This window comes from Acanthochromis polyacanthus, chromosome 20 (genome assembly GCF_021347895.1).
Source record: "Acanthochromis polyacanthus isolate Apoly-LR-REF ecotype Palm Island chromosome 20, KAUST_Apoly_ChrSc, whole genome shotgun sequence".
Taxonomy (NCBI): Eukaryota; Metazoa; Chordata; class Actinopteri; family Pomacentridae; genus Acanthochromis; species Acanthochromis polyacanthus.
The window spans coordinates 16,735,921-16,856,817 of NC_067132.1; the positions used below are offsets into that span (position 1 = coordinate 16,735,921).

At 40.7% G+C, this 120,897-nt stretch overlaps 9 protein-coding genes and 1 non-coding gene across 20 annotated transcripts; 7 read left to right on the forward strand and 3 right to left on the reverse strand.

The window, feature by feature from the left end:
* Positions 1 to 4,599: 4,599 nt before the first annotated feature.
* Positions 4,600 to 27,630, reverse strand: zdhhc20b (zinc finger DHHC-type palmitoyltransferase 20b). 5 transcript variants are annotated; one of them, XM_022220785.2, is made up of 14 exons: positions 27,460 to 27,630; positions 13,371 to 13,397; positions 12,870 to 12,964; positions 12,629 to 12,749; positions 12,466 to 12,535; positions 12,293 to 12,325; positions 11,635 to 11,755; positions 10,977 to 11,012; positions 10,591 to 10,723; positions 10,234 to 10,360; positions 9,287 to 9,376; positions 8,439 to 8,551; positions 8,305 to 8,352; positions 4,600 to 8,120 (listed from the first exon to the last, which is right to left on the reverse strand). In XM_022220785.2, the coding sequence occupies exons 1-13, from the start codon at positions 27,575 to 27,577 to the stop codon at positions 8,309 to 8,311; spliced, it is 1,128 nt and encodes a 375-aa protein (XP_022076477.1). In that variant the 5' UTR covers positions 27,578 to 27,630; the 3' UTR covers positions 4,600 to 8,120; positions 8,305 to 8,308. The 5 variants fall into 5 exon arrangements, with proteins under 5 accessions (XP_022076477.1, XP_051796019.1, XP_051796018.1 ...); XM_051940059.1 differs by lacking the exon at positions 27,460 to 27,630 and adding an exon at positions 23,216 to 23,373; XM_051940058.1 differs by lacking the exon at positions 27,460 to 27,630 and adding an exon at positions 18,979 to 19,133.
* On the forward strand, positions 15,203 to 16,228 carry LOC127531269 (arylamine N-acetyltransferase 2-like). Its single transcript, XM_051940061.1, has one exon. It carries the CDS (start codon positions 15,292 to 15,294, stop codon positions 16,153 to 16,155), a length of 864 nt encoding a protein of 287 aa, XP_051796021.1. The 5' UTR covers positions 15,203 to 15,291; the 3' UTR covers positions 16,156 to 16,228.
* On the reverse strand, positions 16,370 to 44,545 carry marchf6 (E3 ubiquitin-protein ligase MARCHF6). 7 transcript variants are annotated; one of them, XR_007938222.1, is made up of 26 exons: positions 44,144 to 44,542; positions 43,012 to 43,111; positions 40,948 to 41,021; positions 40,573 to 40,716; positions 39,957 to 40,029; positions 39,607 to 39,775; positions 38,412 to 38,601; positions 37,712 to 37,773; positions 37,580 to 37,612; positions 37,391 to 37,442; positions 37,162 to 37,220; positions 36,983 to 37,063; positions 36,761 to 36,829; positions 36,290 to 36,364; positions 35,006 to 35,140; positions 34,662 to 34,882; positions 34,151 to 34,288; positions 33,825 to 34,047; positions 31,927 to 31,996; positions 31,535 to 31,716; positions 31,039 to 31,173; positions 30,769 to 30,858; positions 30,326 to 30,458; positions 29,926 to 30,061; positions 29,268 to 29,628; positions 16,370 to 17,448 (listed from the first exon to the last, which is right to left on the reverse strand). XR_007938222.1 is itself a non-coding variant. In XM_051940054.1 (25 exons), exons 1-25 carry the CDS (start codon positions 44,160 to 44,162, stop codon positions 17,723 to 17,725), a joined length of 2,751 nt encoding a protein of 916 aa, XP_051796014.1. In that variant the 5' UTR covers positions 44,163 to 44,545; the 3' UTR covers positions 16,370 to 17,722. The 7 variants fall into 7 exon arrangements, 4 of the variants coding, with proteins under 4 accessions (XP_051796014.1, XP_051796015.1, XP_051796016.1 ...); XR_007938221.1 differs by lacking the exon at positions 16,370 to 17,448 and adding an exon at positions 20,608 to 21,686; XR_007938220.1 differs by lacking the exon at positions 16,370 to 17,448 and adding an exon at positions 24,850 to 25,928.
* On the forward strand, positions 19,435 to 20,466 carry LOC127531270 (arylamine N-acetyltransferase 2-like). The gene has a single exon (XM_051940062.1). It carries the CDS (start codon positions 19,530 to 19,532, stop codon positions 20,391 to 20,393), a length of 864 nt encoding a protein of 287 aa, XP_051796022.1. The 5' UTR covers positions 19,435 to 19,529; the 3' UTR covers positions 20,394 to 20,466.
* On the forward strand, positions 23,679 to 24,708 carry LOC110970499 (arylamine N-acetyltransferase 2-like). The gene has a single exon (XM_022220788.2). The coding sequence runs from the start codon at positions 23,772 to 23,774 to the stop codon at positions 24,633 to 24,635; it is 864 nt and encodes a 287-aa protein (XP_022076480.1). The 5' UTR covers positions 23,679 to 23,771; the 3' UTR covers positions 24,636 to 24,708.
* On the forward strand, positions 27,660 to 29,164 carry LOC110970498 (arylamine N-acetyltransferase 2-like). Its single transcript, XM_022220787.2, has one exon. The coding sequence runs from the start codon at positions 27,984 to 27,986 to the stop codon at positions 28,845 to 28,847; it is 864 nt and encodes a 287-aa protein (XP_022076479.2). The 5' UTR covers positions 27,660 to 27,983; the 3' UTR covers positions 28,848 to 29,164.
* Positions 44,546 to 45,247: 702 nt separating the features above from the next.
* On the forward strand, positions 45,248 to 45,321 carry trnat-agu (transfer RNA threonine (anticodon AGU)). The gene has a single exon. It is a non-coding gene; the product is annotated as a tRNA-Thr (tRNA).
* Positions 45,322 to 45,891: 570 nt separating this feature from the next.
* On the forward strand, positions 45,892 to 47,891 carry cmbl (carboxymethylenebutenolidase homolog (Pseudomonas)). The gene is made up of 6 exons (XM_022220848.2): positions 45,892 to 46,021; positions 46,231 to 46,445; positions 46,594 to 46,701; positions 46,766 to 46,908; positions 46,989 to 47,080; positions 47,244 to 47,891. Exons 2-6 carry the CDS (start codon positions 46,231 to 46,233, stop codon positions 47,421 to 47,423), a joined length of 738 nt encoding a protein of 245 aa, XP_022076540.1. The 5' UTR covers positions 45,892 to 46,021; the 3' UTR covers positions 47,424 to 47,891.
* Positions 47,892 to 47,909: 18 nt separating this feature from the next.
* cct5 (chaperonin containing TCP1, subunit 5 (epsilon)) lies at positions 47,910 to 52,357 on the reverse strand. Its single transcript, XM_022187134.2, has 11 exons — positions 52,119 to 52,357; positions 51,647 to 51,707; positions 51,273 to 51,437; positions 50,504 to 50,702; positions 50,130 to 50,322; positions 49,595 to 49,744; positions 49,331 to 49,450; positions 48,955 to 49,140; positions 48,727 to 48,864; positions 48,427 to 48,607; positions 47,910 to 48,232 (listed from the first exon to the last, which is right to left on the reverse strand). The coding sequence occupies exons 1-11, from the start codon at positions 52,221 to 52,223 to the stop codon at positions 48,105 to 48,107; spliced, it is 1,626 nt and encodes a 541-aa protein (XP_022042826.1). The 5' UTR covers positions 52,224 to 52,357; the 3' UTR covers positions 47,910 to 48,104.
* A 562-nt stretch (positions 52,358 to 52,919) lies between these two features.
* mtrr (5-methyltetrahydrofolate-homocysteine methyltransferase reductase) lies at positions 52,920 to 83,359 on the forward strand. The gene is given in 17 exon segments (XM_051940421.1): positions 52,920 to 53,036; positions 54,221 to 54,365; positions 54,543 to 54,696; positions 54,869 to 54,986; positions 55,104 to 55,608; positions 55,688 to 55,801; positions 55,888 to 56,044; positions 56,220 to 56,308; positions 58,639 to 58,819; positions 62,850 to 62,892; positions 67,590 to 67,770; positions 68,376 to 68,502; positions 73,964 to 74,053; positions 76,905 to 76,907; positions 78,525 to 78,700; positions 78,702 to 78,715; positions 82,203 to 83,359. Coding segments are annotated over 17 exon segments (2,334 nt in total). The 5' UTR covers positions 52,920 to 52,944; the 3' UTR covers positions 82,348 to 83,359.
* Positions 83,360 to 120,897: the final 37,538 nt, after the last annotated feature.

Here is a 120,897-nt window from a genome sequence, read left to right on the forward strand (position 1 = left end):
TCAAGGCACACCTTAGCTTTCGCTGATGCACGAGAACACTCATCACATTCGTCCTGACTGGCCTGAGTTTATGAAACAGAGAGAGAAGTTCCAACAATCTACAGCCATTTTTAGCTTGTAAATTCCAACAAATCTCTTGTACTAGACTGCAGTGACGATCTCACGTGGAGACATACATGCAGTGATTGAGGGAACAAATCAGCACATGAGGAAAGTATGAGCACACTATAGGATGTGTGATTCACATCTGGACTCCAGATATTCAGATGCAAGTTCATTTGGAGGCAACCTCTGTAGCTGTAGCCCAAGCTGATTTTTTCAGATTCTGAGCAAAGGCATGCTGTCATCTGTGTTTACAGAGCTGAGTATCGCTATGCAGTATCACTATTTAATGGTTTGCTCTTTAATGGATAAACCATCAGTGACCATTTAGTGAAACTGTACCAGCTTTGGCTGTGGGGAGGTCGTGTTTTTTTTTTTTTAAGAGAGAGATCATTACCTTGGTGCATTACAGTTTACATGGCCATGGGAACACACAGACACACACACACACACACACACACACTGGGCAAAACAGGTGTAGTCATTCAACTAGATCTTTAAAGACTAAAAACAATTCAAATCTATTTTCATATGTGGCGGATCTTCTTCTTGTGTAAAGAAAACAAAAACTTTGGTATTTGGGGGTGTTTCTCATGACATACTGTATGCCATTCAATCTGCTATCAACTTGGCCAGAACACCAAAGAGTTCTGCACAACAGATGCAATACCGACCGCAAGGTCCCTGTTTGTCTACACTTTGATTGCAAACAGGCGTATCGGGTAACTTTGTAGAGAAAACTCAGATGAATCATGAAGGACTGGAGAGGATCAACTCTCTGCAGCAGAAGTCAAGGGCCTTGGTGTCAGGCAGATAGCAAAGGTCAATGTTCAACTGGGTTCCTGAAATCCATAGAGAGTATTTGCTGAGTAGGAACGAGTGCAGAGTTTACTGTTCTGACAGCACAAGGCTGAACACAGCTACCCATTCAGTCTGCAAGCTGTTACTGCATCCTCATTGCAGGAATCTGAGGCATTTATTAAAATACTGAGGCTTGTTTCACAAAAACTATTTCAGGCACTATTCACATGTGGATTGTATTTGACACCAGTATTCACTTTCTTTAATAACTGTCCCTGCTGTCCCTGCACAAGTATTAAAACTAATATTATGAGAAAACTAAATATTTCATAAATTTTCTGCTTGAACCATGACATCTATATTTCATTTAGTTAACTGTTAATAGTTGATGTTGCTTTGCATGTAGTTGCAAATTATGTTTGCAACAGTGTACCTCAGCACATCCTGTTCAATACCTAATGACATTTCATTGATGGAATACTTGTTGCGTGTGCAATGACACACAGCATTCATTTAATGATCTTATCTTGTGTTGTAAGCCACAATGTGAATGTATATCTTGGAACATTCCTGTGTAGTTTCCATACACAAACTGAGTCTGACAGCTGTGCAAACTTCTTCTGTAACAGACGACTACTGCTTATATGTGTGTGTGTGTGTGTGTGTGTGTATACACACACACACACTCAACAAAAATATAAATGCAACACTTTCGTTTTTGCTCCCATTTTTTATAAGATGAACTCAAAGAGCTAAAACTTTTTCCACATACACAATATCACCATTTCTCTCAAATATTGTTAGTGAGCATTTCTCCTTTGCTGAGATAATCCATCCCACCTCACAGGTGTGCCATATCAAGATGCTGATTAGACACCATGATTAGTGCACAGGTGTGCCTTAGACTGCCCACAATAAAAGGCCACTCTGAAAGGTGCAGTTTTATCACACAGCACAATGCTACAGATGTGGCAAGATTTGAGGGAGCGTGCAATTGGCATGCTGACAGCAGGAATGTCAACCAGAGCTGTTGCTGGTGTATTGAATGTTCATTTCTCTACCATAAGCCGTCTCCAAAGGCGTTTCAGAGAATTTGACAGTACATCCAACCAGCCTCACAACCGCAGACCACGTGTAACCACACCAGCCCAGGACCTCCACATCCAGCATGTTCACCTTCAAGATGTTCTGAGACCAGCCACTCAGACAGCTGCTGAAACAATCAGTTTGGATAACCAAAGAATTTCTGCACAAACTGTCAGAAACCGTCTCAGGAAGCTCATCTGCATGCTCATCGTCCTCATCAGGGTCTCGACCTGACTCCAGTTCGTCATCGTAACCGACTTGAGTGGGCAAATGCTCACATTTGATGGCGTCTGGCACGTTGGAGAGGTGTTCTCTTCACGGATGAATCCCGGTTTACACTGTTCAGGGCAGATGGCAGACAGTGTGTGTGGCATCGTGTGGGTGAGCGGTTTTCTGATGTCAATGTTGTGGATGGAGTGGCCCATGGTGGCAGTGGGGTTATGGTATGGACAGGCGTCTTTGATGGACGAAGAACACGGGTGCATTTTATTGATGGCATTTTGAATGCACAGAGATACCGTGACGAGATCCTGAGGCCCATTGTTGTGCCATACATCCAAGAACATCACCTCATGTTGCAGCAGGATAATGCACGGCCCCATGCTGCAAGGATCTGTACACAATTCTTGGAAGCTGAAAATGTCCCAGTTCTTGCATGGCCAGCATACTCACCGGACATGTCACCCATCAAGCACCTTTCAGAGTGGCCTTTTATTGTGGACAGTCTAAGGCACACCTGTGCACTAATCATGGTGTCTAATCAGCATCTTGATATGGCACACCTGTGACGTGGGATGGATTATCTCAGCAAAGGAGAAGTGCTCACTATCACAGATTTAGACAGATTTGAGTGTGTGTGTGTGTGTGTGTGTGTGTGTGTGTGTGTGTGTGTGTGTGTGTGTGTGTGTGTGTGTGTGTGGCCCTCTTATTTTAGGATTAAAGCCACAGTGACACATCAACACACCCACCAGATATTTTCTTAAATGAATAAAGAGGATTTTCAGTCATTTTACATGCTGAAGCCTGGGTTTAGCTCTTAAAGCACTTTACTTCTTAACTGAAAAAAAAAGTTATGCTTTTTGTGCCTCCAGAGGGAGCTGCACAAAATCTGACAAATGCCTGGAACTGTAAGCACTTTAGGCTGCGTTGGTTTGTGGATTAGAAATTTGAAAATGAAACAAATATGGGGCATGGGGTTTGGGGGAAAAGTGAGTTGAAGAATTTTATAGAAAAGAATGAGCTGATGCAAGTTCATGGAACATCAAACTGCTTGAGACTATATACAAGGTGGGCCATAAGTTTCCATACATAGGAAAATGTATACTGACAGTCAATAGAAACTTTGAGGTAGAAATGTAGGCAGAATTCTACTTGTAGGGGGGTTGTAATTATTCATTGTGGATTTACTGATGATCTAGTGCCCTGGTAGTTGAGATAATGATGAGTTGTCATTTTGTCATGATTCATTGCACATGGGTTGGTCACTTTGCAAAAGTGAACCAAATACACACCAAGCAATACTCAGTGAGTATCTGCACAATTTGAGAATGGGTTTTGAAGGCCTATATAAAGGCCCAAAAAAGTCCACCATTGTTAGTCCAGTGAACAGCATCATGCCGCGTCTATCACATGAACGTCGTCTCCGGGCACTGGGTATGGTGGAGGCCGGTTTGAGCTACAGTGATGTAGCCAGGCGTATGGGCTGTTCCCAACCCACAATCAGAAGCCTGGTCCAAAGCATGCGCCGACGGATTGCTGCCTGCATCGAAGCAAATGGAGGCCATACTCGGTATTGACTGTTGTGACTTTGTGTTTGGCAGGTGCCGTTTTCTTTTGTGAAATTCTTTATTTTGAAATCATTCTTGAAACTTTAGATTTTTGTTTCTGTATGCCAATATGCTAAACAAATGATTCATATGAAGAAAATCCAGTTTCGGGCTTCAAATAAAAATTATGTTGAAAAATATGGTCTCAAAGTTTTTAATGACTGTCAGTGTACAATGTATAGATTTTAATGTTTCAGATACCCTAGAAGATGCGTTTGATGCTCTGTTTGGGGGGGCACTTGAAGGCAATGGTGTATTAGGTAAAGATACGAGACATAAATCATCTCAAGGAACGTATCACCAGCGTCATTACAAGCATAACTTCAACTGTGCTAATGCAAGTTCATTAACAGTGGAAACAAGTATTATGTTTTCGAAACAATGGTAATCATATAGAGCACATTATATAAATAAAAACAGCTGTCCAACATAACATGCTTATTTTTCCTATGTATAGAAACTTATGGCCCACTCTGTAGATCTGCTAATCAGTTGTCCAATGTGAGACAAAGGTATTTGTACCTGTAGATTCTATGTATAGTTGTGAATGTAATCAGCAGCTGTTAACACTAAACTTTCTTTAACAGACACTGCAGATGTCCATCTGCAAGCCATATATTCCTATAAAATGTTTTCACACATACAAGTATTGTGATATGCAGCTACAACACTTGTGACCCTAATTCGTTTCCCTACCAACATTGTGTGAGCTTCCTGCGACAGTTACCAAACAGAATCCAAAGATTTAATAATATATTGAATTAATGTGAGATCAAATTTAGACTGGAGGTTTAAAAAAACATTTATTGTTATTTTCACGTTAATTGTGTAGAGGCATGTACTTCATTCACAAAATAGGAACAGTAAAATTAATCAGACAAGAAAAATATATATGTTGTCTTTTTCTTACATTATCAATATATATATATACACACATTGTAAAATAGGACATTGTAACAAAAAGAAACCAAAATGTAGCAATAAGCAAGTCATGATAGGCCACATCTGTGCTGTGAAGCGAGATGTAGCATGTAATCAGTCTTAAAAAAAGAAAGAAGAGAGAACCAAAATTATACTGAAATTTTCAGATTCTTTTTCCGTTTTCACAGGAGTTTTTATGGCTTCATTTATAAAGTTGAGACAGACCAGAGTAAAGCTAATTAAAAACATGACACACCTAGCTATAGTTGGGAAAAAAAACCCAATTTCTGTTATAACACCTCAATCCCCATTTTCATGGTAAAACTTTTTTTAAAAACAGACGTTAGGCGCCATGCTTTTGAGCATTAGTCAGACATTTATGTACAATGCCGTGAAAAAGTATTTTCCCCCTCTTCTAATTCTTATTTTTTTTCCTGAATATTTCCCCCACTTAAACGTCTAAGATCATCAAAGAAAACCAAAGTAAACACAAAATGCAGCTTTTAGATGATTTAATGTTTTCAGGGGGGAAAAAAAGCTATCCAAACCTACATTAGTTTGATTATCTTCAACATTGAAGTGGAGGAAAATACGTAAAAAAAAAAAAGAATTTGAGAAAGGGGCATATGCTTTTTCTCGGCACTGTATGTTCACAGACATGTAAAAATCTCATGGCTGCACAGAAGCACTTCTCCCAAGACAACAGTATTACAAAAGAACACTCACTTTTAAGCGTTACAAAATACACGCGCGCACTTTAGTCTCGAGGCCAAACAGCCCGGAGAAAGAATATAGGCAATGTGTAAAACAACAAGACGACAGGTCCAATGTTTCTGAATCAGTGGCTGTAAGTGACTAGTGGAACGAGCCAGGCTCCGTATTCAAGATACACAACATGACTGTTTCGTCTTTTTCTTTAACTACATGTCAAAACGTGAAGTTTAGAAAAAATCCGCGCGTGACCAGAACTCAACCTGGGCTTGGATCATGATCTCCAACAGTAATGTAATCTGCTACTTTGAGATCCAACCACAGTGATTATACAGTAACAAAGATCCCCCAATTCTTTGTTTCTGAAGAGTACTTACAAATATACTCAAACATGATTGGAAGGAGAAGAACGTAAACATAAGAAGTCAGAAGAGCAAGGCTGTTTTTAACGCTCCATTATTCAAATCAGACACCTTCACTGGCCCGCCTGTGGCTCATTCAGCACAACTGTGACATTATTACCGAGAGACATCCACATCTTACAACACCACTACCTCACACTACACTATAGAAACAGCTGTAAACTTGTACATCACCAGAGTCTGGTGGGATCTAGTTAGTAGGAGGCTCATCCAGCAACAGTCAGGGATGTGATTGGAGACGGGAGTAATGACGGACATCAGGAAGTTGCTGTCGCCCTCCAACATGAATGTAAAGTTGCACTAACACAACACTAATCCTTGGAATAAGGATGGAACTCATTCCTGAACAACCGTTATTTGTGTTTTGTTTTTTTAATCAGGTAACACAGTCTTCCATTACAGATTTTGCCAGAGCCTGTGAGTCAGATGCTCAACACTGACACGAGACAATTCACTGGTAAATTTTACACAAACTGAGGCTCTTCAACAGTTCAAGGTCACAACACTTAGCTGACTTTGAATTGCACACGTGTCTGCAGTGACAAGGTGAGCAGACGCTGTAGCTGACGCCTCTATTGTACAGCTGATCGGACGGGTTCAATTCACTTTCAGGTTAAATCTGGATGGGTCGCTTCGGGAGAGAAATGCATATTTAATTGGATCTTAAGAAAATATCTAATTGTGAATAAAATCACACCTGCAAATTGGACTGAAGGTGAATTGAGCCCTGAGTTGAATGATGCACAGAAAACTCGGCAGATAACAGGAGTTTTGAGCCACCTGCTGGCGAGCACTGGCGTTGCAAGGACATCATGACCCACAACAGGTAGAAGGGACAGATAAATGTGTGAAGTACTGCGCCACAGCTACTGGTAAATACAATTTGGTTATGATGACATTGGCCAGTGAGGTTAAGATAAAGCTAAGATGCTGTAAACACTTCAGGTTTGGAGGTCAGAGCTCCTGACAAGCCAGCCCTTATTTGGCAATGAGTGTTGGTATCTTAGTAAAGGTTGAAAGCACTGAGCTGTAGAAAAACAAGCTGGAACACGTAGCGGGCTAAGAATCACTGGTCAGACTCCGAATGATCAGGTAGTGAAAGACGCTGCGCATTGCATGAAATACATCTCCCAGGTTAAACGGTGCATTTATAAACAGGTTCGAACACCAGTTGGCCACAAAAACACATAAAGCTGATACTTTTAGTCTCTGTTAGTCATTTAAAAAAAGGAATTATGACTGCCACTTTAACTGTTATAGACATTCTCTCTCGCACACACACACAATACACCATGAATCACATGATCATCCAACATCTGTCACACCTGGGATGCTTTTTGGACATGATAAAAAAAAAAAAAAAAAGCAGCACGTTTTTTTGTGATGGACATTGATAATCTACAAAGTGCAAATGCGCCATCTTGTGCTCTGAAATCCAAAATGCCACTCCAAATCCAGCCTGTCTTCCCTTTTGTGCACTGGCAGTCCACTGAACCGTGCAGCAGAGTCCCCTGTAAGATGGTCCAGGTTGTGGTGGGAAGCATCCATCTCAAAAGGCCCATAAATGCGTTCCAATATTATTAGTTAAAAATAAGACACACACACACACAAAAAAAAAAAAAAACAGTCACACAGGTAAACTGATTCATCCATCTCCACAGCAAGTACTGCCTTTCTGAAAACACGAGAGAGGAAATGTTCAAAACAAATATACTGCTCTGCTCCAGCTTGTCCCACACTCTTCACTGTAGCTTTGTGCCTCTAAATGAAGTCTTGGTTCGCCCGGGAAGCTTTTGGCACAAAAAGTTGTCTCGTTAAACACCAAAAGTAGCTCCGATTCCCTCCAGGATTCTTAGATTTTCTTCATCAATAAATGCTCGATTTGTGTGTGTGTGTGAGAGAGAGAGAGAAAGAAACAGCACAAAGAAATAGGCATATAGCTGAATGTGTGGCTGTTAGCGTGTGTGTGTGTGTGTGTGTGTGTGTGTGTGTGTGTGTGTGTGTTGGTGAGCCTGGGAACAAGCTTGCATCACATGTCTTCTGGGAGGAGGTGTGAGATGTGCTTATGACACGGCATGCAAAAACGCCAACGCTATAAATGCATTGCTGTGACGGGCAAATTGACTGCATTTCCATAGTTACTCTGAATGGGTCTGTGGGGATGCGGTTCCACTGAGGGACTGTTGCCATGGTGATGAACTAAACGGTTGTGTTGCTTAAGGCATCATATTAGATGACTGAGGTGTTTCTCCTGGAGCAGAGAGGAAGCAAAACAAGGAAAAGTGAGAAAATTGCTGTTGATTACAGATAAAACATGCACAACTAAACAATATAGTATTTCCGTGTCTTTAATCTGTACACAAAAATATGATTTTTACATGGAAGATCAAGTCAGAGCTGTACAGGCTGAGTGAGAGGTGGCTGATTTTGTCTACCTGGTTAGGATTCGCTCTCCACGGAGATTGTAATGGTTTCACTTTCAGCTGTGAAGCCGAACACAAAATGCAATAAGTTGAGTTGTTAATGGGAATTCTCTCACTGAGATATTATCACTGCTGCTGGGGCTCACCTGATTTGAGAGTGTTATTAGCCAGATGGTCTCCGGTGTTATTGGCGTGCTGCTCGTTGCTCAGGAGGCGATTCTGGGATTCGCTGAGCGGGCTCACAGGGACCTCGGCAGAACTGCAGAACGAGCCGACATTAGTACCATTTCCCGAGCAGAAAATCTTTTCAGAGCCTTGTGTCAAGTGCAGTGACTCCATCCTACAGGCCTGAGCAGGAAAACCTCATACTTAACCAACGTCACAGCTGTGGTGACCGAGTGTGAGAGATTCTAAGGGCTTGAAATGGTATAAAAAAGAGGAAAAGGACTCAGAGTTGTGACGGAACATTGCATTCACTTAAATTTGGATATATATCATGATAAGCTGCTTCGTTATTAATCCTTAGATGTAATCGTTAATCCTTAGACAGTGTTTATACATGGTAACAAACTACCAAATGCCCTGAACATATGTAGCCTAAATACCATGTGAATGTTTACATTTTCAAACAATTCTGCAAACATGCAGGAAATAACCACAACAGAGCATCTACATTTTGTCACTTGCACATAAACTTCAGAGCAGATTTCTTCCCTACACTATCCACGCTTGGTTTGTGTACATTTTGTGGGTCAAAGGACAACCATGTTTACATGTCAACAATGTCTCTATGAAACACGGGTCCTTCAAGTCCCTCAAGAAAGTGGCTCTGGGAAAGGATGCATAATACCATGGAAAAGTCCTCATGCACTTGACAATTTGACAGTGAGACAGTCCTCTAAGACGTCACACATTTAGCAAGACAGTGCCTCAAAGCCCATGAGTGTGCAGATTGGGATTTCACTATGCCTTTTGTTACACCATGATTGATCACCTTTTATTTGGCTCTGGATGCAGAGTCACTGTGGCCTGCTCTGCATCAACGTTGACCAGCCGAGTGGGGAACGTCAGGCCGTCTCCCTGGCTGTAGAAAACAAAGAGGAAACTACAGATTAGGTGCGGTCAACATGCAAAGAAACAAACTGCAGTCAGGTGCTTCTCATTATGCTAACTCATGCTTCCCTACGTTCTCTTTTCCTCTTGTAAGCTAGAAATAATCTGCTTATAAGAAACATTTTATTACTTGTTTTTATAAAGCTGTTTGTTGTTGTTTGTTATTCTGTGTTGGTTTTTTTTAAAGTCCCAACAAAGTTTCATTGTAGAACTGCAGTGAAAATAAATATCCCTGATCCACTGCCATTATGGAGCTTCTTCCAGTAACGTAAATGCACTTCAAGGAGAAGAGGACAGAGGAGACTTGGGAAGGAGCTTTAGAGCTAAGAAGCACAGCTTTATATTATGTGGAAGTCTTTTATCAAATGACATGACATGTAAATGCTGCATCTCGGTAGGTGTCAGTTTAATTTAACAGGTGACAGAGCATATCACAAATAAGTAGCATTGTTTAAGACTGACACTGGAGCAAATCGTTTCTCAATCGGCACCTCACATCTCTCTTTCACATCGTCGCTTAGAGGAGCCAAGATGTGAGGAAGAGATGTGAGTGAAGGAAGTGAGTAGACAGATTAGAATGAGGAACAGCACCCAGCTTAGTTTATCACAGGACTTGTAACGAACGTAACCCGATATTTAAAAGGAGATCCATAACTGACAGCTATTACTTTAGCATGAAAACATCCATTTCAGATTTTTTAATTTTACTTTAAGCACATTACCAAATTCTGCGCTCACAATTCAACGACAGATGGCACCGACAGGAACTAAAATCCAATCTTAGCTTAAATAGAGTATTGACGCCTCTGTTATGCATTTGTCTCTTACCTGGTGAAGACGGGCAGCAGCCAGTACTTCTTCTGGTCACCGAAGACCTGAGCAATATTCTTCCGGAAACCCAGAGAAAAGCCATTCTTATCAGAGCCTGTTCTAAAGACTGGTGCTCTGAACGCCTCTGCGGGAAGGCAAGCAACACAGACAGAAATGATAAATAAAAGGGCATTAAACAAACACCAAGGCAAAATTGACCCTCCATCTGATGAGAATGCAGCAGAGATCTATTTATGTGTTAGTAAAAGTCTAGCAGTCAGTGCTAGACACATTTAAGTACATACAGATAAACCCATTCACATTTGGAGCTGCTTAAATGCGAGAAACATCTGTTGAATGTGTGTGTTTTGTTACCTATAGTGGACCTGTTCTTCCCTACAAGCCACAGGTGGTAGCTGAAGAGGGACAAAATACTGATGCAGAACATGGCCGCCACAAAAAAAAGAAACAAGACATGGAATTTGGCGTGAGTGTCTGGCAGCTCATTCTGGGGAAGAGACGGGAGAAGAGGAGAGCGAGACAGGAATCAATAACAAATTCACACTGAGGATATTTATGGAAAGGAAGAGCAAGTTGAGAGAGTAGGTTAAAAAAAGAAAAGAAAAGAAAAAGGCAGAGGAACAGAGAAATAAGAAGAGTCTCATGTGAATCACGTCACTGCATGCAGATCACGACATGAACCGTGGCGATGATGGTGAAGCACTGCAACACCAAAAGGCTTCGGAGGATGGCTGGGTTACCTTTGGGCAGTTCTCTGCCGATTTCCTCCGGCAAAGCTTTAGTACAAACAGAAACGAGACTGGTTAGCAACACCAGGAGAGAACAGGCGGGAAGGGAAGGGAGGGGAGGGGAAGCACTTAGAAATCAGGAGGCAAATACAAGTCAAGGCCCAGTTGGGTAAAAGGGGGTTTGAAGGAAAGAAAGAAGAGTGGGTGAATGAGCAAACTGTGCCCAGAATGGAGAGAACAAAGGGATGAAAGAGGAAGAGATGAGAGGAAATCGACGTGGAGCGGCTACAAGAGAGAAAATACAAAAAAAAAAGAAAAAAAAAGGGAGGAGGTGTCTGCGGTTGCATGAGTGGTGTGACTGATGCTTCTGATAGTGGAGAGGGAGATGGAAAAAAGAGACATCGGAGAACAATGAGCCAGTGTGCGAGAACTGGGGATAACAGAACGGGAAACAGAGAGGGGTCAGAGGGTGAAGGGTGAGAGAGGACAGAGAAAACAGAGGAGCAGCACAGCGCAGCACAGGAGAGGAGAGGTCTGCACCATGCACAACCAACTCAAGGGATGCTCTTCCTGGCTTTGACGTGCAGCCGAATCTGCATCTGCATCACACAGACACACATTCACTACATGCCGAGGGTAAGCAAGCGGACGCCTGTGCATCGTTACTCACTGTCCAGAACTTTATGAAATATTGTAGAACTGTGGCAGCAATGAACAAACAGTACAGTAGCGAGTAGGCCAGGAAGAGGATGAAGAACTTGTAATTGGAGAATCCCACACAGTTGTTCACCCTGTGGACACACAAAGGTCACATTTTGGCGGGATGCCCATGGAGAAGAAATCTTATCAAGCTCAGCTTTACAAAAGGTGGAGGCTTTGTGTAACTGTAAATGTTCAAACAGTAAGCTCTGGCACCTTTTTAGACTCATGCAGTGAAAAATTATAAACACCTCAAGAGATATGTGCAATCTGAAGAATTTTCAAAACCATTTTGGCAACATACACACATGCTCTAAGAATAAACATTTTGCCAACACAGTGGAGAAACAAATTCAAATCCAGTTTTTTTTTTTTTACAATATCAAGTTTTCAAACCAGTTTAGAAGAAATGAAACAAGTCCAATGAGTATCAGTCCAGAATGCAGTTTGCTCTTGGCTGACGTTTTCATGCCTCACCTCAAAGTTTGAGGAACAGCTGATCAGATCTGACCTTTATACTCAGGTGTAAACATTAAACACCTTGATGGATCTGGAGCAAATATTCTTGGCATAAAGTCTGAATCACTCTGACTCAGACTATGTAAAAGCAAAATGTAGGTCATACATACCAGGGACAGTGATGGTCCATCTTGAGTACACACCTGTCAAATACAGCAAACAAACAGGAAATAAAAGATTAAAAAAACATGAGTCAAGATCAACACTATTTTAAAATGTCAGCGCCGAGAGAAGAGAAAGAGGAATTCACTCAGTTAGCGTTCAGTCGATATGCTTCTCTTACATGTCACATGCTGAGCAGTGATGACATCGGTCTGGCTTGATCACTTGACAGCGGTCACAGTAACGGATTGCTGGATCATGGCAACAGAACAGTATGTCATTATTGAACAGCTTAAGCATAAAGACAAATTCATTCTCATCTACATTCGGTGACATAATCATACCTCCAGCTCCTGTTCGGGTGTACAGAGGCAGGCTGGTGGCTGCTCTCCACAGGATCTCCTGCTGCGACTCTGGCCTCTCTTCCTTCTCATAACGCTCCTTCTCAGCCTTGGGCAGGCAAAACTGAGGAGAAAAGGGCAGCACAGACTTTTTAAACATACGTACAAGGATCATTTTATCGCAGTAGGGGATTACAGGCATGCAGACACTGTGGGTTTGCTTTGGAGAATTGGGTTATTATACCTCTTTGGAGGGGTTGGCAGGCTTGGTGAAGATGGTCTTCCAGTAAGACCATACAAACATGATGAAAGAGAGGTGGAAGAAGATCAGGTAGACAACTGAAGGGAGGAAAACTGAGCATCAGGATCAACAAGATACACCGTTTGATGTGTGCACTGACTTTGAACACAAGCCTACAGCCAAGTTAATAGAGGGGAACGCCACTGCTACTTGGGATGTGGGCTAGAAGAGCAAACTACATCTACATGGTTAATTCATGACAGGAAAGCTAATCGCTAATGTCGAACGAGGAGGAGCTGCTGGGCTTCGAGGAGGCAAGCCTCAGCACTTTGAGAGGAAAAAAAAAATTTCCTGTGCCAGCCTTTTTTTTAAGCCAAGTCTACAGAACACATTTAAACAGACCTCAGAGAGATTATCCCAATAAGTGGCAAACTGGCTCGGTTCAGCAAACTTCCATTCACAACAAATGAAATAAACATTGTTTTGATCCTGGGAGACACTTACTCTGCTCTCCTATACTCGTGATGGTGACTGTAAGAGAAAAAAACACACAGAGAAAATACACGTTAGACTGTCAAGTAGACCGTTAATTACAGAGGCATATAAATGGGCAGTTAGGAATCCAGCTGAGCAGGGAAAAGTGAGCATTGTGTAATTTATCCATATTGCATTTGCTACAAATCTTACTTAACAAAATAATAATGCAGTACTATAAATCTGAATCTGAGTTTCCCAAACTGAGAGTTAATGTAGTCCAAAAACAACTGATGGACGAAAACAATGCTATAGGGATAATGTACATTTCTATAACTGAAACTAAAACTTATACTTCTAAACTTCCCCACATGGTGCATTCACTGTTCTGCTGCTAGTGGCTGTATCAGCAGACAGAGATTGTCCAATCAAATTTTAGGTTTTAGCTCTTTAATGGATACTTTTTCTCTCTCTTTAAAAAAAAGCTAGTCAAAGCAAGAATACCACATTCAAATACTGGTCCAATACAGATGAAAAGTGGTCAGAAAAATTTGCATCTTAACATTTACAGCGCCAAACTTTATCTGCTAAGAAAAAAGGGAACTTTCAGTGACACTTTTGCTCAAATTACTTTTGTAAAATACTGCTGACTTTCATCTACAACTCATTCAGATGAGGAAATCTGCTAAATAAAAGTCATTTCTCATAAGTCAGGAGCACACCCAGGACATATAATCTGTAAGACTGGGATCACACACAGATGTTATATTGATCTAATCCAGATTTCATCTTTATGTATGTGTATATAAGTGCACATCACCAGACATAGCATTACACCTTGACAGCAGATCCTGTAGGCGTAAATCTGTGATCTTATTAAAGTTTAAAAACTAATAAAGCACATAAGCTTTACATCATCTACAGTTCATTTAATCGGGTATTTTCTTCCATTTACCTACAATATCACATCTCTCATCAGCCCACAAGCCGCAACTCCTCACATGCGCCAAGCTAATTACCGGTCCCAGTAGTGTGTTTGGAAGAAAAGTATTTTCCTGGCCAGCCAGCCAAATACCGTTTAGTTAGCGTTTTAATTCTCCATTCAGACTCTATTCAGCTCGACACAAAACCACAGAGACGAGACGGGCAGCTCCATTAACAGCACGGTGAAAGTTTTCCTTCGGCCAATAACATAAAATAAGGCGACCCAAAGAGACGAGATAATTAGCTGTATCTACATTTAGACGGGCTTGCCAACACCATTGTTGAGCTGCAGTCCATTTACTTCCTTGCTGGCCAGCTGTGTGTTTGTGTGGACAGCGGCACAATGAAAACACCGGCGTTAAACGGCTCTCAACGGGCAACACACGGCGACAGGAGGGACACTTACATATACAAAGCTCCACCACGTAGGCGTAATACGACCAGCAGACGACCAGGGCGATAAAAATCACAGGTATCCATGCTAAGCCCCGTTGACAGCATCTCAGTACGTGTGTGGGCGCCATCTTTCTCCCTCTGCTGGGGAAAAGGGAGTGTCCACAGGCTGACGTCACGGACCAAAACTGAGACAGGAAGAGGTCTGAACATCTGAGAACTACTGTTTCTATCGGCAATTTCAGTAAAAAAAAAAAAAAAAAAAAAAAAAAACAGAAAAAAACAGGAAAAAAAATCAGTTAAAATCAGCTTCGTAGCCACCTTTCCGCTATGGAAGTCAGCAGTGTCACTTAATTTTGTACACTTGATGCGAATTTAAAGCATTTAGTTAGTTTATTTGCGTTTAACTTGATACCTGGCGTTATTTTATTTGATGTAAATGATTAGCGTTAAAGGGGTGTACTTTGAACGCAACATTCAACTGCAGGAAGCAAATCACAAACTAACCGGTCAGTCTAGGTGGGGCTTGATGATTTCCAAACTTTTAGTTTGAAAGTGAAAGTAAGCAGCTGAAATGACTTTTGTAGACATGGACGTGGGGAAATATTTGTCTCGCATCGGGTTAACGGCCCCCAGGAAGCCCGACTTGGAGCTGCTGCGGTCGGTTCACATCCATCACCTACTGTCGGTGCCATTTGAGAACCTCACGGTTCACAGCGGCGGAAGAGTCCAGCTCGACCTCCCGCTTCTCTATGACAAGATCGTGAACCAGCGCCGAGGTGGTTTCTGCTATGAGAACAACTCCATGTTCTCCTGGCTGCTTACTAAACTCGGCTTCGACTTGCGTCTGGTCTCCGGGCAGGTGAAGAACGCGATCACGGAATGCTACGGGCCTCCGTTCGACCATCTGATCGTCATGGTGACTCTGGAGGGCCGCCGGTGGTTGTGCGACGTCGGATTCGGGACCGCGGGGTTCACTGTCCCACTCTCACTGGACACCGAAGACGTTCAGGAGGAGGGCCACCGGGTGTACCGCATCAGAGAAGCCGCGGGGATGCGCTTTCTGGAGTGGCAAAAGGAGGAAAACAATGGCGCAGATGGAGACTGGACACAGATCTACAAGTTCACTCTTGAACCTCGGCGTCTGGAGAACTTCACCGAGATGTGCAATTACCACCAGACCTCTCCTTCTTCCATATTCTTCTGCAAGTCCTTCTGCACCACTTTAAAACCAGGTGGAAGGCTCACTTACATTGGCCACAAGCTTAATACCATCACATTCCCAACTGAAGCAACTGGAGGCGTGGTAGAAACCACAACCAGGGAGCTCAAAGATGAGGAGATCCCTGGTATTCTAGCAGAGAAATTTGGAATTGTACTTAAATCTCCTCTAATACCAAAGGATGAGGCAATCACTCCACCCCCCGTTATGTATTGATCATGCTTTCTTGTGGGGTATCTTTCTAAGTTGTATGTCTCTATAGCACAATTTCTAAACAGCTGTTGATTTATACTTGTAATACAAAGGGATTTTAAATTAATTCTCATTGCTCAGGAACATTATTCTGTACACAGTTCAGGTTAATCTAACCTTGATCATGGATTGTTGAGCAAAAATCAAACAGTCTTAAGAACACAAGCAACAATAAAGACAAACTTTCATTTTGATTTAATAAATTATGCATACACTTTAAAGACATACAATGGTCATTTCATTAATCCACATCTGTCCTTTATGTTTTTAAAGATAAAAGGTGCATGTCCACTGGATGCAATTTTCCCACACGGCAATGCACCACATCTGAAAATCGCACGGCCAGCGGGCGGTCAGTCGCGGACCACAACATTGTCACGTGACCGAGCTTTCAGCTTAACAGTCCGGCAGATGAGACGGATAAACACATCGGCTCAGCCGCAATCCTTGTCTAATATTACAAAAAGACTTCAGCGAAAAGTATTTCCGAAAGCATTTGAGGTGAGAAATAAGCTGTGTCGCAGCTGAATCCGTCTTCGTTTTATTTCACCGATGGATAGTTTAGATGTTTGAGGACAGTTTCATGATGCGTGCAATCTCCGCACCCCGCATCCAATTTGCATAAAGTAGAAGTCCAGTCTACTTTACGCAAATGAGCTGTGGCCCGCCCTGGGTAAACACACCAGATCGCACCTGGAAACACTCCGCTTGTGGCATTCTGGTCCGGTGTGTTTACCCGGAGTGGGCCGCAGCTCATTTGCATAAAGTAGACTGGAGTTCTACTTTATGCAAATTAGATGCGGGGTGCGGAGATTCCACGCGTGAAACTGTCCTCAAACATCTAAACTAGCCGTCGGTGAACTAAAACAAGCACAGATTCAGCTGCTGCACAGTTTATTTCTCGTGTCAAATGCTTTCAGAAATAATTTTGGCGGAAGTGTTCTTGAAATAAAAGGGAAAGTTTGCGGCTGAGCTGCTGTGTTTATCTGACATGCCTGCCAGACTGTCACAACAGTAAGCTGAAAGCTTGGTCACGTGACCACGTATCGGCCCGCTGTTGCTTGAGCGCTGTCAGTTGTGGTCTGCTCGCCATCCATGCGATTTTGAGATGCGGTGCCTTGCCGTGTGGGAAAGTCGCATCTAGTGGACATGCACTGAAAGACTGCATTCAAAATATTTACACATGTACAATTATCAGGCAGCAATTTACAAAGCAAGGCATGGATGACAATACAGATGTTGAGCTTTAAATCAAACCTTTAACCCTCCTGCCTACTCCGTTTGTTTTGTTTGAGGGAGTTAATCTGCTGTCCCATGATTATAATACATTTTTCTGTCCCATGTTTGATGGGCAAGAAAGGAAACTGAACAACATCCATCAAATCCACCAAGATCCACAGGAGATTCAAAAAAAGGATTACGGTCCGAGGACTGAGTTGAAAATCAAAAAGGATGGGATGGGAAGGAAGGATTGGACAGGCTGTATGCAGGGTAAGAGGTGCAAAAATGTGGCAACATGTGACATAAAAATTTACTCTGTGACAGGGTTAGGGGGAGGGACTGAGCTTCCTCTGCCAGCTTTACGTTCGTAGTTGACAAGCCTCTGGCCAACCAGGTACCTGCAATGACAGACATTATTAATACAGTAATATTGCTTAAACTGTTATCACTGTCAGACTTTCCTGTACTGACATGACATTCGTTTTTACTTTTATTGTACGGCCAACATAGATTATGGTCATGCAATCAGAAATTACTTTATGAAAAAGGCATGCTACTTAGACTTTTCACTGTCCTGCTGATACTGATAGCATCAGCAGACAGAGATTGTCCAATCAAATTTTAGGTTTTCGAGCTCTTTTAATGGCTTGTTTTTTCTCTCTTTTTTTAAAAAAGCTAGTCAAAGCAAGAATACCACATTCAAATACTGGTCCAATACAGATGAAAAGTGGTCAGAAAAATTTGCATTTTAACATTTACAGCGCCAAACTTTATCTGCTAAGAAAAAGGGAACTTTCAGTGACACTTTTGCTCAAATTACTTTTGTAAAATACTGCTGACTTTCATCTACAACTCATTCAGATGAGGAAATCTGCTAAATAAAAGTCATTTCTCATAAGTCAGGAGCACACCCAGGACATATAATCGGTAAGTCTGGGATCATACAAATGTTATATTGATCTAATCTAGATTTCATCTTTATGTATGTGTATATAAGTGCACATCACCAGACATAGCATTACACCTTGACAGCAGATCCTGTAGGCATAAATGTGTGATGTTACTAAAGTTTAAAAACTACTAAAACACACAAGCTTTACATAATTTAATCTGGTATTTTCTTCCATTTACCTACAATATCACATCTCTCATCAGCCCACAAGCCGCAACTCCTCACATGCGCCAAGCTAATTACCGGTCCCAGTAGTGTGTTTGGAAGAAAAGTATTTTCCTGGCCAGCCAGCCAAATACCGTTTAGTTAGCATTTTAATTCTCCATTCAGACTCTATTCAGCTCGACACAAAACCACAGAGACGAGACGGGCAGTTCCATTAACAGCACGGTGAAAGTTTTCCTTCGGCCAATAACATAAAATAAGGCGACCCAAAGAGACGAGATAATTAGCTGTATCTACATTTAGACGGGCTTGCCAACACCATTGTTGAGCTGCAGTCCATTTACTTCCTTGCTGGCCAGCTGTGTGTTTGTGTGGACAGCGGCACAATGAAAACACCGGCGTTAAACGGCTCTCAACGGGCAACACACGTCGACAGGAGGGACACTTACATATACAAAGCTCCACCACGTAGGCGTAATACGACCAGCAGACGACCAGGGCGATAAAAATCACAGGTATCCATGCTAAGCCCCGTTGACAGCATCTCAGTACGTGTGTGGGCGCCATCTTTCTCCCTCTGCTGGGGAAAAGGGAGTGTCCACAGGCTGACGTCACGGACCAAAACTGAGACAGGAAGAGGTCTGAACATCTGAGAACTACTGTTTCTATCGGCAATTTCAGTAAAAAAAAAAAAAAAAAAAAAAAAAAACAGGAAAAAAAATCAGTTAAAATCAGCTTCGTAGCCACCTTTCCGCTATGGAAGTCAGCAGTGTCACTTAATTTTGTACACTTGATGCGAATTTAAAGCATTTAGTTAGTTTATTTGCGTTTAACTTGATACCTGGCGTTATTTTATTTGATGTAAATGATTAGCGTTAAAGGGGTGTACTTTGAACGCAACATTCAACTGCAGGAAGCAAATCACAAACTAACCGGTCAGTCTAGGTGGGGCTTGATGATTTCCAAACTTTTAGTTTGAAAGTGAAAGTAAGCAGCTGAAATGACTTTTGTAGACATGGACGTGGGGAAATATTTGTCTCGCATCGGGTTAACGGCCCCCAGGAAGCCCGACTTGGAGCTGCTGCGGTCGGTTCACATCCATCACCTACTGTCGGTGCCATTTGAGAACCTCACGGTTCACAGCGGCGGAAGAGTCCAGCTCGACCTCCCGCTTCTCTATGACAAGATCGTGAACCAGCGCCGAGGTGGTTTCTGCTATGAGAACAACTCCATGTTCTCCTGGCTGCTTACTAAACTCGGCTTCGACTTGCGTCTGGTCTCCGGGCAGGTGAAGAACGCGATCACGGAATGCTACGGGCCTCCGTTCGACCATCTGATCGTCATGGTGACTCTGGAGGGCCGCCGGTGGTTGTGCGACGTCGGATTCGGGACCGCGGGGTTCACTGTCCCACTCTCACTGGACACCGAAGACGTTCAGGAGGAGGGCCACCGGGTGTACCGCATCAGAGAAGCCGCGGGGATGCGCTTTCTGGAGTGGCAAAAGGAGGAAAACAATGGCGCAGATGGAGACTGGACACAGATCTACAAGTTCACTCTTGAACCTCGGCGTCTGGAGAACTTCACCGAGATGTGCAATTACCACCAGACCTCTCCTTCTTCCATATTCTTCTGCAAGTCCTTCTGCACCACTTTAAAACCAGGTGGAAGGCTCACTTACATTGGCCACAAGCTTAATACCATCACATTCCCAACTGAAGCAACTGGAGGCGTGGTAGAAACCACAACCAGGGAGCTCAAAGATGAGGAGATCCCTGGTATTCTAGCAGAGAAATTTGGAATTGTACTTAAATCTCCTCTAATACCAAAGGATGAGGCAATCACTCCACCCCCCGTTATGTATTGATCATGCTTTCTTGTGGGGTATCTTTCTAAGTTGTATGTCTCTATAGCACAATTTCTAAACAGCTGTTGATTTATACTTGTAATACAAAGGGATTTTAAATTAATTCTCATTGCTCAGGAACATTATTCTGTACACAGTTCAGGTTAATCTAACCTTGATCATGGATTGTTGAGCAAAAATCAAACAGTCTTAAGAACACAAGCAACAATAAAGACAAACTTTCATTTTGATTTAATAAATTATGCATACACTTTAAAGACATACAATGGTCATTTCATTAATCCACATCTGTCCTTTATGTTTTTAAAGATAAAAGGTGCATGTCCACTGGATGCAATTTTCCCACACGGCAATGCACCACATCTGAAAATCGCACGGCCAGCGGGCGGTCAGTCGCGGACCACAACATTGTCACGTGACCGAGCTTTCAGCTTAACAGTCCGGCAGATGAGACGGATAAACACATCGGCTCAGCCGCAATCCTTGTCTAATATTACAAAAAGACTTCAGCGAAAAGTATTTCCGAAAGCATTTGAGGTGAGAAATAAGCTGTGTCGCAGCTGAATCCGTCTTCGTTTTATTTCACCGATGGATAGTTTAGATGTTTGAGGACAGTTTCATGATGCGTGCAATCTCCGCACCCCGCATCCAATTTGCATAAAGTAGAAGTCCAGTCTACTTTACGCAAATGAGCTGTGGCCCGCCCTGGGTAAACACACCAGATCGCACCTGGAAACACTCCGCTTGTGGCATTCTGGTCCGGTGTGTTTACCCGGAGTGGGCCGCAGCTCATTTGCATAAAGTAGACTGGAGTTCTACTTTATGCAAATTAGATGCGGGGTGCGGAGATTCCACGCGTGAAACTGTCCTCAAACATCTAAACTAGCCGTCGGTGAACTAAAACAAGCACAGATTCAGCTGCTGCACAGTTTATTTCTCGTGTCAAATGCTTTCAGAAATAATTTTGGCGGAAGTGTTCTTGAAATAAAAGGGAAAGTTTGCGGCTGAGCTGCTGTGTTTATCTGACATGCCTGCCAGACTGTCACAACAGTAAGCTGAAAGCTTGGTCACGTGACCACGTATCGGCCCGCTGTTGCTTGAGCGCTGTCAGTTGTGGTCTGCTCGCCATCCATGCGATTTTGAGATGCGGTGCCTTGCCGTGTGGGAAAGTCGCATCTAGTGGACATGCACTGAAAGACTGCATTCAAAATATTTACACATGTACAATTATCAGGCAGCAATTTACAAAGCAAGGCATGGATGACAATACAGATGTTGAGCTTTAAATCAAACCTTTAACCCTCCTGCCTACTCCGTTTGTTTTGTTTGAGGGAGTTAATCTGCTGTCCCATGATTATAATACATTTTTCTGTCCCATGTTTGATGGGCAAGAAAGGAAACTGAACAACATCCATCAAATCCACCAAGATCCACAGGAGATTCAAAAAAAGGATTACGGTCCGAGGACTGAGTTGAAAATCAAAAAGGATGGGATGGGAAGGAAGGATTGGACAGGCTGTATGCAGGGTAAGAGGTGCAAAAATGTGGCAACATGTGACATAAAAATTTACTCTGTGACAGGGTTAGGGGGAGGGACTGAGCTTCCTCTGCCAGCTTTACGTTCGTAGTTGACAAGCCTCTGGCCAACCAGGTACCTGCAATGACAGACATTATTAATACAGTAATATTGCTTAAACTGTTATCACTGTCAGACTTTCCTGTACTGACATGACATTCGTTTTTACTTTTATTGTACGGCCAACATAGATTATGGTCATGCAATCAGAAATTACTTTATGAAAAAGGCATGCTACTTAGACTTTTCACTGTCCTGCTGATACTGATAGCATCAGCAGACAGAGATTGTCCAATCAAATTTTAGGTTTTCGAGCTCTTTTAATGGCTTGTTTTTTCTCTCTTTTTTAAAAAAGCTAGTCAAAGCAAGAATACCACATTCAAATACTGGTCCAATACAGATGAAAAGTGGTCAGAAAAATTTGCATTTTAACATTTACAGCGCCAAACTTTATCTGCTAAGAAAAAGGGAACTTTCAGTGACACTTTTGCTCAAATTACTTTTGTAAAATACTGCTGACTTTCATCTACAACTCATTCAGATGAGGAAATCTGCTAAATAAAAGTCATTTCTCATAAGTCAGGAGCACACCCAGGACATATAATCGGTAAGTCTGGGATCATACAAATGTTATATTGATCTAATCTAGATTTCATCTTTATGTATGTGTATATAAGTGCACATCACCAGACATAGCATTACACCTTGACAGCAGATCCTGTAGGCATAAATGTGTGATGTTACTAAAGTTTAAAAACTACTAAAACACACAAGCTTTACATAATTTAATCTGGTATTTTCTTCCATTTACCTACAATATCACATCTCTCATCAGCCCACAAGCCGCAACTCCTCACATGCGCCAAGCTAATTACCGGTCCCAGTAGTGTGTTTGGAAGAAAAGTATTTTCCTGGCCAGCCAGCCAAATACCGTTTAGTTAGCATTTTAATTCTCCATTCAGACTCTATTCAGCTCGACACAAAACCACAGAGACGAGACGGGCAGTTCCATTAACAGCACGGTGAAAGTTTTCCTTCGGCCAATAACATAAAATAAGGCGACCCAAAGAGACGAGATAATTAGCTGTATCTACATTTAGACGGGCTTGCCAACACCATTGTTGAGCTGCAGTCCATTTACTTCCTTGCTGGCCAGCTGTGTGTTTGTGTGGACAGCGGCACAATGAAAACACCGGCGTTAAACGGCTCTCAACGGGCAACACACGTCGACAGGAGGGACACTTACATATACAAAGCTCCACCACGTAGGCGTAATACGACCAGCAGACGACCAGGGCGATAAAAATCACAGGTATCCATGCTAAGCCCCGTTGACAGCATCTCAGTACGTGTGTGGGCGCCATCTTTCTCCCTCTGCTGGGGAAAAGGGAGTGTCCACAGGCTGACGTCACGGACCAAAACTGAGACAGGAAGAGGTCTGAACATCTGAGAACTACTGTTTCTATCGGCAATTTCAGTAAAAAAAAAAAAAAAAAAAAAAACAGAAAAAAACAGGAAAAAAATCAGTTAAAATCAGCTTCGTAGCCACCTTTCCGCTATGGAAGTCAGCAGTGTCACTTAATTTTGTACACTTGATGCGAATTTAAAGCATTTAGTTAGTTTATTTGCGTTTAACTTGATACCTGGCGTTATTTTATTTGATGTAAATGATTAGCGTTAAAGGGGTGTACTTTGAACGCAACATTCAACTGCAGGAAGCAAATCACAAACTAACCGGTCAGTCTAGGTGGGGCTTGATGATTTCCAAACTTTTAGTTTGAAAGTGAAAGTAAGCAGCTGAAATGACTTTTGTAGACATGGACGTGGGGAAATATTTGTCTCGCATCGGGTTAACGGCCCCCAGGAAGCCCGACTTGGAGCTGCTGCGGTCGGTTCACATCCATCACCTACTGTCGGTGCCATTTGAGAACCTCACGGTTCACAGCGGCGGAAGAGTCCAGCTCGACCTCCCGCTTCTCTATGACAAGATCGTGAACCAGCGCCGAGGTGGTTTCTGCTATGAGAACAACTCCATGTTCTCCTGGCTGCTTACTAAACTCGGCTTCGACTTGCGTCTGGTCTCCGGGCAGGTGAAGAACGCGATCACGGAATGCTACGGGCCTCCGTTCGACCATCTGATCGTCATGGTGACTCTGGAGGGCCGCCGGTGGTTGTGCGACGTCGGATTCGGGACCGCGGGGTTCACTGTCCCACTCTCACTGGACACCGAAGACGTTCAGGAGGAGGGCCACCGGGTGTACCGCATCAGAGAAGCCGCGGGGATGCGCTTTCTGGAGTGGCAAAAGGAGGAAAACAATGGCGCAGATGGAGACTGGACACAGATCTACAAGTTCACTCTTGAACCTCGGCGTCTGGAGAACTTCACCGAGATGTGCAATTACCACCAGACCTCTCCTTCTTCCATATTCTTCTGCAAGTCCTTCTGCACCACTTTAAAACCAGGTGGAAGGCTCACTTACATTGGCCACAAGCTTAATACCATCACATTCCCAACTGAAGCAACTGGAGGCGTGGTAGAAACCACAACCAGGGAGCTCAAAGATGAGGAGATCCCTGGTATTCTAGCAGAGAAATTTGGAATTGTACTTAAATCTCCTCTAATACCAAAGGATGAGGCAATCACTCCACCCCCCGTTATGTATTGATCATGCTTTCTTGTGGGGTATCTTTCTAAGTTGTATGTCTCTATAGCACAATTTCTAAACAGCTGTTGATTTATACTTGTAATACAAAGGGATTTTAAATTAATTCTCATTGCTCAGGAACATTATTCTGTACACAGTTCAGGTTAATCTAACCTTGATCATGGATTGTTGAGCAAAAATCAAACAGTCTTAAGAACACAAGCAACAATAAAGACAAACTTTCATTTTGATTTAATAAATTATGCATACACTTTAAAGACATACAATGGTCATTTCATTAATCCACATCTGTCCTTTATGTTTTTAAAGATAAAAGGTGCATGTCCACTGGATGCAATTTTCCCACACGGCAATGCACCACATCTGAAAATCGCACGGCCAGCGGGCGGTCAGTCGCGGACCACAACATTGTCACGTGACCGAGCTTTCAGCTTAACAGTCCGGCAGATGAGACGGATAAACACATCGGCTCAGCCGCAATCCTTGTCTAATATTACAAAAAGACTTCAGCGAAAAGTATTTCCGAAAGCATTTGAGGTGAGAAATAAGCTGTGTCGCAGCTGAATCCGTCTTCGTTTTATTTCACCGATGGATAGTTTAGATGTTTGAGGACAGTTTCATGATGCGTGCAATCTCCGCACCCCGCATCCAATTTGCATAAAGTAGAAGTCCAGTCTACTTTACGCAAATGAGCTGTGGCCCGCCCTGGGTAAACACACCAGATCGCACCTGGAAACACTCCGCTTGTGGCATTCTGGTCCGGTGTGTTTACCCGGAGTGGGCCGCAGCTCATTTGCATAAAGTAGACTGGAGTTCTACTTTATGCAAATTAGATGCGGGGTGCGGAGATTCCACGCGTGAAACTGTCCTCAAACATCTAAACTAGCCGTCGGTGAACTAAAACAAGCACAGATTCAGCTGCTGCACAGTTTATTTCTCGTGTCAAATGCTTTCAGAAATAATTTTGGCGGAAGTGTTCTTGAAATAAAAGGGAAAGTTTGCGGCTGAGCTGCTGTGTTTATCTGACATGCCTGCCAGACTGTCACAACAGTAAGCTGAAAGCTTGGTCACGTGACCACGTATCGGCCCGCTGTTGCTTGAGCGCTGTCAGTTGTGGTCTGCTCGCCATCCATGCGATTTTGAGATGCGGTGCCTTGCCGTGTGGGAAAGTCGCATCTAGTGGACATGCACTGAAAGACTGCATTCAAAATATTTACACATGTACAATTATCAGGCAGCAATTTACAAAGCAAGGCATGGATGACAATACAGATGTTGAGCTTTAAATCAAACCTTTAACCCTCCTGCCTACTCCGTTTGTTTTGTTTGAGGGAGTTAATCTGCTGTCCCATGATTATAATACATTTTTCTGTCCCATGTTTGATGGGCAAGAAAGGAAACTGAACAACATCCATCAAATCCACCAAGATCCACAGGAGATTCAAAAAAAGGATTACGGTCCGAGGACTGAGTTGAAAATCAAAAAGGATGGGATGGGAAGGAAGGATTGGACAGGCTGTATGCAGGGTAAGAGGTGCAAAAATGTGGCAACATGTGACATAAAAATTTACTCTGTGACAGGGTTAGGGGGAGGGACTGAGCTTCCTCTGCCAGCTTTACGTTCGTAGTTGACAAGCCTCTGGCCAACCAGGTACCTGCAATGACAGACATTATTAATACAGTAATATTGCTTAAACTGTTATCACTGTCAGACTTTCCTGTACTGACATGACATTCGTTTTTACTTTTATTGTACGGCCAACATAGATTATGGTCATGCAATCAGAAATTACTTTATGAAAAAGGCATGCTACTTAGACTTTTCACTGTCCTGCTGATACTGATAGCATCAGCAGACAGAGATTGTCCAATCAAATTTTAGGTTTTCGAGCTCTTTTAATGGCTTGTTTTTTCTCTCTTTTTTTTAAAAAAGCTAGTCAAAGCAAGAATACCACATTCAAATACTGGTCCAATACAGATGAAAAGTGGTCAGAAAAATTTGCATTTTAACATTTACAGCGCCAAACTTTATCTGCTAAGAAAAAGGGAACTTTCAGTGACACTTTTGCTCAAATTACTTTTGTAAAATACTGCTGACTTTCATCTACAACTCATTCAGATGAGGAAATCTGCTAAATAAAAGTCATTTCTCATAAGTCAGGAGCACACCCAGGACATATAATCTGTAAGTCTGGGATCATACAAATGTTATATTGATCTAATCTAGATTTCATCTTTATGTATGTGTATATAAGTGCACATCACCAGACATAGCATTACACCTTGACAGCAGATCCTGTAGGCATAAATGTGTGATGTTACTAAAGTTTAAAAACTACTAAAACACACAAGCTTTACATAATTTAATCTGGTATTTTCTTCCATTTACCTACAATATCACATCTCTCATCAGCCCACAAGCCGCAACTCCTCACATGCGCCAAGCTAATTACCGGTCCCAGTAGTGTGTTTGGAAGAAAAGTATTTTCCTGGCCAGCCAGCCAAATACCGTTTAGTTAGCATTTTAATTCTCCATTCAGACTCTATTCAGCTCGACACAAAACCACAGAGACGAGACGGGCAGTTCCATTAACAGCACGGTGAAAGTTTTCCTTCGGCCAATAACATAAAATAAGGCGACCCAAAGAGACGAGATAATTAGCTGTATCTACATTTAGACGGGCTTGCCAACACCATTGTTGAGCTGCAGTCCATTTACTTCCTTGCTGGCCAGCTGTGTGTTTGTGTGGACAGCGGCACAATGAAAACACCGGCGTTAAACGGCTCTCAACGGGCAACACACGTCGACAGGAGGGACACTTACATATACAAAGCTCCACCACGTAGGCGTAATACGACCAGCAGACGACCAGGGCGATAAAAATCACAGGTATCCATGCTAAGCCCCGTTGACAGCATCTCAGTACGTGTGTGGGCGCCATCTTTCTCCCTCTGCTGGGGAAAAGGGAGTGTCCACAGGCTGACGTCACGGACCAAAACTGAGACAGGAAGAGGTCTGAACTACTGTTTCTATCGGCAGCTTGAGTAAAAAAAGCGAAAAAAAGTCAGTTCAAATCAACTTCGCTCCACTTTTGTACTATAAAAGTCAGCAGTGTCACTTAATTTTGTACAATTGATGCGATTTTAAAACATTTAGTTCGTTTATTTGCGCTTAACTTGATACCTTCAGTTCTTTTATTTGACGTAATTAGTGATAGAGGGGTGTAGTTTAAACGCAACATTCAACTGCAGGAATCAAATCACAAACTAACCGGTCAGTCTCCGTGGGGCTTATTTAATAGTAGTTTATCCACACTTTGAGTTTGGAAGTGAAAGTAAGCAGCCGAAATGACTTTTGTAGACATGGACGTGGGGAAATATTTGTCTCGGATCGGGTTAACGGCCCCCGGAAAGCCCGACCTGGAGCTGCTGCGGTCTGTTCACACCCGTCACCTGCTGTCGGTGCCGTTTGAGAACCTCACGGTTCACAGCGGCGGAAGAGTCCAGCTCGATCCCCCACTTCTCTACGACAAGATCGTGAACCAGCGACAAGGTGGTTTCTGCTATGAGAGTAACTACATGTTCTCCTGGCTGCTTACTAAACTCGGCTTCGACATGCGTCTGCTCTCCGGACAGGTGAAGAACTCGATCACGGGTGGCTATGGGGCACCGTTCGACCACCTGATCATCATGGTGACTCTGGAGGGCCGCCGGTGGTTGTGCGACGTGTCGTTCGGGAACGCGGGGTTCACTGTCCCGCTTTCATTGGACACCGAAGACCCTCAGGAGGAGGGCCACCGGGTGTACCGCATCAGAGAAGCCGCGGGGATGCGCTTTCTGGAGTGGCAAAAGGAGGAAAATAATGGCGCAGATAGAGACTGGACACAGATCTACAAGTTCACTCTTGAACCTCGGCGTCTGGAGAACTTCACCGAGATGTGTAATTACCACCAGACGTCTCCTTCTTCTATCATCTTCTGCAAGTCCCTCTGCACCGTTTTAAAACCAGGTGGAAGGCTCACTTACGTTGGCCACAAGCTTAATACCATCACATTCCCAACTGAAGCAACTGGAGGCGTGGTAGAAACCACAACCAGGGAGCTCAAAGATGAGGAGATCCCTGGTATTCTAGCAGAGAAATTTGGAATTGTACTTAAATCTCCTCTAATACCAAAGGATGAGGCAATCACTCCACCCCCCGTTACGTATTGATCATGCTTTCTTGTGGGGTATCTTTCTAACTTGTATTTCTCTACAGCCCAATATCTAAACAGCTGTTGATTTATACTTGTAATACAAAGGGATTTTAAATGAATTCTCATTGCTCAGGAACATTATTCTGTACACAGTTGAGGGTAATCTAACCTTGATCTTTGTCCTAATGGTTGAGCAATAATCAAACACTGATTGTCTTAAGAACACAAGCAACAATAAAGATAAACTGTCATTTTGATTTAATAAATTATACATACACTTTAAAGATGTACAATGGTCATTTCATTAATCCACATCTGTTTTTTTTTTTTAAAGACAAAGTCTGCATTCAAAATATTTACACATGTACAATTATCAGGCAGCACTTTACAAAGCAAGGCATGGATGACAATACAGATGTCGAGCTTTAAATCAAACCTTTAACCCTCCTGCCTACTCCGTTTGTTTTGTTTGAGGGGATTAATCTGCTGTCCCATGATTATAATACATTTTTCTGTCCCATGTTTGATGGGCATGAAAGGAAACTGAACAACATCCATCAAATCCACCAAGATCCACAGGAGATTCAAAAAAGGATTACGGTCCGAGGACTGAGTTGAAAATCAAAAAGGATGGGATGGGGTGGAAGCATTGGACAGGCCGTACGCAGGGCAAGAAGTGCAAAAATGTGGCAACATGTGACACAAAAATTTACTCTGCGACAGGGTTAGGGGGAGGGACTGAGCTTCCTCTGCCAGCTTTTCGTTCGTAGTTGACAAGCCTCTGGCCAACCAGGTACCTGCAATGACAGACATTATTACAGTATTATTGCTTAAACTGTTATCGTTGTCAGACTTTCCTGTATTGTAATGACAATTGTCTTTACTTTCAGTGCTGCCAACATGAATTATGGTCATGCAATCCTAGATTACTTTATGAAAACGGCATGCTACTTAAACTAAAACTATCTGCTTAGCATAGAAAACTAAATGGTAAACTGACTTTCTAAACATCACCCTGATTGTTACACACGTTTTAAAAAAAAGCCCATTTGTCATTACCAAACTGCTAAAAACTATGCAAAAAAAATCCTTACTTGTCATTCTTGATGTGTTCATAAAGGCGTTTAAATTGCCGAATTTGGAAGGAAAGGATGCCGATAAGAGAGACCACCATCAACAGGAATGGGTAGATTCTCCTCTGCATTAGGATCTCCATCTCTGGAGTAACTCCTGAAAAAGCAGTGTACAACTTTATGGAGTCACATACTACTTCATCCGTAGTCCCATTACTTGCAACAGTGTAAAAAGTAAAACAATAAGGAAAAAGCAGTAATTTGGAGACACCTGTTATGTGAAGTAGTAGATAAACTGTAAAAAAACAAACATGACGGTATAATCTAATAGAAGCTGTGCATTTGCTTTATTTGTCTTCTTTTGCTACAGAGGTTTATATTGTGAGTGTAATGCTTCATCTGCATGTGCTCAGATACTGACCTACAGCAGGCACCACCCCGGCGGCGATGACGTATGGCACACACAGGGACAACAGCAGAACTGAGATAACAGGAGCTGCCAGTTTACGGATGATGAACTGGAGATCAATGTTGCGAATTCCGTTTGCGTAAACCTAAGATGGGAGTTTACAGATACTAAGTCACTTGGAAATTGTTGTCCTTTTCCGTGCTTTAAGCAGGTCAAAATGCAAAACGAGCAAAACCCCCACCCCCCGAAAAACAGCACAAATAAACATAGCAGGGATCTACTGTTAAGCTCAAAGCCAGCAGAGAGATTTCTTAGTGACATGTGAGCTTTAATCCTGATTTTATATCAACCTTGGGCACAGACAAACCACTCAAATGCACTATATAGACATCAGCTGTTTCAAATCTAGTCTTCATGAAAAAGAATTTGTGTTGAATATCTGTTTAAAAACCCACCTGCTCAATAACAGTCTTCAGCCACCACTGAGGGCCCATGAGAGTGATGGCAGCAATTATTTTGGCATGAAGCACTCCAAGAGCCCAATCCTGCAGATAAGATCAAAAGATGAACATCAAACTTCTTACTGACTCGCTGTACTTAACAAGCTGCTGCCGGCAAACGAGTGACGTTTTGTGTGACTCGACTGTATGAAAAGTGCCATATAAATAAAGTTGATTTGATTTGATTTGACGGAATGACAAGAGCAGGAATGCACACGGTCATACCTGCCATGGATAGAAGAGGGGTGTTTGATCCAGGGGTACCCTGAGAGGAGCCACAATGACTAGTTCAAACAGCAGGCCCAGTAGCAGTGGAATAACTCCAGCGACCAGCAAAGCCACAACAAGGGTCTTCAGGATCTACACAAACAATTGCAGATACACAATTAACATGATTAATTTTGACAGCTCAGTTTAAGAGAACAAGCATGAGAGATGTTGGAACATGGTAGGGTTATTTCACCTGTATATAAAAAAGATAAAAAGCTGCAGCACTGGTAGGGTTGATAACAATGCTGCGATGCTTCTTCTAATCAACTGCTGGCAAATTTAAGGTATCACCTAATGAGTTGTAATAGGTATCTAGCCAGTTAACAAAACACCGTATTCACGTCCAACATTAGACAGTCTAATGGCTGGGAAGAGAGCAGCTAATTAGCACAAACCAGTGCTGCCCAGTTTAGATATTTGCCAACAACTAAGGCTCCTCATTTATTCTCACCATCAGAGTCCACTCCTGGACTTTGCGCATGATAACGGTGCGTCCCTGCGGCATCCAGGCCAGCAGAACGGTGACTCCGCGGATAGACAGCCAGCAGACATACAGACCGCATGCTGCTGTGTACAGCTCATGGATTTTGGAATTTCCTGTCCAGAAGGACATCAGCCAGCGGCCAGTGAATACTGAAACACAAGTGAAAAAACAAATGAACACGCTATTTCCAACTCTGTAGTGGTTGCAGAGGGAGTAAATTACTGTTTTAACTGGAAACTGAATAGCATAGATATGTATATATACAGAGAGAAAGAGAGACACTCATTTTAATTATAGTTTGGGTGTGGGTTCACAGAGTGGAAAATGATGTGGTTCAGCTGTACGCCTCCACGTCTCACCTGGTAGGGTTAAGCACACCAGACTGGCCACTAGCAGAGTGATGCACATGAAGGCTATCAGCAACACAATCTGGAAAAAGATGACACAGGTGAGAATAAAAGCTTTAAAATAGGACACTGTATAACAAACTTCTATTCTCTGTACTGTCGAAACTGTGTATGCCAGAGGTGATAGTCACTTTAGTTCAGAGGCCACATGCAGCCCAACATGACCTCCAGTGGGCCGCAACAGTAAAATCAGAACAAAGCAATCAATAAATAAGGACAATTACTAATTTTTGCCTTTGTCTGAGTGCAAAAAAGTATGTTCTGAAAATGTTCACATTTCAGGAATTTAGAAAAACAAGACACAAAACGTCAAAAGCGAGAAACAAATGACAAAAAAGGATAAAAAAATGTACAAATCGACAAAAAAATGGTCCAAAAAATGACACAAATGACACAAAGGAGACAAAAAATGACAAAAACAAGAAATAAAACAACAAATAGACAACACAAGCAAGACAAAAACACACAAAATGACTAACAAGATGCACAAAACAACGAATAAAGCAAAACACAAAATGACAAAATAATACAAAAAACACAAGTGAGACAAAAACGAAATACAAAACAACAAAAACGAGAAACAAAATGACAAAAACATGAGATGATCGAGAAAAGTCAGACGAGAAAAGACAAAAACCAACTAAAGCAAGACAATATATCACAAAAAAGACACAAAATGACAAAAGAACAATGAACAATCTAGATTTTTACTATATGATCAAAAATTATTTTAAATTTATAGTTTTACTAATTTACAATTTGTATTTAATGTCTTCTCTGGAACTGGATCCTCTGAAGGTTTTGGTCTGCGGGCCACATGTTTCACACCCCTGGTACATACTATAAACTATTGTATTTCATGGACTCCTGCTGCAGAGTGTAAGGCTATATAACAGGCTTGCAGAGACTAAGGTCTCAAACATGAAGGAGGAGGAGTGCAATGACTGAGAGTTAAGTTGTAGGGGCTCAGATTCACAGTAAGTGGTACCTAGGGCGTTGGCACATTTCTAAATTTGACTCAAACCACAAATAATAGGCGGCTCAGTATGTATCTTTTCAAAAGACTTGTGTATAAAAATAGCCCACATCCGTTTCATAATGATTTGACGTTCACATCAACACTGATCTAAATCTGTGTGTCATCACTTAAAGAGTACTATTTGTCTCTGCAATTGGTTTTATCCCTACTGCCGGCAACCAATCTCTCCGTAAAGCTTAAGATATCCATAAATTAAGGGTGCCTTTTTTCCAGCAGGCTTGGTAAAATGTACAGCTGATACTGCAGTTGCATGGAAAGCTGAGTGTGCTAGCTATAGCTTTTTCACTGTCTTGCTTGACCTGACCTGGGTGTCTCAGATATATTTTATGACCATGGGGTTTTGCAGACTACAGACACTCACTACACTTATAATAATTTTAGAAAACAGAGACTTTGTGTAATTCCAAGGCCCCAGGAATGCAGTGGAGTTGTGAATCAATTCTGGGGTGGTCATTACAAATGCCCGCTGGCCTAAAATGTATTTTCCCCCATACACATCTAGTGGGAAAAGAGTAGCTATTAAAATAATGAGTAATATTTTTTTTTAGCATTACAAACCCACAAAGCCCCTTGAAGGGCTGTGGGACATGCATGTTTTACACTGACCTGGATGGAGAAAACCTATAGTGCAAATGCCCTACAGGTCCAAAATGACTGATGCCCATGGAAACAAAATGTGTGCTCAGTGGGAAACATGAATAGAAATGACTAGTCGATCATTTATGAACACATTATCCAGTTCTACTTAATACATCTATGTGGCCATGCTTGAAATTACAGCTACACATTCAAAATTATGGGACTGTCTCACCCTTAATGGGAAGCGAAGAGGTCGGTGGTAGGGCTGGAAACCCACTGGTCCCCCTTGCTGCAGAATGGCCTGATGGGCTGCATGAAGCCCCTCACCAACAGCTGGGGCAGGGTTGTTATTGTTGTTCTGATGTCCATGTGGAGGATTGTTATTGTTGTTGTTGTTGACAGGCTGGTTAGCATCATTGTCCTCCTGCTCGCCAAGGAGGTAGGAGTGGAGATCACTAGAGACAAGGAGAAGTGGTCAGTCAGTTACAGACAGCTAATATGGGAAAGAAATTCACTGGGTGAGCAGGAAAATGTATTGTGTATTCAGATTTGACTTACAGTAAATATCCAGCACTGACTGTCCAGGCTCTGACCAGGCCTTTGAGCCACTGGCGAGTATGTCCCTGTTCAAGTAGAGCCGGAAGCACAACCTGAAGTAATAATAGCTCCAAAGACAGCTCACTGACTGGGGCGTCACTGAGGAGAAAGAGTTGAAGAGGGTCAGAAAAAGACAATGGTGTGCACAAAAGCAAGTATGACTTCGTTGCACAGAACAGTGCTTGTGGTTTACACTTCTGTTCTCGATTTATCTGACAAAATCAGACTTTTGTTTCCTCTTAATGTAAAGTTTCATCAAAAGGACAAGTCACTGCAATTCTTCTTTTTTGATCAGTCATTCATGTTGGCTATGCTGTTAGCATTTCCTCTTAAATACGTGCTGTGACACGACACTGTGAGTATCCAGCCTGAAAATGAAGTGGCTTCTCAGACCATTTCAGAGAAACAGAGCAGCAGGTTTTGCACACAATATTAATAAGTGACTTATGGTTTTGTTACGTCTGCTGGTTACCTGTAGAGCATGACATTGTATGGGAGGAAGGTGGGCAGCAGCAGTTTTATCAGCCTGATGGGAAGCCACAGCATGAGCAACACGATTGAGCCAAAGACAACCACAGACAGGATGAACCGCCGCAGATGTCTGTAGATGGGCAAGTGAATCATTTCCTGCACCGGGTTAAAATCTGGGTCATTGAGGTTTCTCAGAAACCACAGCACTCCAGGTCTCAGCACCTGATGGAGAAAGCAGATATGATTAAGTGCACTGTGCATTATATTTATCATAGGAATACTTTGCTTGCAGTATATCAACTCTGGCCTCGTTCCTCTAAATCACTTTTGTTTTTTGTTTTTTACCTCTCTCAGTAGAAGGATGAATGAAGCAAAGTAGAAGACATAGACCATTCCTACAAGCCAGTGCAGGAACATAGTGGTACCAGGTGCTGACTTGAAACTCAATTCTCTGTCTTTAAGTGAGGCATCAAACATCTCCTGCAGGATGAAGAAAGTGAAAAAACAGAGATTAAATTCCACTTCAGTGTTTGTGTGAGATGATGCTTTCTCAATGCATGCCTTTTGTTACCAAATACACGGTAAGTTTCATGACAAAATATGTAATGAATAACATTTGCACTCACACAAGCTTAACAGTGTAAAATTAGACTGAACTTGTTGACTTTCTGAAAGAAAACGTTGAAGGTCTGGCGGTTATGAAAGTGCTGTTGGTTTTATGTTTACCTTTAAACGGAAAATACGTTTTAGAAGCTGTAAATTCACATATGTATTACAGCTTCAAAAGAAAAGATTGGCATGTCATTTTCAAAAGCACAGTTTTATTTTGGGAGAACTGTGACATGATTCACAGGCTCCCTTTTGCTGCGGAAGCTGCTTCACCTGTTGGTGAAAATGGACTGACTTGGAACAGTCTCAGAAAAATGTATCAACTGGCTTGCAATAATGTGGGCAACAGCGCGAGCTTATTTTGTGGCTAAAGGTAGCGAGAAACTAGTGTCACCGTGCTATTATGTGTTAACACATACAAACTCCCTGACACAAGAGAGAATAAACAAACAGAATGACAGTCACACCACTGAGGCATATGGCATCCTCTCGCTGTTCAGTCATCTAAACCAGTCTGTTCTCTGTTTTTCTGTGTGTTAATGAATGCATGAACTGTGTGAGCAACAGCATCTGCTTTTGTCTCTGTGCTGCCCTGCTTAAAGCCCTTCAAAGGTGTTGTGACAGAGCCTCTGCAGGGTATGCATCACCACTCTCATTTTAGCAAATTCTATGAAAATTGCCCACTGTGTAAGTATTTACTGAAATTTCGTAAAGTGAGACAGACGCTGGAACAGTTCAATAACATTAGCATAAAACATGCACACTATTTGTGGAAATTAATTGCTACTATAAAATAATGGGCTGTATAAAAAAACTACATCAGCCAAGAATGACAAGTGTATCAACCTCCTCGTTCACAAAATTTCAATCTGACTCCCAAACCAAACTACTCAGCCAATTTAATTTAAAAAGCATATAAGTGTGAGAACTGGTGTCTTAAAGGACAGACCTGAGATCCACAAACAGAATGATACAGAAATATTCAGGATCAGAGCATGACAAAGAGCAAGAGAGTCTTACTAAAGAGCAGATGTCCAGCCACCAGCCGCAGATCAGTGGAAAAACACCAATCTCCACAACAACCAGCAAGGACACCTGTAATGGAAGTGGAGGCTTCTCTCAGTAAAGGTTTACACAATATTAAACACAGAAAAATCCCAATAAAATGAGTTAAAATCCAAAAATATCACACCTATTTTAATTTTTTTTGGTAGTTAGAATGAACAATAGAGTATTTAAAGGTATATCCTTGTAAATGTCCAATTAATGTAGGGACTATTAGATAGATAAAACCATGTCCAGCCTGACACAATTATTGTGTCATACTGTATGAAAATGATTTTACAATTTCCCTTTTGTGTATGATTGCAAACAAAATCTAATTCAGTATCACAGCCAGGAGGTAACGGAGCGAATACTTGTGTTTGTGTTTCCACCAAGGTCACCGTCTGCATGTCTCACACAAAGCAGAAATGCACTTGGAGCAGTTACCTTGACAACAATGTAGCAGACTCCCAGGAGACGCCGGGAGCGCTGGAACCTGACCAGAGCAGCCAGTCCCTATGACAGTCATTAAGGATCAGTACGGCACACATATTCTAATCTGTGCACACAACAGCATGACCTTAAAATGCATCTCAGCCTCCATGAACAAAGTTGTATCAGAGTGCGTTTGGATTAAGTGCGTGTTTATGTTGCTGGGTGAAAGGATACATGACACAGGATGAGCGTCATGGCCAACAGTATGTAGCCCACAATTGTTGTGATCAATCCCTCAAAGTGAGACGCTTGGACCTAAAGAAAGCATGAAGTTGTAGTAAGTATATGAAAAGTATAATTCAAGGATTACCTCTTTGCATTGTAAAGATAAGAGGACTAAAACTGCTACTTACATATTCCTCAAAGCCAAGACCAACAACAGAGAAGTGTCCAATGTGGTAGGGACAAAATGCTGAATGAAACAAAGAAGAGGAGACATTTTACCTAGCGCAGCATGAATACCACAGCGACGTTTACATAATAACTAAGACTTTCAAGTTTGCGTTTTTCATGTGACAAAAACGTCAAGAGTGAACATTTCATTTTGATGCTTATGATACATCTTTGTTTCCCTCTACTCACCGAAGACCAAGATGAAGAGTGTGTTGAGAGACACTACCCAAAACACATGTTCCTAGGAGACAAAAACACCAGTCTTCACTCAAGTCATCAAGAGGGAAGGTATCAAATTTGTTTTTACATGTCCCTCATATCAGATATCATTATTAACAAAAGGCAAAGAACCTGAAACTTACAGACATTAAGACTTACCAAAAATACCAGTGAACCATCCAGGCCAAGCATCTGAAAGGGGAATTGAAATATTTCTTATTTTACTGTGCACAGATATCTTCCATAGACACAGATTTGTAAATATACAGTGAGCAGTAATGGCAGTGTTACCCTTTCCCAGGTGAGCTCCTCTGCTGCTCTGTCCCACTCCAAAGCATTCCAGTTCATGTCATCTACAGAGACAGAAACCGACACCAAATACAGTGAAGATTATTACACTGGAAACAGACAGCAATATGAAAGGCATCAACATAAAACGCATAAAAGCCCATCAATTTTGACTTTACTGTCAAACTAAATTTAAGCTCAATCTTTCTGTCAATGCGTTTGCTTTGCTGTAGCGGGCAGTTAACGTTACATTATTAATGTTGTTCTGTGGAAATCCATCAGCTCTGAAGTACACAACATGCTACTGAGAAGCTGTTCCATTGCATTCATTTAGCTGTACCCTCAAGCTAGAATAATGTACAATATATTCACCATTTATTACTCTGCCTACTTGCTTTGCCTGCTGCAAAAGCAGTCCATAAATTATGATAAAACAAAACAAGTAAGTGTGATTTCAGTGCTATGCGTAGCATTTTGACACACTGTTATGTCACTGTCAAATAAATTGTCATGCTTTGGCAAATGGTCAAACAAATTAGAGCCACTGTAGTAAGTATTTTTATGCAGTAATGCCAGTGGTGCTGCTTGTTTTTGGGTCGCTCAAACTTGAGACTTCCATTTCCACAAACCCTGCTGTTTGCAAAAATCTGTAGCTCTAGCAAGGATATATATATATGAAAAACTATCTGAATAAAACTTCAACCTTGTGCTCCATTGTTGGGGTCTGCATCTTCAGCAGCTGCTCCCTCTTCTTCTTCAAGCTCTGGATCATCACCCTGATCTGGTGGGACATCAGGGGGCTCAGGCTCGGCCTCATTCTGGGCCGGAGGATCAGCAGGAGCTGGCTGGGCTGCAGGAGGCTCATCGGCTGCTCCTTGACCTGCAGCCTGTGCCTGATATTAAGAGAACACAGTGCAAGGCCTTAATAAAGGTAATCAACAGCAAGAAGTCAATTCATGGTAGATTTATGTTCTCATAGAATATATCGAAATGAAGCACACAGTGATATAACACACTGGGAACTCTCTGTCCACATCATAACTAGTCTAATTCAGAAGTGGCAGTATTTAGTTGAAACAGCACACTTTAGTGCTGTTTCGGCTGGTCACGCACAGCTCCCAGTTTCCGTAACTTGCTGTGCATGGCACATCTGGCACTCGGGCAAGCTGGAGGCATGAGTCTGTAAGCAAGTCTGTCTCTAGTCTGTGATACATCAAAGTGAGAGAGAAGGGATTCCCAGATGGCACAAACTCATGGAGGGAGATTGCTGCAACAACCGGGCGAGAGATGTGCTGCAGGCATGAAGCAGTACCCCGGGAGGAAACAAACAGGAGGCAGTTTTGACTGAGATAAGATGGCTTTCCGAGACTGTCAAAGACTGACAGATCAATATGAAAAGAGTGTTTGAATTACATACGTCCTGTATTTCTCATATTGCTATTCCAATGGCATAAATGATATTTTTCTCAGCGGTGACACCTATCATTTAGAAGACTACAGCACTCAAGCGCACTTCATTCAAAAGCATTCAATGCTGTGGTGCTGAGTTGACACAAGGAGCAATGCGTCAAACATACTTATGTATGTAGAATTGACCAATCGCACTTGAAGCACTTTTTGCACTTACTACAGGTTTTTCCTTATGTCTGAATTCTTGCTTGTGTTGTACGTCGCTTTGGACAAAAGCGTCTGCTAAATGAAATTGTAGAATTGTAGAATAAAATAAATTACTTGAATGAGATGTCTATAAGAGCAAGGCAATACCTGCACGTACACTTAGACCACGCTTTTCTGAATAAATATTTGCACCACAAGGAAACAAAACAGTTTTGTGTTTGTTAACTGACACTGCCCACATAAACATCTTCTATAATCAAACAGTTTTGTGAGCAATGTACCTCATTGGCTTGTCCAGCTGCATTGGGTGGTGGTGGTTGGTGCTGCTCTAACCACTGGGGGGCACCACCATGGACTATCTGCTCTCTGAGCCATACCAGACTTATGAATGCGCACAGGGTGCACGTCACCACAAAACAACCCTGTAGACAATCTGCAAGCAGGTTCTCTCTGCAGGAACACAAACATACAAATATAATAAAATATCCAAAAGCACAAAGATTTTCTGTAACAGATAACAGGGAAATGAGGAGTTTAAACAAGCAAACATGCTGGATTTATTTTAAACATTACATTTGCCGTCACTTTCATGTTTTAGCATGCAGTGCCAGAGGATGCTATTCGCACTTACGTAGAGAGCATGTCCAATGGCAGTGTCAAAAGAGAGCTCACAGAGCCGGTAAAAAGACACTTATAGATGCGACCTGGAACAGAAAGACCAGATAAATAAATTGGTGTCATTGCACACATCTCAAATAATCCCCAATGTTTAAACTTGCATTATATATAAGAATTGAATATATCCAGCCAAACTGTTATGCACCGAGTAATGAGAGAGATTTACATATCTAGGAACACATACCGCATTGCTTGTTACGTAATGATGCTACAGCTGTAATTTTCTTCATCATGCTTTACCCACAAACATAAGCTAATATGTAAAGCTTCTCTTTGTCATTTCTTCAATAAAACTGTCGTATGTGCTCCAAGAATATAGATGAGGAGAAACATCTTGAGCATCTGCATATACTGATCAAATGCTAATATAAGATGCTCTGTTATTAAAAAAAACTACACAGATGAATCATTATTGTCTTTATTAATCAATATGATAGAGATGTTACACTTCAAGCTAAACAACTGATACAAGTTCTACGAGAGGTGTAATCTAACATTTAGGAGGTGATCATTGTGGCCCTGAATGTGATTTATCCTTGCATTTGTATCAGTGAATACTATGTACTTACATGCTGTGAGAGGAACCACTCCAAGCCATGCGAAGGCCACCAGTGTGTAATGAAACCAGTAGCGAATGGCCGTGCCCACGCTTGTCAGCAGGCCAGCACAAATGTCCTGGATGGGCAGACGTGAGGGCATATCTGGGGAGTAGACTGAAGTGTACGGATAGAGAGAGTGAACCAGAGGCTTTCAACTAATCTTTCGTGTATGATAGTTTTCCATTTACATCACTGGCATTAATTCGTATCACTCAAAATGATGTGTCAACAAAAACAACAAATGAATAATCACATGCAAAAAGGACTAACACAAAATAAATAATGGGAGAACTTTAGGCTGTATAGCAATAAAGTGGACGATCCATCAATGCCACTGGGACTTACTTGGTGTGAAAGCAAATCTGTGCTTGCATAATTCACAGTACTCCTTCCTGCTGTGCTTCAGCCATTGGACCAAACTGTGAAGCAAGATTTAAAAGGCAATTGAGGATTCAAAAACATAGTACATTTCTTTTTATTACATGAAATTACTCGGTAAAAAATCTAATAAAAGAATCAGTTTCTCACACAGACTCATCACACTGGCATGGAATGTAATTTTGCATGTGCTCATTTAGAGAAAGACGCCAAACAACAGAAAATTCTCATTGTTAGCAATCAGTGCAGACACTCATTTATTCAAACGACCCACTTTAAAATTCATAACTATATACCTAATATATTTGCTGTCTGGGTGTGGACAGTAATATTTGGAATATCCAAGTGGGGTAATAAATTTCAAATGATTCTATTAGTCCTTAGTTTGGTCAGTTTAAGGATTATGGAATAACTAAGTAAATTAAATCAAACTAAATACACATACGAGGAAGAAGTTCTGTGTTGCTGACTTAATAATCAGTGTAGAATATAGACTTTGTTTGACTAACTTCTGAAGTTTTGACCCAACATAAACTTTCCGTGCATACCTCTGCCACGACTATACAACAGTATGACGTGATGAAGACGTAAGCTCAGCTGTGATTACCTCTCCAGGACCTCTGGACCTCACATACATACACAGGCTGTTAGGACTTTCCATAATTCAGTCATAGTAAAGCCCACACTCTAACAAGTGGCAAAAAAGGCTATTTATGACCTCATATGTGCTTGTATGTATGTTGACCACAATTACACCATCCAAGCTCATTGTGTCACAGGCTAGAGTGTGGGATTAACAACTTGGTTATGTAAGGGAGTCACTGCACCAGCTGATTCCAACAGTGTAACAGCATTAAGGAACCTTGCATTAGCCTCACACAGACCATGCTTGTAAGTTTCAATTCAGCTTCAACACTTCCAGCTGTGACTCCAATGCTGAACAAAGTTTCAGGTTACTTTTTTTAAATGTAGCAATCTCAGGTTGGCTGCAATGTGCATTCATTCCGCACAACTATACCATTCTGGCAGAACTGTCTAGATTTCAGTGACCACAGAACAGTCTAGGTCCAGCTTTTGTTTCTGCATGTGCTTCCATTCACCTGACACTCTCGCAACCAGTGACACTCACACAGGACAGATGAGAACACAACACAATCTCAAAAATGCCTGCAGGAACTGGTATTATTTTCACAGTGCAAATACCACACCTAAGGCCTGTAATATGGGATACTACTAAACCTGAATGTGATTCAGCCTCTCCTGTGCCCTTTTCATAGTTCTTGTGTTACATTAGCTATCAAGTTTCCACTATATGAGTTATCCCAGTACACAATCAATGTATAAAGTTATCTAATTCTTAGCAAACAATGTGAAGTAACAAAACTTACAGGCTCTTACAGAAAGGAAATTCCAGTTTCCAGATTATCTTGGATTTATCATCAAGTAATACTATTTGCACTATACTGTAATAATCTGATTATAACACTCTTTGGACAGTAAGCTAATGATCAAAAAAACATATGTAAATGAAAATTCAGGGTATTTTTTTTGAAAGATTGAGATTAAAATAACTCAAAGAATTTTTTTTTTCTTCTTTTTAAATAAATCTGAGTACTCTCTTGGCTGTTGTAAATATGTTATTCTCATTTTTATTGAATCAGGATAGAAATGACCATGTTGGAAAGAAAATGAGAAAATGGGCAACAATAAATTGCCTTTTGTCAATTATAAATTACTCCAACATTGGACTGTATGAAAATTTAACAATCTGTGGACCAGAATGCTTGGAAAAAGTATCATACTAATTTTTGGAGAAAATGTGAGCAAAGTTGCAGTTAACTAATGCAACAAGTTAGCATGGTGTCCTGAGCAGAATAACTCAGAGCAGTGTCAATGTTTTTTTTTGTACAGTTAAATGTTTAATAAAAAGCACAGTTTGGTGTGGGCATATGAGGAGAAACGTTACTTCACAAGGTAACAAAAATAACAACTGTCAAAAGAGAGAGGGAAGGGTCAGCCAAACACACTTACCATTCCTGGTGGATAAACTTGATACTGCCAGTGCAGACACAGGGGTGGTACAGGGGTTTGTCTGGGGTCCCCTCAGAGCGGCACACACGACAAATATCCGCTGCACACACAAACAAAGAAGCACATAACCTATAAGTGAGTATATGATACCCATTGCCAAAGACAGCAAAAATGAGACGGGCAGACAGTGACTGGGGATGTGTTGTTAATGGAGAAATATATTTAGGAACAAGGAATGTAATCAAGAGACATAAAACTGGGGTTGTGCCAAAAAGTGATCATCTGCCAAAAACTGATTGTGTCTTTTCCATCGACAGCAGTTTTTATCTGGCTCAAACAGCCAAAACTAGTAGATACATATATGTTAATGTCTGTGTCTAGTGTCTAGTCAGCAATGTTTCTTGTAACTGAAAAACTGGGTTCAAAGAAGCCTGGCATTTAGGATGTTTAAAGGCAATACTGTAGTATTCTCTTAGATGTTGAGTTATGTGTGTAGTACATTAAACATTCTTGCTAAACTGTAACTGACCTGATTGACGGTGACCTTTTCATCTAAACTAAGGGAATTTCTGTTTTGCAATTATCCTGTGAGCTGTAATCTCTTTTTGACAAGGAGAAAACTGCTTTCCATGAGTTGAAATGGTCCTTCAAAGGTATTTCAAATGATCAGAACAAATGGATAGCATATAATACACAAGGAAGGTACAATAATGCAAAAAAACACGAGGAAAAAAGCTCCCATGAATGGTGATCAGTAGTTTTGGCAGGCGCTCACTTTTCGGCACACCTTTTTTTAATACTTAGTCAGCATGTACGAATTTAAGTGAGTGTTTCGTAAAACTTCACCAGTAACTTCTGAGCCCTCCTATGTTGTCTCTCTCTTACGGTGTAGCCTAATGTTGAGCTCGGCTACATTAAAACAACGTTTAGCAGTCGGTGCTCATCCTTCCCAATCCTGAATTCACCCCTCACGACGATGACAGTCTATATAAAGCTAAGCTATTCGGCTAAATTAACCATTAGCAGGCCAGCTCAGCAGCAGGGTCGGTTCGCAGTGATGCACTTACGAGGCTAACGCTAGCTAGCTACCGATGGGATAACAAAACGACAAGAAGTTTCTTTTACTCCTTACCTTCTTCGGCAGTATCCATGTTGTTCGCTAAGCACCGGTCAGCGTTTCTTGCCCCTTGTACAGTGAACCCATCCACGACACCGATAGTATCGTTTAGCTAGCTAAGTTAAGCTAGCGAGACGATTGTATCCTTATGGCTTGGATGCATTGGCAATCATAAAATGGTTTCCCCACAGATTAACGCCAAAGAATTTGCTTCTTTGTGTTCTCTCAGTCTCAGTCTACGTTCGCCGATACACAAAATGTTTTTAAGTCACGGTGTAGCTTTTAATGTAGGACAATAAACTGGAAAGGCGTTACATCCTCTGTGTTGCTGAAACGACAGTTTAAAGCTGGGAGACAAATGGCTAGCTAAACCCGCTAACGCATGCGCCAACGTCACTGCTAGCTCCTGTCACAACACTCTGACTTTACGGCGGCAGCTTCAGTTTTACGGCAGGGAAACTTCGACAATGACCGTCACGTGATCTGTGAAGGGCAAGTAGATAATTCCTAAATAGAGCTCTGAGGAAAGCTCATTTACTTTTTTTATATGAACACCAAGTGCTTGCTTCTGAATACAATCACAATTTACACGGGAGGAGTTATTGTCAATTTCTTTGATTTTACTTCAATACATTCCTAGAAAGCAAATGCCAATTATCATGCCATATTAAACAGCGACATCTGTTGGATGTTACCATGACCAGCCCCTTTTTATGCTTCAAACAAGCCCAGAGTAGACGTGCTGCTGGGTCCCACAAATCAAAAGACGAGACATTTTTTTTGTTTTACCACTATACCAATACCCTTACTATCCCAACGTAATATTATTTCACTACAAAACGTTCACTTCTCAATTTAGAACTTTACTGTTTTTAATTGCACGTTTTATGTTTGCATTAAAAGTTGCACACTAATATAAAATTTATTAACCTTCCTGTCATAACTATTTGAAAAAAACGTACAGATTTGATATAATAAATTGATTATAGGGCCCTTAAAAGATGACAAGTAGTGCTAGTAATTATCGGAAAAATAGAGTATTCAAAGGTAACTATGACGCGGTGCCATAAATTGACTACACACCAATTGCTACGGTCCTTAAATTCCTTGCGACACAGCGGCGCCGTGGCTTAGTTGGTTAAAGCGCCTGTCTAGTAAACAGGAGATCCTGGGTTCGAATCCCAGCGGTGCCTTTTAAGACTGCGGCGCAAGAAATAACAACAACTAAGTGAACCAAACACAACGCGGACTTCTACCTATCAATGTTTAACTTGTTGAACTAGTTAAACGGTGCCAAAAGTCGTCTATCATCATTCAAGTCAGAAAAATAAAGTGGTGCCGGAAAATGGTCGCTCTTGGACTTCATTTTAAAATCACATAGAGAGAAATGTTAGAAACAAATATTCTAATTCAAAGTTAATTCATAATACAAAGCAGATGTATTCAGGATAAAATGGAGAGTTAAAGTTAAAAATGTGCTTGATGAAATGTTTAGTCCCCAAAATTCTGAAACTAGAATAAAATTCTTGTTGTATTAAGTATGTTTTTAAATTAGAAGTTAGATCATTCACATTCAAGTAGAGTAAAAGGTTTTATTGCCCTTTGCTTGATTGTATTGTTGTCAATATCAGCCAGTCAAACAATCAAACAAGGCACATTTTTTTGAGATTATTTTTAATCGCATGCTTTAAAGGCCGAAACCGTAATTTCATTCACTCGATTTAAATATAGAACGTTGCTTTTATTTTAAAGGTCCAGGCAGGAATTTCATTGTTTACTTTGCTCCCTGAAATTCAGCTTTACAATCATCGACTTTCACTCTGGAGTGAAGGCCTGCAACTTTCTGTGCACTTCAACACCAGCTTGTTTCGCGGAAGGTCCGAAAACAACAAGGTATGTCTTTGGTCTGTGCAAGCTGATTTTAAATGCACGTTTAATGTTTTGTTGAAATTCTTCAGTCGAGGGAGATTAGTGCTGTTTGTGCTTTGTCATTGTGTTGCGTAAATGCTAAGTGACTCCCAGAACTATGCACAGATTAGAAGCATGGATGAAATTCACCCATCTGACTTTCTATCTGTCCATCTGTTCCTGTCTGTCATCAGATGGCCAATGAAGCCAAGCCGTGCCCCTGTGACATTGGTGACCGGATGGAGTATGGAGGACTTGGCCAGGAGGTCCAGATAGGGCATATTAAAGCTTATGTAGTGAAACCATCCACTCCATCTGACAAGGCTATTATTGTCATTCATGACATCTTTGGATGGCAGCTTCCCAACACTAGATATATGGCTGATATGCTGGCTGCCAATGGATACATGTACGTTGAATCCTACACCGACTCATTGATAGAAACGTGTTGAGGTCATTATATCTGCCTAGAAAACAAAAGTGTAGCATTTGTGAAGACTTTCTAACCTCCAATTGCAACTGTGATTTTCTCCTGTCATTATTTTTGCTCCGGGCAGTGCCGTTTGTGCAGACTTCTATGTCGGAAAGGAGCCGTGGAGTCCATCCCATGATTGGGCCAATTTTATGGAGTGGCTCCAAGACAAAAAGCCAACAGAAATCAACAAGTGAGTCAGTTGCTGTTTGGATTTCTGATTTCCGGATTGATACTGACAAACATCTCCTTCCTAGAGAGGTGGACGCAGTGCTGAGGTACCTGAAGGAGCAGTGTGGGGCCAAACACATCGGAGCAGTGGGTTTTTGCTGGGGAGGGGTCGCCACACATTACCTGGCTTTACAGTATCCACAAGTCAAAGCCGGAGTGTCTTTTTATGGTATGGCTTTTCTGCAGCAAAACATGCAGTGTGGTTTCTGTAGATTGGTTGTGAGACGGGTTTTATGTGATATTGTGCAGGAATAATTCGCAACACGGAGGACAAGTATGACCTGAAGAGCCCTACACTGTTCATCTTCGGGGGGAACGACGACTTTATTCCTGCAGAACAGGTTAGTGGGAATGTGTTTAGCAGCTTTTGTAGGTATTTTATTAGCATTATATTTCTTTCACATTCCCCACAACCTTTATGACTATCAATTTAGAAGTAATGCAACTGTAAATATGCCATATTTTTTGCCATGGTTACTTATGTTGACGTACTTTGTTTTTCAGGTCAGCGTCCTCGAAACAAACCTGAAGGAGAAATGCAAGATTGACTACCAGGTGAAGACATTTCCTGACCAGACTCACGGGTTTGTCCATCGCAAGAGAGAGGACATCAACCCCGCAGACAAACCCAGCATCCAGGAGGCCAGGATGGACATGCTCAACTGGCTCAATAAGTATATGTAATTGAAAAGTTCAAAAGTGACACATTTAAGTCGCTCACATGAATCATCAGGAAAGCAAACAGTGCCTTTAATCATGAATCAAAAGTGAAATGAAAAACATAGGTGCTATTTAGTAAAGTTGGTGGTTGTTGCTCAGATTTCTTTTCTTTTTTTGCTGGGTTGATAACATTCCACATTTTATTCTCCAAGTCTGGATGTTGATTGTACCTTTGATATTGAGAAACTGATCTTAGTGCTAAGATAGTGAATTTAAACAAAGCCAAAAATGTTTAGCACTTTTGCCTTGTGGAGAACATATAAATGCCGTATCGTGTCTTGTGAATCTTAAGGTCCTAAACATTAAATGGCAACAGAATGTAGTAAAAGTCCACTTTTTCATTGTGCTTGCAAACAGTTTTTAATACTAACAACTATACGAAATCATTTAAGATGCATGTAATATCTAATAAACAATTTTGCACACAAGAAATCAGAAGTCTAGACTGTGGAAATTTTGACGGACCAACGCTTTAATGGTGACTTTGATACCACAACAGGTTGAACTTTTGTACCAAATCATAAATAGCAATATGCAGTGCGGTTTGGACATGTTGCTCAGAGAAGTGCTGCAAAACTCTAAAACGGCTTAGATATTTGTAAGCGTTTAAGAGCACACCCGAGCTTTCTTGCGTTCAGAAGGGCTTCAGTCCTCTGTCTCTCCTGGGCTTCGGATGTCGTCTATCTTCAGGATCATCTTGACTACCTGAGTAGCCAGCGAGATCTGCTGCTTCTTGCCAATCAGGGTCTCGATCACGTGTTGCTGCTTCATGTCTGTACGGGAGCAAACAAAGAAAAACAAAATCCTTCAGTATGTCATCTTACTTTCATACTGAAGTGCAGTGTGGCTGTTATCTGAGATTGTGGCACTGCACCAGACTAAATAAATAACATCAGTGTGCTGTTGTGTAAGGCATGTTGGGTTCATCTCAGACCACTGAATCATACAAGTGCAATGAGTTCCTTACCATTGGTGTTGTTGTGCAAACAGTCAATGCCAAGGAAGGGGTTGGTCTCTCTGACTTGTCTGGCTCTGACCTCTGTCATGGTCTGGATAGGGTTCAGCCCACTGTTCTCAGCCAGTGCCATGGGGATCACCTCTAGAGCATCAGCAAAGGACCTCATGGCATACTGTTCCAATGATGGGCACTAAACAGGAAGAAAGTTCACAAGATTTAAGCAGTTAACAGGAATATTATTGTGATTATTCTAATGATAGGAGTCCAAAGTCTCTGTTGACCCAATTACGTGTTGTTAACATCACTTACCTTATCTGCAGCCTGGTTGACAGCCAGGGCACAGGAAATCTCTGAAGCTCCACCTCCATACACAACACGGTTGTCTCTGACCAAATTGCGAATTACACACAGAGCATCATGGAGAGCACGCTTGGCCTCCTCAATGATCTATAAAGGACAATATAAAGAATGAGTCAAATAGGCATAGGTCAAGACAAATGTGGAGACAAAGATGGTTTAAGTTACTTTTGTACTCACCATTTTGTTGCCTCCACGGATGAAGATGGTCACAGCCCTGGTGTTTTTGCACTCCTGGATAACCAACATGTGATCCTTGGTAGTGCCGAAGGAGATCTCTTTCACCACACCAGCTGTGCCAAGTTTCTCTGGCGTCAGCTCACAGAACCGAGGCACAATGCGACCCCCTGTGGCAATTGCTATCAACTGCAGAGAAACACCAATTGGGTTGGATAATTAAACACAAAGCAGTTCTACTTTACACTGTCTGCTCATGAGCACCATGAGGCAATAAACTGAATACATGATTACACAGATAATTAAAGCAATTAGGGATCTGAAAATATTTTGCTCTAGAGTAACTTCACATTAAAATCACATGAAACCCATTTCTCACCTCAATCTCTGGCCCTCCAACCCAGCGTACAGCAGGCAGCTCATTTTGCAACAGAAGGTGGTTGGCTTCATCATCAAAGCCCCACTGGCAGATTGCCAAGTTAGCACCATTGCTTTTGACCTAAAATAAAAATATATGTTGCTTTTTTTTAACCAATATGCAAAGAAGGGTTCATTTGTTTTTGTAGCAATTGTATTTAGGATTATCAGACAAGAGTTAAATAATATTCAGTCTTATTCTCTAACAGATTCTGGGGGTGCTCACCTGTTGGATCATCTCCTCAAACTTCTCTTTTTCATATTTCTGGAGAGCTTTGTAGTCCTCCACCGAGGTCACATCCAACTTATGTTTGGTTTTGGGCTTAGGTGGCTCAAACGGGCAGGTGAGGATAGCAATCTTAGCATCTTTCAGAACCTGAGTGGAAACAAAGACAATTTGTTATCTCAGTTATTGCACTGTTATCCCTCTAAACTTGAAGTATCCTACTGTAGCATGAAACAGCATGTAAAAGTGTCCTTCGCAGCATACGAGCTACAACTAAAGCAACAACTTGTCTAACTTTAATTTCCCTAACTTGCACTAAGCAGTAATAATCAGATTCACAATAAATAATTACCTTTGAAACAAACTTAATAATTACATTCTCTCATACAAAGACTACTGCTGCTGGATCAGTGGTCAGACACACATTTTTTTCCCTCCTTATGAACTGTCAACTATCAGGATCCATGTGATCAAACAAGTATAGTAGGTCTAAGACAGCCAGTGACATCCTGTGAGAATTTCCCTTTGATCATACCTTGGGCATCTGAGGGTGGCTGAACTCCTTGTCAACTATGACTCCCTTGATGAGCTGTGTGTCCTCCAGCTTTCCTCCCACCTTGCCCTCCATCTTGATGAGCTCAAAGTCCACATCCTTCCTCTCCATGTCGGCCACAGTGAGGATGGCATTCACTGCAATCTCTGCCATCTGTCTGTGGCACCGGTTGATACTGAAAGGAAATTAAGGTTTGAATTTACTTAAAAGCTTTTCTAAAGCACAAGCCAAATCAAAAAAGCACATGGAAGCGCAGTCAGATCGTTGAAATCAATCTAATTTACAGTAATTCCTGTTAATTGTATCACAGTTACATAGTAAAAACACCCAAACAGCATTAGGTCCAGAAGACTTACACTTTGGAGCCCAGTGTTGTCATGGCTGTCTGAATGAGGGGTTCTGTGTTGTTGGGATCGCAGGGGAAGGTTTCCGCAATTTTGTCCAGCTGCTCGATGGCAATGCGTGCGGCTTGGTCATAACCATCGGAGATCCTGATGGGGTGGATTCCACGATCCAGCAGCTGCTCAGCCTGCTCAAGCAGAGCCCCAGCCAGCACTGAAGCAGAAGAAAAACAAAACACTGATCAATCATAACTGGAATATGTTTCAAAATGAGACGCGGTTTGGATTAAAGCAGCAACAATTTCAGTGATGCTTTGTAAGACATTTAGATTTAATGTAGAGTATTCTTTAAGTTTTGTTTGATATAGCTGGAGTATGTATTAGTCTATCTACCAGGATGCCAACATCTTCACTGTACAAGATAATGAGATGGCAATGACAGAAATGCACAAAGAGACTAACTTTTATTCATTTGGTTGTAACTGAAACAAATAGATGGATAAAACTAATTCTAACTATTAAGCATTACAATTTATTCAGTAACCTTGTTTATTTTGATATATATATTGTAATATAAACAATTTTCAGATCAAGTTTTGACACAAGTGTAACACCCATATAAGGCTAAACAATGTTCTGACAATCAGCAGGAAAAACCTGATTCTGAAAAATATATCCATTTATATGATTGAGATAACACTGGGGCGATCAGAACACATCTGAAAAACAGCAGAAATTCACATTTACAGCATTTATCAACAACCCATTAAATTTCATTCCATACCAACAACTCCAGTGGTTCCATCACCAATCTCATCATCCTGGGACTTGGATAGCTCCACCATCAGCTTGGCAATCTGGTGATCCACATCCATCATGCTGAGAATAGTGGCTCCATCGTTGGTGACAGTAACCTCGCCATCCCTGTCCACCATCATCTTGTCCAGACCTGAATGCAAAAACAGAAACAATGGTTCAGGATACAAATGTTCGAGTAAGCTGTTCCCACAGTATATATTTATATGGTGAATTCCAAATGTAAATAAAGTGGTCTAATATAAATTACTCCAGAAAAGTTCCATATCAAATTTAAACAAATATCTAAATATTTAATAACAGGAATTCAGATATGACAGTGTTTTATTGGTTAATGCTCACCATTTGGTCCCAAAGATGTTTTAAGCGTTGACGCGACTGCCTTGGCTGCCATGATATGAGACTGCAAAACACAAACATCCCTATGTCAAGTGAGATGTGACTCTTGATCTTTCTTCCTACTTGATAGAAGGTGATGGCGAGAAACATCTTTAACTTGAATATGCAACTGATGCGCATCACCAATGACCATTTTGGGCACAGCCCTGTGTAGCAACACCCACCGGCTGAGCGCATTACTGAAAGCACATGGGCCTCAGTGTTAGCATGACTAGCTAATCCTTTAGCTGATGTATCCTGACGCTACTGCACAAACAGTTAAGGTTGCCTGTTGACAAAGAGCTGGAAAACCATAGCTCTGTCTATTAATAGCCATCATATCAGCCAAACGTTCCCAGCTCATGCAACTAACATCAAATGAGCAAACTGCTAATCAACGTGCCTCCGTTGAGTTTTGCTAGCTCGCCCATTGTACCTTCAATGCGTCAATGCCCGTTAACCGTGTCTTCTTGTCCTGGTCTTTAATGATGATGAAAGGCCTCCCATACTCATCAAAAGCTAGTGTCCCCAAAGTGGACATGTTGACCGAGGGTTTAAGACACGCAGTAAGCGTTCAACACCTAAAATAATGAGTTTAAATGATGTAAATCTGGAGTGTTGCTGAGCTTCTCGCCGCACGGGTCTGCTGGCGACTTCTGGAAGGCTCCACGGGCGGGGAGGGCGGAACCAAGTAATGTAGTGTGCTTTCTAATACGCTGTTATACACTCTTGTATGCATAATAACAACAGTTAACTGAGTGGAGTGTTTTGAAATGAGTCCTAAATAGTAATTCATGCTTTAAATATATATTTTTAAGGATAGGATTAAAAATGTTTTTGTTAACGTGGTTCCGTCCGATCCCGTTCAATCTCAGTCACTGTCCTGCTCTCGCGTTATTTCCAGTCATTATAAAATTCCTTGGGAAGAGCTGAGCTGAGTGAAATTTCACAGTAGTTTCGTAAAGGTAAATCCTCCAAAATTTCGCAAACCATGCATGTGTGCTTTTATTTATTTCAAATTCTACTTTCGTAGTTATAAAACATGTGTAAACGGAGATGGGAAGTTCGCAACAGGGCTTGGCTGCGTCGTGTCAGTTCAGTTAGGTGCCGACTATTACTATTATTACTACCTTTTAGCTAAAACTTCGCTATCTCAGCGAAATGACTGATGTAACTTAGACTTGTAAAGAGACAAAAACTTGCTCATGTCCACTGTTATGGTAATTGCTGCTAACGTGAGATCTGACGCAACGTCCGGGTCCATGGTGGCGTTCAGGGCTGCTGTGCTTCACAATGCTGCGAAGGTTTTTCTGAGGGAATCTGTCTGTTATTTATCAAAGTTTGAAGCTTGTGGGTAAGCTGGGATATTTTCTGAAAACACAGCTCGACGACTGACTAGCTGAATAATCTGTAATGTCTGACACCTTCGTAGCAGCAGATATGTTGACTTTGTTGGTGGTGGAGAGTCTTGCAGATGTCTCTTAGAACCTGTCAGATATATTGCAATGTTCCTTAACGTGTCTTGTGAGTTGGGAATGAAACTTACAGGTTTATATGTGAAATGTGTGTGATAGACATAAATTATTATATGAACTGTCGATGACAGCAAATACTTCCTTAATTATCCAGTGTAAACTGTAGCAACAGGAGTTAGCACATGTTAACGAGGTGACTTGACTCTTTAAAGGAGTGTATGAGTAATGATGCGTTTATGAAAAGTATATTTTGTGTATTTTTTTTCCAAAAAGGTACACATGGGCTTACACCACCACCTGACTACTGCACCTGTGTGCCTTTCTGCATGAATAGCTATTTTTCAGTGAAGATAGTCTGACATGTCACGACAGGAAAAGCAAAGGTGTAAATAATATAATGAATGATAGCTAATTTTGTTTAGGTGCTTAGTTGTCAGAGTAGTGGTTGTGTGCATGACTTACAGAGCCGTAGAGACAGTGGTGATGCATTTATGAAATGATTCTGAATGACTTTACACACTCGAGAAATAGAAAAATGAGCGGAGTCCACTTGTAGTTATAGTTGTTGGATTGGACACTTGACAGAGTATAACAAACAGAGTTACTGTTTCTAACTAGGTATAACTATCACCACATCATGTGTGATCAGCTCAGCAGTTTTTTTAATGTTCAAATCCTATGCAGTCTGTGTTTAAGGCATATCTTCTGACTTGAACATTGTGGCCTGCAGGTTATCTTCTCACAATCATAATTACACTCAGGCGGCTTATGAAGTAATGCTATCAAGATTGTCTTGGACTGTTGACACATGAACCTCACTCACAAATTGTGACTTTCAACCTTTTGATTATTTGCCACTGTTCTATGTAGCCTATATGATTATTTATTTGTACTTGCATATTAAACATTATGTGAACACATGGTTCAAATGGCCAAAGTGGTTGTACACTTAATTATATGTTTCCCACAAGCCAATGTTAATGTTAAAGTCCTAAAATCTGCTGTGACTAAAATCTTTTTTGTTAGGAATATCAGCATCACCTTTTTTTTCTGTATTTCCTAGCATGCCTGTTGAAGTGAAGCCTCGTTTTGTAGTCCTTTATGGGTCTCAGAAGGGCCAAGCCCAATCCATAGCAGAAGGAATAGCTGAGGAGGCTGAGCAGCACGGACTTGTTGCAGATCTCAGCTGCTTGAATGAAACTACAAAGGTACATTTTGATAACTTCAGTTTGAACAAACCTTTGAGTTCCTCTTTAAATGCATTGCTTACAGCAGTAACATTTTAATAAATATGATGTTGCCTGTGTGTGTGGATGTTAATGCTACATGTTTTGACATGGACTGTGGAAACATTCGTCACTAATTAATCATGTAACTGGTTCCAGTACAATCTGGAGCAGGAGAATGACCCAGTGGTGTTTATTGTGTCTACCACTGGAGATGGGGAGCCGCCAGACAATGCTCTACAATTTGTAAAGCGCATCAAGAGGAAGACCCTCTCCACTGACCACTATAAACACCTTTGCTATGCACTGTTAGGTAATTTATTTTATGAGGGTCTGTGATAGCTCTTTCTGTAGTTCATCTGTCAGTATGGGAGCTTAATTTGCAAAACATTTGTTCAAATCATTACAATGCAGAGCCGTGCACATTGTTTTCTTTCTGAACAGTTGCTGGAGAATTGTCATCTGTTTTCCGTTGTCTGCTCCAGCTTTAGGAGACACAAATTATGCAAATTTCTGCAACTGTGGGAAGACAATTGAGCGTCGTCTACAGGATCTTGGAGCCAAACAATTCTATGCGACTGGATATGCAGATGATGGTGTAGGGTAAGTTCTGCAGAGAAAAGAAGCACATAGGCATCTAACTTTCCGAATTTGGCATTTGACCTGCATTATCTTATTTACATTGCTGACTAATCATCTTGTGGACTTTGTTTTCTCCAGCTTGGAGGTGGTTGTGGACCCTTGGCTTGAAGGACTGTGGAACGCCATCAAAGGAGCCTTATCCAAAATGGCTTCTGATAGGACTGCTCACTTAAAAGCGAATACAGAGGATTCAGCGAAAGAAACTCCTGATTCATCCACACCAGATGTCCAGATCAACCTCTTAAGCATCACTGACCACCAGAACTGCGAGTCATTCGGAGCAGCTGTGGAGACGAACTCCAAATTTGCATGTGCTGCTTCATCTGTAGCTTCTGTTGTTTCTGATCTCAGGCCAGCTTCTCCTGCAGGGAGCACTGGGTTGGCATCCCAGTGTCATGGCACTGCCAGCATTCCTACAACAGCACCAGCAACACAGGCCGGGGATGCTGGAGTTCCCCATGTTGTACTGGCAGCTTCACTGACGTGCTCCTTGCCACCGCTTTCTGAGTCCTCGCTTAATGTTCCTGCTCTGCCTCCCCCCTACTTGGATGTCTCTCTTCAGGAGGTGGACACTGTAGAACAGGTGAGGAATGCTGCTGCTGCTGATAAAGCCAGTGTTTTTGTCATGTTTGACCCACTAATATTTATTTGTTTTCTTTCAGATTGTTGGACCATTGAACAAGGAGACTCTTCGTGAGGTGCCCATATCCAAGGCAGTCCAGCTGACCAGAGGAGATTCTGTCAAGACAGCCGTTCTCCTGGAACTGGACATATTTGTAAGCATGATAAAATAATGTTCTTTTAAAAACAGTGTAGATTTAGTTGACAGTTTAAACTCAGTGTGATTCATTTTCATTCTCAGGCTTATCCGATGATGACCTATCAGCCAGGGGATTCTTTTGATGTGTTCTGCCCAAACAGAGCTGCAGAGGTGGACAACATGCTCAGCAGACTGGGCCTCCAAGACCAAAGAAACCATCTTGTCAACATTTCTCTCAGAAAGGACACTAAGAAAAAAGGTAGCACTGTCGATGTCAAATAATCTCTAATAATAAAAAAGACACACAATATCTTAACAATCCTGACACATTGCACATACATGTTTTCCTTTTTTCGCAAAGGTCCTTGTGTTCATGAAATTCATCTCTGCCTTGTTGTGATCATCCTGTAATATGGTTTCCTTCTCTGTTAAAGGTGCTCAGGTGCCTTCTTATGTCTCGCAGAACATTTCTGTGCTGTTCCTGCTCACATGGTGTCTAGAGATCAGAAGTGTCCCCAAGAAGGTACAGTACGTCCAAATATTGCTCCGCAGCTGCTTACTTTGTAAACTTCATGAGACAGGCTCCTTTTTAATGCGACACGCTGCTTGTTGTTTTTGTGTCAGCGTAATAAAAGGGATGTGTCATTTTGTTTTTTTCCTCCAGCTAGTGCACTCTGCTTTTATTTGTTGTGTCACAGCTCAGAGAAAAGTGTGTTGTTTTTTTCATGTACAACTACAATTATATTAATGGTTTTTTTTTTTTTTTTTTTTTTTTTTTGCTGAACAAGCTTACTGGTGCTCAAATGGTTGATGTCAGCACTGAGTCTGGACCCGCAAGATTTGCAGGGTTTCAGAGTTTGGTTTAATAAACTGATGAAAGACTGGATGTACTAAGTCTGGGTCCAAAGCAGAAGTCGTGATTAAAATCGCTTGGTCCTCTGTGGCAGTGTTGGATTGCAGTTGGTGCCTGAAAATGTCAAACTGCAGCAGTCCTGAGCTTTGGCAGTGCCTAAGGTTTGGCTGAGCATATTGCCTGCACTCAATTCTCTAAATAATATTACATTCCTTTAAATACTATTACTATATTAGCAATGGATGTCTTATAATACTCCTTGTCCTGCTTCTGTATCTGAAGATATCTTTTTACCAGCATCTTGTTTTTTGTTCTGAAGGGTTCATTCATTATTTAATTCTAAAAATATATATACAGAAAAAGTCGCAAACCATTGATATCCGTCTGGCATGAGCTGTATCATTAGTTTACTGTTAGTTGTAAACTACACATTGAATGACCGAAAGAAGATCATAAATGGCAACAACCCAACATCTCTAATATAAAGAGCATTTTAAGTGTTGTTCAACATACAACACAGTATTGTTTACAACCCCAAATTAAATTACATTTACAACATGATATCTTTTTATGATACTAGCATACTGGACAGTAAGATTTGCAAATATTGTATTGAAACAAAGTCTAACTCTGAAATGATAATCATTAAGCTATTGCTCAGTCAGTGTGATTTATCCAGAAACACTAGATGAACAGTTATGCAGGATTTTTGCCCTTATTATATCAGATAAGCTTTTCAAAGAGACAAGATCAAATTGATAATGTGTCAGAAAGATATAGACCATCTAAATTTTAACAGCCCCCATCAGTTCAGTTCCCTGGAAGGTCCCTGGAAACGGCTTGTGCGCGGATTTCTTTATTAAATTCCTGCACAGAAATGGATTGTTCCAGGCCAAACTGTTGTCTGCAAACTTCCAAGGCGATAAGAGTTGTATTTTACAACACCTATCTGTGTAATCCAAGCGGTTAAACGGTTTCACTAAAGCAATTACAATGCCCATCATTTTTAAACTGCACTGTTCTCAGGATAGTGAAACATAATCACCTCTACATCTTAGCAAGTACAAATCCCAATAGGATGCGCAACAGCATCAAATACAGGTAGATGCACTTGCATATCCCGACTCACCATTTCTACTGAGACCAATGTTAAAATATATTATTCAGTGTATCCAGAGACTGTGACAGACATAGACACTGTCTTTTTTTTGACAATATTCAAATACTAGAAGTGCTTCCTGCACAGGATGGCCTGGATGGTGGTAATACTTCTTCCTGTGCAAGCTACGTGAATGTATAACTAATCTCTGCACACATACACACACAAACTTTAATGAATCAGTGGGATTATACACAACACTTGGGCATGACAAATATTTAGAAGTTCTGATTACCATACCGGATTGATTCGCGGTTGCAAGATAAAGTCAAACCACTCCAAAAGTTAAGCAGGAGCTTCTTTAATGTTTCTTCGCTATCCCTTTTAATCTTCTCATTGAAATCACTTCCTACAAAAAAGAATGACAAGCAGTCATTAATGAAATGCCAATTAAAGCGCAGCACGGCTTCTGCTAATGTAACATATTAACAGATTGTAATAATTGCTTTTGATGAATTACTCTGAGGATTAAAAGATTGCCTGTTTGCCTCGGCTAATTTCTCAATAGCTTTAAAAGTATTTCAAAACCAAATGGCACTGTTATGATGGCAGAAAGTAGTATTACATACCTGACCTGGCATCAAGGTCTACCTCCAGAGTTTTCATTTACTGGAGAAAGCTTACAAAGCGTTGCTTTTTATATGACCCGTGTGCAATTTGGCATTGAGATTTGTCCTACTGTGTCAGAAAATGAAGCTGGCCCTTTTATACCCGCTCATTTTCTCATAAGGCCAGCTGCTAATGGAAGTCTGAAATCCTGCAAAAGTCATGATCATTGTTGCTGATGGAGGTGCAGAACAGCTGCAAGTGACAACACATTCGATTTCTGTGTCTCTGTCAGGCGTTTCTGCGAGCGCTGGTGGAGCATACGGGGGACAGCGTGCAGAGGAGGAGACTGCAGGAGCTCTGCAGTAAACAAGGTGCTGCAGACTACAACCTTTACGTGAGAGACCCGAGCCTCAGCGTTCTGGAGCTTCTCACAGCCTTCCCATCCTGCTCGCCTCCACTCAGCCTCCTCATAGGTCAGACTCCCTGCTGTTGGATTGTGCTCTCAGGCAGCCATAAGGCTGGAATTTCTCAAAAAAAGTTGCAGAAAAATCAGGGATAGCATGATCTTTGCTAGATACATTTCATAACAGGTGATTAGAAAGCAGCTCAAATGTGCAAAATCTGATCAAAGTCACATTTATATTCATATAAAGTGCTGCATATTGTGCTTGGCATTGACCCAGTGGTTTCTTTAAAGGTGTTTTTTATTTTGTCTCTTGAAATTTACCATTACAATAGATGCATGCATAATTAAATGCAGGTTTTCATGCTCCACGCAGCCAATGGGGGAGTTCAGTGATTGACATTAGAGTGGGATTTTCACTGCACCTGCACAGAAAATCAGTGGAATAATTTGCTTTGGAGTAATTTATTTCACTTTTCAAAAGACCTCAGGTTATGTCAGGTCTACCGTCTGTGTTTGTCATTTGGGTTTGTTTGTCCGTCTGGATAATTTTCCTCCAGTAGGGGTCACTGCAACCTTAGTAAAGCAGGCTTTCCAGGCTGATTTTGTCAGAGCGCTTAATTATACCAAATGGCCAGACAGTGTGCATCAGAAGGCTCCCCAAAGGGTCAACACTCATTTCCTTGTCTCATTTTTGAGTCCACACAGCTTCAGTAGGTTTTTTTTTTTTTTCTCATCATAGCATCTGTAAATATAACGACGCTACTGGAGCTCCAAGTCTCGATACATTTTCCAGGTTTATTCATTATCTCCTCCCTGCTAATAATATTGATCATTTTTTTGCTGCTGTCTGCCATCCACGCTTCTCTTTTCTTTGACCCTTGGAGCCAACTGTTGGTGGAAAACTAACATTTTCTCTCAGCTCATTAAGATAGCTGGCTGGCTATTCAGTACAGATCTAATAAGCTTTGACTGAAACTTACCAGACAGTGAAATTAGTTGGCTTCAGTTTTACATACGAGTTGAGCTGTCCTTTAAAACAGCTGTGTCACAGCTCTTGGCCTACCCCAATGTCAGTTATTTTAGGCCTACTTGCCAACCACAGCATCTTTTCCGGTGGTGAAGTGAGGCAGAAATTGGCAATCGGGACAATCGTGCCCTCGTGAAAAATGTGGTGTTGGAGGCCCTTCAGGGCAACAGCTGTTGTGTTTATTTTTTTCTTTTTTTTTTTCTTTTTCTGGTGAGCTTAGCAAGGACACAAATATGCAGGGTCAGTTTGGATCATAGGTTAATGGTCAACTCTGGCTCTCTGTGTCACTGTTAAAGTGCATTGCTGCGTTTTTGCACTATTTTTGGTTCATTACCCTGACTGAAGGGGAGGTGTTTGCTGACTAGAGTTTAGGCTGTTATACATTAACTGTAAATAATGAGGAGAGAGGTGTCTGGACCCAGATGTCTTTGGCCAAGAGCAAACCGGGTATTTCAGTAAGTGCCGGGTATAAATTGAGAAAGATACCTGCTTCTCGGAGTCAGCTCTCTTGTTATATGGTCCATTGTTTCATATAGAGTGTCAGATAAAAACTTAAGGGTCATAGCCCGGGGGAACTGAATGCTGTCCATGAGCATCTTTTTCAATTTACTTTACTGCAGGGCTCCGACAAAATTGTACCAGGGTGCAGTTTTATTCTTTTTATTTAACTTGATTGTGACTTGTGGAACAAAGTGAATCAGAGTACAGTAAAGTAAAGGACTGTGTCTTTATCCCAAGAGGCTCGTTCACCCTGGAAACGTACGAAATTTAAAATGAATTTGCCTGGTCACAGAGAACACACTCCCTATCACATATATTCCCACTTTATTCATTTAAGCTATCATAAAAGGCCATGGAAAATGTTGAAATGGTTTTGGAAAACCATGAGCTAGCAGGTCTTTTTCTCAGAAATAACTTGAAATTAGCATTTGTAGGCTATTAAAAACTGTAAAAACCTTCCCAAGGAGAATTCCTCTTAATGCTTTAATGCTAACAACCTCCCTAATTTCAAGTGCAGCCAAAGAAACTATCCATAAATCTTAGGAAGTATATACTTTTATGCTCATCCACATTGCTATCTCATTTTTCCCCCCACTAAAATGGTACCTCTGCATATAAATTGCAGCACAGAGAGACTTTGGAGATGGAATAGATTACATTGTTGTGCAGTATGATCGATGGTACCCCTGAAATGATCGTTTCTGAGCACATAGTGGGAATCCTGGCAGTGTATTTTTTGGAACAGAGACCTTTTTTTGAAATGCATATTTTAAGATGTATCCTCAAGCCAGTGACTGCAACAAGAAAAAGCTTTGCGCTCAAAAGGTTTTAAAAGTGATATATCCTTTGTATCTACCAGCAGTATCATCGTGGTGCAGTGATGTGAGATGATGGATTGATTGTCCTCTGCTTGAGACATGTGCTGTCACTCTGTGATAGAAAAGCAGCAACTCGAGCGCTGTGCAGCTGCAGAGGATACTGTTAGCGTAGATGATACACCTCCTGATGGAGAGGTGTGTGCTTTCACTGGTGGAAAGGATCACCAGATGTATTGAATGTGATGTTTTGTCCAAAAAGATTTTGCGCTTTAGATGGCCACTCTCTTCCCTTTTTCGAGAAGTTTTGAAAACCTGAAAGATTTTTTTTAAATAATCCGTTCTGTTGCAGCTTAGCCTTAACTATTTCTGAAGATTTATTTAGAAATGTTTCACTGTGAGTTGCAGTACAAGCATATTAATTATAACGGAGCAAGGCCAGCCTCGTAATCTTGCTCACCTTGTATGGCATTAATGCATTTTGAGCCTCTAGGTTGAGACATTTGGACTCCTTTTTCGGAGAAAAATCCAGGCTTTAAAGTTAGCTTAGATTTCCGTGTCTTGCCGAACATGTCCCACAGAGGACTAGAAAACACAGCTACTTATCAAAAATATAATAAAAGCTTCTTTGTGAAATTTATTGCATGTTGACAGCCTTTCTTCTTCCACACTGATGTATTTTGCAGTTTCAATAAAAGAAATGGTAAAATACCAAATCTCAGCTGGATGTTAAACATCTTTACTTTCTTCAGATCATTTCTAAATAACACAGCAATTCCAATTCATTCGTATTTTACTATTCTAACGCATTAAATTTCTTAGTATTTGCTCTTAGCCTATTGTTCTTTATTCTCTAAAAGTGATGTGTTAGTTTCTGTCACTGTTTTTTTCCCTGTTCTGGTAGCTAAGGGATTAGATTTTAGTAGCAGACTGCTGTTTCAGCAAAGCATGCTTGCCTTAAAAAAATCTTTTTCAAACTTACTTTTAAGTGTTTCCTGCATCACCATTTTTTTTTTCCTTGTAGAAAAAAAAATCTCAACACAAAGAGATGAAATGGACGTCAAAGTGCGGAGCTGTCTCTCTAACACCCTGAGCTGTTTAGATGTCGGAGAGATCCAGAAACAGAGGAGAGAGCAGATTTAGTCCAGCTGTTTGTCTTTCTGAGCAATTTAGCAGAAAAATGTGTTATTGTGAGGCCTCAGCTGGTACATATGGCGCAGCTTTACTTTTCCTGCTTCATTTATCACTGAGATACAAATAAAATGTAAGGGAGTACAAAGCAAGCACGTCATGCAACTCTCAATCACTCTCTTTGCACACGTCTAATAAGTGGTGCTGCAGAACGGCGAGTCCTGTTGCTACAGGGTGAAAACTTATCGCAAACTCTTGTGAGTTTTGCTGATTTCACTGACACCGCCTCATGCATGCAATGCACACGACATATTACCCAAAAGAGGGCACCTTCATGGTTGGCATTGAAATAAGGTCTGCATAAGCAATCTGTTTCCTACTGGCTCCACATCTGGACACTTGGGATTCCATAACCCTGAGTTGGTAATTTCATAAATATAGAAGTGTGTCCTAGAAACAAGACTGCAACCTGGGTGGGGGTTACCGAGGATAGATTGGTAGGTAGGATGTCTCCGTGGACCGAGATGACTTTCACATATTTTGTCTCTTCTCCGTCACAGGTGTCTGTGTAACCGAATCTGAGCAAGACAGCAAAGTGATTGACAGTTGTGCTTGCTTTTCAGAGCATTTGCCGAAACTGCAGCCCAGGCCTTATTCAGCTGCCAGGTAAGGTGACAGAAAAATAACACTAAAGCTTACATTTTGTACTGGGTAAAACCGCGCACAACTGTACTCCGACAGCATCGTTTGTCTGGTCTTCATAAATATGCATCGCTTTTTTATTCTTGGCAAATGATCATGGATGGGGGCTTAAATCTTTCTAATTGCAACTGATATTTTCCAGCTGCACAACGAGTAAAAATTAAAGATTGAATGAAGATGATTGATGATCTGTGAAGAAGAATTGCATCCTTGGATGTGATTTAAATTTTGGATTTAAAGAATCAATGACACTGATTGAGTGATTTCAAACAACATTGCAAATGGGAGTTGTTCTTTTTTTGAAACAGTGATGTACAGCTTAGATTATCATATGCTAAAGGAATTTACATTTACACAGCTAAAGCAGAAATAGTGTCTTTCTTTGTCTTGTTTGGTGTTACAGCTCTCTAACCTCACTTTGAAAAGCTGTTTTGTTATATCGCTAAAATCCTAGAGTTTGTTTGGCATTACTAGACAAGAGAGTTGGGAGTTTGCATGGTAAAATATATATTGATCTCGCCCAATTGGCAGCTAGATAATGCAGTGTTGTCCACTGGAGGTTTGTTGTTTTGCCAACTCCTTTGCAGGGGCGGATTAAGCTTTCAAATTATCTGACATTTAAGAGGAGTTAAAGAGAGAGAGAGAGAGAGAGAGTTTATAATGTGAAAAGGAAGCTCTGTTAAGGTTGTAAAGTCTGACATTTTCATATAGATTTTTAGAGCCACTTAAAAACAACTTTAGAAATAAAATGAATTAAACATTATATAGACCTTACTCATACATGTGTGTGTGTCTGACTGACATTTATTATGGACTCTCTATGTCAGACCCTGTACATTGTAGTCTGTGTGTACTTTTGTTGGGATGGTTATTTGTAGATGCAATTTCTTAATAAGCCCAGTGGCGAGAGGAAACTGCACCAATGAAAGGATTGTAAATATTGTATCGCCTTTAGCTAGCTGTGCTTAGTTTAAATAGGCCAAGTGTTCCTTTATTTTTCCTCACTTAGCTAGTCATTGATTTGCTCTTCCCTTTAAGCTAGTGCCCATTAGGTTTGCTTTAAAGCTCATGCGGAACAGCACCATCTCACGCAATGTCAAAACTTGTCCGCGCCTCTCATTAGTCCCTCACTTAGCCGCTTGTGCGTGCGTGCGTGTGTGTGTGTGTGTGTGTTTGTTCAGAGCGATTGGGAGCGGACAGGAGAGAGTGTGGCTGTAGTTTATCAGATGGTGCAGACACATTAGAGACCTGCATTATTGATGCTGTGGTCAATAGAGGTCTCCAGTGACCCACAGGAACTGGAGAGTGAAGGATGAGAGAGTGTGAGAGTGCTTCAGCCGGCAGTGAAGACTCGAGCAGAGAGGAGGGAGAGGCGGTTTTATTGAAGCAACACAAACAGAAACTTTATTCTTTAGTGGGTGTGTGGAAAGATTGTGGACTATCTCAATTAATTTGAATAAAATTAAATTACAACTTCATTAAAAATAGACTTGCATATGCACATACACACGTGGACAAAATTGTTGGTACCCCTCAGTTAAAGAAGGAAAAACCCACAATTCTCACTGAAATCACTTGAAACTCACAAAAGTAACAATAAATAAAAATTTATTGAAAATTAAATAATCAAAATCAGCCATCACTTTTGAATTGTTGATTAACATAATTATTTAAAAAAACACAAAAATGATGGTACCCATAACTTAATATTTTGTTGCACAACCTTTTGAGGCAATCACTGCAATTAAACGATTTCTGTATTTGTCAATGAGCGTTCTGCAGCTGTCAACAGGTATTTTGGCCCACTCCTCATGAGCAAACAGCTCCAGTTGTCTCAGGTTTGATGGGTGTCTTCTCCAAATGGCATGTTTCAGCTCCTTCCACATATGTTCAATGGGATTCAGATCTGGGCTCATAGAAGGCCACTTTAGAATAGTCCAACGCTTTTCTCTCAGCCATTCTTGGGTGTTTTTGGCTGTGTGTTTTGGATCGTTGTCCTGTTGGAAGACCCATGACCTGCGACTGAGACCAAGCTTTCTGACACTAGGCAGCACATTTCTCTCCAGAATGCCTTGATAGTCTTCAGATTTCATCGTACCTTGCACACTTTCAAGACACCCTGTGCCAGATGCAGCAAAGCAGCCCCAAAACATTACTGAGCCTCCTCCATGTTTCACCGTAGGGACAGTGTTCTTTTCTTCGTATGCTTGGTTTTTGAGTCTATGAACATAGAGTTGATGTGCCTTACCAAAAAGCTCCAGTTTGGTCTCATCTGTCCAAAGGACATTCTCCCAGAAGCTTTGTGGCTTGTCAACATCCATTTTTGCAAATTCCAGTCTGGCTTTTTTATGAGTTTTTTTCAGCAGTGGTGTCCTCCTTGGTCGTCTCCCACGAAGTCCACTTTGGCTCAAACAACGACGAATGGTGCGATCTGACACTGATGTACCTTGGCCTTGGAGTTCACCTTTAATTTCTTTGGAGGTTGCTCTGGGCTCTTTGGATACAATTCGAACGATCCGTCTCTTCAATTTGTCATCAATTTTCCTCTTGCGGCCACGTCCAGGGAGGTTGGCTACTGTCCCGTGGGTCTTGAACTTCTGAATAATATGAGCCACTGTTGTCACAGGAACTTCAAGCTGTTTAGAGATGGTCTTATAGCCTTTACCTTTAAGATGTTTGTCTATAATTTTTTTTCGGATGTCCTGGGACAATTCTCTCCTTCGCTTTCTGTTGTCCATGTTCAGTGTGGTACACACCTTTTCACCAAACAGCAGGGTGACTACTTGTCTCCCTTTAAATAGGCAGACTGACTGATTATGAGTTTGGAAACACCTGTGATGTCAATTAAATGACACACCTGAGTTAATCATGTCACTCTGGTCAAATAGTTTTCAATCTTTTATAGAGGTACCATCATTTTTGTCCAGGCCTGTTTCATTAGTTTGTTTTTTTAAATAATTATGTTAATCAACAATTCAAAAGTAATGGCTGTTTTTGATGATTTAATTTTCAATAAATTTTTATTTATTGTTACTTTTGTGAGTTTCAAGTGATTTCAGTGAGAATTGTGGGTTTTTCCTTCTTTAACTGAGGGGTACCAACAATTTTGTCCACGTGTGTAATTATGCTAAAGAGGAAAATAAAACACCGATATGACTGCAAATTGGTGCTGATCTTCAGTATAGGCTACAATTGTAATACTGTGTGATTCAGAGTTCATGAAGCTGTTCTATAGGTCGCTGAAAGTAGCTGTAGTAGTTACCTAAATGTAATAAGTAAAAGGTTGAAAGAATGAGGTTCAAGGAATGTACATAGTGTAGTGGCTTAACCTGAATTTTTAAATTGCTTTGGTAAATTTGTATAGTATTTAATATAGTATGGAACATAATCTAACTTAGTATTCAAATAAGTCGGGTAAGTTTGTACAGTATGTCATATTGTAGGGTATTAACCTTAGTATATCGTTAGGTAAATTTGTAGCATGAATCTTATTTCTCTGCTGGAAAGTAATAGATAAACCGTTAAAATACATAGGCAACAACAACTGAGAGCAGTGAGACATTTTTTCAGTTCAGATAGACAACCAACTTAAAAAAAAAAAAGTCAAACATTGAAATAGAAGCAGTTAAAATTCCTTGCTGGTTATCGATAGAACCAGTAAAAATGTATCTCTGTGTGTCAGAATTACTTATTTAGAATTTTTCTCCATTTAAATATCACCCTTCTGCTTTAAAGTAGCTGAGATGTAACTATTCATGGTTGATTCCTCTAGCAAATGTGGGTCTGTGAAGTCCTTTTTCGCCACCAGCCTCACCCCACTCGCTAAAGCTCAAGCACACCAGCTCACCGACAACTCATCTCAAACGCTGACAAACTACCTGTAATAGTGCAACCTGCAACCTGTAATAGTGGAGTAGTTCAGCTGTAGATGTTCGAACCTCACGTCATTCTCAAGAAAAATCATGATACAGAAAGCTCCGCCCTTTAGGTTGACAGGATTGGTTCTTTAGGTTTGTTACATTTTAAATCTTGAAAGTCTGAATCCGTGTTTTTGAGACAGTCATGGACACACTGAAGTTTCAAGGCTGAAATGCTCAGACATGACGTTGGCTGCTTGCGTCACTTATGATGTGTTTTCTAGCGGATAGAAACACCATGTGGACATGTTTAAGTACAAAACTTGAGTTCCATCTGAGGCGTTTATAAGCTTAAAATGAAATTTATCCAGCTTCTGACCCCACAAGTAATATGCACTTGAATGTGTTGAATTTTAAATCTATTCTTAACAACTTATTTACAACACAAAGGATGATGTTGATTAAAGTGTACCTGAGGCCTTATAACAGGACTATGTGTGTATATTACACAAAAAATACACAGGCATAGACCATTATTTACTACATTTTAATGTCATGTCCAGATTTTGTAATTGACATTGCATCAGCTGTCTGTGTATCACCGTTACTTTGATCAGCTGCTGTTCAACTAGAATCTTGCTCTTCCTCTCTCTGTATTTCGCTCTGTTTACCACTTCATCTCTGTTTATCTCCCTGCTTGTCACCGTCTGTCTGCATGCTTCGCACACAAACTCTCTCACACCGATGTTCCCTCTGTCTCTGCCTTTTCTCCCTCTCAAACCCTCTGCGGTCCCATCTCTGCAGCTCCTGTCTTGCGCACCCAGGAAAGCTACGTTTTGCCTTCAACGTGGTAGAGTTCCCAGCATGCACCGGGCGGCCTGTGGGGAGGCGAGGCTTGTGTACCGGTTGGCTGTTTGACCTCATCAATCCTAGCCCTGTTTTCCCTGGGACGGCTGAATCCTCCAGCAGCCCGGCTCTGCCAAAGGTAATGAGTAGGCTGGAAAAAAGAAAACTGAAAGTAGAGTGCGCGTATTCGCGATCTTGGTCTTGGCTGATATATTTCTAAGTGCTCGTATTTGTGAGTGCAAGTGTTCAGGCTCTGTACCAGTTGGAATCCAACATCAAAAAATTGATTCTGGCAAAGCAAAAATCTTGCTACTCCTCCCTGACTTTGTCTTTGTGTAGGTTTTTCTGATAAAATTGCAGGAAAGGTAAACTGCCCATGTCCCCTCACATATCACAGTTAAAGAGGTTCTCACAGAAAAGAGAAATCGAGTGTCATAAAACAGTCAGACAGGGTGGACTACATGTGCTATGCTCCTTTAGAATGTCATTTTTAGTGTGTCAAACATTAAAAGAAAGAAGGCGCTTTGGGGCAGTTGGGTGTGGTTAATCAAAAATTAAGTTAAATCAAGAAAATCCTCTTTACCACAGACTATGGATTCCAGTTGAAGCTCATGAGTATTTCATGAGCATGTCTTAGAAGATTAAGGCGATCAATGAATAGATTGGTAAACCCACAGCGGATTCCCAGCATTGTTGTAATTGCTGTCGTCATTCTAAAGGCTTTCTAACGTCCTCTGACTCCAGATCCATGTGAGTCTGAGACCCAACTGCTCCTTTCGGCCTCCCTCTGACCCGTCGGTGCCCTTCATGATGGTCGGACCCGGCACCGGAGTCGCTCCATTCCTCGGCTTTCTCCAGCAAAGGTATGACCGTTTTCATAACACAATACAATCCTGCATCATAAGTGACAGTTTTATCAAGTGAGAGACGCATAGTATGTTTTGAGATCCCTCGTTTTGCAAATTTCTCCATCAAGAGGAATCTCGAGGCTTGTAATAATGCACTTGATCCCATGCCAATGTTATGCGTTTCAAGATGAGCAGCTGAAGTAGGTCAGTGAAACGCTCGTGTCAAGCATCGGGTTGTGCTGCTGACTGGTGCCAAGTGTGACACAGATTATTCCAGCTAAAATTACGCACCCTGTAATGAATATTCACAATGCTGAAGTGATGTTAAGTGCGCGTCCTCTATGCATATTTTCAAGTAATCTGCAGAGACAATGAAATGAGACGCCGCTCAAAGCCGATAAAAGTCCACGTCATGTACACCACATAAGGCATAATAAATCTAGCAGTGAGGGCTTCGATCACGTCAAGGATTATTTCAGACGCTTCCTTCAGCTCAACAGGAATAAATTAGACCCTCTCCCATGCACGCATTTATGACTTCTGTAATAAAGAGCCGGCAGTCAAAGCGGCACATGGGGCGTTATTGATTTGAAAATGAAAAGTCCAGTAGGCGGTGGTCATGTTGTTGGAGTAAATCATTGCTTGTAATTGCCGTAGAGGTGGTGCGGGGATATTGACTGTTAACTAAGTAGGTTTGGGTCTCTCCAGCTAGTTAAACCATTGCTGTAAGCCACTGCTTGCAAAGTACTCTCAATTAGAAGAAAACGTGACATTCAGTTTAATTTTCTGAGCTTCTCGGATTGAAGGCGAAATCGAGATTGTAAGAAGATGACCTGTCAGAAGGGTTTAATGTGACTGAAGCTTCTCTATCCGGCCTCATGCTTGTGTGTTGAATCAGACTCACAGCCACCATGACTTGTCAGAAAGCGGAGTAAGCCTTTTTAGTCAGACTGACATGTCTAACTCTTGGGTGGCTTTGTGTAAATGAGGTTGTGCCCCAGTCAACTCCAATTGTCTCTAAATCCCCCGGATGTCTGCTGTGTTGTGGCGGGTGGCGTCACGGGTGATTGCTCTGAGAGGTGGCACAGCACCGGCTGAAGCGATGGCGGTGGCGGACTGTCTGCAGCACATTTGGGAAAAGGATGAGTGGTCATCCGGGGTGAGGCTTTGTTTGTGCCTTTAGGATGGAGGAGCTCTGAAGATAGCACATGTTTCCTGACTGACCTGGTCACAGCACTCGCAGTCAAACTCCTCTTCGAAATGATCAAGGTTCAGCCAGAGGGACAGAGGAATATGAACATATCAATCTCACTTTCATCCTTGCAGCGCAAACCCAAATATTGCTCTCAAACCTATAAGATAAAAATACACATTTTATTAAAGCAGAACAGCCAGACCTTGATTGATTTTTGAGGGCTTTATTACATAATCCAACAATCACAGCTACATCAAATGCATCCTTGGAAGTTCAGTGTCGCCTTGTTTTTCATTTTTTAAATTTCTTTTTATTGCATTTTTTTTCTTTTTATTTCAAAAAGCTCTTCATTGTTACTCCATAAACTCGTGTGAATCAATTCATCAGCACGACTGCCTCCTCAGTCCCCTCTCCCCTCTTTGTGTTTCTCATCCTCTCCCCTGCCGGCTGCGTATTGTGCTGGAGGATTGTATAAACCTGTCATAGCGCGCAGCATTGGGCGGAATCTGACTTAAGATTCCAAACAAAGCCTTGCCGGCTGACTCGGCACTCTGATAAGAGATAACAATCACCAGTTTGTCAACGGGACGCCGTATCTTCCTCGAGGCCTGAGAAGGGTCCTGTTAGCAACAAAACAACATGGGGACGCTTCGATCTGCCTACCTCTCCCCTCTTCCACTCCCACTGTTAATCGATGGCTGTTTTCAAAAGTACTTTGTACGAGTTTGTAGTACTGGTAACAAGTGGAAGAAGAGTCTGTAAAGGTCAGAGGCTCACTCGGTGGTACCAGGAGATTTTAATAAGGGCCCTCCAGTAGTCTGGTATTGATTGCTGTGGTTTGCGTGGAGGGATTTTATGGAGAATGTGATTTTCAGTGTCTTTCTGTTTAGCTGGAAGCAGCGTCGGTTAAACAAATATTGTATTTTAACTGAGTGGTTAGCCTTAATCTTCTTAGCAGCTCTGACAAGCTTTTCTTTTGGAGGTTAAAAAACATCAGTTTGCTCAGTTTAATGCTTAGGTATGCCAGTGGGCATACTTGGCACATTCAAAATGACAATTTGTATTAAGGTTTGTGTAAACAAATATTTAGCTTTCATTTATCAGTCTAACCAGACAGCTGACTACAATTAGTCAGTATCTAGTTTCTGTGTTACGAAAACATTCAGTATTCAGCACGTTGAATGTACATGGGTGTAATTCTGCAACGTAATTTCAGTGATTAAGCCTTGAGCTGTTGTTGTATTTAGATTTTTTTGTTGTTCTTGTTGAAAACCACTCGGCACGATTTGCATGGAGGTGCAAAGACGAAAATGAAAGATATGAGATAATTGTCATGTTTACCAAGTCTTAACCTCGGCTTCCCTTGCAGTTTCAGCCTCCCGCTGATCATCTGAATGGCGCTGAAAGGCAACCGCTCTTGATTTCGACCCCAGATGGAGTGCTCTGTAGATGCTGCCTCCCCCCTGGGATTGTATTGCACGCTGCTATAGTGTGGGTTTGGATGTGATTTGTATTCAGGGAAGGCGGCCAGTGTGGTCTACTCAGAATGGATCCAGGTTTTTCATATTGTATTGATCCCTTTAGGGCAAGCAGCGAAGGGAGAGAGACGAGCCACTAAAATGAGTTTACTTGAGGCTGTTTGCAGGATCAGAAGAATCTCGTCCAGGATGCTAAGGATGGATCTGAGCGTCAGATCAAGTCAGCAGACAGCTCTGTTACCAGGCCTCATGCACCAGGATTAAAGTTCAAAAAAACTTCTTTTCTAAAGCATTTTTACCAACAGGTCAACTTTGCATGAAATTAATGAGAACAACGCTTTGTTTTAATATTCGCAAACACACTTTTCTATTGATTTTTTTTTTCCTGAGGCTAATTAGTGTTGAGCTTCAGCTCGCAATTGATGAGTTTGTTCATTATTTTTTAAAATTTTATAAATCTTTTAATTCTTTAGTCAGAAAACATGCTTTATCAGATTGTCAGAAAATAGGAAAAATTGTGCAGAACCCAAAGCGACATCTTCACATTGATTGTTTAGTGCAAGCAAGGATCCAAAACCTGAAGGTTACACTGACAAAAAAAGAAAATGACAACAATGACTCACATTTGAGAAGCTGAAACCAGCAGCTATTTCAAATATTTTTTTCCACAAATGACTTGCTCACAGTGTCATTCTGATGATCTAAACCAGGCAATAATAACAATAGTAATAACTAGTGAAATATTTGTATTGTACCTTTCATGCAAGAAATGCATTTCAAAGTTCTTTAAAATAAAAACATTACAGTATTTTACATCAAAACATACATAGAACAAACATATTAACATAAATTCAGTGCCTTAAATAATGTTAGCATAGGGTATTGGCAATAAAAACCAGGATAGAAAAAAAACTACAGTTAAAATTGAAATTGGATGTGCAAGATAGGATAGAAGATAAAACCCACTGAATATGAAATTAAATAAATGCATAAAATCAATACGTTTTAAAAGAGGTGCAGCAGTGCATAAGTGCAAAGTAAACTTTGAGAAAGAGTTTCATGGATGCCATAGCTAGGTGAAGGCCCAAGTAAAGAGATAAGTTTTTAGCTTTCTTTTAAAAAAATATTAAGCAATCTGCCTCCTCTGACATCTGTTTGTAGTGTGTTCCATTGTTTTGAGGTATAATTGGAAAATACTTTATCCATATCTTTCAGCTGTTGTTGGGATCCTCAATTATGTCTGCTGCTGTGTTTGTTCTTAGACTGGCATGTCTGCTTTTGTTTGATGGTCATCGCCTGTTTCATCTTGTCTTTCTCGTCTCCGATATTTCCACCTTGTCGATATACATCACGCTGTCTAACCACAGTCTCGGTTACCTAAATCTTAATAACTGTACTCTGGCCAAGCAGACTTGTTTTATTTATTGCTCCCACACGAAACGCATCCATTCAAGTGTAATTCCACTCTGTTTTTGCCCCTCCTGGATCGCCTGCGTCCTCTGAGGAAGCCAACCTGCAGTTTTAAAACGCTGACAAAGTCTCCCTCCTTGCAAAAATGTGTTTTTTCTTAGTGTTGCTTTGTTTAAATGGCTGGGCTTCATGTGTGCAGAGTTTGGTGGTAGAAGGCTGTTTTCACTTCATCTTCTCAAAGAAAAAATATATACTTGTGTGCTCACCTTAAATGATGACTGGAAGCTTGTTGTACCCAAGTGGAAACATGCAGCCCGCAGTGCATGTAAACTCACAGCAGACTTGCTAAGTAGTGGCGCAGCTTGTGTCCAGTGGTTTGAACATTTGAAAAATATGAAATAATCACATGTATAGAGAGAGTAATTTAACTTCTTTATGGAATCCATCTTTTCTGTTTCAAAACACGCCTGAAGGGGGTCTTTCTTTGGCAATTAATTTTTTGTCACTCAGACTAATTCATTTAATCAACCAAATTACTTCAGCCACCAAATTAGTGCATTAAGGCCTAATTTTTAAGCACTGTGTGACTCCATAATCTCAGGAGTTGGCTGCATTTTAATTTTGTGATGGCTGGAAAACACAGCGGGATCTGAGGCGAGCAGTAAAGGATGGGGTATAGAAACGCGGCACCTTATCCTCAGAGTGCAGCAGCACAGCACAAAGGGCCCACGCCTCAGTGCTTCTCTGTGGTGTTTCTCAGCCCCTCGTCGTGGTTGGTCAACTTCTGCCTCCCCCCCACCAATGACACGGCAGCAGATAATGCCGGCCTCTTTAGACAGTCAACTGACTGATTGGCATCATGAAAGGTTGGGGGTCAACTGTTGTTATCTGGGGAAAGAGCTGTCACCCTTTTGCAGCAGGTGTCTGGCACAGATAACAGCATCCTCAGAGCCGCTTTGTGCCGCTGCGTCGCAGTTGCCTGCAAAGGATTCTGGGAGGTTTGCCAAACTCCAAAGCCACAAGAGAAATCACTTTTTTCAGGAGTAGTTTTTTTGCACCTGGAATATCAGTTGGATCACACATAGGATATGAGTAACACACACTCACACTGAGCCCTAGTTTCATTTTCAGTACCGTTATAGTGATGGGATCTTCCTTCTGGTTTGGCGTGGAAAACTTAATAATACCATATAACTTCCTTATTCTGCCTATGCATACGGTCCGTTTCTGTGCATTAGGCAATGCGAGCACCTCCGTGTATCTGTTGGCTGCGACAGTGCTTAATAGTGTCACTTCTCTTCTTTAACCTCTGCTGGGAGGAAGGACTCGCTTCTCCTCCTATCTGGCCTGGTTGTCTGTTATGTATGATTGACTGCTAACATCCGTTGTTTGACTTTTCAGAGCGGAGGAGAGGCAGAAGAACCCGAGGCCGTGTTTGCGAGACCTGGCTGTTCTTTGGTTGTCGCCACAGAGACCGAGACTACCTGTTCAGTGTGAGCTCTGTTTCTCCTTTTCAGTTCACGGTTATTCAGACTCTGTGCCACTCATCACAACAGGTCAGCCAAACCTTAAGACCACCTGCCGTCCTTCTGCTAGCAAAAACAGCTCAAACCCTTTCAGGCATTGACAAGGAAAGGACTCTAAGGTGTCCTGTGCATCAGGCACCAAGAACATTAGCAGCAGATCCTTTAAGACCTGCCAACTGCAAGGCAGAGCTCCATGGATGGGGACTTGTTTTCTAGCACCGCTTAACATGATTGAAATCTGGCAAATTTCGCAGGCCAAAATGATCCTCAAACCATCCTGAACAATCTGTTGCGTTTGTGGTAGGGAGCATCATCCTGCTGCAAGAGGCCAGTGCCAGCAGGAAATAATGTAGTCATGAACAGGGTGTGCATGGGCTACAACAATGTTTAGGTGTAAGTTACATTTCTTATGAATCATAGGACCAGGTATTCCTAGCAAGAACATTGCCTAGAGAATCACAATAACTTTGCCAGCTTCCTTCTTCCCATAGTGCATTCTTGCTGCGTAGTCCTTCCCCAGGTAAACGATTCAGAGACACCCAGCAATCCATGCAATTCCGTGTTCCATTCCTGACTCTCATGTGTCTATTGTAATCACTTATGGAGGTGAACAGTGGTTATGCATGAGCACTTGTCTGTGTTTACGCACCCTTATAACATTATGTATTCAGAAGCTTTAAATCATAAACAGCACTAAGGTTTTCAGCAGTCTGCCGCTACAGTAGTTCTTCAGTGTCATTTGAATCACATGGACTTTAATCAGCCATCTGATCGACAGTGAGGCTTATGTCCCCATGACTCTGTCGCTGGTCACCAGTTCTCCATCCTTGGGCGACTCTAACGAGACAATTATTGTTATCTCACTTCAGCCTGCATTGGTTTTTAATTCTGTAACTGGTTGCCATATACTGCTCTTTACATTACTTTTCTTCACCTTCTGTGAGTAAGATTGCTGCTGCTTCATACCCACATTCTTCTTGACCTTGTCACTGCAATTTCATTGTGAACGTTGCAGATGTGGGTGTCCTTTTTTTCAGTACTTTACGTAAGCACCGTGGACATCGTATATTTAGGCACTCAGACTCAAGGATGTGTTGTAAGATGCATGGGAAGAAAATGGACATGTGAGGCTGCTGTTTTAGTGAAGGGCACACGCTGTGCTGCTTTGAGTAATAACAGACAAGAATAGCAGCATCTTGTGTAGCATATAATTATGACTCAAGACGTTGCATAGACTTTTGTTATGGCATTGTGCTGATTTCCGTTATCTAGTATGATACCAGGTTGGCTAAAAATATCGAGATCAGTTAAGCTCAGAAGCTAGTAAATCTCTCATCTTTTGTTGTTTTGCAAAGAGTAATATTGAGCATTACATGAACCAATCACAAATGCGCTAACAGATATTTTTACATAAACAATGAATCTATTGGCTGTGTAGTGCTGCTCATAGAGATAAACTCATTAAGAATCATCGCCCAACTCTTGAGTTTTCCCTCAGTTCTGTGGAGCAAGTCATTATTTTGGTTGACAGACCCCAACTTTATTGCTTTGGTTCACTCTCATCAGCTGTTTCCAACAGGAACATGCTGTTATCTACAAAAGAAAACATTTACTAAACCCATTGTGCACTTCTTGCCCAGCACCAGAAAGCACACAGATAAAGTTGCAATGAGCTGTTGGTGGAGCATTTAGCAGTAAAAGCAGTAAATGTTTTCCCACGGATGCTGACGACGACCAAACAGAGCTACAAGTAGAGACAATATGGGACTTTAATTTGTCAACTGGACAGAGGCATGGCTCCAAATGAATACTAATTTTGCTCCATGTCCGCTGAATATATAACAAAGCAATTGTATTCTGATACAGCTTTAAATGTCAACTGTGTCCACAGCTTGTACTGCTGTTGTTAAAAAGCCAAACCTAAATTAGATTCAGGGCCTTGCTAATGGTTAAAGATTCAGTAAAGTTCTATTGAATCACTGCCCTGCTGTTTATTAACAGTAGATTTAAGGGCTTAGTTCTCAGCAGTGACACAAGTTTGTATTCTAGCCTGGATCCAAGTGGAGGTGCTGTTTTCCTCGCGGATGTATGTCCAGGAGAAGTCTGCGTAATGACCATGAAAAATAAATGTTGACCAGTGACATCATTTCTGTCATAATAACAATTTGTTACCAATCATCTACTCATTTTTCCATCCATCTGTACAAAGTATCAGGTTTCTGCTTTCACTATGTAAACTGACGTCAGCCTTTGAGGAGATCGCTGCTCTGATTAGTTTGTTTTGGCTTTACTCTCTCCTGACTACATGCTAATTGATCAGCTCTCTCTAGTATCAGCAGCAAGCGTGTGCTCAGCGTCGGTGCGCTGATCGAGTTCTTTTGGCAGGATTAAATCGTGTGAATGCGTTTAGCATCGGTTAATTCACGCAAGAACAGATCACAGAGGATGTTGTTGTTCCCCTTTGTTTCCTCTATCCCTTATTTAAATACTAACTCACAGCCAGGTAGTAGGCAGTGTTTGTTCACAGTGTGGGCCTCTCTGATGAATACCCCACAGTGTTGACCAAAATGATTAGTCTGTATTTTATGAGCCACCCATGAAGAGTTGCACTCAATTTAAATAGGTTAGCAGAATGAGAACAACATACCTGCAGTAGAACTGGCTGCCTGCATTCATCTCTGTTGGCGTTTCTCTTAAAGGATGTGCAATGTGATGTGTGGCATTGCCTTGGCATGCAGGAAACCTGCTTAGCATACTTTGTGTATTTTTCAATGTCCCAGATATTTAAGGAAAGCTAGAGCTGAAGTTGTAAGTAGGGGGTTGAGATCCGAACTTGCATAAATATAGCATAAACTGCTTTTTTATGTATAAATATTACAAAATGTCAAGGCAGTGCAGGATGTGGACCAAATCTCCAGTCATGATTCTGAACGCCAAAAACCAAACAAGGCTCGCGATGTGCCTCAATCAGCTGCAGCACTTAACATCCTCGTAAGAGATTGAAGCCAGCCTGCCTGCCTCGTCACGTCAAACTTGTGCTCCTCTCTCCTCTCTGCTGCACTTATCCTCTCCCCCTCGCCTTGATTTTCCTGGCCTCTTTATGGCATGTGATTTCATACTGTAGGGAGAACATGACTGGAAGGCCTGCTGGGTTCATGTGAGGGTGTGGGACATTACTACAGGCTGTTTGTGTGCATAAACACACCAAGAGTCTGGCAGGTTTTTGGCTCTCATGAACCCCCGTCTGCTGCGTGTTTCAGTCCAACTGTCCTTTGTCATCCGCCAGTTTCTGCTCGCACGGTTATCAATCTATCATGATTTATTTCAGACGTCAAACAAACAACACTCTGCAATCCTTCTTGTTGTTATTCATGTTGTTGCTCTTGTGCTCACACCGACATTTTAATCACACATCTTGGTCAAAAGAATGAGATGTCTCTTAATGACTGTGTTCAATCAAATGTTAGCTTGTAAACATTGCAGGAGGAGCGAAAATTCTGGACACTTCAGATAGAACAAAGAACAGTGCTTCTCTGCCGCTTTAGTATTCACTCTGCAGTGTCTGTGTGTTATCAAAAAAATGCGTTATTTTAGTGCAGAGGTTACAGCAAACACAGACCCCTGAGGCGAAGACCTTCACCCGTGATCCTAGAGTCACGGCTTGTTATGAGGCATGCGTGTTTAGTTGTGTCTGTGTGTTCCTGCTCATTCCGACTGCTTAACTTTAAACAAGACTCTGTGAGCCACAGTAAACCTTATTCCCTCACTACCTTCCTGTTTCCTTCCCTTCCAATAGCACCCAGGCCCTGTAAAAACACTGAGGCAGAAGAAGGAGTAGTTGGCAAGCAAAGCACCCCATAGGGAGCAAGGTTACACCTAACTGCAAGCAGGAGGATTGATTGTAAAAAGATGCTTATAACAGTGACTCGACCTTGCTTATGAAATCTATATTTTTTTTGCAGTTCTCTTGTTAAACAAGATAAATTGGTTGTCTGGCACAGTTTCACTCAGACCTTTTGCCCATCAGTGTTCTGTTTTATCAAGCCTGACAGGTTTTTTTTTTTGTTGGGAGGAAATGTTTGGAGGGGGTTACACGTCTTGCAAGGTGGTTTGCTAAATATCTTAAGGGAGTGTTGGATGTGAAAGGATAAACAGTCAGTGTGAAATTTACACTAAATGCTTAATATTAGCAGCAGCAGCTTCTACATTTAATATTTTGCTTGCAATGAAATTCTTCCTCTTTCCCCATAAAACCATTAACAGGTGCCTTCTCACGCTCATTCGCAGACTTTAGGTCATCGGTAAATGAGCCTCAGGTCTGCTGATTCTACCTTTGGAAAGACTCATTTCCGCAAATTAGTCACAACTAACAAGACCCCATGAATATCTATAACATCAATAATAACTTTCTGTGTACAATTTTCCTCGTCCCAGAGAGGAACTCGAGGGGTTTGTGTCCAGCGGCACCCTGAGCCACCTCAAGGTGTGTTTCTCCAGAGACGACAGAGAAGATGAGGAGTCTTGCTTGCAGCAGCACCCCAGATACGTCCAACACAATCTGCTGCTTAATAGCCAGCACGTCACTGACATCCTGCTCAGACAGAACGGTTTACCTGTATGTCTGCGGGTAAGACTGGCGCTGATTTTGTTTATTTCTTAATTCACCCTGAGTGCACTTTCTACTCTGTTTTCATTTACCTACCTGCCATGGCTGTGTCATGTTCCAGCTGCACCTATAGTTCAATGTGCGTGCTGTGAGTGTGAAAGGACTGCAAAAGAACTCACTCGCAGCTCTTTTCTGTGCTCTGGCAATCTTAATATATATGCCTGCTTTTGTCAGTTCGCCTTGTCTTGTAAATCACTGTAGATTCCTCTCTTTGTTCGCCGATTTGACAGAAATGTAGAATTTGATCATACATTAACCTGAGAGTGTATTGAAATATATTGTCTCTTTTACAGGAGAGGCAGAAATGACAGAGCACTGTAGTTAATACAGCTGAATAAAATAAATTTACACGCAGCATATACAGTACTAACAAAGCATCTTAGAGAACTCAAGGAAAGAGCTTGAGCATTGATTCATGAAATTATTCTGAATATTGGTTGAGGACCTGACATAATGGCACTCTTTTCAGATAAAGTTATCACTGCAGGGTCTTGTCAGAAATGTTCCCTTATTATAGTTGCAATTTTACCCTAATTTCTGATCTTATCTTGTTATTGTGAAACCTGAAGTACCTACCACTTGAACTTTATTCATGTGACTGTAAAATCCAGCATCACAGCAGGCGGACCAGACTTTTATATCAGCCTGTTCCATTATAAGCTCGAAGCCCTACTTGTACTTAAGATGCTCTATCCATTACATACCACAAAATGTTGTATTGATCCAAACCTTTACAGACTTCTATGCACCTCATAAGTGGCATGTTCTCCAAAACTTCAGTTTTATACACAACAAAACCGCATCTCTGGCGTAATCCCCTGTCTTAATGGCAACATTTAACTGTACACATCAAAGCAGAAAGAACACAAATGAAAACATAACTTGTGGATTGTCCACTATTCAAAATGTGAGCATTGTATGAATTTAAACTACTTGAATGTAGATAACATGTCATACAATGCATTTTACTAATTAAGTGTAGAATATGCACAGCACTGATGTCTTGGTTGTATGTCCTGACCTAAACTAACTTGCAGGCTTTGCGGCATTTTTTGCAAAATTCCGAATAGACTCTTAAATCACAGAAGAGGATCCGGCTTTGTCAAGTGTGATCAGTGTTTGAAAACAGAGTAATGGTTTTATAGAGTATGGCGACAATAAGATTAAGAATGGCTTCATATGAACCTCCCTCTTTCATCCACAGAACAAACTGTGTAAGTAGTCAGGTCAAAGTCAAGTCAAATTTACTAATAAAGCACATTTAAAAGCATCAAGAGTTGAACCAAAGTACAAATAAAATAGCAGACTCTAAAACACCATCACTGAAGAGAAATCTGATAAATAGAAATAAAAGTCAAGAATAAAAGATACAACCCAGTATGGAATAAAGTCATATTAAAAAAACTATTTAAATCCAATGCCAAAGACAAAATTTGATTTTTAGATAACATTAAAACTTTGTGAAGTCTGTATAGTTCTCATACGGAAAGGTACACATATCAGAATTAGGAGTGGCCACTACAAAGGTTCCATCACTGCTGTTTTTGTGTCTCAACGTCCAAGAGCCGTCTGTTGGTCACCTCAGTGTTGTAACTGGGGTGAGAGCTCTACTAAATAGGTCCAGCCGATCCATTTAAAATGTCAAAACAATAATAAAATCTAAAAATCAATCGTGAAACAGACAGGAACTCAGTGAAGGGGAGCCAATTCTGGTGTTATGTGATCCTGCCTTTTCCTGTTGAAAGACGAGCAGTAACATTTTGTACCAGCTACAGACTCCGAAGAGATGGCTGCTCTAACTCCCACATATAAAGAATTACAGTGGTCTAACTGCATAGTAATGAAGGCATGACTTCATTTTTCAAAGTCTTCAGGGACAGAGATAGGCCTTCACCTTGGCAAAGTTCTAATTGAAAAAAGCTTGCTTTGACCATTGAGCTGATCTGTCTATAAAATGTGAAGGAGCTGTTGAGGATCACTCCAAGGTTTTTCAAAAATGATCAATTGTATGAAGTCAATGAAGCCCAAGTGCTGTCAGGGTCATCCCAATAATCACGGTCGGCCAAACATAATAATCTTTGTTTTGTTTTCATTGACATTACAAAGGTGTAAATCCATCCAAGTTTAGCTCAAGTTTTGAGGTAGTTCAGCAGGTCTGCACTGAGTCCTTCCGTTTTTTGTTTTTTTTGTACAATCAGACAGAATCGCATGTCATCTGCAAAACAATAAAAACAAATCTGTTGTTTCTTAAATATGGACTACAAGGGAAACATATACAATGAAAACAAAATTAGGCCCAAAATGGAGCCTTGCAGGACCCCACAAGTAAACAGGGCTGCAGTTGAAGAATGATCGCCTCAGTGAAACCATGATCTGACCTTTGATGTCTCCACACTGTACACTGTCTGAGAAGTGATGTTCTGTGATCTAAACTATGGATTACAGTGGATCACGGTGTTAAAGGCAGCAGTCAAATCCAGATGTTTCAGAGTAGAAGAGTTTCCTGAATTAACAACAAATAAGAATATTAAAACTTGAAGCGAGGTTTAAAAATAGACTGAAGTTTTTCACAAATGCAGTTTAGAGAAGTCTACAGTTGAATAAGAAATACTTTCACCAAACCTCGACAAAAAATGTAACATAAGAGTCCAGATTCTGTGATTGTACCTCAGCATGATGATGATGATGAAGGGGAGATCTGTTTGCTTTATGGCTCTGGCTGTAATTTTTGGGCTCCTTGTCATTGGCTCCCAGATAGGACAAACAATGTTCACAACAGGAACAGCCAATAGTTTTGGTGATAAATGTGTTTGACATGAAAATATAATAGATTTTTTTGTTGTTTTCCCTAGCATCGGTGCTGAAGCGGCTTTCTTACATCAAGTTTTGTTAAAATCTGAACACAATCACAGGGACCGTTCTTCATACATCACTCCTCTGATTTCTTGGCTACTGTCGCTTTGCTTCACTGTGATGCAATATTGTATTCCGGTTGTATCACTCCTCTTTCCCCTGTTTCCGTATTACAACACATTGTATCTGACAGTACAAAGACAAAAGCAATACACGCATAGGCATATAGCATACCAAATCACGTCAGCATTGTATAGCTACGTTCACATTCTTTTTCTTGTGTTTCTCACTGCCAGGCTGTTTTCCTCACCTGAGAGTAAATGACTTTTGAAACATCAGGACTGTGTGAATTCTTCAGAGTCAGAAATATCACTGTTGGATGATGAATCTCTCCTAGTATGCTGCAACAGCTAGATAGAGATTTTCAGCCATTTCCTTCCAGGATACACTTCCAGGACTGGCAGCACTTGCTGTTTTTTTATTAAATAGTGGCTTGCCATAGTGTGAAGACATACAGAATTGTTAAAAAAAAAAGACTGTCTATTGGTTATTTTCTCTTTTTTTTCTAATAAATAGATGTGATTTCCTTCTCCAGGGATGCAAAGAACATGGCTAAAGATGTGAATGAGACCTTACTGGAGATGATTAAGACGGAGCTTCAGGTGGACCAACTGGAGGCCATGAAGAGACTGGCAGGGCTTAGAGAGGAGAAGCGCTACTTACAGGACATCTGGGGCTGACGGTGATGACGAGATAAGGCATTTTGCAACATCCGCTGGTCTTTCTTACATCTTAAGGGGGAAAAAATGAAATCAGCATGCTCAGCTGTAACCTCTAGAACCATAAAATTGTGGATGCTGGAAGCCTGGAGGTAGTTTACAGCACCCAACGCTACCAAGATGGAATTGTACCTCACTGACCCGGGGATATCGGTTCACTACATCATCTTGGCTTTGCTGTTTGAACAGAAATGACCTTGGTCGGAGCAGTAGTGCTGGAGATTGGTCTCGCAGTGTGAAAATGCTTTTAGTATAGACAAGCCTTCTCTATTTGTCCTTTCTCGGGGAAAGGCATTTACTTCCATCGGCTGTGATGGAGTGATTTTGATGAGACTGAGCGCGGGATATCGCTCCAACCTAGATGAAAACAACACAGTGCAATCTGTAGTTCTTAAACAACACACATGCAGGAAATTGTTTATTTTCCATTCAAGGAGAAAAGAGATGTTTTGTTTTTTTCACAAGTTATGTGTTTTTGGAATATGCCAAACCACCACTGCCTACTAAATGCACCATAGTTTGCCTCAGAAGTCATAATCAGTCAAAATTCTTCCATTATTTTGTGTAATTACCACTTTGAAAAAGTACCTCAGTTGTAAAATTGACTATTATTTTTCTAACCAGAATACTGCAGCTTTAGTTTCCTTTTTGTCACATTTACGGCATTATGAAAGCAGGTTTTAATGTGTGCAGTCCTAATAAGCAGCTGCATGACAACTTCCAGTGGGTTTTCCGTTACAGTGTGCTAAAAATCAAGCACAGAGGGTGAGAATCCCAGTGATAACAAACAGCCTCGACCAGAGCAATTTGTCTGACCGACTTTTTTTCCGTCTGGCTCCACAAACCCAGCAGACTGCCACTTTGGAGACAATGAACTCCCAACTTTTTTAGGTACTGCGAAACGGAGTAAAACCTCTCCAGACACAAGCATCTGTGCTTTGTGTGATCAACAATTAAAAGACATTTCACAGTAGACTGTTGTCTCTGGTTTTGCTTCATTGTGCACACACAGGTGTGTTTGCAGATGACCTTACACACATGCATTTGAAGTGTGTGAACGAAGGGAGGGGTGACTGAGAGCTTTCTTGACATGTTTAAGATGCAGTGGGAATTATTTAGGAGCTAATGAACTCTGATTGATTGGGAGTGATTGTTTTATTTAAATTTAGAGATAATTTGATTGTTGAAGGTGACTTTGGTCAGAATATGAAGATGCTAATTGAAGCCTTTTCGCAACGGGCTTCTTAGCACTGCGCAGAGCCCCAGAGAGAGGCTTCTCAGAATTAAATCTTCTAACAGCAGTCTTTTTATTTATCCTCTTGTAGGGAGGGGAGAGAAAACATGTTTACAACCTCTGCCGCCTGAGCCGTAGATGACACCGCATTCGCAACGTTTTTGAGCCGAGTAAACAAAACATTTACTGTCGCAGAAAACAATCCCTGATAATGAATAATTGGTTTAATACAGTGTTGTTGAAAGGTAGAGCTGTCCTTGTGTTTGTCCAGGCGCAGCTGGCTGCACCTCTACACCCTCATATCTCAGTGTCCTGCTGCTTCGCCAAGTCACAGGAACAGAGGTGGACAAAATCAAAATAATGACGCCGTGTTCGCCTAACAGCATCACCAATCTCATCTCACACTCACTTGCGCACACACACATGATCCATAACCTCCATTTGAGGCAAGACTCCCAATTTTTTTGTCGGAGAAATGGCCAAAACCTGCGTACAAACTAAGATGAAAGAAAGTTTAATCAAAGTGACAAGACTGTGGTCATTATTATTAGAGATTAAGTGTAGAAGCATGAAGTACACTTTGAGCACCGTCCTTATTTACCTACCCTGCTAATACAACCTTATCTCTGTTTAAAAACTACCCCAGTGTGGATTGAGAGGCTGCCGGCTGCTTGTGTCACCCTGTCCAGAGACCACCCAGGACTGATGAAGTTTTAAATTATGTCTTGGTAATTAAAAAGGTTCACTGGGGCAGATTTGTCCTGCAGCGAGAGTGAAAGACAGAGCTGAGAAGACGGTCAAGAATAAATCAGAGTGCTGGAGGTCAGTGTGACCGCGGAGTAGTAGCACCTCCATGATAGATGCCCCTTGTTAAGAATGGCTTAAATGAAGCAGAAAGATGTGTGCTGAAGATAATGACTGTTATTATGGAAGTGTTGAGTGTGCCAAGCAGGGAGATGCACTTTATGTCAATGAGCTCAGAGATTTTGAAACGAGAAAAAAAAAGAAAAAAAGCTGCTTAACATTTGGCTCCGTGGTGCAGAAAGTACAAGTAGTGTTGATGAGGAGAGTAACTGGAACCTCCCCCACTCTTCCCTCCTTGAGCACTGCGAGGATGGCGCCTTAATTAGGCAAGTGACAGTATGTCCAATTCATTTGGCTTAGCTGTGTGAATAATGTGACTGCAGTTGAAACAACAGTGGTAATTTTAGGAGTAAACAGCAAGTAGAAACCAAGTGTTGTCCCTTATGACAAAACTTTAGAGGATTCGGTTTTGCATAGGTACCTGTTTGTGTGTGTGCTGCTGAGGAATGGGAATAAGGGAGGCAGGTTTTTTTTAAAGTTTAGCTACAACAGAAAAATTGCCAGGAATAGCTCAGAAAATCTGAGCATCTTTATCAGATTTCCAGCGAAGGATGACAACTTTATTTATCCATAAATCCTGTTGCGGATTCCTGCCTGTAATTTCTAGTGGACGGCTGAAGGTTTGATTTAGTTTCAAAGCTGTGGAGAATTCTTCCACCATTCTTCCTGCATTAGCGCGGGCAGAAGTTCCACCCACTCCTCTTCGACTGTGTCGTATCATTAAAAAGAGACACTTCTACTTTGTCTCAGCAGTTGTCAGTCTGCCTTCAATGACCCAAGAATGTCAACTCAGCTCTCTGATGTGGCATCGATGACAGCCCCGCAAGCACACGGATGCACACTGAGAGCCGCAGTCATCCTGCTCTCCAGCATCCCAGCTGTGCACAAACACTTTAACTTCAGCATCTGTCAGGAGAGCTGGAGGAAAATCTATGTTTTTCTAAAAAGGCTGCAGCGCTTGCATTGAGCTTCCTGTTTTCATCGTGAGATACCCGTGTTGTTCTGGTCTCTGTTTATCGATGGAGCTGGAGAGATACCCCTGCTTCCGATTCGCCAGAACAAATATTTGCTGTAATTGATGCTGGCAGAAGGAGAAAGTATTCAATAAGAAAGAATTGTTCTCCTTGTGGGTTTCAAGAAATATTTCTATACTGAATTCAACTGACCCAAGACAGCATATGGTTTCTGTCAGATTAAAATTCAAATTTATGATATTCGACACTTGATTCTGACATGTATGAGAAAGTTTTCCCATACAAGTCAGGCACTGTATGTGAAGGATGAAGGAAGCAGAAACTATTTGGCTCATCAAATGCAGTAATGAGGAAGAATCCAGCAACTTTACTGATAGAATAAAGCAAGAATAACCAATAAAAAGAACAAATTTAGTGCAGTGTAAACTTTCAGTATGTCACAGCAGTGAGTTTACCTCTTTGTATAATCACTTAGATGTCATATGATTCAATTTTACATCTCCTCCCAAAAACTGCATGATTTCTACACTCAACAAAAACATAAACACAGCACTTTTGTTTTTGCTCCCATTTTTGAGCTGAACTCAAAGATCTAAAACTTCAGGGGGCAGGCCACTCCTCTTCAATGGCTGTGCGAAGTTGCTGGATATTGGCAGGAACTGGTACACGCTGTCGTATACGCTGATCCAGAGCATCCCAAACATGCTCAGTGGGTGACATGTCCGGTGAGTATGCTGGCCATGCAAGAACTGGGACGTTTTCAGCTTCCAAGAATTGTGTACAGATCCTTGCAACATGGGGCCGTGCATTATCCCGCTGCAACATGAGGTGATGTTCTTGGATGTATGGCACAACAATGGGCCTCAGGATCTCGTCACGGTATCTCTGTGCATTCAAAATGCCATCAATAAAATGCACCTGTGTTCTTGGTCCATAACAGACACCTGCCCATACCATAACCCCACCGCCACCATGGGCCACTCCATCCACAACATTGACATCAGAAAACCGCTCACCCACACGATGCCACTCACGCTGTCTGCCATCTGCCCTGAACAGTGTAAACCGGGATTCATCCGTGAAGAGAACACCTCTCCAACGTGCCAGACACCATCCAATGTGAGCATTTGCCCACTCAAGTCAGTTACGACGACGAACTGGAGTCAGGTGGAGACCCTGATGAGGACGACGAGCATGCAGATGAGCTTCCCTAAGACGGTTTCTGACAGTTTGTGCAGAAATTCTTTGGTTATGCAAACCGATTGTTTCAGTAGCTGTCTGAGTGGCTGGTCTCAGACGATCTTGGAGGTGAACATGCTGGATGTGGAGGTCCTGGGCTGGTGTGGTTACACGTGGTCTGCGGTTGTGAGGCTGGTTGGATGTACTGCCAAATTCTCTGAAACACCTTTGGAGACGGCTTGTGGTAGAGAAATGAACATTCAATACACGAGCAACAGATCTGGTTTACATTCCTGCTGTCAGCATGCCAATTGCACGCTCCCTCAAATCTTGTGACATCTGTGGCATTGTGCTGTGTGATAAAACTGCACCTTTCAGAGTGGCCTTTTATTGTGGACAGTCTAAGGCACACCTGTGCACTAATCATGGTGTCTAATCGGCATCTTGATATGGCACACCTGTGAGGTGGGATGGATTATCTCAGCAAAGGAGAAGTGCTCACTATCACAGATTTAGACAGATTTGTGAACAATATTTGAGAGAAATGGTGATATTGTGTATGTGGAAAAGTTTTAGATCTTTGAGTTCATCTCATAAAATGGGAGCAAAAACAAAAGTGTTGCATTTATATTTTTGTTGAGTGTAAGTCTGATACTTTATAGGCTCCAAAATAGAAATTTAATGTAATGAAGGTGAATACACCTGTGATGAATGACTCACAAGTTAGAAAATATTTGGTCACTGAAACTATAGTGGGAACACCAAAACTTTCTTAGTTTTAGAATTATTGACTGTCTATCTGCATGTCTGCATCATGGCTCCACATGGAAAGAATTCCCAGAGGAACCAAGTCAGATCCTGTTAAAGCAATAAAATGGTGTAGAACAAGCCATAGTACCATTAATCAGGACTGCAGTCAGTAGAGAATACTTTGCTTTCACTTCAGCACAAAATTAGAAGATTAATCCTTTGCTAGAGAACATGAAAAGAAGCCCAATGATTTTTTTTTCATTCTTTGGTCAGAGATGGTCGAGATAAATGCTAAGGGCCATAGTGAATGTATGCTCCTGACAGTGAAACATGGAGGTGGGAGCGTGATTATTCAGGGCTGTAGGGGCGCAAACAATGTTTGGAAGAGGTCATTTATAGATGACACCACGGGTGCCTGTGGATATATCAAAAATACTGGCAAAATACATTCTGCAGAAACTTGGCAGAAGAGCATTATTCCAGCATGATAACAATCCAAAGCACTCTGCCAAAATCACGCGAAAGTTTCTAAAGAAGGAAAAAGTTAAGATAAAATATGACCTGGCCAAGTATATCGTCTGACTTGAATCCAATAGAGCGCATTTGGAGTATTCTAAAGAAAAAGACCGAAAAACAAAACCCCGCCAGCAAAGAGCAGTTAAAAAAAATTCTGTCTCTGAATAATAGCAGAACATCTCTTCAGAAATTTGGCATGCTTCATACTGAGAAGGACTGAGTTTCTACCACAGGCCCAGAATGTTTAATAAAGTATATCTACCCTGTTTTTTTTTTTTTAGTTTGACGTAAGAACAAATATACTTTTGTTCAATTTAGAAGCGATGCAAAAACAGAGAGGTGTTACAACTTTGAATCATTTGACATTTAAGTGATGCTGCACAGTGATTTGCTCACTTCTGTTATATAAACCAATTCTATAATCAAGTAAAACTGAAATAATTACCTTTATGTTTATCTTATGTATGCATACATCAAATCCAACAACACAAACAGCCAGTATGACACATCTGAGTATTACCAGGCTCCTTCCTTATCTCCATTTCTATCAAAGAACATATTTTCACTTCTATCTGAACTAATTTATATTTCTATTTTGCTTGAGTTCAATATCTCAAAGCCATTCCACAATTTACCCTCACAAATTGAAACTCACATTCTCTCCAGAATGAGTTAAAAAAAAACATGTTTTTTTTCCAGTTACATGTTCCTTTTAAATTACAGTGTTAAGTTAATTTGTATGTGGCAAGGAAGCACATAATTTTTTAGTTTTTGGTCCACCAGATCCATGAATTGTGAAGCATGTGTCCTTATAAAACAAGTGTGAGTGTGTGCTTAAAATCCTGCGTTGTTTGCTATTGTCATGGCTCTAATTTGCAGCATGCGTAATGGTTGTAAGGTGCTAAGGTATTCTAAGGTTGTAAGGTGTTTCAGCGATGGATGGGCTTTCTGTCTCCATTAGTCAAAGTAATGTAAAAATTGGTTGGGCATTCTTAAACTTACAGCGATGGATGAATTTATGGCCTCCTTAGTCCTGACAGCCATAATGACTTATGCAAATTGGAGGTTAAGTGCTGAGATGAGGCTGTTCAGCAAGAAACAAAGATGCACGTACAGCCCAGGATGGATGGAGGAGGAGGAGGAAGAACGAGCGAAATGGAAAGATGAACCGTCAGCGCTGTGACGTTTGCCTTTGTTGAGTGGGATATGTTGAACTCGTGTAGCTCAATCGATACGTCCGAAATTTAAAAAGGCGCACGCTGAAATTAATTTGAAAGTTAAACAGATTTTCAGCACACTTTGTCTATCACAGCGCATCTCTGGAGTAAGTGTGGAGATGAATATAAAAAAAAGACCAATGTGGGTGTGAACTGTCACCTTATGTCTAGTTTTATCTCACTGATATTTTTTGCACGTAGACAGAAATAAAATAGCAAAAATATAATAATACAGCTCAAGGAAAGTAGACAGCCTGAGGGTTTAGAGTATCACTGCACTGATACGATATTTCTACGGAATTTATTACAGTTATGATGCCACTATGAGCTCACAATATTGCCATTTTGGTTTATGTTTGCAATGTGAATGCTCTTTATTGATGCATCTTAAAGGCAATGACTTTTATCCAAAGTCTTTCCCTCGATCTCTTGTGAAAACCAGCAAATGTCCTAATCTCAGCCAGTGTCTGATAAGCAGCCATGAGCTGTCTGGTGAGTGGGGCTCATCAGTGGCAGATTAATGTCCAGCTGAACTCTGTGCACCACACTGTGAAAGGGATGAACAAAGGCAGCCTGAGAGTACAATGACATTGTGAAAGAGGGAAAGTATGACTGCTAAAGCCTGTAAATGGGGTAAAATGTGAAGAAAGAGCAGAGGCATATGAGAACAATTTCCCTCAGAGGGGAGAGGGATGAACAGATGAAGGGTTGGTTGAGGATAAAAAGGTGAATGGCAACAGGTAGAGGGGCAGAATGTGAGAACTCCACGACCTTAAATTTATTACTGTGCGTTCTGTGCAGTGGGAGGTGAAGCGGTTGATTTACAGCATCACCTGACCCTTTTTCAGATGTGACTCCAGTAGAAGATGGCCTTAGAGTCACCTCACACACACACACACACAGTTTTTGCACAACATTAAAAAAAATATACCACAAACTAGTTGTCCTCGTATCAAGGGTCCAAGAGCCATATAAAAAGTTTATACCTTCATCAAACTCATAACGTTGAAAATAAGTCATATATAGCCCCGGAGGCGAAAGACTGCATTAAGGATGTGTTTAAAAATGAGCCACTGTTTGTGTGATTAATCATCGTCCCACAAAGTGACAGCCCATGTGCATGTAATGGGACAGCTGGGATTTTGCGCCGTAATTACCGTTTTATTGAAAAATCTATATGTACGAAGAGCAATTACAAAGGTTACAACATAAACTGTTTTTGCTGCAGTGTATCGGTGATCAAGGCGAATCATGCATCAGTGCAGGAATTATGTTTTCTGCTCATTTGAGAGATTGGGTGTTAAGTGAATTTGATATGCAGAGATATGCGCGCGTATTAAAAGTGGAGATTAAAAAACTGGGAAAACAAACTATTATAGCGGAGAAAAAAAGGAGTGCTTTTCAAAAAACTAACTTTTAGCTCCCCTTAAATACAAAGTTTTCACAGCATGGATGGAGTTTGCTTGTTTGAGTCCAGTTAAATATTTGCCACCGCCACTGAAGACTCCACTGGTTGCCTGGCAACCTCACTTTGACGTCAAGACTGCACTGTTCCCCGGCCAAAATACCAGTCCTGCACACAAACCCCCTGTCAAACCACAACTTGGCATTTTTTCACATTGCTGTTTGAACACACTAAGCAAACAACATATAGTGTGTTAACTAATGAGCTTCAGAGGTCAGTGGTAGATATGTACTTCTGACTGTTTCTCCCTGTTTTCAGGCTTTTTGCTTTAGCTTGCTGTCTCCTGGGAATGGCTGCATATAGGTATGAGCGTGTCGTACTTTAAACATAAAAGAAAATGTTCTATCTATATATGGCCACTTGGGGCCTTGGAACAAGCTGTAAACAACACCGACTCACCGACACCAGCCGCTTTTAGCTCCATTTGGCTCTCCACCAACTCCTAGGAGAAACATGTGGCTCTTCATCTCCTAAATGCGCCACCACTCTTACTAGTTAGATGCTAAATTTGTCTATCTGCCATTTGGAGGAGAGTAAATAGTATGACGGGGCTTTTTTTGGTTGTTGTTGACGAAAACAGCTTCTTGATGTGGCTCGAAATCAGAACTATAAATACTAATCTACAAATGACTCCTTTCACATTACACAGAATTATTATTAATTCAAGAAATATTTATTAATGTGGTTGAATTTTTCTGTGCTGATATCCAGTGGCGGTTTTTCACGGAGGCCAAGGGCTCCCCAAAAAATGTGCAAGAAAGAAAAGATATAAATAATCTTCACCACTATGTATGTTATGTTTTATATTTTTGTCATTCCTTGTTGTCAAAACACTACATCAGGCATTTCTGCTTTGTGAGGAGCAAAACAGCGCCCCTCTTGTCAAGCTCTTTTTGTGCATTGCACTACGTCTCTCATGCCTTCTGCGCTGTCTGTCTGTTCAGAGGCCAGCTTCACCTTGCTTCCCTTAGAGAAAAAAACAGCCCGTATTAGCCAATCAGATTGAAGCAAGGCTCATCGTCTAATGGTCGATGCATCATTAAAAAAAACATAAGGGAAGCCAGATCAAATCTGGCTTCCAACCAATCACAAACTGTGATGAACAATACCCACACTAATGCAGCTGTCCCGACAGGCGCCAGCAAGCCCACACAGCAAGTATAGCCATCAAGCTAGCCAGAGAATGGATGGTGACAGGGACCTTGAGTTTCTTGTAAAAAAATGACTTCACAAAACTTCCTTTTGAAGTTCAACTACAAGTCAAAAGGGACGGTAGGACAACTCCAAAGCTCAGTCTAACTAAGTGTATAGCTAATGGAAAAGCTTGCTCTTTTTGTGAAGCTAACTATGCCAGAAACGAGTGGCTAACGGAAAGTGCCAAGCTTAACCGGCTTTTCTGCTGCCATGTCTCCTATTTGACCGGTCTACCGGCTCCCTGAACAACCCCTGAAGCATTTAACCTCTTTTTTTCCTCACTGAAATGAATGAGAAGTCGGTAGAATAAAGGTACTGTAACAGTAGGCTGATTTGTTTACATGAAAATAACAGTTAAAACACCGAATCTAATTTGTTGTTCACACTGGCTTCCTCGGTAATTTTGGTCACGGGCCGCCACTGCTGATATCTGAAGGAGGCAAACATTATAGTAACTTCTTGTCACTATGTGCAGTGGATCAAAGTCAAACTGACCCAGTGGGCAACTACTTGACAGAGAAAACCACTTGAATATCATATTATAGAATTTGTTACATCAAATACTCCATTAAAGATCAGATTTTTTTCCAGAGAAACACAAGACTGGAGTTTGATCCAGAGCCAGTGATTAAAAACAGCTTAAACATGGCACTTGTCTTTAGGAGCTGTGATGGTGCTACAATACACTGCTACGGCTGTTGCTAAGTAACTGCTATGGCAACTGATCTTTTCATCATTACACTAATAGTAGAGAAGGCTTTATTATTTGCAGTCAACACATCTTAGTTATAAAGTAGCATCTCTCAAATATGGTGGTGCTTTGATGAAAGAAAACGGGACGGTCCTTCCCCGTAAACACTCCATATTAGATTGCAGCTCTGAAGTACACTGTGGTTTTTAATCATGGGCTATAGATAAATACGCTACTCATTCTGAGAAATACTGAATCCCTAGTCATCCAGTTGCTGTAATCATCTGCTGATTTGTTTCAGATATCGGCAAATGTAGAACCCAAACACAAACAATCAGCAGCTTGTAAACGCTGACTCCTTTTTCTCTTAATGTGTGGAGGGATGTTTTCTCGTAATTCATTTAGTTTTAATTTCCCTTCGCATTACACACATTTTAATTGTTAAAAACAACTGGGAGGAAAAAGGTAAGAAAGGTTAATGTGCATGGGCGAGCTGTTCAACAAAGTATGAAGATGAAGCCTGCAGCGCAAAGCCCTTACTAATTTATTTATCATCACCCCCATTGTTCGTGCATTTTCAAGCATATTGATGATTAGGCCAGTGTTCATTAAAAAGAAATAGAAGTAAAGCTTAAAACAATAATAGGTGCTGCAGGAAAACTTGTTTGTGGACACTTGTTCTTAATACTTGACACTTTGCCTTCATGCCGCTACAAAAAAATTACACCTGCTGTGCACTAAAGTCGAATTTCCCCACATTTGGAAGTTCAAAACTTTTGACTGAAGTAAAAACAGTAAGTAGAAATAATAGTCACCTCTTTGAATATCTCTGTCTATCTTTTCCTGCTACTTTAAAGGCCTTTTTTTTCTCCATACCAGACGTTCTGACTCGTCATTGATGGTATCCTACAAAGCCATGAGCCACAACGCACCACCAGGAGCCTGGAACAGAAACAGCTAAATGGAACCAAGGCAGCATTTTTTATTATTCCTGTGCCCATCCTACTGTGAAATGTAAAATGTCTTCTAAAGAAAAGGCACCAAAAGAAAAGACCAGAAAAAAATTATGACAGTGCTTTGACAGGGGACCACTTTTAATCCATTTGTAATCCATTTGCAGGCAAGGTGCTATTCAGGGTAATCAAAAGCTTCTATCAGTGGTATCTCTGGCGAGCAAAACAGTCCACGTTTAGGCAGCCTTGTGCATTCATTCTTTATTTTCTTCTGGGAAATTAGGTTATCAGTAACTGTAGACAGGCAGCAGATTAATGCATTAAATCTGCAGTCACATGTAATCACTCTCTTTGTCTGCAGTATTGTGTTGCAGTCAGGTAATCAATAAAGATGCTGCAGAGATTGGTTTCACGAAGGAATTTAAGACTCTTGAATTTTCACATGAAGCCACTTTGCCCACTGTGCATTGATTTTTAGTTTAAAACATGCTGTGATTTCAGAAGATTTAGCCAAAACATTCAAAGATTGCTCAAGTCAAACAATGTTGACTTGAAATAGTCCGACAGAAAATTCTTCGTTCAACTTCCCCAGACATAATATTCACCATGATGCAGATAACTAGGTGAACGGATTTCTTCACGGCTAGATATTACGTGGTGATCCACAGCTGGAAACACACAGGTACAATTAATAATGGTAAAGTGGCTGCATTCCATTTCGATGAGCTGATTACAGGGTCCTGGAATGGTGTGTGCTGGCTGACTGCCTTTCTGGGACAGCTGTTAGACGGAGCTGTGTGCTTTTTCAGTCATGCCAAGTCAAAATGTTAGCCCTGGAAAAGGTTTGTTGTGGTTTAAAAAAAATTACAGTCTATACACACACTTGTTTTGGCTGATTATGCTGCGTCACATTTATCTCAACAGACTGCGCTCCAGTGCAACAAATAGGAAAATCTTTGTTTCCAGATCTGCCATTATTAGCCATTGCCAGCAATGCCAGTTGATTACAACACATTACGTGATATTTTGTGAATAAAAATAGTCTAGCAGAAAATACACAAGACAGTACTTTACAACAGCTTTGAGGTGCTGAACAGCCTTCTTAGGTTTAAGGTCAAGGCCTGCAGCACAGAATGGTCTGGCTGCACCTCATTATCATTCTGCTATCGAGCAAAACAATTCTCTCACCTGTTTGTATTTCTTTAAACCAATCACAACGGTCTTGGGTAGAGTTAAGAGAAGCAGGCAACGTCGCCTGAAATAGAGATAGTAAAACTGTAGTGCTGGAACATTTGCATGTGAAGAGCACCTTCCGTAAAATATCTAATTCACAGAGAAAAACTAAACAAAAATGCAAAATTCTCTACAAAGTTTGACATTTTTGTTGTGGCAGGTTTCTAATATGGAGTTTGTTGTTTTCTAAAGTGATGGTATGTTTGAAACGGTAATGTAGCACTCACTCTGGAATAGTTCATTGTTGGCCATCAGGAATCCCAACATGAACAGACACCTGCTCGTCACTTCCACAGTATTGGACCCATTCATTGTCAGTCACAACACCTGAGCCAATCACCAGGAGTCTCTCTCCCACCTGGAATCCACCCCGTTCCTTTGTTTGATGCACATCACCTTCATTCAGTCATACACAGCAGTCACTTGAACAACAGGATCACCCCACACCACTCAGGTCTGGACAACCATTCACTTTTCACAGCCTCGAATCCTGGAACTCACACCATCAAGGAAAGTGAGTTAAAATTCCTGTTAAGCATGTTGAAAGCTGCTTAGTATCATGCTGATGCTAACAGGCCTTCACCACTGGAACCATGCTTTTGGATTTCTGAATGCCACCCACCTGAACCAACATTGTGCTGAACATTGGTGAGCATCTAGAAATGCTACGACTCATGATGATGGTGATGATGATGAAGCCTGTTTGCTGAACAGGCTAGGCTTCAATGGATGATTTGAACTGATGGCGAGCTACAGTGGAAATGAACTGGAAAACAGTTGACAAAATTCACCCCTTCACCCTCCCCACTCACTGGCAAACCTCACAGCTTCATCCCTTCCCCAGCGGTGTGGTAGGATTTGTTTAGACTTGTTTGGAATTGTCTGGACTTGTTTTATGAACTGATTACTCGAATTAGCACCTTATTGGTAACATTGGACCTACATTCACCTTTCACTTGAACCATGAACTGTCATTGGATTACTGATATCGAACAAAGCACATAGTCACTTTATATTGTTTGAAGTGAAGCCGCTTATTGGGATTTGCATTTATTGAAGAACAGGTGAAGGGTTGACTTTTCTGATTTTGTTACTGTTTTGTATTTTTGTATTATGTTGATCATTGTTTTGCCTCAATATATGCAAGTGTTTTCTGTTGACTATTTTTAATACATTACCGGTGACCTAATTTCTGTGTCTTGTCTTCATTAATCTTTACACAGCTCCCAGAGCTGAACTTTTCCATAGCCTAGCCCTTAGCCCACCTAATGACAGCATATTTCCATTTGGAAGTGCTACAGTAGCATGCTGATAGTGGAAGAGGCATGACATGTATGGCCAGTGACAGACTTATTCCCGCAATCTACATCCAGTAAATCAGACTGGTCTGGCTGCACTCATTATTTTTCTGCTATATGTAAAAAAAAAAAAAAAAGCATTTGAACTGTTTTTTTGTTGTTTTTTTTAAAAACCAATCACAAATATCTTAAATGGTGCTAAGACCATCATGTGGGTTCAAAAATGGTAGTTATAGAAATCAATACAAAACTTGAGCTCATAAGAGGTCCAAAGAACAGAACTAAAGTGAAATGAAACAGCCTCATAATAGACCTGCAAACCACTGAATAACAGGGAACATATATTGGCTGATTACACACAGTAGGGGCAACATAAAACACTTGCAGCTAAACGCATAACAAAAAGCGAAAACAGCACAGTCGGTGTACTTAATCAGATGAAGATGAGTAAACAAACCCGTACTTGACCTAAATTTCCAACATATCAAAAGAATAAGGTATTATTTAAATCGAATAAATCTGGTCCCCTCCTTCCAGTGGCAGTTTTTGGTATGGTCTGATTGGCAGCTCTGATATAAAAGCCTGTTGCCCGCTGAGGCCATATTTTGCCTGAAGACAGCCAGGTGACTGCTGTTTGGATTCCCCAGCACAGGTAAAACAAAGGAAAGATTAGTACAACTTGCAAACACAATGCTGAGCAATACACAAGTCATCTAAATGTGGGTGTTAATAATAGAACTTAAGTACTTCATGAAAGGCTAAACATGAGTGTGTTGCTTATGTGATGCTATTTGTGTTTCTGTATATGCAATGTGAGTGCAAAGGGTTTCCACTTTAACTGAAGTGGTTACTAAGGTTACCAATATGCATTGTTGGATGGCTGGAAGGAATAATGTAGTGGAGAATGATTTTGGTCAAACATGTGCATGCAGGGAGGCTCTGTTAGCTAATGGCTAATTCCTAACAGAGCCAAATGCCCCTACTTTATTGTATGGTCCAGTCTTTGGCACAACTTGCCATTTTCAGAATGTGGATTGCTAGCTCAGAGGTTGTTGTGGATGTTGTTTCTGCCAGCAAAAGGGGATTTTTAAAAAAGCTGTGGTTGGTGAGGTTCTTTCAACTTTTCTCTTCCGATTATGGTTGATATTTCTAGTTAGGAACTGGAAAATTCTGACTTCTCAGTTCAAATGCACCATCGAAGCTGGGTGGAGCTATTTAACAGCATGCCGGTGTGGATAAAGCAACAACACAATCATTAATATTAGTACTTCAACCCTGTCTCAAAGAAATTAAGTTTCTTGAAAACTAGATTGTTTTCCAAAGCAGAACAAGCAGAGCAGCAAGTAATATATTTGGGTCAAACTTAAATATAACCACATGCAAGCTGCAATATCCAGCCTATCAGGATGATTGATTTCTTGAGTCAATATGCCCCAAAGCTACCAATTTTTTAGTAACAGCAATGACTCCACACAAATATATCAGTTGTGCTGTGGCTTTCCACTTGCTCATGTCGGCTTCGTGTACTGTGTTTTAACTTCAGCGCTATACTATCACGGCATGCTGCTGGCTCACTTTATTCCTGTTCTGACTTGTGTCCAATTTATTGGATTTAAATATTGGTTGTTCACCCACAGCATTGCTGATTTTCACTCCCTCCAGCTAGTTAATTGCGGTTAATTGTGGTCACCTGGGTTTCCAGAGGTAACTCGGTCCCTGATTGGATAGCTTGAATAATAAACGGTTATGGGCTTAGAAGCCCTGCATCTGAGGTTACAGCTCCAGTCACACTCCTGTTTGTCATCACGAAACAGTATTATCAAACCAATAACTTGAAATGGTCGGTGTTCCAGCCGTCCTTTAAAGAAGAAATCACGATAATGAAAAGTCATCTATATGAGTGAAATATATTTCCCTTGAGGCCTAAACCACATGCTTATGTATGCATGTTTGCACGCTGTGAGCTCACTCACACACACACACCTTTAGACAACTGCTGAAGCCTAAATTTTGCTGTTTATCTGCCGACTGGCAGTGGTTCTGTGATAAATCACCGTCTGACAGATATCTCTGGGCTTCATGCAAGCTCATGAGCCTCGCTCTGAGAAAGGAGTGGCTGAATGAGGCGTTTGAGTGCTGAGAATTTTTTTCTGCAAACCTCAGAGGAGGCTGGACAAGAAGGCGGGAGTCAGGTTGAATAAGATAGATCTTCCAGTGAATTGTGTTGCAAAAAGGTAAAGTCCGTGGTTGGATAACAAACACAATATCTACCAACAAAGCTACATCTGAAAGTGTAGCAAGTACTTCCTTGTGCAGTGTCTGTTTTAAAGTATGGAGTGCTACTTACATTTTCAAGACAGTTGCACTTTTACAGTATTTCATTATTTTGATTGAATACCCAAGTGCTAAATGTGTCACTTCAGTAATATGCAAAGATTTGCATAGTAGTTCTGGAGATTTGTGTAACCTTCTAGCAGTCATCATATAAAAATGCAAAGCAGTGCACTTTACCAGTACAAGACAAAGAACAGCCTTCATCAAGGTCTTCTCGACTCTCTCTTTCTTTGTTCTGGTTTTAATTGCAGATATAACCAGCCTCTTGTCCTCCCTGTTGCTAACAGCAGCGTCCTTCGGGCTGTTTCTGTTCCATTGAAACCTTAACATGCTGTTGTCTTACGATGCAAAGAGGTGAGAGAGGAGCCATACACTTTGCTGTATACAGAGAAAGTCAGGGTTCTTTCCTCTCTTAGTATCTCCTTGCCACAGTGGAGACTTGCTGATATCTCAAATACCTCACATTGCGCTTGTTTGGGGGGCCTTCTCTGCAGAACCCCGTAAAGTATTCAGTTCATGATGTTTGTATGTGCAGTCCAGATTTTGGTTGCCGGTTTTCCTGGCTTACCCACCATATGTTTCTTCAAGGAGTAGCAGCTGGTGAAAAGGTCCAGTCGCTCATCAGTCGCTTCAGATGTCGTATTTTAGATAAGAACCAGTTGCCAAAGTGTTCCTCTGTTAAGTCAGCTTCAAAGACTCTAGGTTTGGTTCCCAATTTTTGGAAAGGAAAACAACTCTTGAAAATGCATGTTAAAAGCGAAGTGACAAGGCTGCGGGGAAAATTGCTCCACCTGACTCTGCATGCCACGAGCCAGCGGCATGTCTCATTTGTTGATTTGACTCACATGCACCTGGAGGTTTGATCTCTCTGCTGCTTTCCTGCTGGTAACAAACAACGCTCTCTCATCCATGTTTGTCACAAGTTTTATTTCAGTTTGCGCTGGCAAGAAGAGAGCACAAACAACACATGTTAACTACCAAAGCACATTTGCAAATATAAGATGCGGGTGAATAACTTGAGCTTGACAAACTGAGCAAGAGAGTTTAACTTGAGATGTGGAACATCTTTGCATTTACTTCACCAGTTAAGTTATAACTTTGCAGGATAAGTGAACAAGTCAAACATCAGGAAGCAGTGGGCGCATAGAACGAGTATCAGACTGATTTTACTGCTCAGTGTGTACCGCTGAGGGCAGCTCTGTGGTATTAGCACTTACCTTGGGCTTGAACCTGGCCTGAACAGATAGGTTTAATCTAACCTTGTATGAGTTGCTCCTGTACCATGAAGCATGCTGAGCAGAGGCAGCTAATTTGGCATTCCTTGGAGTGGAGAAGAAGATGAGATGGGAGGGCAGATACACACAGTGAAATCCAAATAAAATGCCACTCAAATACCCAAACCTTGGACCACCCCAGCGGCCTATTTAGTAGTCTAGTTTAAATTCCAGCTTTACTTCGGTCATGGAGGAAAAGAGGGCAACACAGCCGAAACTATAAATATCCTCCTCCTGCCTCCAAACTGACAAAAACGGGTGAAAATTAGACGGTGAGTTTTAATGAAGAATCAATGATTCAAGACCCACTGCAGAGCGAACGAAATAATGTAATGAGTTTCCTGTTTGCAATTAGGTCTAGCAATCATTAGTTCCCTGCTACATAATGTAGAATGATATTTTGGCAAAATTCCATATAAGCTCAGCATTTTCAGCGCAAAAAGAAGACTTTAAAACACCTCTAGCTGTTCATTCTATGTGAGCCTAAACTCATCCATATCGGCACACTTTGTTCTGCTAAATCAGAAGGAAATGGGTGGAAATTTTGCACCGGATTCTAATTTTCTGCCAGTTACAGAATTTTTTTTTTAAAAGCATCAATATATTTTCACACCCCAGTCTGGTGTGTAAACATGAATGCTGTGAGATTTTACTGGGCTGCCTTTTGCAATTATTCACTCTTATTATTTGAAATCCGTACTGACTGAGCAGGTGCAAATGTATTACAGCACTAATATCGACATGCTAAAAGGCTTGAGTGCACTGAGCTAGCGGTAGCACAAAGCCAGTTTGGCTAATACTCGCAATTAGTATGGGTCACTCAGGTTAATTGAGCTAAGCGCCTTTACCCCACAGGACCCTGTCCTCAGCTTCAAAATGTTATTACAGTTTGCTAATGGAACTTTGTTCTGTTTTTCCATACAGTCACAAAGTTATGCTTTGTAGCAGCCTTGGGGAACATAGAATTAAAGTGTGCGAGTGAATTAAGTTGTAGGACATGTGAGTTAACTTGTGACATGTGAGGCCCGTTGGATCTACAAGGTGCTCCACCATTGCACCAAATAAAGAGGCAGTCATTTGGTGCTCAAACCGATCAGCCACAACGTTATGACCACTGACGGGTGAAGAGAATAACACTGATCATCTAGTTATAATGCAATGTTCTGCTAGGGAACCTTGAGTCCTGGCATTCATGTGGATTTTGACTCAGAGATGCAGATAAGTTCACTAATACTAAAAGCAATGCAAGCAAGAGCAAGTAGCCAAAGAGCGGGGTCATTTTGCAGGCAGAGTTCAGCAACAGGCAAGCAGATACACCAGGCAAGAAGGAGATGGTGAAAGGCAAAGTCTCAAACATGTATGAGGTCAAGAGCGAGCAGGGATGATACAACACAGTCTGGCAGAGGGTGAGTGGGAGTGGACCAGATATACACTGTGGAGCTAATGAGGAAATGCAGAACAGGTGAGCAGATGGGTAATGAGGTGACCAGGAAAGGAGGAAAGTGGTGGGGTTACTGCAGGGAAGCTAGGAGGGACTGGATCTTAAATACGCAGAACAGATAGAGGTTATTCTCAAATCATCATTCTATGCTCCATCATCTCTGATTTTCTTTAAATTTAGTTAGAATTAACTGCGGATGTTTAAAATATCCCAAGTTTATGATTTTGGATTCAAATCGAGTACTTTCTGAGAAAAAATTCTCAGTCTGACCAATTTCAGCTCATTTTTTTTTGCACTTTGAGTTTGAGGCACGGTTTGAACCACAGTTTCTCACAAACTATAAAAGATAAAAGAGTAATATTTTCACTGTAATGTCTCGCCATGCTATTGATTCAGAATCTGCAATAGCGAACAAGTAGATCAAACAATCTCTGATTATGAGCGAGTTGAAATGTGAAAAAAACTTATAGCCATCGTTTATAGTCCCATTTTGGAGCACACCCAAAAACCAATGACAATGCAGAAGTCAAATAGTGATACTTTGGGAACCATATTTAGTTGAATGTCACAATAATGCAAAAACAGACATGCAGGATTCTTAACATGCAACACTTGATCACAAAATTTAAAAAAAAAAAAATTTCTTTTATCTTTTATAATTCATTCAGTAGAAATGACACGTTGTACCACAAAAACACTGATATTGCTAAATAGCCTAATCCAAGTAAAAAAAATAAAAAAAGAGTTGTTGAGTTTCCAAATAGTTTCTTCAAATATGACTAATATAAATAATAAAATATCAATCAATCAATCTGGTAAAGTATTTGATACATCAAGCTAAAATTTCACAAATATCTTTGCAACAATTCATATTATGTGCTGTGAAAACTCCAGGAAAATCAAAGATAGTTAATATGATTAATTATTATTACTAAATAATGAATTCAAATTTTACATTTAAGATGGAATAACCCAGGAGGAAGATGACAGGACAATAACAAGCAGCAACAATGGATGCGTGAACTGTGGCATCCATGTATCTTAATTAAATGTCAAATGTCACAAAAACATTCTGATTATTTAACAATAATCAAGAGTAACCAAAGCCAGACAGTATTAAAAGATTGTCCTTATGTATACACAACCAGTCAAAGGTTTGGACACACTTTCTCATTCAAAGTTTTTTTTTTTTCTTTGTTTTTACAACTTTCAACATTGTAGATACATACTGAAGACATCAAAACCATATGGAATTATGTAGCAAATAAACAATTGTGAAAAAGCTCTAAATATGTTTTAGATTCCTCAAAATAGCCACCCTTTGCTTTGATGACTGCTTTGCAAACGCTTGGCCTTCTCTTGATAAGCTTCATGAGGTAGTCACCTGAAATGGTTTTCACTTCACCGGTGTTTCTTGTCAAGGTCAATTTGTGGAATTTCTCGTCTTCTTAATGGGTTGGGACCATCAGTTGTGTTGTGCAAAAGTCAGGTTGGTACACAGTTGACAGCCCTATTTGACAACAGTTAGAATCCATATTGTGGCAAGAACCAGTCAGCTAAATACAGAGAAACGACAGTCCATTATTATGTTAACAACTGAAGGTCAGTCAGTCCATTAAATAGCAAAAACTTTGAACGTATCCCCAAGTGCAATCTTAAAAATCATCAAGCACTGCGACGAAACTGGCTCACATGACGTCCACCCATTCATCCAAGTCACCAGCCTCAGAAATCACAAGTTAACAGCAGCTCAGATAAGAGCCCAGATAAATGCCACACAGAGTTCTGTTAGCAGACACATCTCTGCATCAACTGTTCAGAGGAGACTGCACCAATCAGGCCTTTATGGTCAAATAGCTGCTAAGAAATCACAACAAAGGAAAAACAACAAGCAGAACAGATTTGTGTGGGCCAAGAAACACAAAGTTCCACTGGCCGTGTGTTTGTGCGCTGTGTGTTTATGACCTGGCCTCCACAGTCACCTGAACTAAACCCAATCGAGATTGTTTGGGATGAGATGGACCGCAGAGTAAAGGCAAAAGGGACAACAAGTGCTCAGCATCTCTGAGAACTCCTACAAGACTGTTGGGAAGCCATTTCAGGTGACTATCTCATGAAGCTCATTGAGAGAATACCAAAAGTGTGCAAAGCAGTCGTCAAAGCAAAGTGGCTATTTTGACGAATCTAAAACATAAAACATGTTTTGACTTATTTCACGCTCGTGTTTGCTACATAATCCCATATGTGTTTATTCAAAGTTGTCAGGGGTCCAATTTTTTTAAATATATTTTCATTATATATGTCTGAAAAATTGGACCTCTGACACCTAGGCTCTCTACAAACACTGCAGGAAGTGAGGGAGTTGGGTATGTGAGAGAAATGACGACAGGGAGAGTCAACCTTGGTGTGGTCCTGAGAGGGATAATAGCTGAGGCCAGAGATGGAGACTAGGCGACTAATGAGGCAAGTCACTAATTAGCCACCGGTGTCACTGGCCTTTCTTCTTTCACATGCTATATCCTGTGTGGGAGGGTGAGTGTGTGTGTGACACAGGAGGAGACAAAGAGTCCTGCTAATGGTGTTCTAAAAGGTATGAGCTCATATTCCTCAATTTAAAAATAAATAGTGTGGACATACCTCATTAGGACTGGTTGCATTTTTAAATATCACCTAGTAATACAGTGGTACAATGTAAAAAAAAAAAAAAAAAAAAAAACATGTAAATTTCACTTCACTTACATGGATTTCATGTTTTGTTTTATTTTTAGAAGCAGTGTCAATCAATGATTATCAGATTATAATCACTGACTTTTCAGTCAGTTGTGACATACCGTTTTTTTATAAAAGGACTTGCTTAATAGAAACACAAATTAATTATACACTCCAGCTTCATAATGACAAAAACCTATGCTCTCTGTTACACATATGGTCTCTAATTATGATTATATAGCATACATTTCATGGTTTTTAGTAGTGTCAATCTGCCAATATCAAATTTATGATAAATGACTTTTCAGTCAGTTGCCCCTCTACAGCATGATTGTTTTTTTTAGAGAAAAAATATATTTTTAGCAGAAACGCATCAAGAAAATGTATTTTACACTCCAGTTGCATAATGACGAAAAAACCCCAGTGCTTTCTATTACATATACGGTCACTGATTATGATTATACAACATCATTTATTCCAGAGAGCCAGGTTGCTTCCACTGACTGCACCTTTGCCATTTACATGCATCAGCTGTAACTGCAGTAGCACAGCCAGGCTTTAGTAAATGTGCTGGCAAGATGAGCTCCTCCACAGAGAAATCAGTGCCAGTGCGAGAGATAAGTGACATTTATGTTGCACAACAAAAATAGAAGGTGAAAAATAAAGACTTTCAAGCCTCAGCTATATCCTCTGGTCTCACAGGTTTTAGAGAGCCGACAGTCTTCTTTCTTCTGAAACTCATCCGGTCAAGGTTCAGGTGTTCAGGATCAGTGACACATGCAGCCGTCCCTCAGTGGGAGCTACTTGTGGCCCTAAGGTGCTCTCTGAGGAGCCTCTCAGACCCACAGCCCGTATCCTCCTCAAGTCCACGAAGACTAAACTGCTCTCAGATCATTCAAACTTCAGCTATACAGAGTTGGACCAAAAAAGGACTCTTCCAAGTCCAGGATGGACTCCTTTCATTCTCTTCCTCCTCCACCTCACTGTAGAGAGGTGCATGCAGCAGTTCTTTATCTGCTGGGCTGTAAACTGGCTATGCGAGAGCATTTTGCAGGCCTGTGTGCTGCCGGTGTGTCACAGTTGATGCTCCCAAACGGATACGGTGTGTTCGAATATCACACACTTGCACTCAACATGAGAAACGTCAGCTCTGGTGTGAACTTGAGAAACGGGCAGTTACACATGCCTGGCCTGTCAGAGATAGTACGTCTGCTCCCTTGTTTCCCTGATCCCATCTCAAGACCAGGTTAAATATCACAGTGTTGGACCTCTGCAGGCTCCAGGAGAAGGTAACAAGCTTGAGAGCAAAGACCTACAGAGATCATTTGGGTTTTGCTCTTTTTTTTTTCCCCATCAGCTCCTTATCTCGAGGGCGGAGGAGGAGGAGAAGGAGGAGGAAGTGATGAGACTTCACTGTAATTGCTATTGGAACAGAAAATTGGAGAGCTGCCAATCTAATTGCTTCCCATGTCTGCATGGCCATCAGTCAATGGTTGAAAAGGCACTCTGTAGCTGAGATGAAAGTGGTTCACCTCTGTTTGAACACATGGTTTGCCTCTTACAATATTTATAGTTAAAAATAATGTCGCTAAACCCTGAGGTAAGATGCCATGTAAAATCCTAGAATTAGTTGTGGAATATACTGCTATAATTTACAGAAAAATGTAGCTGATAATAGGAATTACATTCTTACATGGCAGACGATATATAACAGATTCACGTTGCTGGTTTCTTCAAGTGTTTTCTTTTTCTCACCTAGTCTGTATTTTTTACTTTTCTTTCACTGCTACCCTTAAAATAAGCTAGAACTTGATGAAATTCGCACCGTTGAAACTATCTTAGAGATTATAGCACAATGAAGACGTGAAATAATGAGGCTGACATTTTTTTCCCTCCAGTCTCTCACACCGAGTTGCTTTGAAATTAATGTTGAGTGTTCTTGATGAAAATTACCTGGTGCCATTCTTTCCCTCTTCGGCAGCGCAGAGATGGTCTTTCTGTTACTTTTCATTAGCTCCATCTCATATCACTGTACCTTGCTGCTTAAGCTTTGCCTACGAAAACACACGAAAACTTTGTCCCATGGACTCCTCTTGGCGCTGATCGATTGAAAAAGATTTGCCGCACTTTTACCACTGCTTCCTCTCACGCTGCTTAGTGCGGCTGAAAAATGAGTCTTGAGTGAGTGATGTAGAATACTAAACACACCGAAAAGGTCAGTCAATATCTAATTGCTTTGTCAACTCAGTCTTTATTCATATCTTAAATATTTAATATTGCCATTAAAAATTCAACGGCGGGATAGTCTAGTTTCAAATCACAAGGTGGTATCAGGGAAGATCTCATTAAGCATATTTCATAATGAATGACATCTTTCCTGTCAGTAACAGACTGCTTAACATGGGCACTCACACCTCCAGGAGAGATCACCTTGTCTCCAATGTGTGAAATGTAAAACAAAAGGAAATGAAAAAATGTTTTATCTTATCATACGGATAAAAGATAAGAGACCCTGCAGCTGCTGTAGGCATAGTAATTCCACCACTGTCTGCTTCCGAAGGGGAAATGTGATAATGTATTTATTTGATGAGATTTGGGTTTCAAAAAGGTTCACTGTGCTCCTTATCTCACCCAATAGGAGGAGAATTTGTCTCAATATCAGCAGTTTTGGGACTCCTTATTTCACAATTGGCAAAGATGATAAATTCACTTCATTTTTAGAATGAGTTGCTCTCTGTATTCCAATCAGCTGTGAGCCCAAGTACAGCACGCGCCATTGATGTAGTCCTGGCGAGAGCAGAAAAAAAAAACCCCGGAGTGCAGATAAAACACCATGCTCTGAGTCACGCACTGAAGAACAAACTTTGTCAAGCTGGATTAACACTCACAAGCTCCCGAGCAGGAAGGCAATTACTTGTGTTAACACTGATATCCACTGTAACGCCCCTTGACAACTGATTTCGCTGTGTGTGTGCCTGTGTGTGTTATTAGTGTGTGTGTGTGTGTGTGTGTAAATGAGAGAGAGAGAAAGAGATAAAGAGCTTTCTTGCTTCTTGTCTAACATGGTGTGTATTTTCCACAGAGGCCACAATGCAGTAAAGACAAACAAACAGTAATGAGGTGACACAGTAGATATGTGTGTTTGTGTGCGAGAGAGAGGCTAATTTGCACCTCTTGAGCACTCCTCAAGACTCCATTTTAAACTCCACTGCATTGGAACTATATACCATGAAAAGCTATGAACCTCCTTTCAATTAGAAGAGAGTATGGGCCAAGCAATGAACACTGCTGCAAACCAACCGGTAATTGAGGTTTCGAGGTGCTATTTTATTTTATTCTCAGGCTTATGCACAGAAAAGTTGACCTGCAATCTTTAAAAAGCTTCACTTTTTGGAAATAATTTCCACTGAGCTGATGTGCCTCCGTGGCGGAGCTGCAATGAAAGCTATCGCATGATGAAGGGAATATGTTCATTTGTGTTTGCGTTGGGCGAGTGTATTTATAGTCATCTTTACGCTTTACACACGGGAGTTGTGCCTGAAAAGTTATCTGGTGTTAAACTCTTCCCAAACTTTCCCAAATCCGCTGCTGGAGTGTTCTTTTTCTCTGCTACACCCGTCCCGAGCTTCTGTGCTCGCTTTTTTTTTGTCTCTTTTACTTCAGAGCCGCTCAGATGTTGCTGCTGTGTAGCAAGGTCACCCCTACCTGCTCCACTACCTTTCAGGCCTCACACTGGCAGACCCCACCCTCACACACCTATAACACCCTCCCTGCACCACACACACACACACACCTCATCACCCTCTCTAATCACTGCAGGCATGAAAGTCTGCCCACGCCAGGCTGACTGACAGCTGATCAGTGTGACTGACCTTGGCAGGTTATATTTCTGACAAAGTCTGGCAGAGAGAGAGGCAGAAAGTGAATGAAGGCAGATTGTCTGTATGTAAAAGACGGATACAAGCACTGAGAAGCATGAAGAATAAAAGGAAAAGAGAAAGCAGACACGAGAAACAAGGAGCAGGCAGCAAAAGCTCGAGAGACAGAGATGCGGATACAGCAAGAGAGAGGATCAGAGGCGGAGATAAAAAGCCAGATTGCATTGTTAAGACTGCTCTGGCTGGCGTTTGTGCTGGTGCAGAGTGTGTACAGGAGCTGCTGGTTCATGAGTGGACCTCCTCAGAGCAGAATGGAGTGTCTGTGGTCACCGGATGAGTAGCTGGTGGAGAACTGGAGCCATCACAGCCCTACAAAGCATCTTAATCAAGGCCGTGTTTTCGAGGGACAATACGTGCAACCTCGACCTGGAGTGCCATCAAAGTTCCATCGCAGCGACACAAACACGCACCCACATCTTCAAAGTGAACAGAAAGAAAATCAAGCAAGTTGACTCAAGGTGAGAGTTGAGAGGAGAGAAACTTGGGAAGGACGATGGTTTTTGTCCTGCTCAGGGTTGTGAGGACAGGTGGTTGGCATTCATGAGCTCTCACTTCAATGATCTATTAAGAGCTTTTTACTTTGAATAAATATGGCGAGTAGTTTCATAACTAGTTGGGTCATCTACGATGGTTCCGTGACCGTTGAGCTTAAAGGTTCGTTTCTCGGTGGATTTGTCATCTGTGAAGAATAAGTAAAAAATTTGGCCCCCATGCCCCTCGCGAAAATGTGGGCATAACCCGTGAGCACTGCAAATCCAAAATAACCGCCGTGAGCTATTTTGAAAAATATCTTTTCAGTGGTTTGGCCCACAGAACCCCACAATATATGGTTTCTGACAATTTTTGGGTCCAGGAATTCATATTTGATGTTGATTTAAGGATTGAACCTGTTTTTGACCTTCAAATCCAAAATGGCTGCCGTAAAATCCAAAATGGCCGCCTCGAGCTATTTGTAAAACAGTATTTCAGTCTGAGGTTTGTTTGTTTTTTATTGGTAGAGAATCTAAAACACAGAAAAATGACACTAAAAGATCCACAAATTACTCAAAAAGATGCAAAAGTTACAAGAACAGATGCAAAACATGACACTAAAATACAGAAAAATGACACGAAAGCATGCAAAAATTACAATCAATCAATCAGAGTTTATTTTTATGATCCTTTACAACAACCCAAAGGGTGACCAAAGTGCTTCACAGAGGAAAAAAAACAAGAAAACAACATCAAAACAACACAGTAGCTTAAAAACAGGACAAACAATCTCATTCACACCTACAGGAACATTTAGGATCATCAATTAACCTCTGCATCTTTTTGGACTCAAATGTAGATCAAATATGCATTTCTAAATATAATATGCAGGTGTTTACTTTTAAATGTGATAAAGAAAACTTGCCTTCAGCCCCATGTTAGTGAAAGCTGGAATTACTGACAGTTACAAATGAAGTGTTTTGATTTGAATTGAAGTGAAATCAAACCAAAGCAAAGCAGCTTAGGAATAAGGACAGTCTGCTCTTGAGAGCTCACTGAACCAGTCGGCGTTTTTGTTGGACAGACCACAGAAAACTTTCAGCACCACTGTCACACATCGTTCAGCTGCTTTTCAAAAGATGGACGTCGGGGACTCTCTGAATCAGCCTCCAAATCGTAAGTAGTTGTTCCATTGTTTCACATCTGAGATATCTGTGATGTACATGTAGCATGTATGAATTGTGTAAGTAAAAATTATGAAAAGATGTAACAGGATTTTGGACTAGATCAGAAGATTTTGATTCGGCTCTGGGAGGTAGAGGTACAGTAAAGACACTTGAGGCAGAAATTTTGGTTTATGTGTGTGTGTGTGTGTTAATGTGGAAAAATATATTTACAATATTTACAATCTGCAAATAATGTTTTAGATAGTAAATCTATGAAGAAGTGCACTTCAGCTATTTTTTTATGCTTCACCAATAACACAATCACACTCCAACCAGTTAACAGCACAGTGTAGAAAATGTCCCAAACACAATTCAAGGTACACAAAAGCTGGTAGTTTTCCCCCACAATGCGGTGTGGGTTAATTGTCCATAGGTTCAACCAGAGAGTTCATGAGTTATTGATAAGTGTCCATCAGCGCACCCAACAGGGCACACCTGGCCTGTATATAACAGACAGGACCACTATCAGTTAAAATGTTCATCAGAAATCATTATCTTTAGCTAGCTTTAGTCAGTGTACACACATATTCAATATTCCATTACACATTTAGATAAATAAGAATGCATTTCAAATCCAATAATATTTAGCTTACAGGTGCAGTGCATTTACTAAGTACACAAATCAAAATCATTACACTTTAAAAAGTGAAAAATCTTTAGCCAACAAGGACTTAAAGTGCTTTGCCCAAAATAACATAGGCTACGATGGTCAATACAGTAATATAGCTGCGTTAGCATATCAATGGAGCACTATAGACAAGCAGCCAGGTGATCACCGACCGCATTGATATGCTAATGCTAGTTAGCACAAACAACATTCAAACATTCAGACTCACCAATTCCCTTCGATTATCAATCCCAGCCAAAAACCCTGTTCCCTGAAGCGGCGCTAACCGATCTCTATAAGTTTACAGAGTGCAGTGTATTTAAAAGCATGATCAACAAATGTTTAAAAGCAAAAGATAGTTGTTTAGAGACTAACCGTGTTAGCAGCTATCCTGTGGCTCGTCTCCTCACCAGTGTGTGTGTGTGTGGAGAGGAGCACAGCTGTATTCATTAGACCCACAAGTGACCTGATTGGTCGAAACGGCTACGCAACCTGAGAGCATACGTGAAGGTGCATTTACTGATCGTAAATAATGGGAAATATTTTATATTAATTATTTTCGTTTGAGGATGCGTGATTTTTATGTGGGTTACATACACTTTAGAGCATTTTAGATCAGTTTTCTTTGCTAGTTGAGGAAAATTGAAGTGCTGGTTTTGACCTTGATTCTTATTAATTGTGCCAAAATTGTGGATTTGAATTTTCAGGACTGACATTTCATCTAGCCACAATTGAACAAATGTTGGAGGCTGACTTTCCAGAGTATGCACGTACGCTGGTGGAACTGCTCCGTATAGGCACCTATCACGGAGTGGACGATCCTCTGTTATGCTCTCTGAGGCACATTTTTGACCCCTACTTCACTGAGAACATGAACAACATTATCATGGATAATGTCGAACACGACATAATCAGACCAGAGGTGGAGGTTATCCAAGAAGCAGAAGCATCTGATGATCCTCAGCCTGAAGCATCAAGGCAACGGCAGAGTGAGGAGGAGGAGGATGAAGGTGAAGACGCCCACAGCAGAAGATTCCGCTGGTGGGATGAGTTTGATGACACTGACAGTGATGACAGTGACGAAGATGACGATGCTCCAGTCCATCACCAAGACAGTGAGGCTGATCCAGGTGATCTTCCTGCTACATCAAGAAAAAGATCAAGAGAAGATGACGAGGATGTCCATTCTCAGGACAACAAACATTGCCGATTGTGGAAAAAGAGAGAAAGAGATGACGATGAGGACAGCGATGAGAGAAGTCCTAAACGTTTCAGACTGAAGTGATGCAAGCAAAGAGTGATAGAACAGAACGACCAGGAAGACGTAGAAAAAAAGACCTGGTCGCTTCAAAATGATAGAAAGGGAAAAAAGGAAAAAAACAAAAAAGAATGCAGATCATTTTTCTCTGCAATCCCTTTCCAGTCAACCCAACCAGCTGAAGCAGACTGTCGGTCTCCCACTTCTGCTGGAGTTTCCTCCCTGTTCTTTCTGTCCGTCTGTCCGTCCGTCCGTCCGTCCGTCCGTCCGTCTCTCTGATTTAATGATTGGACCTGTTTTTAACCTTCAAATCTAAAATGGCTGCTGTAAAAATCCCAAATGGCCACCGTGAGTTATTTTGGAAAATAATTTTTCAGTGGCTTGGCTTACAGAACCCAATAATATATGGTTTCTGACATTTTCTGGGTCCAGGATCTCATATATGATGTTGATTTGATGATTGGACCAGTTTTTGACCCTCAAATCCAAAATGGCTGACAGAAAATCCAAAATGGCTGCCACTGGCTTTAAAGAAGTGTCTTTCTTCTGGTTTGAGCCATATGACTCCATAGTATATGGTTTCTGGGACTTTGTTTGGTAATTGAATTAATACCAAAATCAAACAAAAAACAAACAAACAAAAAAAACATAACACCAAAAAAAAAGCAAAAAAAAATCCCCCAAAAAATCCCTTGTCAAGTCGTAAATACTGGGCCTCATCGTGGCACAAGGGTGAACACCTAAAGTGGTGGCTAACAGCAGTATTACGCATTTTTACATTTTCACTTTCCTTGAGTCTTTATGTTTGCTAAACTTTTTTGTTGCGCCTTTCATCATGTCAAACCTTCAAGCAAACACTAAATACTTATCCTTCAACTTAAAAAAGTTCAAGAAACTATCCACGTTTGAGCCATGTAGTAAAAAAAAAAAATAGAGATCATTTCTGATATTAATGATGGCGGCCATTTTGGATTTTATGGTGGCCATTTTGAATTTGAAGGTCAAAAACGGGTCCAATCATTAAATCAACATCAAATATGAGATCCTGGACCCAAAAAATGTCAGAAACCATATGCTGTGGGGTTCTGTGGGCCAAACCACTGAAAAGATATTTTCCAAAATAGCTCGCGGCCGCCATTTTGGATTTGCAGTGCTCACGGGTTATGCCCACATTTTCGCGAGGGGCATGGGGGCCAAATTTATTTATTTATTCTTCATAGATGACAAATCCACCGAGAAACGAACCTTTAAGCTCAACGGTCACGGAACCATCGTAGATGACCCAACTAACAGGCAATAACACATATTTTCACGTCAGACTCTTTTTTTTTTTTTTCTTTTTTTTTTTTTAATTGAAAAAGAACGTATTAATTTCACCATTAACTGTAAAAAAAAAAATCTAAAATCTGACAAATACAAATAGTAATTATTCTTTTACAGTGCGTGACTGTAAAATAGTTGATCTAAATGAACTAAAAGGGTCATTCCTACTATTCGGTGCCATTTGAGTCCCCATGACAGAGTATTGCATATTTTTGGTAAAAATGTCCTAATACTAATTTTCAAAAGCCTGGCTTATATGGTTAACAGTTCTCTACCATAATATACAATGATATGTATGCAGGAATATTTCAATTTTAAACAATTACCCTTATTTTTGGATAAGTAGGCCAAATTCCCATGTCCCAAATCATGTTTGCTCAATTAAAAATACATATAAAAGTAATAGTAATAAAATAAACCCAACACTTTTCACTATTGTTGCACAGCTACGTTTATAATCTACCTCCCCAAATGTTATTTTTTGTTATTTATACATTTTTACTGCTTAAAATATTCAAAATATGTTGTGTCCCTGAGTCAACTGTCCACCCTGTTACTTTGATACAAAGATCTCTGCACACGCCCCCCCCAATACATCATCTAGTCACTTGATACAGGAAGTAGCTTACACTTTTGGAGGGAAAATCAAACTGATGGAAGTAAAGTAAGTACCTCTCTTTAAACAACCTTTTTTAAGTGTTTTAGAATGCTTGACTGACGTGGTAAAGCATAAGATGTCCACCCTGTTACCCTGTTTTATAGCAGAAAATTATATTTTTTGGTAATTTCAAAAATATGGTTAATAAATATGTTAAAAATCTTCCTTGGTTGTCACTAAGTGCTATCTTGTTTTTCATCACATTAGCAGTAAGGGACAGCTTTAGCATTAAATGTCCCCCCTGTTACCGTTTTGTAGAGTAACAGGGTGGACACACAGTAACAGGGTGGACATAACAGAGGTGGATAAACATCTTTCTTCAGCATATGTTGTCTTCTATTATTATTTTTGGTTATAAATTGATTGTTTTATTTTTAGTTTATTGAATGAATTTCCTATTTTAAATTATTGAATGAATTTCTAATTGTTAATGAATTATATTGTTCAGTGAATTCGTATGTAAAGCTGATGCTAATGACGTTTTTGATGTTTTTAATATGACTAGTTAATGATATTTTTATTTACTTGTTGGAAGTATTTTTTAAAAATAATTTTAATGTTAATGTAAAGGTTAAATAAATTTACTTTTTTAAATAAAATTTTGTTCACAAATATTAGGTCCATTCTGTGACGTCTTGTCCACCCTGTTACTCGTCTGTCCACCCTGTTACCTTATTTTTTGATGAGAATTAGATAAAAAGTCTGAAATATTTAGCATGTCTTTGTGTTTACTTGCAGTTTCTAATTAGTATAATGAAATCACTAAAACAAATAAAGGTAGATTCCATTGAAATTATCTTAAAATTGAAAAGAAATGTGCTCAAATTGTGTTGTGCCTTACAATAGAGCACATTTTTTGTACATATACTTCTTTGTTAATATTTGTCAAAATAGATATTTCAAGGATAAATTAAGGGACATTTTAGCTCTTACTAAATGTAATTATTATAGCTAGAGTGGTTTGGAAACATAGTGTAATAGATGTGAGAATGTCCCGTAACAGGGTGGACATTTGCCGTCTGTCACATGCAAAGAATTTGGTAAAAATATTAGATTATTGATATCCTGAGCTGGACCAATATAGTTTTCTTATAGTTTGATAAGTAATCCTTCAGATAAAAGACGAAAAAAATTGGAAATTTTAACATTTTTTTTAATAGATTAAACAAGGCCGAAATGGCACCGAATAGTAGGAATGACCCACAACTATCATTATTTAACAGATATTTGCTGCTTCCACTGTTTTCATAGTGTTTGAATGTCACATTATTACACCACTATTATTTATTTATTTATTTAATTATTATTATTATTATTATTAATTTATCTTTGGATGAATTAGTTTGGTCAGATTTTCACTATTTGTTCACAGTTATTTATTGATTTATTTATGGAAGTGATTTGAGCTAAACCTGGAGGGAAAAGTAAGTTTACTGTAAACCAAATCAAGATAAATTTATCTCACCTTCTTTATTCCTGAAAACAGAGAATCAGGCATGTTGTTTTCTGACCAAAAATATAAAATAAAATATGTTTAAATCTTTTAGTTGATCTGTTTATTCCCACGTCTTACGTTTGGTATAATTATGAACAACATAAACCCATGTTGCAGGTTTTTTTTCGATTGCTAACACGCATTGGTCCAAACTGAAGTCACATGTTCAAAACTCTTAACTCAGTCAGCAAAACAGAAGTCCATGTGGACTGAACTGTGAATCACTTTCCATTGCTTTCACACAAAATGCATTCAGTGACCACAGTCACCAAAATTCATGAACTCTTTTCTCAGTTTCTAGTTCACCACCTGCAGAACACTAGACTTTTACAGCGCATTGTTCAAATGCTAACACACTGTGTTCAAAACAGTTAAAACCACAATCAGAACAATGCTGGGTGTGGAGATATTTCTCCTGAAGCCTGCCAGGGGTGGATCAGACACTCAAAGGTTCTACCCACAATGCATCAGAGAAGACATCAGATGTAATGGTTGGAAACATGAGGCCAAATGCAGATGACAGGGTGTGAATGTTGCTGCCGACATATCTTAATTTATATTCTGTCCTGTGAATTCTGCTTTTTTGTTTTGTTTACAGTAAACATTTTATTTTAAGGTCCCGAAGAACCGATGCAAAGGCACAGAAAAATAGTGTTCTTGATGTAAATTGCTGCCTTCCTGATTCTTTCTTGTTGCAATATATCACAATAATTTAGAAAACTGAAAGTGCAAAGATCTTTTATAATATACAGATTTATCTAAAAAGCAATCATTCAAACTTGAAAGATTAAAATTTATTTCATGTAATGCTCTGTTATTTTGTGGTTCAGCGTGCTAAGAGTGACAGTGTTTGTTTCCAAAGTGAGACTATTTGCTGGTGTTGTGGTTAATGAGTATTTTACTGGTAGACTGAACAACCGTGAGTCCAAACAGAGCAATAACGACAATGTTAAAGCTGACAACAAGAACATTTCGGAACTGTTTATTGACGTCTGTGTGTTTTGAACAGGCATCCGTACAGTCACCTATGCTATGTATTGCTGTTGTAACCATAGACATAATAAAGAGTAGACGCGGCATCGACCGCTACTGCCTATTGGGGCTGACGAGCGGTAATTTAATAATTTAATAGCAGTCATCTTGGTCCGGTCAGCCGCTCCACTCAGCGCTGTTTGACAGCGCATATAATCCATCTTAACTCTGAATATTAAACTGATTTTCACGCGTTATTTATTTTAATTTTTTTGCTGCAAACGTCATACATGTAGCTATGATACAGGACAAATGGTTCGGCGTATTTTAATATTCATAGCGGGATTAACAGTAATAGAATATTCTGATATTAAGCTCGACTGTAGACAAGTATTTTGCAAACAATGTAAACACACACACACTAATATATGTTAGAGAAGCAGATAATGGCAGTAAAGTCAATTATTTTAATAATTTGAAGAGACCAGGCACGTGCTGTGAGCTCCAGGGTTAGGTAGGCAGGCAGTCGCAAATTGCGACGGACACACCAATGACAGTTTACATGTGTAGGCAGGTAAGTGCCTGCTTAATCTGACAAAATCAAGATGGTAAGACAGCATTAAAAAAGCTTAAACAATAATTTAATAGCAGTCCCAAGACTCTCCCAATTAACTTTATATCTCATGACAACAGAGCGCATTCCTTGTTTATGTTCGAGACACAAAATGAGAGAGAAAATGACAATTCGGACGCGGAGCTGTCTGCGGTGCTGTCAGCGTATAGCGTATAGCGCATCCACAGAGCCAATCCTTCCTTTTGTACCATTCACTCTGTAAATCACTGTAAGTTAAACAGAAGCATTTCTTGACCGGCTAATTTTGGTACAGAAACATGGCAACGTTTCTTTGCCACAATATTTCCGAATGGAAACACAGCAGCATTTCCGTGTTTCGAGGGGCTCAGGGTTTAGTCCGGGACGAGGCGGGTCCTTTCTTGGCCTTCTGTTTAGCCGTCGCCACCGAGGACGCCTTCTTTGACGAGCTTTTGTAAATTAACGCTAATCATATCTTCCCCCTCATGCCGCTTTTTGTTTATTTTTGTTTGTTTGTTTTCGTTCACCTTTAACTTCTGTTTGAGCTCCTTCGCCTGTCAAAAACTTGTTTTCCCAGCAAAAAATAGGATATTTGGATATTTAATGAAAAAGAACCCCTTTCACTGTCATTTCAGGCTTCCTAAACAAGTCGAAGTGTTTCTGATCGTAGCTGATTTTTGTCTGTTTTTATGCCGAAATAAATTCCACGTGACGAAACACTGTGATCAGATTTCGCTGCATGTAGCTGCCACGTCGAAACCGTGTTTTTTTTTTTTTTTTTTGTGAAATCGTAAAGCTAAGAGTTCACCGAAGCCAAATTCTTCATCTGCCGTTGATCTTATTTGACTTTTTTTTTTTCTTTTTTCTCCTCTACTGTGTTTAGAAAAACAAACTCTTGGAATACACATGACTTTATCAGTGGCCTTATTCATAAGAATTTTCATAACTTTCTTTCTGTTTTTTTTTTTTTTTTACTTTATTGTGCGTCTCTGCTGTTTGTACTGTTACAGTTGTGTTTTTTAATGTGTTCTGAATCTACTCGACATCGGAGGTTTTGTGGGCGGCTGACGCCTGTCTTCCATTAAACGCTCGCAAAGCAAACAAGAAATTATATATTTATGCTGATTTATTTGTTGTATTCTTGCCTTCAGTTCGACCTAAACGGCTGCAGAATTAAATTAAAGATCAGTTGAATAGATTTTAAAGCCCTTGGACGGACGCAAATTCACAATTCATTTCTATTTTCTAATGTTTCATGGAGGAAAGTGAAGGAAAATGACTGATTAAATCACCAATTTGTCACAAAGAGACGGTTTGCAGCAGGATGCTAATGTTGTAGTTTTGTAATTTTTGAGCTAACGAGTTTCTAAAGCAACAATCAGCTGATTATTAAAGGGTGCACTGTTTCAGATGACACCGTGACTAAGAACTTTTTTCCAGTTTTCCTTAATCCATAAACTCTGCTTGGAGGTCATTAAGTATCACAGAAGTCTTTGTCCTGGTGCCCGTTACTAGCTAAACCACTGGTACTTTTCGTAATTAAAATATGTATTCCTGCCCTGATTTTACAAGAATTTCTAATGTTAAACAGAAGAAAATGAAGGAGAATTACGGATTTAATCACCAATTTGTCACAACAAAGAGACAATTTGCGACGGCATGCTAAGGATGCTAATTTTGTAGTTTTGTAATTTTGTCGCTCATAAGTTTATAAATCAATAATCAGCAGATTATTAAACTGCACTGTCAAATGCTACAGTGATACAAGAATTTAATCCTATTTGATCCCAGGTTTCCTTAATCGGAGGTCATTAAGCGTCACAGAAGTCTTTGTCATGGTGCTCGTTGCTAGCCAAACCACTGCTACTTTTCATAATTAAAATATGTTCCTGGCCTGATTTTTACAAGAGTTTCTAGGAAAATGAAGGAAAATTACTGATTAAATTAGCAATTTGTCACACAGATGTCATAGAGACAATTTGAGGCAGTACGCTAATGATGCTAATTTTGTAGTTCTGTAATTTTGTTGCTAATAAGTTGCTAAATCAATAATCAGCAGATTATTAAACTGCACTGTCAAATGCTACAGTGATACAAAAATTCAGTCCTATTTGATCCCAGGTTTCCTTAATCGGAGGTCATTAAGCATCACAGAAGTCTTTGTCATGGTGCCCGTTGCTAGCCAAACCACTGCTACTTTCCATGATTGTAATACGCATTCCTGCCCTGATTTTACAAGAATTTCTAATGTTTAATGAAGGAAAAGTAAGACAACTGACTGATAAAATCACCAATTTGTCACAAAGACAATTCACAGCAGTGTGCTAAGGAAGCTAATTTGTAGTTTTTTTTATTTTGTTGCTAATAAGTTTCTAAATAATCAGCGGATTATTAAAGAGTGCACTGTTTTACATGACACAGTGACAAATATTTGATCCCAGTTTTCCTCAACACAATCTCTGGTCATTAAGAATCACAGGAATCTTTGTCACGGTGCCTTCAGTAAGAATCTCAATCTTATTTTCAGAATGTGTTCTGTTTGACGGGATCTTTTGTTTCTATACGTGTACTTCAGCAGATTTACTTTGAAAATCTGTTTTAAGCGACTTTTACCCAGTTTTTATCTGACTGTAGCAGGAAACAACTAAAATGAGGAGTTTCATGAACAAACATCCCTGAAAATACGATTCTGGCTGCAGAACTGAACAAATATTTACCACAAATATTAACTTTGTTGTCTGAAAACTCATTAATGAGAACTTTCACCTCAAGTGATTAAGAGCCAAAGTTAAATCTGGTGCAACAACTGATGCAGATGTTCATCATTTTGCAGAAAGATGAATTTAAACTGAGGTTTTCCTCCTTCATAAACAATCAAAAATGGTTTCTGCTGAAGTTAAAAGCAGATAAAAGGACAATTTTATTTATTATTCCAGCTATGTTTTGCTATATTGTCATTTATTCTCTATTTATACGCCCAGAGTTCCTGAAAAACACATTAACTAGATTATTGGATTATTTGTTCTTAAAAATAGTCAGAAAATAGTGAAAAATCTCGATTCAATCCCAATATGACGCCTTGTTTTATCAGTTTACATTCACAGGGGAGGAAAGAAAGCAGGAAATGTTCACATTTTGGAGAATTTGGAGCTTTTTTCTCGAAGCAAACCGCTTTGAAAAATTGAATTTCAGCTCTTACACGTGATTGTTTTGGTTTGAGTGAAGTTTTTAGGTTGTTGTAGGTTCAGGTTCTTTCTTTTGGTGGTTGTAGGAGACGGGTTTGAGAAGGTTAATGTCGAGACAAATGGACTAAACAAACTCCATCCTTCAGTTTTTCTGTTTCTTCAATGCAGGAAAACGTCAAACTGTAAACAGAACTTTTAACAGAGTGCCTGTCGTCACTAAAACCCTGAAATACAGCCGATACTGAGCGGTCCGCTGGAGTACGAGGAGCTTTTCTGTCCGTCGCTGGAGAATCTTTAGACAACTGTCGGGTTTTATTTGCAGTTTGGAGACAGTTTGACGATAGTAGTGAAGCGTCGTAAGTGTTAGGACTGTGTGAATGGAAGAGGACAGAGAACGTCTGAGCAAAGAGAAATATTTGGCTTTAAAGGTGTTTCTGAGTTTCTTTTTTCTTCCTTGCCGAGGACGTGAACACTGTGGGCCTCTTTCTCTGTCAAGTGTTTCTTATACTCTGATGAACTCGGTTTTCTTAAATCAAGTTTGGTACAGACAATAAAACGGTATTTCCACGTCAGACTCGGCCTTGTTTTTTGTTCTTTTTATTGTTAGAGAATCTAAAATACAGAAAATGACATGAAAAGACGCAACTCCAGGACAAGAAAGATGCAGAAATGGCACAAAAACCTTGAAAAAGTACACTAAAAGATGCAAAACATCCACGAAAATCTTCATACAGACAGTAAAACAGTATTTCGGCTTGAGTTTTGGTTGTTTTTTTATTGGTAGAGAATCCAAAACACAGAAAAATGACACTGAAAGATGCAAAATGACATTGAAAGATCTAAAAATTACTCAAAAAGATGCAAAAGTTACAAGAACAGATGCAAAAAATGACACTAAAATACAGAAAAATGACATGAAAACACCTAAAAATGACATGAAAAGATGGAAAAATGTCATTAAAAGGTGACAAAATCACAAGATGCAAAAATAACACGAAAGACGCTTAAATGACATTAAAATACAGAAAAATGACATGAAAAGACGTAACTGCAAGAAAAGAAAGGTGCAAAAATGGCACAAAAACCCAAAAGAGTAAACTAAAAGATGCCAAACTTACACGGAAAATTTCATAGAGACAGTAAAACAGTATTTCGGCCTGAGGTTTGTTTGTTTTTTGTTTTTTTTATTGGTAGAGAATCTAAAACACAGAAAAATGACACTAAAAGATCCACAAATTACTCAAAAAGATGCAAAAGTTACAAGAACAGATGCAAAACATGACACTAAAATACAGAAAAATGACACGAAAACATGCAAAAATTACAATCAATCAATCAATCAGAGTTTATTTTTATGATCCTTTACAACAACCCAAAGGGTGACCAAAGTGCTTCACAGAGGAAAAAACAAGAAAACAACATCAAAACAACACAGTAGCTTAAAAACAGGACAAACAATC

Coding starts and splice junctions, on each gene's coding strand:
- LOC127531269 (XM_051940061.1), top strand. CDS start 15,292: ATGACTTTTGTAGACATGGACGTGGGGAAATATTTGTCTCGCATCGGG.
- LOC127531270 (XM_051940062.1), top strand. CDS start 19,530: ATGACTTTTGTAGACATGGACGTGGGGAAATATTTGTCTCGCATCGGG.
- LOC110970499 (XM_022220788.2), top strand. CDS start 23,772: ATGACTTTTGTAGACATGGACGTGGGGAAATATTTGTCTCGCATCGGG.
- zdhhc20b (XM_022220785.2), bottom strand. CDS start 27,577: ATGGCGCCCACACACGTACTGAGATGCTGTCAACGGGGCTTAGCATGG. Junction 11,756..12,292: donor ATGGACCATCACTGTCCCTG/GTATGTATGACC, acceptor GTGTGTCCACAG/GGTGAACAACTGTGTGGGAT. Junction 11,013..11,634: donor ATTTCATAAAGTTCTGGACA/GTGAGTAACGAT, acceptor TTTGTACTAAAG/CTTTGCCGGAGGAAATCGGC.
- LOC110970498 (XM_022220787.2), top strand. CDS start 27,984: ATGACTTTTGTAGACATGGACGTGGGGAAATATTTGTCTCGGATCGGG.
- marchf6 (XM_051940054.1), bottom strand. Junction 36,365..36,760: donor TCTGCTACATTGTTGTCAAG/GTAACTGCTCCA, acceptor CTTCCATTACAG/GTGTCCTTGCTGGTTGTTGT. Junction 30,859..31,038: donor CCCTCTTCTATCCATGGCAG/GTATGACCGTGT, acceptor TCTTATCTGCAG/GATTGGGCTCTTGGAGTGCT.
- cmbl (XM_022220848.2), top strand. CDS start 46,231: ATGGCCAATGAAGCCAAGCCGTGCCCCTGTGACATTGGTGACCGGATG. Junction 46,702..46,765: donor AAGCCAACAGAAATCAACAA/GTGAGTCAGTTG, acceptor TCTCCTTCCTAG/AGAGGTGGACGCAGTGCTGA. Junction 47,081..47,243: donor ACTTTATTCCTGCAGAACAG/GTTAGTGGGAAT, acceptor TTTGTTTTTCAG/GTCAGCGTCCTCGAAACAAA.
- cct5 (XM_022187134.2), bottom strand. CDS start 52,223: ATGTCCACTTTGGGGACACTAGCTTTTGATGAGTATGGGAGGCCTTTC. Junction 51,708..52,118: donor CGGGCATTGACGCATTGAAG/GTACAATGGGCG, acceptor TGTGTTTTGCAG/TCTCATATCATGGCAGCCAA. Junction 49,141..49,330: donor TTGGAGGGCCAGAGATTGAG/GTGAGAAATGGG, acceptor GTTTCTCTGCAG/TTGATAGCAATTGCCACAGG.